Genomic DNA, 118,683 nt, shown 5'->3' with positions numbered 1-118,683 from the left:
TTGAGCATGTCAAATTGTACTACTACTCTTTATTTTTATTATTCTTGTGTATGTATATTTGTAAACCTGATGATGTAAAAATTGTATATAGGTAGAACAATTATACATAATTATAATTATATTAACATGAATATGACAATAACCATGTAAAAAGAATCATATCAGTGACAAAGGCTATACACTGGAAAAGGAGATGCTGAAGAGAGATGTATATTGCGTTTATTCTGCCATACATGTCCAAAGTGAGCCAGTACAGGACTAGAACACAAATGTTTAATCATTGAACAAAAGTAACAGAACAAGAATCACATAATGTAGCTTCACTCAAGCACGCAAAAATGCAGAAGCATCACAATCTATCACAAATTATAATTTCAAAATAATGCTTTTCAATAGTTGCATAAAGTCACATTTTGGTCTCACACAAATATAGGCAGCTTTAGGTATGACTTTTTTTTTGGGGGGGGGGGGTGAGTAGAAAGTTAAAAAAAAAAACAACAGGTCATTCTTAGAAATGAAGTAATGTCTTATGAGGCACCTCACACATGAAATTATCAACAGTGGTCTTTCTCACAAGATGTCCTGCACCCATTTCTTTTTGGCTGGGACCATGCCATCTACAGTATGAAGAATAGCATGATTTCAGCAGCATACATTGTATGTGTAGTACTGAACTCATTGTCAACATTGGATACAATCCAAGATATGGCCAGAAGAATAGGGAGCATTTGCAAATGAATTGTACATGTATATTGAATGAAAAAGGCAGCAAAGAGTGTTTGGAAACATAGCCTCAAGAGAATCTACTTTGTACACAGCACTTGATATTAAATACACGTGGATTGAAATAGAAGAATGATGTACAAGAGCCATACTACATATGCACGTTTCAAGCAGCAAAATCACCCTAGTGTACACTAATGCCCTAGCAGCACAGAATTCAAACTGTTCGTATTCTTAGAGTGGCCTTGAATTGATTTACAAGTAATAGTGCATTTCACAGAAGGGCAAAGCTACTCTTCCACACTACTGTAGTGGTATTCGACTAGCTGATATTACACGTACTGAAGTTTTGCACTCTGAATGTAGTGTGTGGTTTATCCTCCGTCCATCAGTCTACAACAGAGGCAGAATATGACATTCTGTCGACCATTCTACATCTTGAATGAACACAATACAGTGCACTCCCGTTATAACAAACACGGTTATAACGAAATTCCAGTTACAACGAAGTAAAAATTCGGGCCGCAACATTATCCACTTTGTGTATTTTTATTGTTTATTTGTTCGTTTATAATGAAATTTCAATATAACAAAGAAAACTGCCGGTCCTGAGTACTTCGTTTTACCGGGAGTCCACTGTATCACATATCTGAATATCTCAGTTATGGTGCACTCAACATCTCAGACTAAATGCTCTAGACACTGCAAAATTTCTCTCGAACATGAAGAGCAGCTAAAACAGTTTTCCATAAATACATGTGCATAGCAATGTTTCTTAGTCATAATAGAATGTCAAGCTGATTAAGTAATGGGTACAACATCATGACTTGTAGAATTGGTAAATATCTCTCCGTATCGTTACGGGAACAAAGAGATTGAGATTAGACTAGCTTGCACATCACATCAGCAATTGAGAACCAAAAGGTCCTCAACACTATTCAAAATCTGTGGAGCTAGTTGAAGACGTATTAAAAATAGCTTGCTGTAAAAGCAGAATAAAGAATTCGAGAAAAAACTGGGACACCGACAGATATACGAAGTCCAGGATTATATCTGATCATTTATGATATACTTTCTGATGAGGTTCAGTTATAAGCTTTTCTCAAGTTGTGCTCTTCGGTATGTATTACATGTATGTAAGATCATTCCCTCAGCCAGGATGTGTTTCAATGGTAAAAAGTTGTCAAGATTAAATTTTACACATTTCTAGTGTACATAAATATATATTTCATATGAAACCTCATGATGAAACTTGTCAATGAATAAAACTTGATGGTCCCTATTGTTCCCACTTCTCTGTTCTCAACACTGGCAATTTAATCCACTACTACTGTCAGCAAAACAGCATGTTTCAGTGATGCATGTGTTTGCATGCGCATGTTTGTGTGGGTGTATGGCTGTATTTAGCAGTTTACAGAGAGTAAGACTAGGCAATATTGCACATTCTACAAGGGCGTAGTATATTACGGAATTACATACTGCATACATTTCCCACTTACCACGCACAGCATACATGATCCTTGGGTATTTGCTCCTGGTTGCCAGTTTTTACACTCGTGAATCAATGGGTATGATCGTTCTTCCAACATGAAAAAATATTTCCAGCATCACATAACAATGTGTGTTTCCTACAATAAATGCTACATGTACATGCATATTGCACCATAAATACCACACACTGGTGGTGATGGATGTATTTGCAATGAGGCTGCTCAGTTATTGATACAGGCTAATTTCTTGGGCTATAAAAATTCTCAAATGAACAACGCACTGACAAGTAATCACTGGCTTTCAGATAACTACACTTGGAACATCGCACATTATCATCACTTAACAGTCATTTTGTTTACACATGATATATTATACAATGTTGGAGTGCAAAATTTGAGCACGAGGAAAGGTCCTTAAAAAGGGAATACATGTAATTACTCTTTCTGTAATATATTGTTGATGCTCCATTGTGATAATATTCTTGCGCTCTTTGAGGTACAATGTACAGCATACAATAAAATTGATCACACAGGAAATGATTTCATCAATCTCCCTACTATGCAGTTTTTAATCTTCCACACAATTTATGCAATGAATCAAGCCTGTTACAGGATGCATTTAAAGCCAAAACATAGTTCTGGTACGCCTGCAACAGTTGTCAGAGTTCGTTCCCAAATGTACATGTATGCATGAGAAATCTGTGGAATAATGCTGTAATAACAAGATATTCATTGGGTAACGACGAAAATGCGAAATATTAACCAAAAATGTTTGCATCTCAGAACTTACCCGATCGGGGTCAGGCTAACTCGGACTCTATGACAACTCGACCTCACTTTGATGGCGGGGCCGAGTTGTCTCTCTGAATTGTACAGTGTTGTACTTACTACTTGTATACAATGGGAGCTCTTTGCGTTCTGGCTTGTCGCAGTTATGGGCCGTGTTGATACAACGCGCGCATCAAAAACCTCTTTGGCGTGTCTACAAAATGAGCATGCGCCTATGTATAGAATATGGCGATCACGAACTGCATATAAATTGCCTGAAATAGGGCCGCATTGTCTCTGTGACCGGGTTAACCTGGATCCTTCTGGAATTAAAGTCGGTATACCAACTTTTATTTTTAATCTCAAAATACTCCGAAACAACTCATCATCCCGGCAAATCGCGTCAGCCAGGTAAGTTTCTTGGTAGCCTCCTTCGATATATTGCAAGCAAATATGAAATGGTGCAAGACGGGTTCTCATGCCCTTACCAGAACTATGTTTCACTTTAAATTAATGAATACAAAGAGCATTATTAAGCTGTGACTAGGTTGGGCAGGCCTAGGAAAGAAATGCAATGAGTCAGCCATGATGTTGCAATTGTCAAAGTAACCAGAGTGAGGGGGAGCATGTGTATGACTCACATGATCAATGGCCAAACAAAGATTAAAAGAAATAGAGCCATCAATTTATTCATATGTGACCCGCTACAACAAAAGGATCCTAAAGTCATGACGAGTGAGCCGAGAAAATCGAGTTTGAAGTCAGATCACCAAAATCTGTCAAAACGTTCGGATTTCTGTTTTTAACATAATTTTGTAGTCTAAAGTATCTTCTACCATCTGCCGAAATTTCGAAGCTAAATGATCAAAGGAAAGGCCTGAAAATAGCATTTTTCTGGGCCATGCTTGGCTCGCCCGTTAGCGACTTCAGGATCCTTTTGTTGTAGCGGATCACATATGTGCTCTATATTTCTTTTCTGAGAGTTGTGTAATTTTTAATTGCATGAGCATCAGAGCAAGGTTTATTACACCCTTGAGGATAGACATAGTAGGGTGTTCTATTAGACATGTGTAATAATCTCTACAAGTATGTAAGTGATGTGCAATGCAGACTTAATGATAACCGGTCAACTACATGAATACTTGATAGCTTTAATACAAGAAAAGGGCCCTTCTACGGCTTGTGATTTCAGATGCAAAGTCTGCATAGCTACTCTCAAACATCCTTCATTATTAAGCCGCATTTACACCAAATCCGGCACGGGTCACGGAACAGGGTTTTTGCTATAGTGCGCCAAAAGGAACCATGTCTGTATCTGTTACAATATAATTTCTCCACTAATGATTCTGTTACAAAATTGATCCTCTACTGTTGATTTTGTTGCTCTTGATTTTGACATAAGAATAACATTTTGGGTGATTTTGTACCGATGTACAGATTCTTTTTGAACAGAACCAGACATGGTTCCTTTTGGCGTACCACAGCAAAAACTCAGCCCGTTGCCCGTACCATGCTCTGTGTAAACACGCCACAACTCTTGCTTCCAAATGGATGACATGGAAATGGACACTCTGGATTAAACCTGGAATGATCAGGGGGGTGTTTCATCAACGCTTGTCAGCGCTGACAACTGTCAGTGCTGACCAATTTCAACAAAATCTTTGGTTTTGATTGGCTGAGATGCTCTGGTCACTGACTGTTACTATGGTGATTCAAGTTGTCAGCGCCGACAAACGTTGATGAAACACCCCCCAGAGCATTCCGTCGGCCTCATGCCAAAAGGGCCCTAACAGTGTACAAAGTCTATAGACTTATGGCATGAGGCCGACGATATTTTCTTGCAGATAACAAATATCAGTACTGCCTACAAAAGGGACAAGTCTCTTTCTGTACTCTATACCTTACCACTGTCTTGCCCCAAACCTGCAAAATAAATCGGAGAGCAGCAGAACGCCAATTCTTGATACCTCTGTTTCCTATGCACTCATTATCCCAAAACATTCAAAAACAAAACATGAAAAAACAAAACAAAACAAAACAGGGAACCTTGATACCGCTCTGCACAGACAAAGATGTGTTGTACAACCAGGAACTCCAGAATGATTGATGAATTACCTGGGACAAAGTTTTTATCCTAGCTAAAAACATGATTATACCCTACGAAGACAAACATGCAATTTGCAATGCCTGTTAACTACAGGTACAGTAAACCTTGCGTAAGTTGACCTTGCATAAATTGAATAATTGTTTAAAGTCAAATTTCTTTTCAAGTCCTCTTCTCTTAATATTCTATCAATTTTAATTCCTCATAAGTCAAATTTTCTCAAAGCCGAAGCTATTTCTTCAGTCCAAATAGATTCGACTTATGCAAGGTTGACTGTACCTCCTGAATCAGAGCCCACATTCTTTATGATTCGAATGATTGTCAAGGAAATACATGGTTGAATGGCCACAAGCCAAAATGATTCTAACGTGACTAGTCTCAGAAAGCTATCCCTCCCAAGTCCAAACCGTGCTCCTTGACAGACGATTGCAGCGCCACGCGCCCCACAAACTGAGAGTTGAGGGCTTGCTGGAGTTCCGATCTTCCCTTTGCAGGAGTCTGCCAGGCTTGGTCTGGAAGTGAGAATGGGAGGAAAGATGGATAAACCATGATTTCTGGGTAAAATCTGGGGTCTAGTCTCATTTTCATCAGTGTACTCCATAATAAATAATGCAGAGACCACTCAACCTTGATTACGATGAATGTAAAAAATTCAGCTCATGTAATTTTGTAATAGCAGGCAAACAAACACATCCACAAATCAAATCGTCCTTCTTTCATTACTTTTCATCATGGCCTTGGTTAGGAGAATGTCATCTACAGCACGGCGCTGCTTGTCACTGCGACATCACAGAGTAACTAATAATTGCAGCAAACTAATCTTATGTTGAAAACACAAATCAAATTCATATGCCATGTATTGGTATTGACTGTCAAGGGCTGATGAGTGATCACCCCATTCTATAGATGCATGTTACGAGCAACCAAAATGTGCACATGACCATCAGTGACATTCATTTTTCACAGAGATGAAGTCAAAACTATCAAATCCTTTTACATCTAAGTTCATTCACACAAACAAACACACACACACACACAGAAAAAGGAAAAACTGATTAACCCTTTCTGTGCTGGGGTATTGGGACAGTGTGTACAACGCTAAGGCGTTTTTCTGTTGTCAACCAGCACTCCAAGCACACAAAGGGTTAAAGGACAAGTTCACCTTCAAAGACATAAGGATTGAGAGAATGCAGCAATATTAGTAGAACACATCAGTGAGAGTTTGAGCAAAATCGGACAATCCGTTCAAAAGTTATGAATTTTTGAAGTTTCTGCTCAGTCACGGCTGGATGAAAAGACTACTATAGCTTGTGATGTCACATGAGTACAACGATATAAAGAAAGAATAAAGAAAATTCAACATATTTCCATTTTTCTCGCATAACAAAAGAACACTCGACTTCTCTCTTTCAGAAGGCAGGGGAAATAATAAAATCCTTAACATACGTCAGTAGCAAGTCGAAGAAATGTGCACTTTATTCAAAAAGTAAAGTTTTGTGAAATTCTCTTTTTATTTTCCTTATAGAGTTGTACGAATGTGACATCATACACTGTAGTAGTCTTCTCTTCCAGCAGTGACTGCGCAGATACCTAAAATATTCGTAACTTTTGAACAGACTGTCCAATTTTCCTCAAATTTTCACAGATGTGTTCTACTAATATTGCTGCATTCTCTCAATCCTTATGTATAAGAAGGTGAACTTGCCTTTAATAATCCATCTTTACATTCCAAAGGAGTGTTCTCTCTCACCTGCTCCCTCGATGACTTTCATGAAGTAGGTGAGGGGAGGAAAATCTGGGATGGCTTGAAAGAAGTCCTCATAAACCTCCTGACCTACGATGGCTGCGGAGATGAAAAGAAAATTAATGAAAATGAAGCCAGTCTGTATTGCACAGAGGGAATATCAAGGTTTAATTCCACACATCATGTTCAAACTGACTTTAATGAATAGAGTAAGATCAGACGAACGGAATGGCAGAAAATTCATCGAAATCAGATTTGACATATGACAGTTGTGAAATTCAAAGTTGTACTTATTTTTACAAAAATATATAATAATCATATCAAATGTAATCAGAAATGCATGTTAGCCCAGGCAATAATGTCATCCACTCGCAACACTCCCACTGATTAAAAAATCTCTTTACTTTTCATCAAGAATTCAGGAATTACAATCCTTCCTCCAAGAGTCATCACTGCTGAGTTCATACAGTATTACAACAAAATGACAATGTGTTAAGTTTTGACATTGGAGTCATGACATTTTTGCCTTCTCTTTTCAAATGACTCCACATTGTTATTGCTTACCTGCTTCGCTGCTCTTCTTTCGGGACCTGTGTGAACGAGTCTGTGTCACTGCACTGGCGCTCAGATTTTTCTGGCGAGACTCAGTACCTGCAAGACATAAAATGTTGAAGCTACTTGAAGTACTTTAACCCAGGGGCTGCAGAAACTCGGTCATGGTCAACAGTTCAAAGGTACCCCTTGCTTAGACGGGAAGAATTTAAGAGCGGAACCCTTGGAAATTCAAATGGGTGACTCCTTACCCCCCCCCCCCCTTTTTTTTTTGATTTGACGAGGCATAAGCAACAGAGAGCAAATATGAATAACATCCTTATAAAACAATAGCAACAAACTGTAAGAAGTAAGACCACAAAGATACAGCATCAAGCCTCAGGAATGTGGTTTGGGGTAATCTATGGGTTTAACTGCATCACTCTTTGATCGCCCCATCATTTCCTTTTGCAGATATTCTTAAATCCGGGATTTTGACAACTGGTTTGTGTGTGAGTAGTGAAATTGCAATAAGAAGACAAGGTTTTGGACAAATTCATCCAAAATCAACAGAATTCTATATGAACCAATAATAACATAAATTTACATCAATAATACTCCCAAATTGTCAAATATTTACAATTCCCCTAGTTTAGGCAGAGATTTCCACAACACAATCTTTTAATGTAACATGATTGTTATACCTTCTTGTAGGCATGACGAAGTGTAATGCTGGGCTTTAATCAAGTTACTCTTTGGATGATCCCACTGCAGGAGAACTCTTTCTGCAGATGCCTTCAAGGAAGAGAGAAACAAGAATACATTTGATTGGCCACATTGCTTAAATGCAAAACAGTGTTGGTTTGTTTTTTCTTACATTTCATTACAGTCTTTTCAAATGCACACACACACACACACACACACACACATTTTGTTGCTTTATTCACTATGTCTGCAATCTTTGCCATAAGTTAAACTCAGCATCAATCATACTTTGTTCATTATGGCACTAACCCAGAACAATACGCCTCAGCCTGCAATTTGTTTTTTCTTCCTTCCAAGAGACATTCATTGAGCAGCATAGTGAAGACCCAAACGGCATCAAATCCAATATCTAACTCTGGACTTTAATACAAACTTTGGAGTTACTCTGAACTACAAACACTAAACATGAAACAAAACTTCAATATAAAGGCAAATCCTGCTGTAATAGACACTATTAAATACAAGAAGATACCATACCATACAAGAACAAATCATTATTGCAAGAAGATCTTCCTGATACAATTGTTTTTAAAAATGCATGTCTATGGAGCAATATTCCTCAGAAAGTTCAGAAACACATAAAGAAATATTGTTCGTACGAGAGGATCTTTAGCAGTGTCCCTGTCATAATTTCCCTTACTTGCAACTCTGTTTCATATTAAAGTCAAGTATTGAACTGAATACTGGCCCAGATCTTCCTACTGACATTATCTCCTTGACACCCAAGAACATCTCTAATGTAAGATGGAGAAATTGGGACTTCATACTTTAGTGAATCATTTATTTAATCATAAAACAGAACAAACCTTATGTAGAATATAAGTGTTTCTTGATTGACCAGGTTAAGAATTTATCCCCATTTCCTGCCCAATCATTCTGTCTAAATATAAGATCAGCTCAATCCAAAACCCTGTGTACACTTCCCAGTTTTATAGTCTCCTATCCTTTTATTAACAAGACCATCAAACCTCCAATAAAACTTCCATTAGGAACCCAACCATCTCTGTTATTACTTTGGTTAATCTCTACTCAATAGTTAATCCTTCCCTTTGTCCCCAATCAAGTTTAAGTAAATTCAGACTGTGTTTACAATTCCCACAGCCAGTCCCTTACTCAGTACTGTTCAGTGAAACTATAATCCCCACATCAGAGACCCTCTCCTATCCATGCTCCTATATATCTTGTGCTCCTGGAGTTGAAGAGGCAATCTGACTCCGGCCCCGACTCTGTTCGGTCATGTGCCAAGAAGGAGTGAACAGCATTCTTTATTTAGTACCGACAATCTTCCCTCATCAATATTATTCATCATTCTTGAATTCTGAATCATTATAATGTTCATCTTATAATAGCTGTTCCTGATCATTATATTTAATAAACGATTGTATATCTGGAACTACCATCTTGTCTTCTGACTGGATTAATGTTCGACTGTGGCTTGGCATCGTATAGTTAAGAGTGCACACCACGCTACCGACACTTAAAACCAGCACTCTTACACTACCTTGGGTATTTTGTGCAGCAGCTTGAACTTGAGGTCTACATTTGCCCGTTCCTCATCACTCATCTCCTCTATCAGCTGGATGAGGAACGCCTCGTTGAGCTCTAGCACACCTTGGCTGACGTACTGTAGGAACATGGTCCGGTCCAGGCAGCGGAAGGCCAGGGACAGGAAGAAGTTCTTGAATCCTTGAGAAATACAAAACCAGCAGAAAACCATCGGGTGGGGGAGGAGAAAAACATGGAGAGAAATGATTAAAAAAATGCACAGAAAACCTCCAAATTTTCCTCGAAGAAAGACTATACATTATTACATTTAAACTGTATTTACTTTCACTCCAAACTCAGCAATGGTATGTAGAAAGCGTCTTGAAAGATATGTTCAAGGAAACAGTTCACCAACTGCTCATGGAAACTACTGGTAGATGACTCTTGTATAGAATCAATGGGGTTTGATATCTTGGAGAAGACAAATTAAATCATACAAAGACCTTTTCACAGCAAGAAAAGTACAACAATCAACTAATGAAAAAACAAAAAATCTACAAGGGCATTAGAATCAGCACCAACAAAATATGTGCAAACCTCAATTTCCAACAGCAAACCTTTGGCAACAGTTTGCGATTCATAACACGACAAAATTACAATATCTTCTGAGTATGATTAAAAGCCTCTTATAATACCCTAGCCCCATCCTCAATACAGTCCGACCTCTCTTATCCGGCCTCCCTTTATCCGGATTTCTCTATTATCTGGACGCAATCTCGGTGTGATTTTTTTTTTTTTTCAAGCTAATAATTACGGAGGAAAGAGGATTTCAAACTCAAACAAAGTTCCTACACAGACTCACATGAATTGCATATTATTCAACATGATTAACATACATTCACATCTAATTATCATCTTAATAACACGCATTTAGACATTCACTACACCCAAATCATGGCAAGAACATGGACAGAAAACTTTTTCGTTAAATCAGGAAACCACAGTACAGGCGATTGTTCATTGAGCAAATTATCAGACAATTCTGAATGCAGTTCAGCTGAGAATGAAGTGACAAGTTCACGTAAAATTGATATAATTATGTACATGCAGCTTTCATTGGCTGGCAGCTGCATAACATTATATTAAACATTGAGTCTCCCATATCCGGCCAAATCCCTCATCCGGATGAGCGCCGTTCCCGACATGTCTGGATAGGAAAGGTCAGACTGTACTTCAACAACAGAAAAGACTTACCTGGGGGCTGCGGGAAGCAGAGGTGCTGTGCTGCCGAGAAGAGCCTCTCGATCATGAAGAAGAGACTCTGCTCCTTCTCAGAGGCTGGTTGGTTTCTATGTCACATGACAGATGAGAGACAAAACGACTGCATCACTTGGGAGTCAAAGATGCAATTTACTAAAACAGGCTGCAAAGAGACTGGGTATATTTGCATGATAATGACGGCTTTCAACGCAGAGTGTCAAAGGGCAATATTCATGACTGACTACTCGGTTTTCCCCTCTTGTTTCTTCACTAGAAAAAGAAATACGTGCATCAACTTTTTGATTTGTGGAGTTGAAATTGCTGTATTCTACATTCATCTTCTTTTTCTTTTTCTTTTTTTTTTTTGGGGGGGGGAGGGGGTTGGGAGCAGGAAAATTTAACAAATGGACATGCTAAGACTAAATCCAGATCTAGCATGCTTTCAATCTGAAATAAAGAAGCAACAATTTTATCTTTAATGAAGAAGAAAAACATATTAATCATGGCAAAAAAAAAAATGTTGGCAGCTCTGATTTGGCAACACACACACAAGTTCTGGACTTACAGGGACACCTTTGCCAATTCATCCATGTCTTCGGTGAACCCGTTTGCCGCCATCAGGAGACTAATCATGTGTTTCATCTGCTGCAGCTGGCAGCCCACGTACTCAGAGGCATAGTTCACTAGCCTCTCTTGGGAGTGGAATGGCATGTTTGAGCGGAGGAAGGACACAAGGTCACCCAGGATCTGTGAATCATGCCCAAGAAAAAACAGAAACTTAAAATCTTTTTTTGGGGGGGAGGGGGATATTTTTTGTTTCTAGACATTCTCCTAAGGCTTTCAGCTTATGCCACATGACTGTTTAGTTCCTACAAAGTGAATTTCTCTTCTGCATCATCATCATCCTCCATTGCCATGACAACCAAATATCCTTCCAAAGACAATATGTCATACCTTCCACTGAAATTCCCACACTTCCTTTTACCTGGTATTGCCATATTCACTTCTCAGCTAATGTCATTGATTACAATCATACATGTATTCCTGCTCCTAAGTCTTAACCCATCAATCTGTGCATGAATCCTACCAGAACAAAATACCATTGTAACAAACAGAACAATTACATGGGGTTTGTTTTTGTTATTTCAATACCCTGTACTCTTGAATGAAACAACTCCCAAATTTTCGTGTCCGGTGCCATATTATTTTTTCTTGTCTAATTTTCTTAAAAGTGAAGATGAAGCAGCTCTCCATCCAGATTTAACGTTATCACGTACAAGTTATCTTTACATTGTATGTCATATATTCTATACATATGAATTACCATTTACGTTACATGTATTATCAATCTTAAAAGCGTGACGCCATGGTATATACACGTAGCTAAATATCTTGCTCTGCCATTGATACTGACAACACAGGGGGGAAAATACATGATAACTTCAATGCAAGACAAAAAAAAAGCATATAATTATTATTTTATTTGGCAGAAAACATACAATACACAATCAATTACAAAACTCAAAATAATCAATCAATACAATAACACAAAAATACCTAAACACTGGATGCACCTGACAGGGCTGCCAGGCATTGGGCAAGTTAACTAAATAACTGTAGTCCGCGGACCGCCCTAACCTACACATTGTATATCCATTCCAGGCACATCCAGTGTTACAGATTTATGTGCCACTGATTATCATAATAAAATATTCATAACTATACCTTTTAAAATCTCTTGCATAAAAATGCAAACTATGTTTAAATCCTTGTATAATTCACAACTTCAAATCACAATTTACAAACTCTTCAGTAATACACATTAGCCCACCATCTCTAGATGTTTGTTCTGGTTTGTGTCCATCCCAGAGGCCTGTCTCGCATCCTCCTCCATCATGACTGCGGCGAGGGGGTCCCTGGATTTCACCTGCCGAGGGTCCTTGCTGGGTGATAGCGCCCTCTTGGAGAAGGCCGCTACCTTCTTGAGGAGAGACGACCTCGCGGCCGGGGGATGCAGTGGCAGGGTTTCCTTCTCATCAATCTGACAGAGGAAAGACACAGTGTCCTCCAGTTATGGTGTAAATAACCACCGACTGTGTATTTCACTAACCTGTGGTGGCTCAGTGGTTACCATTGAGGGCTCTCAATCCTGAGATCCCAGGTTCAAAGTTATGGCCAGTAGCGGTAATGCCCAAAGACAATGCACTTACTCCTCAATGCCCAGGTCCTCAGAAAGAATTCCAATTATTCATTTTTTTGGGGGGGTCCAAACAGAGCATTATCATCATATACAATTACTTCCTTTGTATCCAAGTTTTACAAGTTAGAAGTCAAGTTTTATCATTCTAAACTCACAGTCAAACATTTCCACCTTCAGTCCAGAAGCCATCATATTGAGTAAAGCTAAAATGTCAACTCGATCCAGAAATCAGTGCCTCTAATTTACTTACTGCAAAACCTGTGACAGACATGTACCAGAGGCTACAAGAGAAGACACTCAAAGCAAACATCAATATAGAAATAATGATCAACGTGCAATAGCGATCATCATTGCACAAGGACCTAAAGTGATAAAATCTGGAGGTACACAATATATTGTAAGTACTTTAGGATACTGTTTTGGACATCAAGAATGAACTGCTGTGTTGTACAAGTTTGACAATGCTTGGAAAAAAGTTCCAAAACATGCATGAAATTAAGCTTTACTTTTTTTTCTGGCAAACATCTATAGAAGATCAATCATAGCAATGACCCTGGGTCTGACCTTGGTGACTTGGTTTACAGTCTCCTGCTCTCTCAGCTTCTGGAGTATGGATCTCGTATCAAATCTCTTGATGGGCGATCGGACCAGCTCCTGAATTTTCTTGACGTGAGCATCAAGGGCCTCCCAGAGGTAGCTGGTAGGGTCATTGCCAAAGCGTTTCTCTCGCCGCCCCCTCTGAAACAAGCAAGTTTGGCAGGATCAATCACTTCATATGATAGTGGGATGATGGTAGTGATGATAGATAAAGATAATGGAGATGAGCATAGTGACAATGATATTGATGGTGATGGTGGTGTTGGTGGTTGGGGTGGTGGAGATGGTGATGGTGATGATGGTGGTGATGGTGGTGGTGATGGTGATGGTGGAGGTGGTGGCGGTGGTGGTGGTGGTTGGGGTGGTGGTGGTGGTGGTGGTGGTGGTGATGATGGTGGCGGTGGTGATGGTGATGGTGGTGGTGGTGGTGGTTGGGGTGGTGATGGTGATGGTGGCGGTTGGGGTGGTGGTGGTGGAGATGATGGTGGTGGTTGCAGTGGTGGTGGTGGTGATGGCAATTGCAATGGCGATGGTAATATGATAGTGATATGATGAGGATGATGAAAATAATGATGAGGTTTAAAACAACAGTGATGGTGATCGCAATGATGAATACAATGATGATTTCACTGCAAGAACACCTCAATAGAGCAGAATGTAATCACAATTTATGTATAAAATAACATTACAGATCAAAGATATCTATATCCAAGTGTATCGTGTATACAACTGTATATCACAAGATTGACAACAAACTTGTTATGCCGCGTGGCACAAATAGACTCTCCTGTCACTATCAGGAGAATGTCTGAGAACCCAATAAGGACCTGATAATGGCTATACAGTTGCTACTGACAACAACCAAGAGCATGACTGGGCATCTTGCCGTATATGAACATAGAAGCCCACGCATGCTATCCAAATTGATAACAAGTCATGTGATCGGGGTGGGTTAAATGGGATATCAACCTTGCAATCAAGCAATCAACACACACCTTGGTGAGAAATATCTTTGGAATGTGTCTGTTCTGTACGGCCTTGAAGCAAGCTAGTCTGCGTCCATCCAGAGTCTAAAAAGAAGAAAAAATGAGCAGGGAGCATGACATGCGTGTATCTCAATCATGAAATCTTACATTGCAAGGACCAGTGTTGGTTATACCATGCAAAAACATGTTTTCCTCAGCAATGCATAAAATGCTTTCTTTTTCAAACCACTTAAGTTAGCTGTGTATAAGATTGTTCACTCCTACACCATGCACACTCCTCTCATATTCTATTATTGTCTCTCTCTTCCTAATTTCTTTTGCAATTACAGTCAAACACATCTAATCATTCCCTCCCTGTTTTGAGTGTCCAAGTAAAACCTGCTACGCTCAGAGTGTGTGAATGGTCTCGGTAGCATTTGCTTTGGTCAGAGTGTATGTGTTCCTTCTTATCTATCTCACTTTCTAATACATTCAGTCCATCTACCCCTCCCCTTTCAATGACCATCTACTCTTGAAGCTGCATCAACAACATCAAAGACATTTGTTTAGGTCCTCATTTGCAGGGCTGTTTTCGCCATATTCTCAAGTTTGTTTGGGTTGTTGTATTTTTAATATCATCTCATCCCTTGCCCTACATTTCTCATACTTAAGTGGCACCAGTAGCATCAGCATCCTTTGTTTGAGTACAAATATCATATTCTTCTCCTCTCATCGTTTAGATTCTCTTTCACTCAGTCCTCCCAAACCTCCTCTGCCTCCCCTTTGCACAACCCTTGTCAGCTTTGACTTGCTTCACTCGCAGACATCGGCAACATTATCCCTGTGCCTACCAAGGACAGGTGAGTTCTGCACAAACTCATTGAGAATTGGGTAACCGTGGCAAGGGAGCAAGTTCACAGCCTTTGTCAGGGCACACGCTTTAATCCATTTTTACTTGTCTTTTGTTCCAACTAACCCGCTGCATGTTACCCTCATCATCCCCTCGCAAACTTACTCCCTCTTTTTCCCCCTCTCCTCTTTTTTCTATCTATCTATCTATCTACCTGTCTATCTACATGTACCTATCTATTTATCTATCTATCTATCTATCGACATGTATCTACCTATCTACCTGTCTATCTATCTATCTCTCTATCTACCTATCTATTTATTTATCTATCTATCTACATCTATTTATCTGTCTATCTATTTATCTGTCTATCTATTTATCTATCTATATCTATCTATCTATCTATCTATCTATCTACCTACCTACCTACCAACCTATCTATCTATCTATCTATCTATCTATCTATCTATCGACATGTATCTACCTATCTACCTGTCTATCTATCTATCTCTCTATCTACCTATCTATTTATTTATCTATCTATCTACATCTATTTATCTGTCTATCTATTTATCTGTCTATCTATTTATCTATCTATATCTATCTATCTATCTATCTATCTATCTATCTATCTATCTATCTATCTATCTATCTATCTATCTATCTTTATCTTTCCCTTACCTCGATGACAAATGTTTTGCTGGTATCAGTCTTGGTGAAGGGGAAGTAGAGTAGGACATTCCTCTCCAGCTTGAGTCTGACAGAGCCGAAGGTGCTGGCCAGGAGGCACTCAGCTAGGATGTCCTCCATCTCCAGCTGAAAGGGGTCCTTGGTGATGCACTCAATGATCTGCATTGGGGTTGCCGAAAGTTTACTTTTCGTCATACATGAGCACCACATTTTGGCCATTACACTGACCTTTAAAACAGACTAATCTATTTTTGTCGGGGTACAGACAAGACATCATGGAAATCCATACAGTAGTAGCTTGTCAGGACACACTGAACTGCTAAATCAGACTGAAAGACTGTTTGTCATATTCATTATTTCAAATCCCATAAAAATTGAGGTAATTCTTACTATTTCATATACATTGTAATTATAATATTTAATAGCAGTGGCAGTATCTAATTTCCATAACAAAGTATCAAGAATGCTGTGCCAGTGCACAGTACCAGCTCTACTTGAAAGTACACGAAACACATTTTTCAGCACTTTCTCTATCTCCACACTACCATAGTTTTGTGGATTTTCTAAGCAACTTTTACATGTTGGAAAAAGAATATGTAATTATAAGCTTTGAAAATGCATTTCTATTGTGTAGTGACAATGTTTTAGTCATGATAGAAAGGAAAATTTTAGATTACCGCATATGCGCTCTGCCCATGGCCTGCTTGCACAGTAACTTACGTAACCAAAAGTACACAGGTCAACAAAAAAGTGTAACCCCGCTTCACCTCCCAATGTTACGCTTGGGTGCGTAAGATTACCTCATTCATTTGCACTTAGCATTTGGCCAGCATACCGACCCGACCTCTAGTGACAAAATGTTTACATTTCTATGGGATAGGGAGAATTTTAATACCACCTCATCTAACATGAGTGGGTGAAAGTGGTCAAACCACTGCACTGAAAAAATACAGTGAACCATTAAATTCTGCAGCTTTCATTACTTTTTCTGAATTAAACTTCTGTTATTCCTTTTGTTGACTTAAATACAAGTTAACTTGATATACATGTGTGGAGTTGAGTCCCCCTGTAGAATGCACCATGGCTGCTATAACACAGGTGTACATAGGGGAAGAGTCTAGTGGCACTGAACACAATGCAGATAGATGCAAGTGTTTATTAGAGCAAAGATGAGACTTGCCTTCTTGTTCAGAGCTGTATCTTTAAGGTTGATGATTGCCAGGTGCAGCAGTCCAAGTTTGAAGGGAATTAGACTATCCCTAACGAGCAGTGACGGAAGCTTGTCCTTGCTGATGAAGGGGTTGTAGCATCGTCCAGTCCGGCTGTCAAAAAGTACATCATCTGGGGGGAGAAAGGGTAATGAGATCTCTTAATTAGATGCTTTAACTCCAAATGTCAAATTATTCCAGCAAACCAACAAAATGTCACTGTTTCACTGGTCTTGGTATTAAAAAGGAGAGAAATATATTTAATGGATTATTCAAAACACTTAAAAAGAAAGCATTCTACTGCCATGCAGTAAAATAACAATTTGCATCAGGACACAATAGAGACAAAAAAAAAGACCTTCCCTCTAACTAAAAAATTGCTATTGAAATATGCATAAAAGTAACTATAAACTAGCAGGAGATACAGGGTATGTGAACACTGTCATCGAAAAGTATTTTCAAGGTTTTATGCTCTTCTCATGATAAGAAACAAACCCTGGTAAACGCGGATTGCTTATGTGTATTCACAGATGGAAACAATCATTTAAAGAGCTTCATTACTTGTCAGTGACCTCTTGGACAGGTGACAGTTGAGTTACAATGGCAGCCTTGTGAAAGATGAAGAAAGATGAAGCAAAGAAGAAGAGAAAGCAGAAGAAGAAGAAGAAGAAGAAGAAAAAGAAAAGAAGCAAGCAAAGAAGACAAGAGAAAAGAAGAAGTAGAGATGACAAAGGAGATAAAAAAAAAAGTAGAAGAGAAGCTAATGAAGGAGAAGAAAAAAAAGGAAGTAGAAAAAAGGAGAAGAAAAAGGGAAGAACAAAAGAAGAAGTAGAAGAAGAGGGAAAAACCAAAGCAAAAGGAAAAGGAAATAAAAGAGGAGACTGTCTCACCATATTTGCTGGCTGTTCTGTCCCTTAGACAGTGAGACAGTAGAGGGCGACATGTGCGTAGCTGTTCTTCCCTGGAGCCGAGGAACAGCTCCCCACCCTCCCCGCCCTCCCCGTTCTCCCCTTCCCAGTCTTCTGCCCCGGCCTGTGGGATCCAGGGCACGTCCTGCTGCTCAAAGGCAAGATGGAGGCAGGGCTCCACCTCGGGGCCCACGTTGAGGAGGTGCAGCATGGTGCCGGGATAGTAGGCCATGATGTAGCCATCTGTCAGTATACAAATAATGAATGTTTATGAGTGCAATGGACAGAATATTCCATGAGGTGAAAGATGAAATGATCCATTCAACTAGGTGCAGCTGGGTTGAATGGATCAAAAATTTCATCTTTCACTGAATGAAATATTTTGTCCATTGCACGAATGAAAAACATTTATTCTTTTGTTTTACATAACACCTAAAATAGATCCTTGTCATTTGATGTTATATGAATTTAGAAACAAGAGAGAATGTGCGGTGAGATCGAGAGAGTGCTCACTGAGCACTTTGCGCTAGCACGCTGTCGCATACACACTGCAAATGCAAGCGCTTTACATGCGTATTGTGCCGGGCTCTCGGCATGCGTGCAATGGAGCAAACCATATGGATCCAAGACTGCATGGTAAATGGAGCCACAATTGCATGAATGGTGACGTAATAGTAAAATGGGACAAATGATCAATACCAAACAACCAATCAAATGACAAGGATCTATCTACGTGTTATATAAATACAGCAATATTGGGCAGAATTCCCACAAAATCAGTTCATTGACAGTGTATATATAGAACTTCTTGTTGTACATTAATTGCAACAAAATGATCAGTGACATTAAAGTTTTGCCCATGTTGCTGCTGACTCAATAGACCAGTTCGGAGTTCCATTTTGAGCATGAGCAGAAAAAAGGTCATTCGGACCAACAAGCATGTTGGTTTTTAAATTCACTGGGATAAGTATCTGTGATGTAATGATTATTCATGTAACCCTTGTAAATACTGCTTGCCTGCACATCCACCTGACAGCAAAAGTGGTGTTTGGCAATATCAATGGAAAGAGATTGTTAATACATTCAATGCAAAATAATGAAATGGATGCTTTCCCAAGTACTACTCGACTGAGAAAAAAGAAAGGTCATTCGGACCAATGTGCACATGAGCTAACTCCGAACTGGCTTATTACCGTTTCAATTTCAATTACACACCCTGAAGCTCAAAATTCAGTACAAATTGCAATACCTACAAAAATGCATAGTGCAACAAATAGGTGAGAGAGTGATACCAGAAATTTTGATCATTCCTTTTAAACCTTTGGTTTAAACCCTTCTTAATAGCTGCAAAATCTGATTTTTACATACCACATAGAACATAACTTCTACCCTCTGTGTGAACAGGAATGTTCTTGCTTACTTGAACATCAAACACTGATTCCACAACGGACAACTTCACTCCAAAATCAATTTCTTTTTCCATTTTCCATGTTTTCTAGCCTTTAAGCTTTAAAACATAATGTACAGCATATTAAGTTCAATTTACATCTCTTCTGAAGTATCCTCAGACTTATACATTGGAAACTGGTGAGTTGAGATATACAGTATATATAAAAAAAAAAAAAAAAATGCAAAAATTTTTCTACAAGGGCCTTTGTCATTTTCAGAGTGTCTATGTCTAATAATAATATTTCTGCACCCTGTCTCAAACTCACTCAGTGGGGCAAAGTGAATCAGCATTCTCTTGGCTATGCTCCTGGGAACATGGGGTACACTGCACTGGAGAATGATCCGATGATGAAGCACCAGCACCATATAGTGGACATCGACATGCTGCTCACCGGTGCGCGACCTGCCGGGCACGTCGCCCACCAGGGACCTCAATACGGCCGCGTCCAGCTGGTCAGTGAGGCTTCTCCTCATCCCGCCAGGGAAGTCGGGCGTGGCCGGAGAGCTCAGGGCGGACCAGTAGGCGGGGCTGGTCAGCGGACCCGTGCTGGAGTCCTGGCTCAGGTTAAGGGACGAGTCAGTGGCAGGGCTTGTCGGCGTGAGGAGCTTCCCGGCGGTGGGGCCATCTGGGGATAGGGAGGTAGCCGAGGACTCCCGACTATTCAGGTTCAAATTCTGTGGCCGCCTCCCCCAGTCTTCATCTCCCCTACCACGGCTGACTCCGCCAGGGTCTGACTGGCCAGAGTGCTGGGGCACCAGCTTGCCCCGACTTTGGCGGCGCGAGCTGGGTTTGGAATTGGCAAGACGCTTCACGGGCAGTTGATAGCAGAGACACACTGAGCCACCAGGCTGGCAAACTACGTACATATTGATGGCTCTCACTGAAATAGGAAAAAAACAAATTAATGTGGGTACCCAATTTGCATCAACATCATTCGAAGACAGAACCTTCTTTTTTGTTCTCACAATTCAACTGACTTCATCCATCAATATAACTTTATAAATTGGCAAAAGTTTGAATTCATTGCAAGTATTGTAAATTTCTTCTTTATAGCAGAATATACATCCAATAATGTGGAACTGTGAAAATATATTAGGACATGAACAAAAACATATCATACATTGTTGGATGCTCCTCTGAAGTCACTGATAATCTTTTATTTACAACAAGTGATTTACAGGAAATATCTTCCATTCTTTTCACATTTGCCACGATGCAACATTTCATAAGTGTATTCTGAAACATATAAAGCATATTTACCTCATAAAAATTCTGTAAGTGATGAGGAAAACATTTTGCATTTTGCCATGATTACATAAAGAGTGGAGCCTCAAGACTGCACTGTCTACCATATAGCAACAGTTATGATCATGTTCTAATCATCTGCCCAGAAAAAAAAAATATATACATATATATACATGTATGTACACATATATATATATATATATATATATATATATATATATATATATAATGTATATATATATTCTTATTCATTCATTTACCACATTGAAAACACTGAAGTGACATCATCATTCTTGTGTGAAAAAAACAAAAACAAAACAAAACTGAATATTTCAAAACTGAAAGTTTTACAATACCTGAGACAGTATTTCTCAAAGATGGCAGTTCGTATGAAGTACTCCTGATCACAGATAACAACAAAAAGAAGAAAGTCAGGGTTTGCTTCTATTGGGATAGAGATATGATGTAGGCAAATTAAATATCGCATACATCTATGAACCTAACATATCTGGTCCACATTCCCTTGCATACTGAATTCAAATTTGAAGACTGTCATGGGCTATAGGAAAAGGATGTGACTACCAACTTTAATAAATGGAAATGCATGAGTGCAAACTGTACAAATGTAGAGAGACTTTCCACATTTTCTTCACAATGTGCATCATTTCATTCATATATACGCTCTTCTGAGAAAGATCTCAGAATTGATTTGACCACACTGTGGACCAAACAATCTGATTCCCTTGCCATGCAGTAAGCAGCCATTTTTCTGCAAACCTGTCCCATTTAAAACAGAATCTTCTTAAAATGATGACTTTTGGGACCTACCAGAATATGGCAATCATTGGTTCAAATGGCTACACATCAGCTGAGAGAATGAAAATGATTCATCAAATTTCATCCTTTGTTTCCCTTTACATTCTTGCAGAAATGCTATCACACTTGCCATCTTCACAATTCCCTAAAGGTTTATCTACAAATGGCACTTGGTGTACTTGGTATAAAGAGAGCACATGTCAAGCTTCAAGTTACTATACTAGTTAATTATGCAATAAAATGCTATAAAAAAAAGAAGAAAAGTATTTCTTGAATTTGCCTAAATTTTCTTCTATGGGTGGGGCATTTTCCTTAAATGCTTTAAGATAAAGGAGTAATATTCACCTATTAGATATTTAATAATGACTCAGAAATGACCATGTCAATAAACTGGTAATTACTGCATTCAATGACACACAAAAAATATTTCTTTGGTATAGTGACCATCAGCCTTTATTGGCAATATATTCCTTTAAATTACATTTCAAACTGTAACATCACTGATTCTAGTGCCTCTGAGATATGGTAAATCTTGATGGAGTTGACATACGGTGGACTTGGTTTCCATAAGCAACGTGTTACACGTCACCCCATCATGTTTTGAGGCAGATTAATGAATCAAGATTCCCTACAATGATATGCAAATCGGGTAAAGCCATGACCATGAAATATTAGTGACGCATTCCCCTAGGAGTGTTTCTCCATTTGGTGTTTTGCATCAGCCAGCTTATACAACTGCACCCTACCGTATGCAAGTGTGCATCAGGATTAACTTGTCCGTTAAAAAAAACCAAAAAGCAATCATGAAGATGCAGTTCTACAAGTGATTTTGGTAAATAATGCTAAGTTATGCAAACAATGCTACAGATAATGAGAAATAATACAGATGACGTGAAAATTGCTACAAATAATGAGAAAATACATGACAATATGAATATTGCTACACACCTGCTGGATGGCCATTTGATGTCTGGAGGAAGATCAATTTCCATCTGCACGGGGACATAAAACATTGTCAATTTCAATGAGATTAAAAGCGATTGTGATGGGCACGTAGTGGAACAATAACACTAAACACAGTTGAGAATTCAGTCTTATCTTCCGTTGCAATTCAAGTTCAGAGTAAATCTGCCTCATAATACATTTGAAGTTGAGTTGATACCATCAAGTCCATATTTGCACCCATGGTATAATATTCATATATACATGTAATAGATATATATTCAAGAAATAAAATTGAATGAGCAATACAATATTTAAGTGCCTCGGCTTCTGACAGATCAGAGGAAACAGCATGATAACACATGACATTGCCACAGACAAATATATGAAGGTCAACAACACTCTTCTTAGTAAATAGTCTACTTCTGCCCCCCCCCAAAAAAAAAACAACAACAAACAAACAAACAAACAAAGTCATAGTGAAAAAACATGAGTGATGCTAGTCAAGTCATTTGTGCCACTGCTGTCAATGTTCAATTGTAAGTTTGATCCTCCTTCATGCATCACTCCATATAACGAAAAAAATAAATAAATACACACAAAAAAAATCCTTCCAAATTGATAAGATGCAGAGAACATACGGATTCATTCTCCTTAAAACCAGGTCATGAGAATTATTCTGACAAGGAAGGTTTTATTTTCACAAGTATTGAACAAAAATTCTGTTTCCATATGCCTAAAGCACAACTGTTACAAGGTTCTCATGTTAGCTTATCAAAGCAAGAAGTCTGCAACTCCCTTGCTCACCATTTTTGTAAACGTGGTCTGTGACCCTTGACCTGAGAACTCAAAGCACCGAAAGACGGCGGGTAGTTCTGGCTCGTTGGCAGTGCGAGTCCGTGGAAGTACGACAAAGAGCCGCTGCGTGGGGGCGTCCCACTGGGCCCAGAGGAATCGGCTGACTACTGGCTGGGCATCAGGAGGGCCACTGATCTGAAAAACGCAGAGTCAAAGGTTAAACCTTCAGGTCCTAGGGGAATATTTCTACAGAAATAATTGATCATCTTCTCTACATCAAATTGGTCATATTTCAAATTTCACTGCATACTGATACTTGATATTTGGAAGAAGATAAGTATAAATGGCAATGATCCAAAAAGACTAATCCAGGTAAATTTTGGAGTATTAGTAATCAAGTCTAGGAAGGTACTCTAGAGTGCTTTGTAAGAATCTGTACATTCCTGTATAAACATTAACAATGACGTGGGGGTAAATATTTAGCTCTGACCACTTCCATATGCAACATTAAAAAACACATCACGCACACACACACACACACGCACACACACACACACACACACACACACACACACACATAGACAAATCCCTGTCTGCTTGCTGTAGAGTATAGAAGTGTGATGTCACAGCCATTGCCATGGAAACTGGTTCTAGATACCATCATGCCTACCTGCCAACCCTGAGACATAATAAATCTGGACAAACAAAGAAAAATTATTTAAAAATCTAAACTTTCATAAATTCCATATACTTTACTATTAACAGATATTTAAAAAAAAAAATCAGAACACACTGAAATTAATGTGTTTTCTTTCAGTGAAAAATCTGAATATTCAGATTAAAACTGAACAGTCGGCAGGTATGCATCATGTAGCCAAAAAATCTGTCATCACAATGATTGTTACTGCTCATACCTGGTCCGATCCAACCGACTGCCTGAAGCCTGGTGCAAGTATATATTGTTTGGAACCAGTACTATTAAAGGTATACAACAAACTGTGACATCATCACCTCAATAGTCTAAAATTGCTGCAGCATCCCCAAACAGTCATCTGCTATGCCACTGGGAACAGGTACACAGGTACACTAATGAGTTTTTATCTTCTGCATCTGTAATATTTCCCCTTGTTGCCAGTCAGCAGAATTTGATGATGCCAGCTGCTCTTTGCTACGAAGTACAACTTTCAGTTTCCCCGTCACAGAATTCTAAAAGACTGTTTCTTTGTCCTAGCTTGATAAAAACTAGATAAGCTGCATTTAAGGGCATTTCTTTGTATCGGGAAGACCTGCACAGTGCACATATAAATAGAGCAACTCACTGAAATGCAACAAATTAATTTCTCCTCCCCCTCCCACCTGCAATTTACTATGGCTGATATCTGTCATCATTTGTCTGCAGTAAAATATTTTCAGAAGTCACTTGCCATATAACACCTGTGAAACATTACAGGGCAATCTTTGACTTCTTAAAAACATTTAGTGATTTCCCATTTAAAAAAAAAGGAACAAACAAACAAACAAACAACCCAACAGCCTCCATGATCAAAACTTCTTACTCTGAATCACAAAACAATCTAAAATAAAACTGGAAAAATTCAAAATGCCAATTTCTTACTTTCGCCTCCCATCATTTACGATCCTGTATAAAGGCATTCATGATAGAATCTGCCATTTCTATTACATGGAGGGTATTGAAAAAAGACATTAAAAATTAGAGTAATCACATAAACAGAAAGACAAGATAACATCATGTGAAAGTGCTTTTATCAGGCATCAATAGCTTTGAGAGTAGGGATGTGGCAAGTACTTACCATTCTATTATTCCCGATTCTGGCAAGAGGAACTCTGTAGAGTCCAATAGCTGTAAAAACCAAGAGAGAATTTAAAAAAATGGAAAAAATGGAAAAAAAACAAAACTCTCAAGTCTCAAAACCCTAAAGATGATTTCAAGATGTTGGCAGAAGCAAATATGGCTAGATCAAGGTCCAGGAATGCAAATCCCTTTCCAAATCAATCTACATTGTATTTCCAAACTTTATATTAGACATCATCAAATTAAATGTAATGACAAGTTGCCTAAACTGGGCAAAGCAAGGCCTGATTCATAATGCAACTAAAGCATTCATAAGTTGCAGGATATCATAAATTTAGAATATATACTTTCATACACAGAATTCAGTCAGATTGTTGCAGCCTCTGTCACAACCTGCTGTACTTGCAAGTGCGTGGGCAAAATGTAGGGATCCATACGTAGTAAGTACTGCCTCAGTACAGATTTTGGAGCACACAGACATGTGGCACTTTTAGGACACAAGAAACTTTCACTGCGTTCAGGTTATGGATTCACCCTAAGTACGGATGCCCTCTATAATCAACGTGCACACAACGCACTAACTCTGTGAGTCTTTTAAAATTTTCACACTCAAGTCGATGGACGAGTGTCATCATTTTGTCTCCAAGATGCCCAAAATGCAAGGGAAGAAGGGGTCAGCTGCAGCTCAAAAGGCAGCGGATACGGCCTGAGAGGCCCGACAGAAACGAGTCGCTGAAGATGGGAGGGTCAGAGAGGAAGGGGAGCCTGAGAGGAGTGAAGAAGAGTCAGACTATGAAGAATTGGGTACTGTGACATAGGAGAAGGCCAACTATTTGTTTCCACCGAAAAAGGAGGAGCGTCTGGTCAAGTTTTTCAGGGACAACCCGGCCTTCTACGATAAATCACATCCAAAATATCAGAGGGAGCAAAAGAAAGATAAACTCCTGGACAAGCTGGCCAAGGAACTCCAGACAACCAGTAAGTACCCTAATTTTCCATGTGCTGCTTCGTATATTTTATTTCAGAAGAAACCTGCATGCTTTCATGCATTCTACCTCTTTCACTTGTCCAAGTAGGATTGCACTATTATGATGTATCATGAATTATTTGAGCTACTGGAATTGTCAATATCTTTGAACTTTCTTTTTCTGTTCCACAGGAAGACAGATCCAGGGCTGGTTTAAGAACATGCGAACATCAGTTGGCAAATTGTACAAGACAAAATCAGGCCAGGCGTCCCAACCCTTGACAGCCAGGAAGAAGTGGCAACTGAACAACTTTGTCTTCATGCGAGCATATATTGTTCCACACACGTACACTGTGGAAACTACACTGGAAAGATTTTCTATAGAGTTCTTGCATGGATAGACGTTTGTAGTTTTTAAACATGCCAACATACACAGTTGTACATTTTACTTGTAATACTTAATGGTACAAACATGTGATAATCCATTTTTAAATTTCAGGATATGTTAATTGAAAGTAAACTTATGCATTCCACTATTTTTACTTTCAGCTGGAATAGACAGGAGAGCAAACCGGAGATGAGGAGCCACAACACTTGATCCCACCAGGCCAGCATCTCCACCTCTCTCCACCTCCACAGCCGCCTGCAAGACCATTAAGCCTTCAGCCAGTAAGAAGTCAAACATCGACGACATTCTTATCAAGTCTTTGGACAGAACCCGGAGTCTTTGCAGTGGAATGGGCGGCATCTGGAGGTGGCAGCAGCAGCTTAGACTTCTGAAGAACCGTGGAAGGTCGTCCTATATATACCCCCGACATCGGACGGAAAAATCATCGCACTTGCATGCACTTACAACATGCCAGAGCGTAGGGACACCATATGTATGAGCAGCACATGTAATTACAGCCTCCGTAAGATAATGTGGCAATCGAACGGAGATTGTTGTAAGCACGTACAACTCACTTACCACATGCTAGTACGATGCACAGAACCCCTCATGGCCAGGTGTGGCATGTGGGCCAGGTACTTACACCTTGTGCAACCATGCGAGTGGCGTGCGAGTGACATGTGTTGATATACTCCCTCCCTGCTCTAGCCACTCCCTCCAAACGATTTTTCAGAAAAAAATTTGAATGCCATGGCCTCCGCCAATAACGTATTGACTACGAACATGTACGGTGGGTTAGGACCTAGGCTTGAATGTCAAGTCATAATGATTGTGATTTTCATTATGAAATTGCACTATGCTGTATATATGAATAATATATTTTTATTTTTATTATTATTATTGTTATTATTATTATTATTATTACTATTATTATTATTATTATTATTATTATTATTATTATTATTGTTATTATTATCATTATTATCATTATTATCATTATCATTATTACTATCATTATTATTATTATTATTATTATCATTATCATCATCATTATCATTATTATTATTATTACTATTATTATTACTATTTATTCGGCAATTCAAAAACACTACAAGCGGACATAGAATACAAACAGAAAATCGTATTACATGATATAAAGATTGTGGAGATTCCCGGTGCATGTCGCTGGTTGCCAGGGGAGTTATTAAGAGTTACATGAGACTTTTAAAACTTACCTCTTTTCACATATATTTACTTCAACATTGGTGTGTGTGTGTGTGTGTGTGTGTGTGTGTGTATGTGCGTGTTGGTTTCTTATCTAAAGGTTTTAATCACTGTTAACCCATACAAATACTCTTAACTATCCAGTGGTGTATAGTATTGCTTCTCAGAATTAGATACATTGAATGAAAATCAAAGTATTGATCTGGATTTCATAAATTAATAAATCCCATCATACTTGCTGAAAGGAACAGCTATTCCAATGTTTAGGACTCAAGCAGTAGTACAACTCTTTAACCCGTTGAGGACGAGTCCCGAGTATACTCGGGCAGGTGTCTATGGGAAATGCATGTTATGGCAAACTCAGTCCGTCCTCAACGGGTTAATGTGACATAAATCCAACATGCCCTAGAAGTTACATGACAGGGACATCTTCAAACTTGGCATTTTTGTAAAATTTCTCAGTGCTTTGATGTGTGGCATCTGCCTATCGGGCGGAGCTAATCACTGACATGCTTTAGATCCTCCCGACGGCTAAACCCACGCCAACTTACATTCACTGTGCAGAAAGACCAGGAGTCTGCTGTCCTTGCTGGTTGTGGCCGTCACGTCTGTTGGACCCTGGCCAGACCGCGGCCAGAGGAACTGGACATGGAGGAGGGACGTCCTTTCTAGGTTCAGGTCAAAGATGGCGTGCTGTGGCTGGATTTCGGCAAGAAAGGCTCTGTACACATCTACCAACACAAATAATAAATTTTGAAAACATGTTGTGACAAATCTACATCAGTACTGTCAACTCTGCATGATATCTAATACTGACATCCTACCATTATAGTCAAGAACTTCATTACACAAAGAGCATTCACTGACTGTTATGAAATTGGCTTCAACCCTTTATGTGCCCAGACACGAAGCTTAACTTGTCATTTTTTTTTTTAATCAGCATTCAGAAATCCATCAAAACTCGACCTAGTTATTGAATTAGCAAGCCCTCAAGAATAAAGCAATGTGCATTAGTCCCACAGGAAGACCAAGGTGACACAATGGGGACTAAAGGGATAAGGTAATTTCCATTTATTGACAATAATAGTTTCCAGCTCGCATCTGTCTTGGTCAGCAAAGAAAGCATTCCAGAGTGTGTGTCAATTGGTGAACAAAGCACAGTGAGTGTTTAACCCTAAAAAGACTGGGGGGTGGGGCTTTTTGGGCTCCCCCCCTCGACATTTTTCACGATAAATCTGTAATGTAAAAATCTCACGCCGCGATGTTTTATGACTTTTTTCTTTTATGTCTTGCGCAACTTTTGAGACCAAATTCGCGACGCCCGGGTACGCGGTTCTGAAGTTACACAATATTTTGTAAGTGCATGTCAGACCCGAAATTGCTCAAAAACGTGATTTCATGTACAAATGCAATGCAAGTTCTGTTTCTGGCCAAAATTCATAAATGTATCATTATTTTTACTTTTACTGATCAAAATCAATTAATTTCATGTTGTTTATGATCGGAATAATGTCGCCAATGATTTAAATTGAAAAAAAAACAATAAAAAACAAAAAGTAGAAAACAGAGAAATACATAAGAAATTTTAAAAACAATAAAATACATAAGAAAAAAATTTCATACCGCCGTTTTTTTTTATGTACATTCAGTAAGAATCCTACAAAGAGTACCTTGACCAAAAATTAGCAGTTCTGGACCTTTAATTACAGATTTACAGCCATTTTAAAAAAATTTTATGCATAAATTAGCATAATTAATTTATCAAAAATAAATTTGAATAATTGTGAAATCATTACCTATTCAGTTTTATAGATTACCTTGTGAGTGACGCGCGTGCCAATTTTCCTTGCGATCACGCGGTCAACGGCCGAGATCTTAGGGGGGGCCCAATGAGCCCCCCCCCAGTCCTACGAGGCATCAAAATAGCCCAGTCTTTTTAGGGTTAAGTGGGAATGGAAAGTATGCACAGTGAGATTTGTGTCTGACTTTACTGTAGCATTGTAATCAAAACTTTTGAAACAAAACAGGACTGGACTGAGGGCGCCAGTCTATCTACAGTACAGCTCACTTGACTTGGGCATGGCAAAAGAGATGGATAGGTTTTTTTTTTTTTCCTAGATGAGAATAATGATTGACAAAGACTTTGAAGGGAGACGGAAGCACACTGAGCAATCCGTACCTTGTTGCTCACTGACTGACGTGATAGACAGCGCATCATCACCAGTGCGGGCAGGGGTGGGCCTTGTTTCCTTGGAGACGTACGCCAGCACACTGTGCTCCCAGTTGATGGAGCAGCTCACCAGTGGAATCTTGCAGTCATGCACAAACAGGCACTGAGAGAAGATGATAGAAGAGAAACTTGACTTGTATCATATCAAAGCCAAGAAGAGCCCTACCAATCAGTTTTGCCCTACAAACTTGAAAAACAAACGAACAAAAAATGTTGGTACCAGGGACCAACAACAGCATGAGAGTGGCACATGTTGCTCATTATCTGTCGAAACCACAATCATAATGAATTTTGCAGTTCAATTATCCTGAAGAGAGAAGGTGACTTTCCCCTGGCAGAAATCCAGTCTCCACGGAATTGCCTGCTCTGTTCTTTACAATCTGATGACCTTCATTTATTCCGTTTTACAGCTGATCTGGTTTTTGTGATCAAAAAAACAAAAACAAAAAAAACAGGATATCAGAGCCATTCGACTTCCTGTTTAGATACATGCATACACACAAGTTTGGTGAAAGGACAGAATAATGCCTCCGGCACCACTTTGTGGCGGAGGCATAAAAAGTGCCCAGATTTGTGAACGCCATGAATGCTGAACGAAAACATGTTTTGAAAATGTTTAAAATCCATACATGTACTTGTATTTCCATGAGGACAAGTTTGGCATGTGTGAAGAGCTCACCCTGTTTTTCTGTTCCGCTGGTTCATAGATGCCGACATGCGTGACCTCTATGTGATTGTCGCCAACTGGAGCTAAGTCGTCCCACGTGTAAAGGATTGCCCCATTTCTCTCCTGTCCAACAACCCGCAGGGTTTCTGCCACGTCAATATCTTGACCAGCTGGACATTGCAATGATGCCAAAGAAAGAGAGTACGAAGCAAAAAATGACTGCACCTAGCGATTCCAAACTGTTGCTAATGCTCTTAGTAACAATATGAGTTGTTTTGATGTTGCACAGGTCCAATGTGTTGGCGTTCAATGCATTTTACAGCATATCTATTTAGATATTCTATTTCTATACTCTTATTATCACAATAAACTTTTTCCTTTCAGAATTGGAATTTGAGAGTTGGACTTGAACTTAAAAAAATAATAGTACTGTAAAAGTGGAAATTTTCGCGGTGTTCAAATTTTCGCGCATTTCGCGCAACCAGAAACTAGCGCGAAAATAAAAGCACGCGAATATTTTTGCTTGCCATAAAATGTGCCTGTGCGTGATGTCTTGATTCCGCGGAATTAAAAACACGCGAAACTCTTCCAGCCCGGCCAAGCGCGAAAAATTAGTCACGCGAAAATATCCACTTTTACAGTAATATCTTTAAAGAGTGGGAACCCCTTTCACAATAACAATGAAAAAATTAAAGGATGCCACAGGCCTTTGTCACTACTAATTGGAAACTGTATATCTTTCACCATTTATCATCAACAGGTTCATGGGAAAATGAACCACAGATCATGTTAAACATGTGAGGCGCCTCTGATGATCTCCATATATACCATGTAAGTTTTCATGACTGCATGAATGCCAGAGAGTTTCCTGTAACAACAGGCCACGGATCATGTGTTTCTACTTCATATGCTATTAAATTTCAGTTCTCTTTTCAATAACCGTATCATTTTCAATTCAATCACCTGACACTTGTGCTTTCATTTTCCTATTGCGATAATACTTTACGGGCTTCTGGCCAAATCATTATATACCATCCAAGCCACATGATAGGAAAAACATGTGAAAGTAGCATGACATGTAGAAGTTGATGTACTCAGGAATGACGTGTTGAAATTGAACCTGAGATAGATCACAGTGATTGGTCAAGTTTATGGCTAAAAAAAAAAAAAAAAAAAAACATACAGAAATTCTTGTGACTGACACACTTTATGTATTATAAGATAAGATATTAAACTGATAGCAAAGGAAATGTCATTGACAACAGGATGTCATGGAAAAGACGATGAAATAAAAATGACTTGTAGAAGATTACAAGTAGACAAAGGTTTACTTGTCTTTTATTTTTTTTCGTTATGAGTGAATATATCTTGGGGTCATTCTGTGGTGTTGGGGATCATTTTGCTTCAAATATGGGGGCCAAAAAATACAAGATCTAAACTGATAACATTTTCATATTGCCTCTTTGCTCACTGATAGTTATAGCTCTTGAAATTACATCTCTCTTTGTAAGAATATTTTATTCTGAGCACTTTGTGATGATGTGCATGTTAAACAAAACATGTTTCCCCTGCAGAGATTTTGCATTCGAGAGAAACTACAATGCAGGGAAATCTGAGGTGACATAATGGGGATAAGATTTTAGGTCTGATAAATTACAGAAAAGTGAAGAGTGATGTCTGAGATCTTTGTCACTACTTCAACTTTCATTACAAGAGTTATTTTCTCAATACACAAGACGCATGAGGCACAATATTCTGTGTCAGTGACAGTCCATACACTATTCAAAAAAATATATATATGGGCAAGTCCAAGATATCGCGCACCTTATGTATGGGACATTCAGAGATTTCAAACCTCTGAAAAGTAATGAAGGAGCACTTGGATTTTATTGTTTATCATCAGGAGGACTGGTATCCCTGAGAAGAATATTGTGTTTAAGTTTGATGTCATTTGACCTTGGGTTAATGGTTTTATTAAGAAAAATATGCCAACTTACGTATGGGACCAGAGAAAAACTGGATTTTTCAAAATAAAGTTTGAACTGAAAATTCTCTGAAAGTACCTTACTGATCAAGTTCTGTTTGGAAGTGAAGAAAGGTACAATACTGAAGTATCTTTCAGCAAAGTTTCACTGCAAAAGAATAAAGCATATTTTCATGAAGTTGGTTTAATTAACGAAAGTACACCTTACGTATGGGACATGGCTCAACTTACGTATGGGACATTTGTCTTTAGTGCACAAATGCATTCATGGGAATGACTTTAAATTTCCCCATAGTGTCATATTCAGTTCCACAAATCATGCTACAACATGTAACAAATGAAATAGACTTCTAAGTGGGTACTTTCCCGGTTCAGGTACCTAGCAAAAGCTAAAATAAAACAAATAAAAGTAATTACCAATTTACAATTAAATGTCTTAGTTTGGATTCCGTCATGCATTAACACTGTCCTCATGATGTCTACACATACAGATATAGTATACTGACACTCTATTTCTAGCCCATTTGTAATTACTCTAGTCAATATTTTTTCATCAAATGAAAAAAAAAAAATGAGCGAATTCTAGCTTGTGACCTTGATATAGCATACATGTACATGTACAATAACTAATTTGTAGTCTTGATAATTTCAACTTTAGAATCAAATGTCATGTACAATGTAATTTGCAAATACAGTTTGAAGTGGGTACTTTCAGTAGCTCTAGGCTTACCTTGCAAGTTGTCTAAGTTTTTATAAAGCTTTATAATTGTTTGAAATGCAGCACAAAACACAACAACAACAAGAGTACTTCATTTTGCTCTGTAATCATCATGTTTTGCCATGTGAATTTTAGCTCAACTGCAAAATCAATCAAATTTTAATGAAAGTTTTAGATTTTAAGGAGATAGAAGAATGTATGTACCAATGCTGTTTTTTTTTTTTTTTTCAAATTGCCTGGCTTCGTGTCTATGAAACCAAAGACGACAAAATTTGTGTTACTTTGTACATACATACATGCTTGTGTAGTGATACAGGAAAGATTATCATTTGCACATTCAAATCTAGATTTGAAACACTTAAGTAACTCACTGATCTGCAAATTACAATTTTGAATAAATTCTAATAACCTCATTTGATCATACACTACCAGATTGCAATGTATGTTGATAATTGTGTAGATGTGGGGTACAAAGTAAGTATGAGTTGATGAAGGTGTCTCAGAGCACATCTGTCTCTTCAAACACAAAATAGAAAAGAAAATTGAATTCCCTATTTGTTTGTGTAATTTGTGTTTTTCGCACTCCAACCACAGAACCAGTATTGATATTGTGGTTTATAGCAAATGTAAACTATAGTCTTCATTTTACAGGATTTTCAGAAATCATGTTCATGACCTTGATAAGTCATAACATATTCTGAGGGTGAGCAGTTGAAATATTAACAATCATATCAAAATAAAAAGTATTCTCATAGGGTTTTTCCTTTGCTATCAACTCTAGTAATGACAAAGTTACCTGCTCACACCTTACATTGTAAGTGATTTTTCTTTTTTCAGTAAGACCTATAATGTTGTCATTGATGCGCGCCATAAGCACAATTGTTTTGATTTCGCTTTTGAGGCTGTTCAACCTGTGGTACATGCTGAACAGTGTACTGCACCTAAAATGACACTCAGAGAATCCCATTCTTGGACAAAGTCATTTTGTAGAGAGGTAAAGTTGAAAATGATAACTGAATTAAGAAAATGTCCAATATCAAAATGTTAACGGGGAATGTTAATTTAAGACCAGCTGCACAGCCTGTAATGAAAATAAGAAAATACAAGTATAAATGAATATTCTTTATTTTCCTTTCTTTATCATAGAATGACTCAATAATGCTGTTCTTACACTCTCCCTGAGGTCAACTGAGTAGGAGAGGCAGATATATAGACATATCCTTCAGAGTAGGTGCAAAGATAACCATTAACCAAACAAATGTAAGGACATATAGCATCCATGTCAAAAGGCGGTTTTCCCATTCACTTTGCATGTAATGTCCCATACGTAAGGTATTTGTCCCATACGTAAGCAAACTTTAATTAGTTATAAGATGAAGGACTAATTAAATTTCCTCATTTAGTTTTGCTAATCTGGAGTTGAAATGAATAAATTAGAACTTCCTAAAGTATGATTGGTCAATGTCACAAATCTTCAGAAAAAACTTAAAAAAACATACTCAAATCCTTACGTATGGGACACTATGTTCTGGGAAAGTGCATAATTTGCATAATTAATGTGCTGACCTTGTTTTACCAATTGCAGATTATACTAACTCATACAGGGGTCATGTCCATAAAGGAACTAGGTCAAGGACAAATTCAACTGATTTTAGATGAATATTTATAATTTGTCCCATACGTAAGGTTTGTTTTTGATTTATGCAAATCAATGCCATATTTCTTGCATAAATTTGCATAATTCAATATTTTCTTTGCTGGAAATATATGATTTAACTCTTTGGCTACAACATGATATCAATAACTTTTTGATAAAATCAAGATGAATTTTGAGCATCTGAGGGGACATTATCTTGGACTTGCCCATAGATAAATAAAATTTCCTTCATACATGTATCTTCACACCTCCACTTGAACATACCTCAGTTACATGGACATTGTGTTACATGGACATTGTGTAACCAGTGGGAAAAAAAAAAAATCAACAATAAATTCACTAAAATAAGCTGACTACACACAAAGCGCACAAAATCAGAACTGGACAAGAGAAAGGGGGATCATGGGAAAGGAGAGATATGAAAAGGGAGGAAGGCACTTCAAACGCTCTTCAAATGATCGAGGCGATCATGCCAAGCTTACCTTCTTTTACAGCCTCCTCCCTCTGGCTGAGAACAAAGGGCAGGATGTCTTTTGTGATGTCAAAGGTGCATTCAAAATCCATTTCTGCTGTTTTCTTTTTTGTTGTTGTTGTTGTTTTTTTTTTTTTCAGCCTGATGCAGTCTGAATGGGGTCAATGGCAGTGCGATTGGGGAACAATGATCCTCACAGAATCCAAGCTGCCTCCTACCACATCAACTTTATAAGAGCTCTCCACATCATCTGCACAGGTTTAAAATAATAATATTGTTTGATTACTTAACTAACATGAATATACAATGTATGATATCACTGTAGGTTCCTATATACAGTCAAACCTGTCTATAGCGGCCACCCATGGGAAACGAAAAAAGTGGCCGTTATAGACAGGTGGCAGCTATAGACAGGTAATCCAACTTTGAGTGCATTGCCTATACATGTACATAATCATCGTTGGATACATCGATAAGTATTTAATGTACATAATGTACATGCGTAAGTATACACACGTGTATTTCATGCATTGAACAATGCCGGTGTTTATGAAATTGTTGCACAGGAGCATGTGTACAGTCGTGAAGAAAACTTAACACTAGTGCATTATTATGACTGAATAAGTGATGAATGCAGCGGTGGCAATCACTGAATGTTGCCCAAGAATGACTGGCACGATCACAAATCAGAAAAACACGCTTAATTACCGGCTCTGTGGCCGCTATAGACAGGTTACAATCTACCGCGACAAACAAAATTTGTGGCCGCTGGCCGCGTTAGACAGGTGGCCGCTATACACAGGGTCTTTAACATGGCTTTTCTTTCGGGGGGGGGGGGATTTTTCAGTGGCCGCTATAGACAGGTGGCCGCTAAGGCAGGTTTGACTGTATATGACATAGTTTGATTTTGATATCAGTACTCACTGGAGGATATCATTTTTGACTGAGCCAAAGTCATACTTTTTCCATAAAACAATAACACCACCAACAACATTTTTTTTTGCAACAACGAAAAGAAAAAATCTGTTCATGACAAAGTGTACCACACCAACATCATTATGTGTAGACCATTCCCCAGTCCTTTTTCCTTGATTCATTCCTTCCCTTCATTATGGAGTGTTTGTATGTACACCGTACTTCATTTGATTTATGTGTATGACAGCTTGCTTTAAAAAAACATCTTTATATTAAAAAATCAGAGTACTAACTGTAAATGATAAGATGGATAAAAGAATGATACATTCTTATGATAACAACAGGTAAAGAAGAGAAAAAAAAATTACAAACTTGTATGAGAAAGTTTGAGTAAATTCCATGGATTTTATCTAAAGTTCAAGTCTCATATAAGGCTAAAACCCTTCTCGAAGTTAAACAATAAAGACATTTATATCATCTCAGTACATTATGAAAGAAGAATTGTACAAACATGTTATTTGAATCTACAATATTTTGATAGTAATTCAACTGTCATCATCCCCATGTTACCTCGATAGATGTCACAGACTTTTTGACTGTTTTGTGTCACTTACTACAGAGTTATAAAAAAAGAAAACCAAACAAAATAAATTCAATACCAATTCCCAGGGCCACATCATGGCATTCTTAAATTAGACTGATTAGGTTGTTGCTAGAGCAATACCAAATTAGAAATGGGTATTCTTCTCAATATTTGGTACAGAGGACAACAGAAGCCATCAGTACTACATGTACAATGGGGGACGACAAAATATTTGTACAAAACATAACTGGTTGTGACACCGTAATGTGTGATCTACACAGTATGGCATTTACACTGCTTGATTGATTGCAAGGAAATCTTCACAAACACGCAAGGCTTAAATGCAAATATGTCTACCCATGTTTGCTCTGATCATTAACACAAACGAAATGGGGGGGGGGGGGGGGCATAGAAGATAAATATTTAAATGCTGGAGTACTTCTGATACTGTATAGAGACGTTGGTGCACCTTTCCCAGGGCAAGGATTAAAGTCTATCTGTTCAGAATCACGAAGGAATGACTGAATAGATAAATTTTTCACAAACTTAAGCTAGTCACTATAACACTAATGTCTCAAATCCAAACAACTTTGGCATCCTTTGCTTTGCCCCCCCCCCCCCCCCCCCCCCCGAAAGACATCTAAGATGTATTAATCTAGTGCTAAACTCTAAAGTTTATCACAAAGCTGGTCTTTGTAATAGTCATGTCTCAAATCCAAGCAATTTGGGCATCTTTTGCTTTTCTTCCCCCCCCCCTAAAAAAAAAAAAAAAAAAAAAAAAGATAATCAAGTGCTATAACTTCAAAGATACCAAAAGTTAATTAGTAATCTTAATTCATGACTTCCATTCATATAATGCCAGTCATAACAAAATCACTGACACAAAGAACTATTGCTGAAATCTGGTAAGATTCCACTGCACAGCATGGCATTCATGTTTGAGACTGCATTTAAGAATGTCATTTATGGGGTGATGGTGAAGCACATAGCACAAAATTGTCACAAGTTAGCAAAATGGCACTAGTGTCCAACGAAAGCTAAACTTTATTCCATGAAAAAAAAAATAGAAATAGAAATCTGCATTACAACATGCAATAAGCCTAATACAAAAATCATTTGTTACATGCACTTTAGATCTTGTTGGCTTTTGATTGGTACAGAAATGAGAAAGGAAAAATACAATAACAAGCACATTATGAAATCCATGCACACAGAACTAAGACAATTGGAAATATGCATTTCTGCATCAATGATGCATGCAGAGCACAGTATCCTTTACTCCAAAGCACTCCTATGCTGTTTCACAACACCTTTGCAAGAACTTATTCACTTCCCTCCCCTTCAAACACAGCACCAACTTCAAGGAAAATATTCCATTCAAGAACTTACAATTGTGCATCCTGCATAATACGAACACTGGTTCATCAACTTAAAAAATCAGCTCACACAAGAAGGAGACTAAAGTTCTCCAGCCAGACTCCTCCCTGGTTGTGTCCAATCTGATCCCTGCGACACTGTACTTAGCCAACAAATAGACCACTATGTCATTTTCAAACGGACTTGACCATTGTGCAGTGAGGCTAGCTAATGCCCTTTTGGTAAAAATGGTGTCACGAAAGTCCAAACAAGCTTATCTTTACGAAGTTACAAGCCTGCTCTGCCAACAGTCAGTACCGTAGGTCACCTAGACGGAGAGGCAATCAGTGTGTGCCAAGACCTGATCAGACAGCAATAACAAGTGGACTCTGACCCAGTTTTACAGTGCAGTTCACAAAGACTGGTTTTGCCATGACATTGCGATAACAAATCTGTTAAGTACTACGTACAATCCTGTTACAAGTCAATATTGTAGAAGGTCCTGATCTGGACTCCAATAAACATGACAACTGCAGTGTTAAAAAAAAAATTCATGAACATAGAACAAGAGAGAGAGAGAGAGAGAGAGATGTATTATATGTGGAATTAAGACATTTTGAATTACAGAACTTTAAATGTTTCTTCGTTTACATTATGTTATCCAAACTGGATTCATAAACAAAACAAATAAAACATCTACAATGTAAGAATTACAGGACAGGCAATAATTAATGCTCAAATGAATATGACACAGTGCTGCATTTTCATAAAATTTATAATGAGCATTTCATAAAAGTCAAAGAATTAAAAACTGGACAGCAAGAAGCATACATAACATCTTATCACTCGATACAGGGGTAATCGAGCATTTGAAGTGCACCGTGGGAAAGGGAGGAGTGGGGAGGGGTGCTCTTGGTTGGTTGGATCAAGGGTAACTGCTCCTTTCCCTAAGTCTCCCTGATTCTGCTGTTAAGAAATTTCCTGAAAACTTCAATATTTCATGTCTAAACAAACAAACAAAATTCCTGATTAAAGAATCAATACAAGTAGATGTTGTATCACAAATTAATTATTTCTCTCATACCGGCATTGCTCTGTTGATGTGTGAATGTTGTTTCCATTTCAGGTAACATCTTATCAAGTATTATATCATGAATCTTTGCTTTACAACCTATACTGTATTTTCACATATTTTAGAATACAGTTTGCAAGTTGTTTTTTTTTGGCAAATGTTTTGTACATCCATATTTTTTTGCTAAAAATGAAAACAAATACATGAAATGAAATGAAATAATATTAAATGAAATGTTGGTAGCCCTAGTAGCAGTGTGTTTCAGACACCCAAGCCCATAATTGAGGGAAAGCAGCAATGGTGTACAACACATGTCGGAAAGTTGAAGAGGAAAAATCAGAGAATTGATTCAGAAGTTATGAATTTTTAAAGTTTTAGTACCACCATCGCTAGGCAAAGAGACTACTACATGTCATGACATAATTTTGGATTAAATAATAAAGAAAATACTTGGGAGAATTTCACAATTTTTCTTTTCATGAAAACTGGACTTTCCATCAACTTGCTAAGTATTGTTTGATGGTAATATCATTCCCCCTGGTTTCCGAATCTAGGTAAATCAAATAAGTGAAATCATGTTGAATTATTCTCTATTTTCTTAATATTGAGGTCCAAAATGACATCATAAACTATAGTAAGTATCCCATCCAGTGAAGGATGGCACTGAAAGCTGCTTGAGGCAACATTTATAATTTCCCAGCAAAGAAATGTTATCAATTTCATCCCATTAGAATGATCCTCTTTTTTAATCCTCTCAAACTTTGCTCATAGTCTGGCTGGAGCTCGGAGGCTCATGATGCAAACGGATATTTGTGTTTAAAAGAGCTACATGTAACTGTCAATTTTTGTCAAGTATTCATATCGTTTCATGAGACCTCTGACTTTTGTAAATTCTTTATTACTTCCCCCTATCAGCTTCCTCTTCAATGCAGAGAATGAACATCTACAAAGATAAAAGTCCATTATGGTATATGATCTCATTACGCAAGACAGCTAAGTTTTACTGTCTTGTTATCAATGTTTTTATCTGACGGCCTGTGATTTCAATTTATCCTACCCTTGCATCATCAACACTAATCATTTTTTTTTTTTTCACACCTCGGTCAAAGGGGGCATTCATGGGTGAAAACATCTTGTTCAAGATGGAGCTTCATTGTCAGAGGATGGCTCCACTGTCATCAGATTCAGAAATCACACTCAAGAACCCACAGCATGCAATTCCCGGCTATTGAGTGGTTCAAGTCATACCTATCTGAAAGGTTTCAGGTTGTTTGTGTTGATAATGCAAAATCTGATCCTGCTCCATTAGATTGTGGTGTCCCACAAGGATCTGTCGGGGGCCCAACGCTTTTCTCGATTTATCTGACTGGTTTGAAAGAGATTTTACATTGTCACTCTTTTAACTATCATTGTTATGCTGATGATATCCAGATATATACATCATTTCTACCTACCAAACAAATGTCGTTGACATCATTCAGAAACTTGAGGCTTGCATCCATGATATCAAAAAGTGGATGAGCTCGCATTCATTGAAGTTAAATTAGGAAAAGTCAGAGTTGTTATTTATTGGTTCCAAGGTTCTACTTGACAAGGTTAGTCTTCCTTCTTTAACGGTTGACAATGACGTGATTATTGCTCCATCTAAATCATGTAGAAATCTTGGAGTATTATTTGATTCTACAATGTCCATGTCTGTTCAGATCTCTGCTGTCTGTAAATCCGTGAGATATCAGTTACGCAATTTGGGCATTATTCGCAAGTATTTAACTCGTTCAGCCACAGAAAAAATAGTTCATGCTCTTATATCATCACGACTTGACTTTGTTAATGCACTCCTATTTCAGCTACCACAATCTCAACTTTCACGGTTACAAAAATTGCAAAATTCAGCAGCCTGCGTTGTTACCCTTACCAGGAGAAATACTCACATTACCCCTGTTTTGTCCTCATTGCATTGGTTACCTGTTGAATATCGCATTGTATTTAAACTATTACTATTTGTTTTTCATTGCATACATGGATCTGCCCCAGAGTACAATGTTAATTTACTGACATTTTATAATCCTTCCAGATGTTTAAGGTCATCCGATTGTAGATTGCTTGTTGTTCCAAAAATGAAGAAATCATGGGAGGATCGGTCGTTTGCACATGCTGGACCTTACCTGTGGAATCAGTTGCCTCAAGCTATCCGTCACATTTCGAATGTTGACTCCTTTAAAGTTGCCCGCAAGACTCATTTGTTCATGACCATTTTCCAGTAGAATTGTATATTATGATGTATATTTTTTCATTATCATTATTGTGTCATTCATTTTCATGTGCATGTTTGTGTAAGGATTTTTGTATTTCATAACTTACTTCTTCTACTGCGCCTTGAGCACGTTAACTATGTGGAACTGGCGCATTATAAGTACCCTGTATTATTATTATTATTATTATTATTAAAGTATAATTGACATGTAAACCGCACCAGCGACCCCACCCCGCACTGGTTACAGCGCCCCGCCCCGGGGTTAAAGTGACATGGTAGATGCAAAAGCAAAGAGGTGTAGCATGCAGAAGAGAGAGAGGACAAAGACGGCACAGCTGTAGATGAGTAGAAAAGGGGTGGAGGAGGATTATGAAGAGAAGTATAGCCAGATGACTAAAACTAAAAGAGGAGAAAAAAGAATAAAGGGAATAATAACTTATCATTGATTTTTGTCTTTTCGCCCAATATTAGAATTTTGTAATTTGTTATTCTTGGTGGAATTGAACAAATGAATTGAAATTGAATTGAAACTTTTAAGGGAATACAGAGAAGCATCATAATGAATATGATGATGGTGATGAGTACTGATGACACTGACAGTGATGGTGATGATGATGATGGTGGTGGTGATGGTGATGGTGGTGATGGTGATGATGATGATGGTGATGGTGGTGATGATGATGATGGTGGAGATGGTGGTGATGATGGTGATGATGATGGAATTGAAAAAGCTATTAAACTGTAGAAGTGCTTGTGGAAAAGCAAACAAATAAAAAGATACAGACTTCCATGTTCCAATCTTATCCCTGCATTCCACATCCGCATAAAATATTCACTTTGAAGTTTGACCACAGCATGGATCGCTCACACCTGAAAACTGCTTACCAAATAATTACTTGTAAAACATACTTGATGAGCTAGAAAATTGTCAGTAGGGCCTATAGATTGTGTGGACATCTGGTTCTGCTCTAGAGTCGAACTCGATCCTCAGACAGCAACGAAGTATCACGTTTACCAGCTTCAGCACTTGCTCATCACTCGAGCGACAGGGGGTCATTAGCATTAGGGTATCACTATCATGGCATCAACACACAGACACAGCTCAGTCAGCAAACTTCCACTCCCAGTCCCAGCAGTACATACAGCCCCTCGCCTCGGCTCAAGACATAAACAAGAATACACATCAGATTCTTATAATACTTACAGAAACCTGTGTGTGAACACAATCACTGGAGATGATGAGAAACGCCAAACGCCTATTGCAGAGCTAGAGGAGTGATGATAGGCCCATCCCAGATCAGTCTGGGTAAATTTACCTGCAGTTAACCTCAGGCCCGAAGACCGCTTTGCTCGACACTCCCACCATGCCAGTGAATCTGCCAGCAGATGGAGCTATGTCGTTTGTTTACAAGTACAATAACGTACCACCACCAGACCACAGCCTCAGGCAGTACAGATAAAGCAACGTACATTGTACGGTACCTGTACTGTACCTCTAGGCTGGACGTGGGAGCACAGCTAGGCCCTCCTCTGTGTGCGTGGGAGTCGTCAGAATCGGAGTGACTGACTGTAAGCGCTGAACTAGTCTCTATTAAAGAAGTCACTAATTATTTGTTGTTAAAAACACAACAACTGTGATAAATTTCTGTTTCCAGTTGTCATCGCATTAAAAGTGTATAAATATTCATTTTATTACAAATAGATAAATGATATTGCATATTTTTTTACTCTCAAGTATCTTTCCAATAATTTTCCAAAAAATTAAAACGACTGTAAAGATTTCTAACAGCTCAAAAGGAAACGGGATTTCCCCTAACATTTTAGCCTTTTCTCAAATACGCGGTATGTTTTTCGTATATTTATTTCTTGAATACTTTTTAAATTACTGTACATTACTGATCAGATGTATATATTTCTTTTAAGTTGAGAACTCTGCACCTTAGCTCATACCTCTGGAGTCAGTGTGTACTTGTTCACCAAAACGAGGGAAAAACACATATATTGACTTCCTTTTTTTAACACAGTATAAACACTAACAGTTTAATTAACACTGCGTAGACGTCTACTGGCACTCTTGGCAGCACCACTGTCGCTGGGGTTATTTCATACCGGATCTCACACACATGACGCATAGCAAGTCGTGTCTCACTTTACAGGTTTACATCTGGGAGGAAGGTGGATTACATACACTCGGCTCGGTGGAGAAATAGTGCTATTGACATGGTCTGACTGACTGGTTGTATATACTTGCCCAATTCAACGACAACCTGGAGCATTGCCGGTCCAACAAGGGGTATCTTGCGAGACACTAACTATACACAGCCCAGTCGCCGCTGTACATACGTAGCGCAGCGTATTAACAGCGTCTGGTCGGGCTAGCGAGACACCAACACTACAGTAAGGCAAATGCGGGCATGGTCCCATTATTTCATTGCAGTACTGTAAATTTACCTATTTTGACAACCTAAACAGACTATTACTAGAAATTTCAGTTTATTGACATTAATATGTTGTAATTTGACTTAAAGCATCCTCGACCTTTAAACTCAGAGTGAGTCATACAACCTCACCAGCGGTCTCAACACAGACTGATGCTGCTGAAGCTCATGCACGCACATTTGGCAAGTTAGTGGGCTGGTGGAGACCACGTTCATCCGTGTATAAACTGACAAGGCAAGGGTAGGGTAGCGTAGAGTATGTATGGCCCTATGCCTATGGGAAAAAAAAAAAACATTGGGGAAGGACATGAGGAAGTCTTTCCAAAATCTCAAAACTTCTCATCCATTTGGAATAAAACTGAAAATAAACACCAAAGGGATGAAAGGAGTCAATGTTGAGCCATCTAATCTTCAATTTTTTGTTTGCACCAGTATTTCACCACAGGTCTCAACAACCTTTAATGCCGTAAAGGTGCACACGGACAATACTAAGAATGGCAGCAGTGACTGCAGACACATTGGTCAGAAATTTACCCCTCAGTGTGCGGAGAGAGCTGGCATTGTTTCTGGATAGCACTTCTCCAACCTATCTGGACTGGCGGGGGATGATGGCATTGTTACCACGGCGACCTGGATCAAATGAACTTAAATACTCAGCAAGACATGAAAGGTAGAATAGAACAAAAAAAAGAAGATATTGTGTAATAAACTTTGATAAGAGGAAGCTGATTTTTTTTTTATCATAGTAATTATATAATGAGTGCTTTCCTAAATTTTCCTGATCATAATGAATGCTTTCTTGGCCTGAGATGTGTAGTTTCAAAGATATGCAAGTAATGTCAATCAGTAGATATGAAGAAATCATTTTCTGAGTTGGCAATGTAATGGAGGACCACTGTAGCTTTATCACCATAGGTCAAGGTGTACAGTTTTTAAAGTAATCATGAATATTTTGTCAAAATAAAGGATATTTGTAGACATTCAGTGCACAGATTATATTCTACAAGAAAAGCCCTCTTTAGATAAAAGCTAGCTTGCATATATATTGAAATCTTGTCAGATAAGATTTCACGTATGATCCACATTCATTTTAGGTGTGAAACTTTGCATTCATAATGAATGTCTGTCTTTTAGCTTGTCATCTTGGTGGGTTATTTTCTGTTCTCCTTCCGTTGGCAGTCTTTTTGAGCGGGTCGCACATCGCCCAAATGGAAGCCCCACTCTGGCCATTTTGGATGACTGGGGGACCACCAACGTCCGGGTGTCTGACCTCCTTGCCGTGCTGGCAAAGATGAAACATGATGCATGCATGGAGGCACTTCTACCAGGTTTGTGAGACAGCCATCTTGGATAACTTACCTTTGACCCCCAACACGCTTTTCATGCCGGAGAGAAGTTTGGTTTGTAGGTTGTCCAACAGTGTATGCATCCTATCCTATCAGATATAGGCAGAAAACTTGAGAGCATTTTCCCGTATGTGTGTTTTAATATTAAACTCTTGTCCAACAGTTATGTTGTATATATGATGTCAACTTCATGAATATTTTTCCTGGTCCTGAAAGTTTATCGATATTCAGTGCATTACAGCAATTCCAGCTTAAAGGAGACCTCCGGATGATTTTCACATTTTTACATTTGAGCAACTATAAATTAATTATACTGAGGACAGAGTTTCAGAATTTGTGATAATTGGGATGAAGAATAAGAATATTTTGAAAATTTAGAACAAATTGTAATGAACAAGGATGATGACATGGCAGAGTCACCATAAGAATGCATGAGTTGGGGCTCAAGGAAGCAGAACAAAAGAAGAAGGCATGCATAGATTATACACAGGTGAACTCACAAGCAAGCGGTATTGTAAGGGAATTACACTGCTACATTTCTGAAATATGTGAACCTCCTATGTCATCATCCTTGTTCAGTGTAATTTGTTTAAGGTTTTTCAAAGTATTGTTTTTCTGCTCAAGAACCACAATAAATTCCACAAATCTATACACGGAGTTGTCGATTTATGTACTACATGATGTGAAATTATGAAAATCGTCTGGAATGTCCCTTTAATATGTCCATATAAAAAATTTTAAAAAATCAAAGTGAGTCAAAAGTTTCATCTGCCAGAAATGGCTTTAGTCAAAGCACAAAAAAAGTTCAGAATTTTTCCATGCATTAATGTTTGTAGAATTATTGAATGAGACAAAGTGAAAAAGTAACAAAAAAAAAATCAAAAAGAAAATCCAGTCCATTGTGACTGCTTGAAGTGCACAAGAATTTCACTGCGTGAGTCGAACTACAAATTCACGATGACAACCTCACAAATCTGAAGTTCTCTTCTTGCATTCTGTATAGTGTATCTGGTTCCTTACACAATCTGACCAGTCCATACCATTATGAAGCCAAAGCAATCTCTGTGTGGCTATGTTCCATGACATGAGTGCTGTTCATTGATATATCTGCCTCATAACAACTGTATTTGGTATTTTCTTTTGGTGTCTGCATGTGTAATTCTCTGATCTTAACCCATATCGGGCCAACGCACCTGTGTACACAAACACCCAAGTGGCCCAGCACCATTCGCGCACACACGCCGACAAACAGACAACTCTCCAAACAATTGCTCTTCATCAGCAAGCAATGAAAAAAAACATAGACAAGTTATATATCATTTGAAAGAGGAAAACAATCTCTTTAATATGGTATATAACATGCTGCCATTAAATGCATAGTATAACGTCATTCATATGTCATTTTATTCACTATGGGATATTCCGTATGTGGCCCCTGCGGCGTTCGGACGAACTACGGAATATCTCGTAGATGGCCCGATATGGGTTAATTATGAAAACAATAAAGTTGAGGTGACTATTGTGATTACTAGAATTTGTGAGCATGTTTTGCCTGCTGTCTAATTTGAACACTGGCTAGTAAAACACAATAATGCAGATGTGCACACACACACACACACAAAAAAAAAAACACATTTACATTTAAACTCGATCATTAACACTTGCTGTTTTGTAACAGTTTTGGTCAATACATTTCCATAACACAAAGGGGAGTTACGTATGCAAATTCATTGACAATATTCATAGATTGTTAAAATTTGCAACAAGAACATGCTTTAACAACAGTTTTGTGATGCACAAATTTAAACAAGAGTCAATGGCATGAATGAATTTGACTCTCGCAAGATTCAAATGTTGCATTAACCTGAAGGACTTTCTCTATCCTAGTCCTGCGGACTTTGCCTGCTAGAAAGTTACAGTTTATACACCGTGTATATATTATGTATGTATGTGCGTATTTATGCTGTGCACTAGTATGTCTGCATGTATGTGTAAATGTATTCTTGCTGTTGGTGATTTTTGTTGCCACTCTGCCACCATACCCCATGCAGGTTCGAGTGAAGAATACCTTGATGAGGGACCAGCCCAAGATATTCCAAACAATCCAGTGGTACCAGTATGCCCAGTGCCCCTTGCACCAGGTCCCCACAAGCCCTCTGCACCAGTTCCCGATGAACCATCGCTACCTCCAATCTTTGAACCCAACAAAGGTTAGCACAGCATTGCCTACTATTCATTTCACTGTCACATCTGTAAAGGTCAAAATGACTGTTGAAAAAAGAAACCCTTCCACAGAAGCACCACATCATTGTTTTTACAAAAATATCCACTGTATCTTTGTCCAGTGATACTAAGACCCATTAGTCAAATTTTTCATGATGCATCATGTTTTCATTCTCAAAAATGTGGTGAGGTACATGAAGTGATTGATTGATTGAATTTGCAAAGTTTTATTCATGTTTTTGCTCAAGATTATATATTTGTTCTGCTCCTTCTCATATTGGTGGTAGATGTTCTGGAGTGATTACATGTCAATCTCCATCATGCCTCATCCACCCCATCTTTGGGAGAGTAAAAGTTGATTCCTGAATCATGTGAGCTATTTAGAATAGATCTTGGTGGTTTGTTTTTGGTTTTTTTTACAATCATTTAATAATTCATCCATTTCACTCACTTCTTGGTGATGTTGTTGTTATATTTCTGTTCAGTTCAGCGGTTTTCCTATGAAGAGCTCTGTCGAATGACGAATCGCTTTGACCAGCGTGATGTGGCAGACGGGGGATGTAGGATAGCCGAAGGTGGCTTCGGGACGGTCTTCAGGGGTCGGTTTGCCGACAATGAACCGTGTGCGGTGAAGAAGCTCAAAGATGTAAGTAGGATGTGAACGGGTTAGTTTCTCAATTCGCTTCCAGAAGATAACCATTTCTACAAAAGTGTGTGGACAAAGAAGAAGCAATGTTCATCTTTGGACAGGGCACTTATGAACACCATCCTTTCATTTAATCTGTCACACCTTTGCCATGCATTTTACTCATTATCCTGCTTGAGGCAAGTGTTTGAGGTATATTAAAGATTTTTTTTTTTCTCTCAGAGTAGTTTTCTCCTGTAGATTGATATTACACAGTATGAAATGCTTGTGATAGATAGGCTAGCATGAAGCTGTAGAATATGCAGTAGATGTTTCCAAAAGCAATGAGGATGGAGGGTAAAAAGCATAACCACCAACAACAACAAAAAAAATGATAAAAATAGTATGTTATGAGATTAGATACTATGTAGTGGCATTATCTGCCCATTTTCTATATACGGTAATAATGCATTTTGTTGAAATGTCATGTTTTGTTTGACTTAGTGTTTACTTGCTTTGTACGTTGATGTGGGGAAAAAGTGTTGTATTCAAATCCTTGTATCATTGTTGTCTTTTTTGTTTTTGTCTTTTGTCATATCATTTAATTCATCTATGTACATATTTTGGCAGGTGACATCAGAAGATATCAATGTCAAGCAGCAGTTTGATGATGAATTAAGTGCCCTCTGCAAGTAAGTAATGGCATTTTCAAATACAAAGAAGCTTTCAATGAGTGTAGATAGATAGAAATTAGAATGAATAGATAGATGGATGGATGGATAAAGGAATAGATAAATTGATTGATTCTTGCATAGATGAATACATCTAGATAGACATGTAGATATGTAATGTAGATAGATAGATAGATAGATTGATTGATTGATTGATTGATTGATTGATTGATTGATTGATTGATTGATTGATTGAGAATGAAAAATTGAGAGCAAGAGAATAGTGTATCATTGTTAGTGTTATAACTGAGCTTCTCTTAATTTGTTCATTTACTAGTCTGCTGAAATAAAAATCAAAGAAAGTTCAAATACACTGATGCAAGTTTCAGATAGTTTCAAGTTTGATATGGAATAGAAACTATATTTCAAGTTTTCAGTGTAGTATCTTAAATAGACTTCTTTATCCATCACTGCACTTGACGTTTTGCAATGAAAAAGGGCTGAGATAACTTTCATATCCTGAACCAACATGCATCTTTCAATCAGTATCCCATTTTTATTTGATGGGTATTCCAATTTTGAGGACATATAAGACATTAAGTTTCATGAATAAGGTCATAGGTTTTTACTAATGGAGAGTGCTTTAGCTCGACAAGTTATTTTTGTTCCATTTTTACATTTTCTTCCCACCCCACCCCACCTCAACCCTCCCAAGACTGAGGCATAGAAATCTTGTTGTCTTGTTTGGTTACTGCTGCGAGCCCCCAAACCTCTGTCTGGTCTATGAGCTCATGTCGGGGGGTTCCTTGAAGGATCGCCTCTCACTCACAGGGCAGTGGAGGGAGCCACTCACTTGGCAAGAGAGAATGTCGATTGCAAGGGGTGCTGCATCGGGACTGAAGTTCCTCCATGACAGTGGCTTCATTCATCGTGACATCAAGAGGTATGAATGGCTCATCGCTGCAAGCACAACCTTTTTAATCGTACAAGAGTTGTAAAAACAATGATTGGACTTCCAGCAAAGGTAATCCACTTATAAGCTGATCTGTGATTGACACACTCAACAGAATAGCTGATATGAGTCATATGAATGACACACACTGCCTGATTTTTTATTGTATATTTTCTGCCAAATGAAATAATAATATTGATAATGCTGGCAAACCTGAAATCTGAAGGGGGAGCTTAATTTGCACTAATCTTACATGGCTTTTTTTTAAAATAGATTTTCCAGTGCACTGTATATTTGTCTGATTGATGAAGACTCAATGGTCTGTTGCCTTTCAACTTGCATTCAATCAAAATCTGTAGTTGCTCCATTTGTACAGTAGCATTGCATTTCATGCTATGTTCGGCTGTTTTCATTGATAAGAGGATGTGTCTTTTACATTTGCATATTCAGAAGTCCAAATTTCATTTGTGATGCATGTAGACACTGTCATATGACTGCGTATGTATTCATTGCAAGGATCATGTTGATTGTAGTAGTCATTCTAGATAAAAATGGCCTTGGAATTTAGAAAGAATTAAAACCAGGGAACTTTATCATGATTAGTAATGTATATGATGTCTGCCAATACGTCTGCTCTTACCTCATCAGCGCTAATATCTTGCTTGACGGCCAGCTGACTGCCAAGGTGTGTGATTTTGGGCTTGTACGAGACCGCTCAGAGTCTCTGGGAACAGACGCAACCCATTTCAACACACAGGTCACCATAGGTAGCACCCTCTACATGGCCCCTGAGGCTGCCAGTGGCGAGTACTCGTACCGAACCGATGTGTACAGCTTTGGCCTGGTAAGTAGACAATACTGTTGACAATACTGTTTACAATATCGTTCTCACACCTGTGGAGTTGCATAGACAAATTTCCAGAGTTGGGGATGGGGTGGGGAATGATTTGAGGTCCAGAGAGGCGATCACAATGTATTTTCAAATGCACACACTCCCATAAACACAAACATGGATACATAGTTATCCACACACACAAACAAAACAATTATATATATCTAGTCATGTCCTCATTTCTTCATGCAGAGAATGACAAATTTTGAGTAGTAAGAGTATATATGAATTTAACAGGAATGTTTGTCATGTTTCTCTTTGTAAAATTGATAAGAGCTAGCAGGTTTTCACACTATATTCCATGATTTTCACTACTAAGAATTACGATAAAACTGATAAAGTTTTGATTCCTTAAAGAATAAAGAACCAATCATAATAATGTTATACTACCAATGGAGGTTGCACTTACCTTGAACTTTCCAGATCTCTGGAAGAGAACACCAAGTTCATGCACCCACTGCATGGCATCTCAAACAGTGGGCAATTAGACAGTTTACGTGACATAAAAAGATATCCCCTCCCCCTCCCCAAAACCCAGAGGGATAATTTTACATGCCATCCTCACACTTTGTGAACTGGGGGGAGGGGGTGGATGCATACCCACTTCCATGTCCTCCATTGTAGAAGGACTAGATGGATCTTGGTTGAGAAAAACAAACAAACAAAATAATGAGTATTTGAGAACAAAATACTAACTTTAATCTTCTGAAAATTGTTTCTGATTTCAGGATCACTTATTAATGTAGACAGTTAGAAGCTTTTGATACTTCTGCAACTGAAATTAAAAGGTTATGTCTGACCAAAATAGGGCTCAAATGAAAGGAAAATGTATTCTACCATATGAAATATTAACAGTGCATACCAAAAAATATGCTAAAAAGACACAGTATGAAACAACAGACATGACGTTTCTAGGACCCACCGGGTTATGTCTGCTAATACCATTAACATGTTTACTGCATGAATTACCGATGGCATTTTAAAGTAGTGGTCCAAAGAGTGTCTTTTTTATGTCCTCTTCCATAGGCATGTGAATGATTTGCTCAGAGATAAACATTCTTTCATTTCGTATGCAGGTTCTGTTGGAGCTCTTAACAGGAATGCTGAATCGCCATGAGGCCTTCATCCTCTCTGTAGTAGACAGCCGGATGGAAGAGTGCGGGGAGGATAAGGTCAAGCTCATTGACCCCTCGGCCGGCGGCTGGAATAAGGAGTCCGCTGTGGTCATGTACGACCTGGCCATGGATTGCACGGATCAGAAACCACGGCGACGACCTACCCTCTCAGAGGTCAGCTGCCCATGCTGCTAGTTTGTTTTGCAAGTCAGTGTGTGTGTGTGTTTGTGCCTGTGTGTTCAGGTCAATTACTGTATATGGCATATATTTAGTGAGTCTATTTTTTTGCGAATCAGGACTTCCCGACAATTTCACAAGTGGTTAAATTCGCGATCATGGATTACAGTACTGTAATGAACGAAGAAATGTATGTGTGCACAGCACATTCATGCCAAGATCAGAGTTAAAGGGATTGTATAGTTTTGGTTGAGACTTAACTTCAGGTTTTCACCATTTTTTTTTTTTGTGAGATAGTGAGAATCTCTTATTGAATATGAAAGAGCATGTAATTCCATGAGGATTTCAATGTTTATTTGATGAAAATTGATTATAAAATGGCTGAGATATCCAAAACAGAGTGATCCTAATAAAGTGTGGGACCCACATTTTATTACGATCGTTTTGTTTTACTTTGTTTTTGGATGTTTCAGCTATTCCAAACCCGAATTTCATCAAATAAACTTTGAATTCCTCATAAATTTGGTGTGTTGTTTACTAAATTCAAGAATAGCAGCTGACTTGAGAAACTTGAGAAAATAGAAACCTTGCAAAATATATGAAATGTACAGTTCTTACCAATGTGAGTGAATCTATGTGACATACATGGTATGTCATCCCTTTTTGTTGGTTTATGTGGTGTGTGTGAGTGTGTTCAGAAGAAGATGTGGTCAGGTAGGTGTAGGTCTATGTAGCTGAACTTAAAGCTGTTAAGCTTTATGGGATTCCTCATAAGACTTCTTCGTAGATAGTCTTGTCAAGTTTGAGCAAGTCCTTTTCACCTTCATATATGTGTGGATACAATGAATGCAGCAACATTAGCAGAACATTGTTAAAAGTTTGAGGAAAATCAGACAATCTATTTAAAAGTCATGAATTTTGAAGTTTCAGTGTAGCTATCGCTGATGGATGCAGAGATTTCTATAGTTTGTGATGCCACATGTGTAGAAGAATATAAAGAACAATAAAGAAAATTGAATATATTTTCACTTTTCTGGCATTACAAAAGAGAACTTGACTTGCCTCTTTCAGAAGGCAGGGGGAATGATATCACCCTGCATACTTCTGTGAAAAGTCAAAGGAATCTGTACTTCAAAAAAAAATGAAACTTTGTGGAATTCTCTTAATATTTTCTTTATATCATTCCACGCATGTGACATCACAAACTGTAGTAATCTTTGCATCCAGCGATGGTCAGCACTGAGACTTTAAAAATCCGATAACTTTTGAAAAGATTGTTTGATTTTCCTCAAACTTTCGCTGCAAAAAATGTGTTCTACTAATATTGCTGCATTCACTCAATCCACATACAGAAAGGTAAACTTCTCTTTTAAGTAATCGTAGCATTGCTTCACATCTGGCAGAGATTCCTATGATCCTATGAAAAACTTTTATATCTTGAAGTGCAAATACTTGTGCAAGATTTCTCACACCAACAAACAATGTTCTGGCTTGCATTATATGAAAAAAAAAAATAAAAATAAAAATATGTATCCAAGAGTGGGCAAGTCCTCTCAAACAGCTAATTTCACTGGTATATGGCATCTAGACTCAAAAATGATAAAAGAGAATATAAAATCCACTTTTGCTGTTCATTTTCACAAGATCTAATTTTGTTCACTGAATTTTCAAACATTCTGTTCTAGTTTACAAAACAGCAGCTTCCAAGTGCATTAGAATAGGAAGATTTGATTCCTACTGTATGTCAATATTAATGTCAATTGAACTCGAGGACTACATAAAGTGACAACTTGACAGCAAAAGTTTTCCTTTCTATACAGCTTCATTTGCTCTGAATATTAGACTACTGTAAAAGTGGAAATTTTTGCACCTACTTTCGTGCAACCAGAACTAGCGCAAAAATAAAAGCATGCAAATTTTTCTGCATGCCATATGTTCCAGTAATTTGATGTCTTGATTCCACGGAATTGAAAAAACGTGAAATTTGTCTACCTGACCGAGTGTGAAAAGTTACTTGTGAAAATATCCACTTTTATGATATTGCATTCTTTATGAGAAAGGATTACAAATTCTTGAACTGTGATGGATCTACAATTTTTCTTTCATTCTTGGTTTTTGGTTTGTTTGTTTTGTTTTATTTGGCTTTATTTCCGAAATAAAGTTATGTAGAAAGCTGGAGGCCACCAAAGAGGGTGTCTGACCTTGGGAAAGACACAAGGCACCGAGAACTGGCAGCGTCAGGTTCTGCAGGAATGGTCTTCAGTTCTACATCAGCTCCAAGGTAGAATGCAAGTCTCTATTAGAAAATGGTTACTAAAACATGGCCTCAGCAAAGAGTGACAATGAGGAGTAAACTAGAGGAATATGAGAAACGGTTGTGTAATGTATCCAAATTTTTCCTGTGACTACTGGTGAATTTTATGTCACTGTGCATATGTATCAGGATATTTATTTTTTTATCAAGATTTTTTTTTTCTTTTTTTCTTGGATGACCATCGACTATTCTCCATGTACAGTGGACTCCTGTTATAACGAAGCCCTCGGGACCTGCACTTTTCTTTCGTTATATCGAAATTTCATTATAGCCAAACAAATAAAAAATAAAAATACATAGAGTGGACAATGTTGCTGCGTGAATTTTGACTTTGTTGTAACCAGAATTTCGTTATAACCCTGTTTGTTATAACGGGAGCGCACTGGAGTCTAAGTTGATCCAATGGGCTTTTACGATGCCTTCACTATCATTATGTAGTGGGAACTACCGGCAATTCCCCACTCCAACCGTACTGTCATTGAAGTAAGCTTGGCTTCATTTCTTCATTCCGTTGCAGCTTGAAGGAGTATATTGCTCACCTATGTATGCCTCAATATCACTTTACATTTCTACCAATGAGGATGGGGTAATTGGGGGGGAAAAAAGTGTTCTGTAAACGTTGATATTTTCGTGTGATTAATTTTTTGCACTGAGCGGCTCAAAAACATATTTGCGGGTTCTTGAATTCGCGCTGTGCAATTGTCAACCCAGTCAGAATGTGCAGAGAAAATTGTGAAAGATATTTTTGCGGGTTTTAGAAATTCGTGCTAGCCAGAAGTAGCGCGAAATATGTGAAAATTAATGTACCCCGAAAAATTCATGCATTTACATAAACACTTCATAGTCCTCTGGACTCCATGTTAGGAAGAGCATGGATAATTTCTATTGGAAGGAGGGAATCATACAAAAGGGACAACTTCTTGTGAAAACAAACAATAACCAAAAAAAGGACCAAAGGGTTTTTTTAGGATCAAAGTAGGCCTACATAATTGCTTACAAAAAAGACTAGTTTCGTTGATGTCATCACCCAGGAAGAAGACATCAAATGTAACAGTACAGTTTTTCATGATTTCATGTCAGCAAAAAAACATTTTGTTCAAAATGTTGACAATGTGAGTGATGATGTAAAGTTGCACGTGTGATACAGGGATGTATATATTATGTGAAAGTAATATAGCTGTAAGAACTTTGAATGAACAAAATTGAGAAATCAAGAGGTTTTTAACATCATTTTTACTATTTTGTAACATCCTGTTAATGTTTGTATATGCATTATAGTGTCATATTCTGTTGTGATGCAGAATAATGAGCTTTGCAAGGGTACTAATATCTTGTTCAGTGCTCCTCTATGTATATCATAAAATGATGACATAGCTCTACAGGGCGAGTAGAAATTACTCCCGCAGGGACCCACAAAAACATCATGTCTCAATGATTATGCAGGCATAATTGCCGAGGGCTTATTAGTCACCATGTAAATTCATTTGTACATGTATTGTGGTCTTTCTATCTTCATGGCTTCTGGTATATTTGTAATCATGAGAGAATTTTAAACATTTTAGAAAATATATTTGTGATAGTCATATGTACACATCATAATACAAATTGTATGTACAATGTGTTTGCGCCTGTAATAATATGACATCTATCAGGCTAAACCTGGGTTAGACCAATGTAAATGAAATATGAATGTACAGATTAAGAATTGTCTTGTCCAAATGTGTGACCCCCTTTTATGGAGGATAAAACCAAATGAATATACTGTGAAATTGATGAGAACATCAACATAACTTTATTTTTTTTTAATGCACTCTTCTGATACGGTGTATGGTTGTTGTTGTTTTTTTATGCACTCTTCAGATACGGTGTATGGTTGTTGTTTTAAAGATACATGTATATACAAAATTGTGGGACACATTGTAGGAATAATTCTGTGATTGGCGATAATCTGTACAGAGGTTTGTCAGAAACATGAATGTGATATTTTGTCTACAATTATGAATCAAAGTGTCTATGACACCAGTTCAGCATAAGCATGACTTTGAGGCACCTCATGAACAGTTTGCATGTGAATTTTGGGGCACTTTGAGCTACACACACTTCATGGTGGATTCTACTATTCATGAACTGTTGTTTCAAGGTAGCCACATGGCCAGCCGTAGGCGAGTTCTTCAGTAATGTAAATGTTGAAACTTTTGCACTACAATTATTCTCTGTTTTTACAACACATGGCCAGTGAGCATCAAGTCTTCATAATTTCACATTTGAGAGTATTTTTGTATCTTAAAAAAATATTCATGTGTCATCATTTTTGCAGCAGTTCAGTGTGGTGCAAAATCTGCAAAAGATTTCCACACCATTAAATACTTCAATGAGTCCATGTGTGCCAGCCCTGTAATGATGATAAGGACCGATTACACTTTCATAACAAGTACTGGTATATACTTTTGTTCAATATTCCTATGCACATGAGCATATATTTATATAGAAATTCATTATGCAATAAATAAAGCAGTTATTTTTTTTTTCACATTTTGAAGAGTTGTCATTCCCAATGTTTGTTTTAAACAGGTGTAGCATAGATAAGGATTGAACTGCCTTTGATTGCCTCGTTGTAAAGTAGCATGTGGAACTTGCCAGAAGGCTGCAGAAATTGTTTTAAGTGAGGTGATGAGATGAACTGGATTGTTCTCTTGCTCCCTCACACTCCCTGTATCCTACCCAACATCACTTTCTTCCAGGTTAGCAATAAATCATGCACAAAATCAATTGGATTGTTATTTGTACCTTTCTTTTCTATTATTATAACATTAGAGAGTATTAGAGCAGGCAGTAATAATAGACATAGAGTAGAAAATTTGTTCTGTTTTGTTGTTTATTATTGAATAGCAATGAGTTGAAAGGGATAAAAATATGTGTTACAACAAAACAGAAACAATGCAAGAGGTACTACATGTACACACCACACCTGAAAATCATGGACAGTATCCGAGTGATACATGTACTTTTAAGGATAACAAATTTTCCTACAAAATCAGTTGTGATGTATTATCACAGTAAATAAGAGATGTATTTCAAACAACATGATCATTTACATGAATGGGCAGTGTATACTTAGATCTAAATAGACTCTCGATTCATTATGGAAGGACAGAGCATACAATATCATAGACAATGATCAATTCATATACAATGTAGTACTGAATATGACAATCTCACAGATTAACATGTTGATTCCACAAAAAGGCACGGATCTGGGTGTACTGTACCACACATCTGAACTCTTTGATAATGGTAAATGCTCCTATCACATTTTTGATATGTGCATATTCAAAAAAACAGCTACACTGATTTTGTCTTTCCATGAATTTGGGTTAATTCCTGTGACAGAAATCAAAACCTTCGTACAACCATGTACAATGGAAGCTCAGAATATGGGATCCATCTATTCAACAAATCAAAATACATTGTAGATGGAATACACCTATACATGGGTATCACATTACCTGGAATGATATGGTATGATAAATTCTAATGTGTAACCAACAGACACGTCTTACACCTGAACTTTAGATATAAACACTTCTAGTCATGTCAATTGTGGAAAAACATGTGAGGAGATCTAGAGACCCGTTTCAAATACCAATATGTCGACACTGCAAGTTGCAATCTTTGCAATACATTGTCCAGCAATTTCCACAAAATTTAATAGAATGCTCATTGTGGAGATATTCCTAACTGCCTTGTTGCTGCTGTGGTAACTGCACATGCAGTATTTTTGTATATTGCGAATGGTAGGGTACTTATTATTACACTGTAAGCCAGACAATAAGGTCTGTTGCATACAGTTTAAAAAGTAAGAATGAAAACAGTTTGTTCCTTGATGAAGTGGATGTCATCTCCATTTTGAACCTAATCTGATTGAAAGACCACTGTGCCTCACATTGTATTGCTGCATTACTTTAGCCCTGCATCGCATAAGAGTACTATAGTTCATTTCACAAAGCAAAACCCACTGAGGACAGACTGATCTTGCTATAACACGCATTTCCCATAGACACCTGCCCAAGTATTCTCAGGACTCCTCCTCAACGGGTTAATACCTTATGTTCTTAAGACTGCAGAATTTTTCACTGGGTTTTCACCATGCATTCAACTGCATCAAAATTACCATCCAGTCATACAACTTCAACGATCTGGGAAGACGGTGGGGTGAAGAAAATTGATGCACACACACGACAGACTGTTCTCCAGCAAATTAATTTATGGAGACATTCAAACCATGTTTACACAATGTAAGGCATCTTTGTCAGTAAATATATACAAATTTCAAAAATTACACTAAAATTCACACACATGATCTATACTGAAGGCTTCATTTAGGCCAGTGCCTACAGAATATAATATACACATTAAAAAAATTATACTCAACCCATATTCGCCGATCTACGGGATATCCCGTAACACTCTTTGCCACTGCCATAGATTTTATGATTTTGTAGTTTCCCTTGTAATGAGCTAAAAAGGCTTCAGGCTAACTTTCTGTGGATGGAATACTCTGAAATACATAAGCAAGGCAATCACTATGGACAGTAGAACTTAGTCCTCCTATCCACACGCTTGTGCTTGATGTGTACCATGGCTCCAAATCTTTAAGATAAAATTAAAGCCCCCGTTCCACTATCACGATTTGGACCCCGATCTGTCCCGATCTAGCAGATCGGGAGAGAGCGGCAAAAGCGTACGGGGATCGGAAGCATCGTAGCAGCAGCATGTGGAGGTCGGGGTTGGAGCGGGCAGTTTTTCATTTCGGGAAGAAATTTTGAACCGGTTCAAAATTTCTTCCCGATCTCCCCGATCAAAATTGACATATTTTTAATCGTACGGCAAGCGGGGAGAGCGTACGTGACAGCGTAAACGCAGCGGGGAGAGCGTAATGACGGCGTAAACGTAGCGGGATGAGCGTAACAAGGTCTTTCTGAGCGTAGTAACATCGGCACAAGAACGGGAAGTGATTTTAGCTGTAATTTTCGAAGAAGAAGAAGAGATGAAGAAAGAGAAGAGAAGAAAGCAGCGAAGCAGCTACCAAAAAGGCGAAGAAAGAGAGACTGCACGTGATGCTGAAAGAGGAGGAAGAGGACATAGCAGAATTTTGAAGAATATGAAATCATCTACAACTGGAGGAAGACGGACTATAAAAGCAAGGACCTCAAGAAAAATCCTTTGAAAAATCAGCACGTCTTTGTTTATACAATGCATTGCTGCAAAAGAACCGTGAGTTGAGGAGGCTCTTCAAGTTCAAGTTCAAGTTGATTTATTTCACTTCCAACAAACAAATAATAAAAAATACAAAGAAACGCTCATATACACAGACGTCATGAAATCAGTACCACAACGCGATGAACAGAATAACATTGTAAAAGAGATACAGGCAAATTATCAACAGAGATACAAATAACAGTTACGTCACTGTGGTAAATGCATACAAAATATTGCTGGAAATGGAGGGGACTGCTAAAAAGCAGAGCTTGTAGTATTAGAATGCAGTCCCCTCATAGAGAAAAATATATAATTGCAAAAAACAACAACAACAAATTTCCCTAAGCGGTAGCAAAAAAAAAAAAAAAAAAAAGACAGACAGAGTAACACACACATACATGCACACATACGGACGCACATTAACAAACACATGGCGGCTCTGTTGTAAGGAAAAAATTGATGAGAGGATAGAAAGATATAGTAGTGAAGAAGGTAGTAAGTCCGAGGTGGACAAGGGGGGGGGGGGGGGGGGGGGGGGAGGAGGGGAGAGGAGAGGGAAATGGTGGGTCATAACCAGGGCACTGGAGGCACAGAAGCACGGGCTCGCTGATGAAGAAAGAATAGTGAGAATAACGAAGCAAAAACAACTTTGAAAATCAAAAGTAAAAAAAGAAGAATGAATCTTCGAGGTCCACAGTATATTTCTTCGTTTCTGCATGCTAAGAAGTTGACTGACTGCTGACCCACAGTCGAATCGGGGTACATCGGGGCACATCGGGCACTTTTCAGCTCTCTGAACGGGGTAACAGCGTGATAAGATCGTATAGATCGTTCAGAGCGTAGATACAGCGTGCATTGATCGGGTAACATCGGCAACATCGCACTAACAGCGTAGCTACATCGTTCTAAAGCGTACCGGCAGCGGCAGAGATCGCAATGTCTAATTCCCGATCATCGTAGTAAGAGCGTAGCAAGCACTTGGTAGTCGTAACTGCAGCGTACTTAGAACGTTCTAACATCGTACTGTGTCCAGATCGGCTCAGGTTTTACCCGATCCTTCCCGACCTGAGAAAATTGTCAAATCGTAGCGAGAACGGCATAGTGGAACGGGGGCTTAAGAGATGATTTACTCAAAAGAGTACAATGCAGTGGCAAATTGGTTGTAAAATTGAACTCAGATAAAGTGAAACAGATCTGCAGAAGTTTCATTTAAATCACACACAAAGCAAGAAAGTTACAGAAATTGAAAAAGCCACATGTTTTCGCAGGGCAGTGATACTGTTGACACCGAAGTATTTGTATGCAAAATAAAATGCAGTGATGATGTCACCAGCTTGCAACTTTCCCAACTGGTTGGTTTAGAAAAAAAAAATACAAAAAACCCAAGTTTTTGGTCGATAATTTAGCAAGAGCAAACCCTTATCCATAAGAGTGGTCATCGTTAGCTTATTTCAACACAATAATATTTCGGTGGGAATATATATTTAAACAAAAAAATATATCGGTGGGAATATAAATATTTTAGTAGATACCAACAAGAGGAAGTAAAGTGCATATCTTTGTAAATGCAAGCACTGAGAGACATGTAAGGGCATGACATCATCACCTCATCTAATTTAAGTGTCTGTGACCAATATTGCCCTCTCTCATTTCATATCCAACTTTGATGAAGCTTATATCACTTTGTGTGTAAACTGATTTTACTCTATTTGCTTTAAAGGCATAATTTACCATTTGCAGATGAAACAAAAACCCAGCATTAGTGCTGTAAAATGGTTTTAAAATATGAGTTAGGGATAGAAACAACCACAGTAAAAATTTTAATCAGTAAAATTGATTCTACATATTGTTGAATATACAAAATGTGAACAATAGTTATAACAAAAATGTTTCCCGACTAAACCGTCTACAGTTACGGTTTATTGAGAAAAATACTGATATCTCCTTATATTTTATGCTTCATTGCGAAAATTTTATGTGGGAGGATGTTTTGTGGTACAACAAACCTATGTATATGCATCAAATGTGATATCTTGAAAAAAAAATTAAATCACTGCTCCCAAAGGTAAACAATACCTTTAAAGTCAACTTGTACATTCAATGATCGAATTTGCACGTAAACAAATTTGAGGAATCAAAAAACTGCAGCAACATATGTCCTTGTCCTGATACCCCCCATTGCAGTAATCTTGGAATTTCATGTTCAGGACACTCCAATGCCAGAATTAATTCTTATCTAATAGTAGTAGTACTTTCATTTAATAGATTCTTACGTCATGATTGCCTCCTTGAATATATTGCTGTATTCATGTATATTTCTCTTTCTTCACATGTGAGAATCACATCGACATTATCTCTTCTTTCTCTTTTAATCTGATTGTCTTCCTACATCTGTTTGTTTATCTTTTGACATACATGCACACATTCATGTATGCATGTGACTATTTTGTACCACCCTGGACAGATCTGAAGAACTTGAAGTACTCTGCAACGTAGATTTCTGGCACTTCTAGGTGGGGATAGTGACTGATGTGTGAATCCAACAAGCTCACTCCAGAGTTTGGAACCAGTTTTCTGTACAATGAGAAATAGATTAAGACTAAAACATAAATCATGCTAGATTTACACTGAGTATACATGAATTCTATTTTGGTAACTTTCTTCATTATAGTGTCACACTAACATCAGAGTGTCATACTATGCTTGCTGAAACCCAGGTTTGTCATAACAAATCAGCTTGTAAAATGAAGACAAAAGAGTTTTGATGATAAAGTCTACTGATTCTCTGATTTCCTCATTACTGTTGTTTTGTTTACAAAGGTAAATTTCTCATGACAGAATGATATTTGCATGCACTAATCACACCGGGTTTTCAATGAACAGCAAGACTGAGAGAAATGGTCAAAATGGATAGAGGTATAGGACACATGGTAATGAATTGACAACACAAAAATTCATTACCATTGACTCTGAGCATTAGATACATGTATTTTCAATCATCAAATATTTTGTGTTGCAACCATTACCACTGTCATTGATACTGGTGCTTCTTCATATGTGATAGATGAAAATTAAATGGAAAGATAACATCCATGTGGTAAAGTTTAAACAGACATTTATGCACATATCTATTCCTTCATAAAGAAAACCAACTGGTATCAAAATTCACGAATGAATATGATCTAAACAAATATAATCAATTCCATGTAATATAGAAGTATATAAATATCTTCAGGAAATCTTGTTTTCTTTGGGTCATGTCTAATATATCCCCTATCCTATCTACCACTAAGAGACTGGAAGAGAAGTGCTAATGAGTGGAATCTGTCTGATACAAGTTGTACTTACGTGTATGTGAGATAAAATGGATCATATGGATTCACTGGATCTGCTGGTCCAAATATAATGTGTACTGTGAAAAGGCAAGTATAAAAACAAAAAGAATGAAATACCTGAGAGTGATTTTGACATTATTTAGAAGATTATGAAAAGCGTATTGTGGAGTCTGGATGAATAATACTACATATCTGTGATTGAAAAATGACATACCGTGCAGGGATGCCAACCTCTCTAAAAAATAGACATGTGTACTGATCAAATTTTGGAAAAACATTACTTTCTATTAAACCTGCAATCTCTGGCAAAGAAACAGTACAAAATACCTTTTTTTAAAGTAACAGTTGGCATCTCTATACTGTAGTAATCAGTTGCAGGCTGCTGACTCTGCTCTGTTCAGAATTTTGTTAAAGTCTATGCCCAAATATGTGAGAAAATAAAAATTAGTGACATTTTTATTTACAAAACAAATAAAGAACAACTCAACACCTAGATCACAGAGTCAATAATTTATCTAACTCTCTGAAAGCTTTCACATTGCATATCTATATCTGTAATTTGATTTTTCCTCCAAGATGTTTTAATTCTCCACAGCATGAATGCATTGCACATCCAGTAATGAAAGTGTTGTGTGAATATACTCACATGGAATAGCAGTCTCCGAGAGAGCATGCACCCATCGGTCTCTATTGGCATACCTCTGACGAAGGTAGTTTATCAACCTACAAAACACAGATAATATGATCAGAGTCCCTGTTGAATGCTGAATAGCAATAACATAAATATCATCCTATGAAATGTATAATTAACAGAACAAAAATTTAAATGAAATGCAAATAATTTTGACTGCATTTTCTTAAAGGTGGGGAATCCCATTTGCATGCCTTAAATGAAGAGTTGTATAAATACAGTGGTATGTTGAAGAGAGTATCATTTTAGAAACTCCCATAAAGTATTGAAAGTGGAAGGTAACATTTAGTACATTTTTATTGACCGTTAAATTCCAGTACATTACTAGGCTACCTTTGCAGACCCATGCACTGCATGTGTGTCCATCATGTATATTTTGTGAAGAAAGTTCATCAAAACTTACAAACATTTCTATATACATTCTTGCCACACACTCTATATGTTATTACATCAGCTCTTATACTTTTAGATTTGTGTTTATAGATAAAAAAAAATACAGAAGACTGCAACAAAAAGGCTTAAGTGTGGCTGACACACAGAACTACTGAGTAGTTGAGTTTTGTGCATTATTCAAATTGTAAATAACTGTCGACTTCCAAATTTCTCAGCAGTGGCCTAAACAAGTCCCCTTAGGTTCATATTTAATGTTTTGCTGCATTTTGGGAGGTCTGTAAAAGGTATCCCCTACCTTTAAGTCATCACCAATCCAGGCATAATGTAAATTACGACATCAAATTCATCATTAGCATTAGACACTATTAACGACATGCAAGCCATGTGGACTTCTGGTTTTTACAGTATATGACATGTAAACACATCTTATAAAGAGCAAAGCTTCTCAACTGCTTTTGCCACAGACCAACATTGGTCTTTACCTACAGTTAGCATGCAAAATAGACCAGAAGTGTTAATACAGTCTTGCAGCCATGACTTCACTAGAACTGAAATTCAATCAAGGCACTGCTTACAGATGTGTGACGCGATGACCGTCGTTGTACCTCATGAGTGCCCAGTGGTCCATGAACTCTTCCTCAGTCGGCTGGGTCTTCTTGCCAAAAACCTCTGATAGGCTGTCAAGGTGAAAAGAAACGTTGATATCATTTCTGAAGCTCTGTTTGAACAATAGTGTAGACACGGTGAGTAGCCTGAACTCCACACCACATTCATTCATCCATCCAGGATCCATCCACCCATTCAATAATTCATTCTTTCATTCATTCATCCATTCATCCATTCATTCATTCATTCATTCATTCATTCATTCATTCATTCATTCATTCATTCATGCATTCATTCATTCTTTCATCCATTCATTAATCAATTAATTCATTCATTCATTCCTTCATTCACTCATCCATCCATCCATCCATCCATCCATCCATCTACCCATCCATTCATTCATTCATCCATCCATCCATCCATCCATCCATCCATCCATCCATCCATTTATTTATTCATTCATTCATTTATCATTCAAATGGCACAGTGTGCAGGACTAATTTTGATACTCTTAGCCGATTATTGATAGTTCCCTGTGGTGAACCACAATGTGTGGCTCGATATCATTCACCTGTCTTCAGGTATATGTTTGTATGTAGGCATGTGTAGGACGGACGTCTTCACCAGGTTAGCACCCTACTCTCTTCAAGTGAGGACAGGTGAAGTGGGGTCTTTAACCCATTGAGGATTGGCTCATTTTGCTATAACACGCATTTCTCATAGACACCTGCCAGAGTATACTTGGGACTAGTAGTCTTCAACAGGTAAAAGACTCATTTATAACTCAAAGTAAAGACTTTCACAAATCTCACCTTCTTTTAAAGAGAAACCTGTTGGAAAACTTTGGTGCCAGAGCTCCGATGTATGGTAAAAGCAGAACCTGGAATGTGAATTGGGCATGTAAAAAATTAAATCTACTAAAAGAAACATCTGTAACTAGGAAATTAAAGCACTCGGAGAGTGCAGACCTCCACCAAGCAGCTAATTTCCACTTAACGTGCTCAAAATGGCCCGATTTCCCAGTGATAAAGAATCCTTTCTAGTGTCTCCACCTTAGCTTCCTGCTGTGCCTTGAGAGCATGCTCATCAGTGTACATGTAGGTATGCACACCTATAACACAAGCAGCTTGAATTCTCTAATTTCCCCATTTGCCAATAATAAAGACTCTTAAAAAAAAAAAAAAAAAAAAAAAAAAAAAGGTTTTAAGACAAAAAATAAATTTCCTGGATCCAGACAGCAATTGGGATCACTAACTAAATTCACTCATCTGTCCCTTTTGTCATTATCAAGATATCCTGTAAATTTCATTCAAATCTGTTCATACCTTTTTGTGTTATTTCACAGACAGACAGACAAACAAACCAACACCAGCAAAAACATAACCCCCATAATGGTGGTAACAAAAATTTGTATGGAGGTCCTAATAAATGGTGGGTCCCACCTTTTACTAGGACCACTTTGTTTTACTTTCTTTGGGGATGTCGCAGCTATTTCAAAACTGATTTTCATCTAATAAACTTTTAATTCCTCATAGAATTGTATGCTCTTTGATATTTTATATATGTGATTTCTATTTATCTTGCAAAAAGTTAAAACCTGAATCCCCATCTCAACCAAAACTTTACCATCCCTTAATGACCAAGCAGGATAGATGATGTCACTTATTCACATCAAGTTTGTTGGAACTTTGTGACAAGCTAGGACTTGTCATGAAGTTCCCATGTAAGACCATACCCAGTTGGAGGAAGGTTCAGGAGTTAAAGGGACTGTACAGTGCTGGTTGAGGTGGGGATTCATGTTTTGAACATTCCTAAGTAAGATAACGAGAAACCTCTTATGAAATATGAAAGAGCATGTAATTTTGAGAAGGATTCAACATTTATTTGATGAAAATTGGTTTTCAATTGGCTGAGATATCCAAAAAAGTGATAATAAAAGGTGACAGGCCACGCCTTTTATAAGGATCTCTTTGTTTCACTTTGTTTTTGGATATCTCAGCCATTTAAAAACCGATTTTCATCAAATAAACTTTTGATACCCCTTAAAATTGCATGCTCTTTGACATCTCATAGAGTATTTTCTGAATATCTCGCAAAACGTTAAAAGCTAAATCCTCACCTCGACCAGAACTGTACACACCCTTTAAAACAGAGGCTACCTGAGCACTACAGAAGTCTATGAAACAAAAATGATCAACTGATATTCCACCAACCTTCTGCATTGTCCTCTGTTGAATTGTTTCTGGGATTATTCCTGGGAATTCAACAAATACATATATGTACATTTTAGTGATAGTAAAACATCAAAAATGAAAGTCAACTTTTGCCCTTCACAACATGAGATGTAGAATACTGTATACGCTATAATTTTCGCGTGCATAAATTTTCGCGAATTGCCGATGTCACACATTTTCGCGAGTGGTTAAATTCGCGATTGGGGGACCGGAGAAAATATGAAGTGGCAAAGAAAGTGTGAATTTTCACCTTACTAGCAACGAATGCTACCACAGCGACTGGGCTGTGTGTACTAGAGATTCTAGTAAATTAGTTAGACGTGGACATGCTATATGTACGGAAACAAGCTTAGCCAGTATGGTCTGTTCGGTAAGCCGTAAAATGATCGTATCGTCAAGGCAAGGGATTTATTTTGGAAGGTAATATTTTCGCGTGTTGTTAATTTCGCAAATAGCTCCCGACTCGCGAAATTCGCGAAAATAAAACCCACGCGAAATATATAGCGTATACAGGTACACAGCAGCAATTTGTAGAAAAGATTTCCAGCTCATGTAGTATTTTCTTTCATTAAATACCACATGCTCATATTATGAAGTTCAGAAAACAAGCTATGTATTGAAGCAAATCAATGGATAATCAAAGACAATTTACATTTCCATTTTCTGCAACACCTGTTCATAATTTCACCCGAAATTCTACCCATGCTTTAATACCCAAGATCCAGATGTTTGTCTTTGAAATCTGAATGCCACCATTTTGCAGAAATTGGAAGAACTTGAAAAGAGGGTGGCAACCATTAGAATTTGAAGAATTCAACTTGGATACATTGCTCATGTGGCCATCCAGCATGAAGGCACTGCTTCAGATATTTGTTTCCAAGATGCCTACTGCTCTTTACAGTTGCACTGTAAAGAGCAGTGTCACTAATAAACTGCTTTGGAGTTTTGTGCAAAGTTTAGTCAAACAAGATATTCCTTAGAAGCTCCCCCCCCCCCCCCCAACAAACAGTTTTGCTCCATTAGTAATAACATCTGTTGTTTTGACCTTTGATGAGTAAAATAGTATATAGTTCATTGTGGTTTACTTTTGGATTTTACTGTATCAATTAGATGAAGTTGTGCTGGTCTAAAAATTTGAAATGTTGAAAGAATCCATAACAAAATAAGGTCACTGACCTCCATTAGAGAGGCAGACACTAATGATGTGAAGTTCGCTATCTGACTTGGCCCCTGACTTGGCTCGCTGATTCTGTCTGGATGTGAGATAAATGAAGCAAAACTGTGAGAAAATGGGAGACCCAGCTGAAATTGTTAGCTTGCAAAGAGCACAGTCAACAACCTGCAACAGCCTGCGAATATATATATAACACTTTCATAACCAAAGAATACATTACCCTGTGCAATACAAATACAGTTATGAGACAGAGGTCCTTAGAGAGTTAATGAAACTCATTCCTTTCAAAACTTATCAAAGACATGCTGACTAAAGATTGAATACAGACCAGACAACTCCCATTCTCACCAACATCACCCCATCCCCACTCCATGAAAAGGGATAACATGTAAATCAGACACTGAAACTACTACTTATCACAAAATCTGTCATACAATGAATACATGAGTTTCAGGCAATATGCTACCCTCGGATGAAGTCATTTAACAAAAGTAGATCAATTTAGCTAGTGTCAGAATCACAATTTCACAAGGAAACAAAAAAAGACAAAGAAAAACAAGATCATCAAAACCACTCAAAGACTGAAAATGCAGTTCTGTACCTAAGAAAATTACAGGAAACACTATACAAAAGAAAAAACAAATAACATAATAGTATATTTTGCACATGAAGAAAGTAAAGGGTTATAAAGCTATTGACAGTATTACTAGTATAATAGAATGTAGTGATTTTAGTGCAAAGTGTCGTAACATTAGTGTACAGTGTAGTCATACTAGTGTAAAGTGTGGTAATACTTATGTACAGTCGGGTCATTTTAGTGTATGGTGTAGCAATTGGCACAGCTGGACTACCCAAGGGTGTAAAAGGGATTTACATGTACAAATGTACCTGTGGATGAGTTCCTGTGCCACAGTGCTGCCCATGTCATGGGTCAAGACGTGAACCTGGGAGACTCCCAGCTCCTTTAGAAGAGCTTGTATCATGTCCGCCTTGTCAAAGAGGCTGTAGACATGGTCCGTCTGTTGGGAGACAACACATATTGCACAATTTTGCATTGAAGGGTATGAAAAGTGAGATTTCTGGAAGGAGTTTGGTTTTTGGTGCAAAGACAGCTTCTGCTAGCCAATATGGACATAATCATTATGAGGTAACATTAGACTACAAAAGTATAACAAGTTTGTTATCTGGCATAAGTTATAATTTGCAGCCATTAAAATATTGTATTTTTCTTTAGCTGATTCTTTTCCTTTTTAATTCCTATCTTGTCAGAGTCCAAAGTACTACGGAGATCCTGTTTGTATTGGTAACAGACACCACTGCATGAAGATGTACATGCGTAAATGTAAACTGCATCCATTCATCTACTGCCAAGAGATGTGTAATGTGAAGGACAATCTATCACCACTGCCAGTGACTACAAAGTCCACTTGCCCATCAGCACATAAATCTCATACTCACAGGCTTATCACTCAGTCCATAACCAAGGAAATCTGGCAAGATGACTCGTCCAAAGTTCTTGGTCAGCTCGGGCCAAATCTGATATAGGGAAAAGTGGGAGAAGTGTTATCTAATAGGTGACCAGTTCTATCATGTTTCATATCTACAGCAGCTTGATCTAAACAATTGGCTATTATTAAAGTCTTTCAATAAAAAAGAAAAAAGTGGTCAAGTCTTGTATGTACGCCCAACTCGACAGTTTTTTTTTTTAGTTTTTTTTTAAATCTTCATGCTTGACTGGAAGCACAGGACAGGGTTTAAGGATATGACTGATGATTCCAGCTAAAGTTTCACTTGACCTCAACAGGGCATGATAATAACATAAGTTCTGAGAATATTGCCTAATTTCACCTTTACAGAATAACACTTATTGTACGTGCATACCAGACACCTTACTTTCCTATGATTACTGTGTGAGTGACTTAAATTTGACAAATCATACTTTGAGGCTAGTTAATGTGATTATTAGCAATCTTCAGCAGGGGGAGGGAAAGAGAGAGGTTAAACACGGTACATGATTTTATATACCATGGCATGATTTTCTGTGTTTCCTTGACGATGTTATGATATCTACTCAGTAGATGTTACAGCAAAACATCGCCCTCACCTTGTGGAAATCATAACCGCAGGTTGGAAATCCGTGGAATATGACCAGCACATCATCATTGTCATTTGTGCCCTCATCTGCATTAATGGGTAATGATAGCAAAGTTTGAAATCTACCCATCACCTGGTCCTACTGAACTGATTTCTGATATGAGCAGAAAGTCTAATCTTGGTAAACTCTTACAGCAGCTAGAGTGATTCTTCTTTGGATATGTACACTAAAGTTCATAGCTTCTGTACACAATCTGAAAATTTGGAGCAATATGCAGTGAGCGAGCACCAAGACTGTCACTCAGCAATATTTAAGTCACCTAACAACTGCTAAAAACTGATGTGGATGTGCCTTAAAGCACACATTTAATGAGGACTTGTAATGTCAATTAATTTCATAAATCCTGTACACCAATAAGAGCTCATTTTATGAAACTTTTGAAATGAATGTAATTTGATCTACCAGTATATTATACCAGGGAGGTGGATTCTACCTCCCTGATTAAACTCATTCACAGATTTTTTTCTTTTTTTAAATAATATGATGCTACTATCAAAACATTCATGGACAGACATTAATGTCTGTAAATGGCTACAGCTTATGTATTACCTTAACAGTAAACCAAAATGTGATGTCTTGAAGTCAGTATAATACTTGAAATTGTCATCTTTATATGGGAAAATATAGAATCACAATATTATTCTCCATTTGAATTATATACACTTCTGCAAAATTATACCCCAAGTTATCTATACCGGTGGGTATGTAAGTATTTTTTAGATTTGTCACTTGAAAGTTGAATCCTGCCTTGCCTTACAACTTCCCACTCAGAGAGGTTCCAGTCATTTAAGCAAGTACACTCACAAGTTATACTTTTGATCGATTACCATGGTAACTACTTTTCATTTCATTGAGACATGATTTGAAGGGATAAATAAGTACAAAAACATACAATTTCTCAGCAAAGGAGCACAATCACATAATAACTATCAGCCTGAACATACATATTGTACACTTTGTACATTGTAACCATCAACATCTGTGCTCACTAAATACACCCAGTTATTCAATTCAGTGAATTTTAGGATGTACTCAGTCAGGTTTCCAGCACTACTCTTTTCCAGGAATAATTTTTTTTGGGAAAAAAAAAAACACAAAAACTTAATTCATATCTGCAGTGATGTCGAGCAGAATTAAAAAACATATTTTAGACTCCTTGGCCATAGATCTCTCACATCCCTTCTGTCAATCATCACCTTTGTAAAATATGTTGTGTCCTTTGAATTTGAAGACCTTTCCAGATTCCTTCCATGCTTTCACTCGATGGGAGAGTTCGGGAGCAGGGTAGTTGAGAAATACGGCAATGGAAACGACCAGTATGGAAAGGACGAGGTACGAGGTCTTAGACATTCTTGATTGCAGATTTGGCTACCAGATCAGATAGATGGTGGTTGTGGTGATCACTGCACAGTGAACAACTTTTAGAGTTAGTTAATTTGAATACAAACAATATGCATGCACTTCACTCCTGTCCTGATTTATACTTTTTCACGCCACGCAATACTGTATATTTTATGGCAAATATTTGGCAAGTCTAATTTTTCATGAATAAGCACTTCTTGACAATTTTGCGAGTGCTTAAATCCGTGACTGCAGAGTAAAGTGCTATGCCTGCTCACAAAAACAAAAACAAAACTTGTGAAATATTTGACATCCTGTAAACTGTAGAAATTCATCATAAAAGTAAAGTCTAACGTTAGTTTACAAGACACACCTAAATACGACTCATGAGAATAAATATACAGTATTTTTAATTTATTATGCCTTGTCTGCCTTGGACTACTTAACAAAACAATCTCAGAATTTTGGAGTTTGGATATTTATATTCCATGTTTATTGTGCAAATATGTCACTGCTGGCAACCAGGGACAGCCTGGTGGTAGTGTCACTGCCCAGAAAGCAGTCAATGACAGGTTCGAGTCCCACTGGTTCCTTTTTTCCGACATGTTTGTTACCCCGTTGAGGACGAGTCCCGAGTATACTCGGGCAGGTGTCTATGGGAAATGCAAAATCAAACCGTCCTCAACGGGTTAATTTACAGATCAGCAGTTGCAATCTTAACAAAATTCATTTGTAGAGGGAGACAAATTGAAGAAACTTACAACCGAAGGGCTGTGCATTGTTAATAAGAAAAGTAACATCTATAGTGCACCTATTTAGCTTACAGATTTTACTAGAATCGGTAGCTTCTCAACATCCCCACTCCCCCACCTCCTCCATTATGATAATATGAAGATATAAATTAGGACATTAATTTCCAATAGCAATATTTGAAGGCGAGATCGAGAGTTGCAGTTGCACTAACTGTGCAGGCTGTAGGCCTATCCCAATCCGTAGATCTCTCATGATCAAGATGTATGCAGGAGGTCAGTACCGGTAGATATTCAAATCAATCCTCATCATGCTCATCTAATATAATCACACAACATGCAGTCAGTGTAAACAAGACTTAAATATAAGAGACATAATTTTCAAAATCAGTAGAACAGATAGATATAGAATCTACTAGACTCTATACAAGTCTATGCAATGGATCACTTTGAACTTCTGGCATGTCTGGCAGAACTTCCCCTTCACTGTTCTTCAGATTTCACTGCTCTGTGCTAACGTCGTTTAAATAGTTAACAGTAACATGTTAGAAATGAAATGCAAGGTAAGTAGGACCTATGGCTAAATCAAAAGTGTCAATTATTGTAAATGAGGCTCGAACTCTTATCTTTCCTGTTCAGCCACGATACGTTGTACCTTTCCTCGTACCGTCATTCAAGTTCAATACGATGTGTGTGCAGGGCACAGCAGCATAGAGGAGCTATCCAGTTTTCACCGCCGTCGAGATCCGAATCGACTCCGCCTCCTTTGATAATGATAGGGCGATCGAATGTTTAGGGAAGCCTTTCAACTGTTTGAATGTTAATGCACAACACAATCACACACGTGCGCCGAGAGTTGACTGCCTGCCGCATCCGCATCCGCATGCCGTCACTCACCTCTGACCTGAGGTTACCGTTTGAATTCTTCGCGGAGCTGATCTGAGAGAATGAATGCGATGATAGTGTTGTCAAGCCAACATGTCCGCCCGATCGAGAACCACGCGAACAGGAGCCAAAGTTAATGTAAGTAGCGGATTACGATCGAGTCAAATGATATTTGACAATATGGTTGTGTTGGTGAGATAGCTGACGGAATATTCTCTCTTATCGTGTATTTTCTTCTGCAGATTCTCAACAAAAGGATTCCAGAGAATCCAAGATACAAAGATGTCAAGTCTGTTATCGACACAGGTAAGCACAAATCAAGCGCTTCGGGCACTTGCTGCCGCGAGTGCCGTCACTACCCCGACCTTTGTCGAAGCGGCTGGTCGATGGGGGCATGGCATACTCGAGTACTCATCCCTAAACACTCAATAAACATCGAGACTTGACTCTGCCGTCGAACTGTGGGGATTTTATTGTACAGAATAACAAACTACCAAACCTTCATGAGATTTCTAAAGGGAGTAGTAATTCATAAATCCGTAAAGTAGGGCCTAATTTGTAAGAATCGCTGATCGTGAATGGCCTGGCCTGCTGCCCTGCCTCTGGCCTGGTGAGTGGTGGACGTATGCCTAAGTAACCGTGTAGAACTCCAGTCCAGCAAAAAATTCCACACAAACAATACATAGAAATTAGAATTAGAACATTCTACCAGGTACTAGAGATCTACGTAGCTATCTTATCTAATCTATCTATAACCATAGTAATTATGAGAAGAGAAGAGTATTTAATAGTAATTAGTATGACCTGATGTGATGATCATGATGATGGGGGGTTGTGTTTCCGGACACTTAAGTTCGCGCGTGCGCGTGAAAACTTACCTAGTATTTTACATAGAATATGCACCCTTCTTTACCTCAAACTGAGTCAAAGACTTGATAGGTCTATAGACTCCTCATATACTACACAACATACTCTGAAAACAGCGTGAGAATTTAATAACCTGCTAAATCATTAGATTTTCCCCTTCAAGTGACTCCATCCATGTACGAATGTATCAAAGAGAGTTGTGCACGCGTTGTTTTTGTACGGGAAATACTCTATATATCTATTATGAGGAGCGAGCGTGCACGGTGTTTACATTCTCGCTGTACGATAGACGCTATCGAACATTCGATCGAACTGGCCTAATGACATGTGTACTAAATAACTCGTAACATAACACCGTGTGAGACTTTCACTTCTGATATACCGGCAGCGAGAACGACACGCATCGCAGCCAGAGGGAGGTATAAATTACATACATTAGCAAGAAAATACATTTTTTAGGTGAGAAAATGAAAGAATTATCATATTTTATGAAATTTAACATGAGACAGTTACTTACATTTTTGCGTCGCATCTTGTAGATCTATCCATGAGAATTCCATTCCCAGGGTTGGTTTTATTCCTGGGTGCGTCATTTTCATTACAGACGCACTTACTACTGTACATGCACTTACAATACGCGTCCGGTCCCACAACCTGTCCGGTCCCACAACACTTGGTCGTACCTTAAAAACATACTTGTTTAAGCTAGCCTGTATAATATAAGCTTGGGTACAAGGGATTCAGTTTTGTACTATTTGATAATTCAGTGCTACTAGTACTACTTAGGACTGACCTGATATGATTGTACTTTCCTAGAGTAGAAGATTACATTGTAACATAACTAGATATCTATTCACAGCCCCATCACTGTATACTTCATAAGCTGTTATTTTCACGAGGGTTTAATTTTCGCGAATCACAGTTGGATCGCGAATTCAACAACACGCGAAAATGTCTCCATGCACCCTGTTAGTAGTGCATTAACTTGAGCGTCGGCGTCAATTCGCGAAAACAACAACTCGCGAAAATGTGTATGGCCTTGTCATTCGCAAAAATATCTGTACGCGAAAATAACAGCGTACCAGGTATACAGTAGAAGAGTCATGACAGGCTAAAAGATTGTAAACACGAAGGACAGTACGGCCCAATCGGTCCCATATAACCCATCAGTCATTACAATCTACTTGGTAGTTAGATATAGTCTAACAATCTTGAAAGACTTCCCAGTAAAAAAAAAAAAAAAAAAAAAGGTGTATGAAATATATATATATATATATATATATATATATATATATATATGTATACACTCTCATCCCCACCTGCATCGATTTTCGCTGCTGTGTAAAAAAAAAAAGAAAAAAAAAAGTTTCAATTTTTTAACAATAAGTACTTGCACAGCTTAGAAGCATCACAAACTAGCAAATTCTACTGTCACAACACACAAATCACATTGTCATTCACCACAGAAAAATCCCTTAGTTACCTAAAAAAAAAAAAGAATCCATCAAAAATCCCAATTTTGCTGTCAAATATATACAAAATCTGTTCCGTGTTAAGGCTATAAAGCATGCAGGGCTTAAGTCCAGTGTTAAGAATCAGGGTCACTAAAAAAGCACTAAAAAAATCAAGAAATATGCTGTTCTGTGGCGAGTTTTTTTCACTTATCACAAGTTCAGATTGTGATGGTATTGGCAAAAATCCGAAAAAAAAAAACCTCTGTAAGTATCAATGCAATGACTAATGTACAGGGGTTGCATGGAGGTGCCACCTTGTCAATGGGTGCTGCAACATTCATATCTACCTTGCACCAACAAGGTCTATGCTGGTATGGTGCATTTTAGCAACCCTCGTGCATACACTGATCTCTATGTTTACATAGAGATCAGTGGCATTGGCAGTGGAACACGCATAGCACCCAGGGAAGATTGCATTCTGGTCTAGTATCATATTAGATGACCCGAACTAATTGATATTATTATTTTATTTATTTTTTTATGTTTTTTACTTGGCCTTGGAGTTGAGTCTTGAGATTTAGACCATACTGGGGCCCTTGCCCTTCCATCAGCATTTGAAATTAAAAGGGTGCAGTTTTTAGATGCACCCATCCTGCACCACTTTTTAGGAGGGAGTATGCTGAAATCTTAAATGGAGCTTGAGTCACAATACCAATTTTTGCTTTGCCTGATATCTTTTGAAGAGGTACTACAAAATTTCTTCTTTTTTTTAAATGAAAATTGCACTTTTCCTCAACTTTTTACTGACCTTTGTGTTGTGTATTTCCTTGCTTTCTGAAGGAGGTGAGTCAGGAGCTTTTTCATTATGCTAGAAAATTAAAACTATGTGGAATTCTGTTTTTTCTTCATTTTTCCCCCTACTGTAACATCTGTAGTTTTGTAGCCTTCTAATCCATCAATGACAGCACATCATTTTAACCAAAACTTTAACAACTATAATACAGAGTGTATCAAATAAATTAATTACTTCATGGATTGTCCACTTTTTCTCAAACTTCACTGATGAGTTTTACTAATGTTGTATTCATTTGATCCACATGTTTATACCATAATAATGTTTGAGTATAAATTCCTCTTTAACACTATTTGCAACACATCAGCAACATGGCAGAATATTTCTTCGCTTAACACATTGTCAAAAGCAGCGCTGCCAACATTGGAAACTAGTTGAGAGTGAGACTCCCATAGGCCAATGCTATAATTTAGGAGTCAAAATGAGTGAGATCAATAGAAATGCATGCAAATGAAATAAAGTTTTAGAGTGAGAAAGGACCAAAATGAGTGAGTCTCACTTTCAATGAGTGAGAGTTGGCAGCCCTGCAAAAGCAGTGTATATTGTTTTAAAGTATTGTGAACAAGAAAAAAATGTCGGTATTCATAAACAAAGTGATTTATATATTTCTGCAAAGCTTAAGTCTCTAGGAATATGAATAGTTAACTTTCAGATGGTGAAAATGTTTTTAGAACGATTGAGAGATGGTGTTTTGAGGCCCTTTTTAGACCACCTGAACCCGATCTGATGGCGAAAATTTGGTGACCAAAATTATGACGTCATGACATGGACGAATCAGCCCTGCGCTCGCTGATGTGATACGCTACCGCTAGCTAACTTTGCACCTAAGCTACGCTCTGTATCACGCCGCCGCAGGCGATGGCCTGAGTGCACCGAGGTATCTGTACGTGTCTTGTTTACTCTATCAAGCAAAAGTGAGTTATAATTTCACTTATTGAATCCATCTTCCTTCGAATTACCATGAAGTATACCTTTTTAAATTTCTACCTGCACTTTGGCGCCTCAGTCTCTACTCTTAAACGGCTTATAGTAACCGTTTAATAGGCATAGTTAGTACAGTAGTAGAGCCTAACGTTACGGTAGAACAAGAACTCTGACCTAGCTAACGTAAGGATCTACGTTGTGGAGTAGCCTATGTAGGGTTGGACCTACTACTCATCGACCGCCTAATGTTTATTTGCTTGATAAGAATATTCAACACTGAAATTCACGTAAAAAACTTGACCTACGTGATTGAGAAAATCCAGCTCTATCAAATGTCGTTGTTCCCTTTTCGATTCGAAGTTTCAGTGCAAAAATGTCGCCGACGAACTAGCGTGGCCTCGTTTCAGCTCCCCGCGGTAAATCGCGTTATCAGGATCGACCGCTGTTTTTTGCATTGACAATGCACGCAAACCGAGTTGTATTGAACACCGTGTTGTAGAAAACGTCAACGAAGCTTTTTAGGAACTTCCATAGACATTACATTGTGCTGTCATTACGATTCGGTGAAAATATTCATTCGAAATTTTGTCCTTGATTAAAACCATTAATGAGCAGTGAATTATCGCGTTTTCCCACACCATCCTCATCTACATTCAAAGCCAATCCATTTTTATGTGCTTTGCGCGCAGACGAAGTGCGTACTAAGTGTTCAGTGCACGAATTATACGCGATCGGTTTAAAAGAATGTGGTCGATATGTAGTGGGGCTACCATACACACCAAACTAGCTCTCCGGCGGGGACTCGGCGGTTCGCTACTGACGTTGCTTCAGACTATATTATTAGTATTATTATGGCTATTATTTATTTATTTATTTATTTATTTATTTATTTATTTATTTATTCATTCATCTCTTCTTCTTTTTTTAAATAATGGTACATTTTACCCTGCTGTTTCTGCCGATAAAGCAGATGCGACTAAAGACAGGCAAGGTACAGTATTGTATTGCATCCGCTCACAAAGAACTACGTGCTTTATGAATGGCGGACTCGATGTAGAGCTAGCTAGCGCTGCACACACGATCGTAAAGGGTACGTTCGTCCATGTCATGACGTCATATTTTAGGGCCCCGAAAAAGACGGCCGTTCTGGAGCGAAAATCGGTGAAGTAAATCAGTCAGTTTTAACTCGCGATTTTTCAGTGGTACGAATATATTTTAAAAAGTCACATAAAAAATCTGTTTTAACAGACATTTCCCTTTGCTTTGACACCTTCTTTTGTATGATTTTCTTGATTTTAATGTCTCGTTCACCATCCTTTAAAGGCTGGAAGTCTCTGCTTAACTTTGCTTCTTGCAGTGGTCCACACTTATTTCCCACTCTCTTGCTGTGGCTCTGAATCAGGAATTTAACCACTCTCTAATTTGTGTAAAAATGTGTCCCAATTACTTTGAATACTCTGGTTAATTCAGGAACCCACAAACTGTGTCTCTGAATATTTCACTTAATTGTGATAATGAAATGTAATATCTGATAAGATTACACACTGTTGTATAATCAAGGAACATACATTTTAACAATCAAAAACTCCCTCATTTGCCTAAAACTTATCAATATGGGATAATGTTGCTATACTTTATATAGTAGTTGCCAAATGCAATGTGCTTGAGCTTAAAGGGGTACAGTGTTGGTGGAGATGAGAATTGGGCTTTAAACTTTGTGCGAGATACCAAGAAAACACTTATGATTTAGTACAGAGCATACCATTTTAAGAGGAATTCAAACTTTATTTGATGAAAATCGGGTTTGGAATGACGGAAACATCCAAAAACAAAGTAAAACAAAGCGATCGTAATAAAGTGTGGGTCCCACACTTTATTAAAATCGCTCTTTCTTGGATATCTCAGCCATTTCAAAACCAATTTTCATCAAATAAACGTTGAATTCCTCATAGAATTACATGCTCTTTCATATTTCATAAGAGGTTTCTCATTATCTCACCAAAAAATGTTAGAAACCTGAAATTAGGTCTCAACCAAAACTGTACGATCCCTTTAAAAAACATACAAAAGTAAAATACCATTAGGCTGAAAGTATTCCTGAAACCACACATTAAATTTGATTTGAAGTCACAGTGTGTTCTTCAAACTGTATGTACACGTAGCTTCCATGGCAAATGTGTATATTTTCATGTATTCCATAAAATAATGCCTGTCAAATTGGTATCCTGAAAGTATAAGTACAGCAAACTGCTGAAAATGATAATTAAATCATACTAGTTGCTTTATTGTGGAAAGTAAAGTGCATTAATCATTCATGATCAGCAACAGTACATATTGCATCAACATGAAGGATGTGATAAGGTTAAACTCACATAACCTGTCATAAAACACCAAGTACTGGTAGATGATGAGTCCGGTTGGTCCCTGCACATGGTTGTTAGACAGTACCCCCGAAGTAGAAAAAGAAGGAGAAGAAGAAGAAGAAGGAGGAGGAGGAGGAGGAGACGTTATTCAAAGAGAGCGACTTGTAGAGCTCATTAAATAGTTATTTCCAAAAGAATGCAGAATGTAAAACAAGGAGTACAGAATAGTATTGGATTGCCCTACAGTAGTACAAGGTGACATATGGGATGCACATTCTTTGTTTCCCACACACATACACAGGTACACACACACACACACACACACACACACACACACACCTCTTCAGGAATGTAATGTACTGTGTATGGTATATAAATGATAAAAAAATTTCTAAAGCATCTAGGCATGCATGTTGCTGGTTAATGACTACACAAGGGATATCTTTACAGTACACAGATACATATCCTGTAGACTGTGAATACTGTGAATTTGGCTGAAATTTCTTTGAAATTGTTGAAACATTCCTGATCAAAGGAATCCATGCAAGTTTTCAGCCATGTCGATTTTCAGAATATGGCCTCATAACAGGCCTTTAACTCTGAAATTTATTGTATTCTATTTTTTATTCTCTCTGTCTCTTTTACTTTGTAGTTCATTATGAATCTTGAATCATATATTTTTTATCTTTCAAAACAGGGGCCAGCTTATCGAAGCAGATGGCTAAAATTGAAGAAATCAGGAAAAGTAAGTTTATGCTTCATTTAAGTGACTTGTATTTTACAATCAAGAACCTCTACCCCCTGAGTTTGACTATTCTGCATAATGTATCAGGTAAAACACAAGGTCTATTAAAGGTCAGTAGTCCCTTGATAAATGACATTCAAGTAATACACAAATATCTTGGCCTTTGTTCATGTTGACCTACCAGGTACTTGTTGTCTATTAAACATATGAGAAAAGGAGAAGGTTATCATAAAAATGCAGAATCACTGATGTACTGGACAATTATGTTTGATGGATATGAATAGCATAAAAGAGTCCAATAATGTCGAGGTCAAGATCTGTTTTCTTTGTTGTTGACTTTGTGTGTGTACATGATACTTTTGGAAATTCATGTGTGTGTGCTTTTGGAATTGTGTGTCTGTATACAATGTGCATATAAATAACCATTTTTGCAACAGTGAATAAACAGAAAATGGTACCGGTATGTACACTGTTTTTATGTTTGTGTTTTTGTACATCTGATACGCACTGTATGTTTTCATACAATGTGTTTCCATCCTTCATGCTTTCTGATATTATGTACTGTCTGGGTGCCAATGACAGATTTTGGGTTTAATCTTGTTTTACCGCCTGCTGAATGTCTTTTGGTGGTTTTACCCAATTTTAAGAGTGCTGAATCTGAATCTGGATGATACAACTCTTTCGTCTATTGAGTATTTTGAGATATTTGATATGGCCATCGATATGGCAGCCGCTAGCCAAAATCTGAACTTCCTATATTTCCTTATAAATGGTGGAAAATTTAAAAGAAAAGACAGTTTTAGCCTATTTCAAGGGTGCTGAATCTAAATCTTGATGATGACCAACTCTTACATTTACGTCCTTGAGGATTTCGAGATGTTCAAGATGGCCTCCAAAAATTGAAATTCCCAATTATTTCTATATTCAAAATGGCAAAAACTTGAAAAGATGTGATGGTGTTTACCCTAAGATTTTAAGGGTGCTAAATTCGAATCTGGGCGATACAAGTCTTGCACTCCTGAGAGTTTTGAGATATCCGAAATGGCCACCAAAAATTGAAACCTATTTGTAAGTTCTGTATTTCCTGATAAATGGTAAAGAAATTTATAGATTAATGGGGTTACTGTATTCCGAGGGTGCTGAAAATGTATTGATGGGTTTACCCTTTTGAGGGTGATGAATCCAAATCTGGTTGATGCAACTCTTGCATCATTCAGTTTTTTAGATAATTTGATTAATGTGATGATATAAGATTACATCCTTCATTAATGAAATCCTATTCATCGATTTGTCTACACTACAGCATGTGACCAAGCGTAACATTGCTATGTTGAGACAAAATGCTGATTGAGAAAAATGTGCCATACTGTGACACCATATTCATTCATTGTGTATTCGTTGAAAGCGAGGATAAAGTGTTTTAGTACTGTAGCGTAGTGCCATATAAATGACTTGCACTTTAAGAAAGTTTTCCAGCTATTCAAGTACAAAGAATCTAAACTTTTCTCTTACTTTATTTGTGAAATCACTATGTTACCATAGCACTCTGCTGTGGTATGATTGTGGCTCCGAATTAACTGAAACATGACTGCAAGTAGCAGAACATCACACAATGCACCCAGCTACACATTTTTAAGACACTTCTACAGATGTAGGTGATTTATTAATAAAAAAACATCGCACTTTTCATAACTTTTTTTTTTTTTTTGCTGGGCACTGCAGTATTATGTTGCCATAGTAACAGGACTTGTGCTCTGTCACTAACGCATTGATCAGCAATCATAGTTCAAGGGGGAAATAGACAAATTTTAGTTGTTGAAGAACAAAGATACTAGTACATCAGAAGTTGTATTCTGTGCAATTAATTGCATGAAGTTCTCAATATGGTGCCATTCCCAAGGATCAGAATTATTCCTGTATGTGATAATAGTTGAGGTATTAGATAACCACTTTTAGGCAACCATTTTGACGATGTCATTGAGCACATTTCCGTAGAAGTTTGGGGTAAATTTTATGTGGGATACTGTCAGGACCTATACTTTCATGAATTAAAAAAAGAAAAGACTTGAAATTTGCTTACATTATACACCTGTTGTATGACAGATGACACTTTGGTCATTTTCACGTATTATTTGGTGATCATCTGCTGTTCTAAAAGGCATGCCTTCCTGGCTATTTTGTGTTCTTTTTGAGCGTTCCCTTCTTTAGATATGTATGCTTACTCTTATTTGTGGACCAAGACTCCCTACAAAAAGCCTCGTGCCTTGAACCTGTTCACAATACCTAGATTGTTTTACATTCTGTTCTATGTCTTTTATGATGAGCACATTATTCCTATCGTTGCTTGGGCGACAAGACTACGCATCTACAAAATTTTGGGGATAAGACAGGAAGGATTTGGACAGGGCATCATTTAACCGATTATTTGACCATAAATTAAAAAAAAAACGAGATATGAAACTCATCAGACTGACGAGTTAGGTGATACGCTTGGGGTTATCAGATGTCGGTCATCTGTGATCGACAAAGAAAAGAATGTGATATAGGCACCTTGAAGTTATAATTGAGTTTGCATGCAAAACCGTTTCCCTAACCTCTCGGCCACGGGACATCCACGGAAATGGTAAGGCAAAAAAGAAACGTATAGATATTACAGGGAGAAAAGTCAATGCCCACTCAACCAACGTGGCCGCGTGAACATGTATTGCATTGCTAGACGGAAATGCGGCCTTGTAACTACTGATGTCGCTATGCCATTTCTGGCAACTTGGGAAAAATATGTGCCGTAAACATAAAACCTATAATCGGCTGGTTTTGATACCTTGCCTTTAATCACAATTTTCAGTGTGATGACGTCATCAAAGTACAAAACAATGATGTGGTCTTGAAAGACAATTGTTCAAAGTACAACACCTTCGTCGTCGTCATTACATATTATGATCAGTTTGACAAAGTCAGCCTGCAAAATTTTGCAGCAGTCGAAGCAATATAGGTCTCCAACACAAAAAAGAGGGATATGGTGTGTGTGTGTGTCTGTGTGTGTGTATAGGTGCGTTTATATACGAATGTGATTTCTACATGGACAATATATGTAATACAAAATTGAAGAAAAAAAAAGTAAAATAGCTAAGTATTTTGTTTCGTGATCTTGTGGGGTTCGAACCCGCACGTGTGCAACCTCACGTCTCTGAGACGTCGCCTTTAACCACTCGGCCATACGTCTCGACGAGAAAAAAAAGAGGAACGTAAACTTATGTATGTGAAAGATGAATCAGGAATCGTTTTGTCCACATTCCATTCTCATTTTCAGTTTTAAACTGCAAAATTGTCAAACTAATAAGGAGATTTCAAAGAATAACATGCATGATTACTGCAGCTTATTGTCTCAGTTACCACACACTTAAGTTACAGAGGAAATGGAGCAAAATCATCTGAGATAAAGGTGCTTAAACGTTGTCAAGTTAATGCACATAAAAAAAAAAATCACCTCCCATAGAGATAACACGTAAACTTGTCTGATTTTGAGTCTTTACCTTTAATAACAATTTGAAGTATGATGGTAAGTCTTCTTGAACCAAGAGTGTGGAACGCAAGCTTCTACGTGAAAGATGAATCATGACGATCACCCGTGACCGACACATCTTCAAAGGGATCAGTTATTAGAAGTGGAAGCCCTCGTGCCAAGCATATTGTCTCAGCAATTCCAAAGCAATGATACCCTTACATTTATGCATATCATACTTTCCCTCTGAAATCAATGGTAGGTATATTCATGTACAATTGCTTGCCTTGTCCATAAACTTTGCTTTACAAACTTTCAGTGAAACGTGTCATAACATAATTCTGTAAATCCATTAGCAGGGATTGACTTCATAAAGAAAGATATATCAAATTGAACGCTTAGCGCGTATAACTAAGGGGGATTTTAGCCTGATGCTCTGTTCTTCACTGCTCAGATACCAACAACACTCATTACCTACGGCTACGTATAGAGAAACAGCCATGACGAAAATAAGTTATTCCTTTTCTTTGGCAGATAGACACACAACCCCTTTAAACCACACTATAATTGACATGGAGGGACATGAAAAAGTTCATTACTACTACTGAACAGTGATGCCTTCTACTCATGTGGCACAAGATACCTCTATAGCAACATAAAACCTGTCTACAACTCCGTTATTGCGTCAAACAATAACATCCTGGAATTTCAAAGAGATTAGCGAGACGCCATACACCTGGCCTAGAGTTAATTCATTCAGTTGCCATTCCTGCTCCAGTTGAGTTATGCAAATTATTTTCCGACCTGTCTTGTGACAATATAACAGGAACAAACGTAGAGAAAAGGAAAGGGAAAAGGAAAGGTGGCAAGCGGGGCACTGTACCAAGGGCAATTTAAACAATACGTATGATAAATGAAGCAAATCCAACCTAGAGCCTCCGACAAAAAAAAAAAGAGGAACTTGAGCGACTGTGTGTCGTGGGGTAGTATAATTGATAAGATAATACGATAAATGACATCGATCGGAATAGAGCTGAACTGCCAAAAGAAACACAAAGAAAGAGAGAGAAAAAAATGATAGCGTCCTGCGGGTCTCGAACATCTCGTCCTAAGGTAGTGCATAATGACCATGCAGCGCGCTAAGTGACTATAAAGCCACACGGCTGTACCGAAGATTGGATGTGAAATTTATCTTTAATCTTTTTTTATTTATATATATATATATATTTATCTTAAATATTTATACCATATACAACATGAAAAAGTTCATTACTACTACTAAACAGTGATGCTTTCCATTCATGTGGCACAAGATACCTCTATAACAACATATAACCTGTCTACAACTTCGTTATTGGGTCAAACAATAACAACCTGGAATTTCAAAGAGATGAGCGAGACGCCATACACCTGGACTAGAGTTAATCAATTCAGCTCCCATTCCTGCAAGTTATTTAAACATACATGTTCCTACCTATCCTGTTATAGTATAACAATAACCAATGAAGAGAAAAGGAAAGAGCAAACGAAAGGTGGCAAGCGGGACACTGTAACAAGGGGCAATTTACAACATTAAGTGTGACAAAATTAATGAAGCAAACCCAATCTCCAAACTCCAATACAAAACAAGGGAAATAGAGCAGCCGTGTTCACGGGTTACGTACACTTGATAAAGTAATACGATAAATGACATCGGAGTAAAGCTGAACTGCCGAAAAAAAAAAGAGAAAAAAAGAAAGAACGGATAAAAGTCCTGCGGGAGTCGAACCTCTCGCCTTCCGGTATGGCGTTATGAACAACCAGCGCGCTAACCGATTATGCCACATGGCTGTCCTGAAGATCGAGTGCGAAACTTAAATCTAAATACTATCGTGACAGTGTTGACTTGTGATGGCGCTATTCAACTTCCCACAAGTGGCAGCGTGGATTCGATCAATATACAGTTGCAAAGAAAAATTGGGAATCGTTCCGTACAGATTGTATTCTCATTTTCAGTTTTAAATTGCAAAATTGTCAACCTGATGAGGAGATTTGAAAACATAAAATGCATGATTACTAAAGCTTGTTGTCTCAGCTACAACATATTTATGTTTCAGAGGAAATGGAGTAAAATCAGATGAGGTAAAGGTGCTTAAACGTTGTCAAGTCAATGCATGGTTTAAAAAAAAAATCACCTCCCATAGACAAAACACGTAAACTTGTCTGATTTTGAGTCTTTACCTTTAATCACAATTTCTAGTATGATGACGTCATCATATTTCAAAACCATCACATGGCCTTGAAAGGCAAATGTTCAAAGTGCAACATATCTGAATTTGGGGTAATATTGAGCTTAAACAACAGAGATACGAGCAAATGAATGTCAGAAACAGTACCTCAAAAAAATCAATTCCACTTTTTTGATTTAAAATGACGATATGATGACGTCATCGCGTATTCCTGGCAATACTGATACTTGGAATGTTACTTACAATTCATATACTTTTGTAATATGCAATAGAAATATAGGGTCAACGGACGATTTAAAGAGCTATGGCGAAATAAACAAAGACATGTTTTTTCACTATATTTGCAGAAAGACGCGCACGCGGAATTTCAACTTTGACGCCAGTGCATTCCTTTGTTATAGGTCCTAATCGATCGGAAATCAATGGATATTATTACTCAAAGTATCAGGAATCCAAATCAGTCAAAAAAATTGCATTTTCATGTTGCTTACGGGCTCTGCGCGCGAAATTGCGCGGACGGACGCGCACGCGAGAAAATGTTTGAAACGCTTAAAATTGTCTGAAACTTCGAGATTTCCCATTGGGAAGTCGTTTTGAGCCTTTTAAAATTTTGACGCGGGCTTACGTGCGCGTAATGATGACCTGTGTAACTAGCGTTAAAAAGTAAGGTAGAGCGTGACCTGAACTTCATGTCCACCGAAAATGATACAGAAATGACATCTAGTTATGAAGTTATGATCGATCATGTGACAAGGTCCGAAAATCACAAAATGGCGCCTAGATGACGTCATAGATATGTTACTGTCATGAAAACCTTATTGTGGCTAGATTTTGTCATGAGACATGTTGACTGAAAATGTCATGTTATTTCGTAATGTCATTCTTGAGATATTGACGACACAAAATTGTCCAGAAAGAAAGAAGAATAAAAAAAAATAAAGAGAGATTTTGACAATCACAATAGGTGATACGCTGATAGCGTATCACCTAAAAAAATCATTTTCACCAAAATTTGAGATACAAGGTCTTGTCACCCCAGCCGAACTATGCTGTCTGGATTGAGAATATAGACACAACACTGTGTAATCTTGATCTTAACGGGTTGAGGACAAGTCCAGAGCATACTAGGGCAGGTGTCTATGGGAAATGCATACTATAGCAAAATCAATCCGTCCTCAGCGGGGTAAGGATATTGCAGAGGAATCCCATTAGAACAAGGTCATTGGAATAATTTTCAGTTGTTCCTTCATCAATGCCTGGACCCCTGTTGTATACAGACACTATTATATATATAGTGCATGAGGCTGAATGCACTATAACAATATAAGCACCGACAAATTCTGAATTTGCCCCGAAGGCCAGTTACAGGTTGTATATTCAATGAGGCCGCAGGCTGAATTGAATATAATTGCCTGAGGGCAAATTCAGAATTTGGAGGTGCTTGGTACTTGTTATAGTGCAATAAGATGTCATGCACTATGTGATATATAAAATAGCATACATACCCAGGCAAGATAAGCCTAGATCATTTCTAACAGTTACACGTGTCTACACAAGCAATAATACCAGTTTCTTTCAACCCGTGTGGACAAAATCCTGAAGATCCAAATTCAACTATAGAGTCTAGGGTCTACGTGATTAAATCTAACGTTTTCTAGGCCCTACGATAGGTTAGGTCTAGGCCTGTAGGGGCCCTGGCCTAACGATTTTATACTAGATCTACCTACGTACACTGTACTGTACGTCACTTACGAGCGACAGAGCTAGTTAACACTTGACCCTACAATAGGTCTACCATGGATCTAACAGTAACACTAACAGTAACACGTTAGACGCCCTACTTACTGCACTGTGGGTCCAGGACCAGGACTAGATGATGTTTTGTAGGATTAGGGATCTACTGGATTTAAACACAAGGCTCGTGCCAGGCCCCATTGCTACACATGCGGATTCCGAGAGTGTGTTGTGAATGTCGTAGTAAAGTTCATAGCGCAGCGTGATCAAAGAGCGCTTAGCGTATACTGTACACACCACACGCTGCCCATTTCCACGGCGCACTTCCGCGTAGAATGTACGGAGAAAGCGGCACAAATCTTGGGTTGACTTGCTCAGTAATATCCGTCGGATTGATTCCTTTTTTCAGAACAGTAGGAGTCCAAAATTCGTAGGGCGTATTTGATGGCATCCTTTGTGTCCTTATTGTCTAAGATACTGTTTATATAGATCAGTCTCTCTAAAAGTAGCGAACCTGTTCATTTCAGCTTCCATGTTTAAATCTACCGCTGAAAGTCTAGTCCCACACAGATAAGTTGCTGGCATAGCCAGCCTGCGAGAATTGAGAATAACGATAATATCGAGCATATCGCGGTTCAAGTACTCGATGATTAAAATGAGGGAGCAAAAACCGATATCAAATCGATAGTGGGTTATCGTTTGCAATCGTTATATTTTGCGTGCACTATAACTTTTGTCATGCACTGCCGGCCTGTATCATAAGTATGTATGCTATTTTATATGAACATATTCCACTGTGGTAGAATTGTATGCCATTGAATTGTACATACATGTACAGTGTACATCATATAATATGATGCAGAAGGTTGCATTTTTTATTGCCAACTCCATGATCATTTCATTAGCAACTTTGATGAAATCATCACCATTAAAAAGCGATATTATGGCATGCATGGGCACCCAAAACGATCCAATTATAATGCAGATGGAGGACTAGTGGTGACATGTGAAGGTCATAGATACAGTAATACCCAAGCCAGGACGGTTTTACTGAGTGCGGTTGAAATGATATTGGAGTTAGTGTGATCTGTTAATAATGCAGACACAGACATCACCCTCACTATTGAAGATTCAATCCTAGCAGAGTATCGCACATCCTTATAAAGTAGACATACTGTATATTTTCAAACTACATTACCGGTATACAATTTTACCTTCAGGACCAATTTTCATAGTACTGTTCTCAAACAGGAGACTGCATTGCATGGCAAGGTCATAGAAAAATTCATGAAAATGTACAAGGTTCTACAGGTGTCTCAACTGTAGTTTGAATGAGTAGCAGTGCTAGGTGAATTACGTTATTAAACAGTATCAGACTATTATATAACCTATCAAGTTACTGAATTGTTAAATCTGCACAAAACTAAAAGAGAAAATATCAAAAACATTTTCTGAATTGAAGCAGAAATACTGAGTTTTTTATCATCTTGTCTTGTAGTTTTTTCTTTTGAGAATCAATTACAAATTCAGTAATCATGAAAAAGAAATGATAATTCTGAAATCATAATAAACAAGTAGTATAATATGAACAACATGAGGTTCAAACAAAAAAGATGATCATTCTTTTTAACTCTGCCCTATGAACCACTTACAGAGGGTAGAGATTATTTTGTATGATAATAAGATACAACGCCAAACCATAGATAATAAAATGATTTTTTGGAACTTAATGATCGATGAGCTATTCAGTTCCCCATCTGTCTTATGCATCAGAGTTTTGTTTTGTTTTGTTTTTTAAATCAGATTTATTCTGCACTGCAGAATAAAGATGAGAATGATGATTATGAATCCCAAACTCACACTGAGGGAAGTATGCAATGGAAAGTCCTGTTATACCATGTACACTTAAATCAGTAAGAATACACAGTTATACAGAAAAGAAGTTTTCCAAGATTGTAAATGACAAGTGCATACTGTATTGTAGCTACTGATGTAGATGCCTGTAAATCGGTGGTATTTTTAACCAAATGAGATTCTGTGAAGATCTCTTTCTCCCTGTCTCTTTAATCACATCAAATCCTTTTCGATTCTTGCCTTGATATTCCATTTACCAGTACACCATTCACCCATTCAATTCGGATACATTCTAACGATATGTTTTGGGCATCAGGAGTCCTTGGATAGGTTGTCAGGCGAAGCCCCCGTCAATTGATCTCGGCATTTGATTGATTGAAGTAAAGAATACCGGAGTAGCCACCTTTTGTATTCCCATTATGTTGTGGTCAGATGATGCTATTATGGTGAATAAGCAAATGGCAGAAGTGTTTGTGTGCAGCGAAAGTGTGCGTTATCATACAAACAAGGCTTGACTATTGAATGCAAGTTGAACTATATATGCACAGGCTTTGCCGCAGATGACCTGTAATGTTCCAAAGAGAGGGTAATTACATGTACTCACTCAAATGTAAGGCTCATGGTCTTATGAGCAGGTGTTGGTGTCAGTTGCTCCAGTGTTACATTGTATTTGATGGAGCTTCTAATTTCTTAATTTCTCCGATAGTATGTTTTAGAAAAAATAACACAAGCAACGTTTCCATATTCAGCACATACAATGTATCTTTATTGATTTGTGGCATTGTAAGACTCAACAAAGATATTATTTTGTACAACAAACTTGTGTAGCTGGATATAAAATTTACAGAAATGCGCATCTAACCATTCACTGAGAATAAATAATGTGGAATTGGAGTGTATAAAGATGCTCTATTTTCACTTAGAATAAGGAGTATCATTTTGAATTCTTTCATGTCCATACATGTAATGACCTTTAGTCAAATATTGTAGGAGAAAAATTGTTGCAAATCAAGGCAAGATTTTATTGCAAATATTGCTTTAATATCACTGTGTGTAGTGGCTCATCACACATAAAGAGCTCTATGCGTGACACTTAGAAAACACTCCCAGAATTTCTTGTCATTGTTCTTTAAAAGAATATTTTCACCATGTCATTGTGGTCATCACACTATTACTTTAAATCATCTACAATGAATGAAATCTATGGTCAAAGAATTTTTAATGTACATGTACATACATGTAAGTTGAAATTGTTAAGAACTCTACAACTTTACAATATTTCAGCATTTTATGTTGTTCTTTGTAAAAGCGACATATTTGTGCTGATGTGCTCCCACAAACTCATTATATAGGATCAATTCTCAACGTATTTGAAGTTGTTATGTAGCAATAATGGTATGCAAACCAGTCAAAAGAATGCATGTAACTGCATGGTTTCCCCTGTCCTTCACAGCCAGTGGAAAGCGAACAATTTAATCACAACAGGTAGATTATAATACAGACTAAATTGCTCTCATGAAACAACAGATTTTGTATTGAGGTATCCTGCAGAATTGATGCTAGGCTTTCTAGGGTAGGAGTAAATTCAAACAGTGCATGGTTTGATTATTATATTTTGTTACTGTTGCAGTTATGTCTAGTCATTCTATACAAGTCTTTGTAATCTCATAGGAGATTTAGCAGTGTTTCAGCACGTGTACACAAGTCTGTCATTCAGAAGAAATACGAGATAGCTCTTTAAGAGCATTTTCGATACCAAAACTATCTAGGGGCTTCACAGTTATATACTATTATGAATAGCATCTTCATAGAAGAATGGCCTTCACCCCCCCCCCCAAAAAAAACACACACACACACACACACACACACACACACATGCAAAGATAGAAGGCTCTGACAAAGCCAGTGATCCAAAACAATCCACTTACATTGCCCTTTGAAGAGAAAAGGTATTGATTTCAAGATTTTGTTAAGCAGATCTCACCATCTTTACGGACTTAATTGAATCAACTATGGATGAGCATATTATGTATGTGCCTCCCCCTCCCCATCCGAGCCCCTGGAGAGAGAGACACAAAGTGTCAAACACAGACAGAGAAAAGAAAGGGAGTGTGTGAGGGGGTTACCTGTGAGGGTGGAAGGGAGTTTGAAAAAGGAGGGGAGAGCAGGAGAGAGATAAAGTTGAAATTTACTTTCAAAGGTTTGTGAGAATCGCTGGTTTTGTAAGTAAGGAGTATAAGATTCTGAAGGGAGATTCTCTCTAACAGATGATTTACTTCACTTTGAGCTAAGACATTACGTGAGGTGAACTGCATTAGCCAAATTATATGGTATTTAGACACAGAGGGCAGTGTGCATGAAAGGGCTTTGCAGTCAGGAGGATACAAATGACTTCTAATTTCCAAACAAGTTTTAGAACTGTGTATATTAATTGTGTTTTTATCTGTTTGTTTGTGTGTTTGTTTGTTTGTCTTTTTGTATTTCTATGCTCATTTTCTTGTCTTTTTGTTTGCCCTGTTGTTTGATTATTGTATTTTTTAACATGCATCCTAGGTTACATTATGCTTTAACTGATTGCAATGAATTAGTGGAAATTTTTGACCCACCTCTTTTTAAAGAAAGTCAGGTTGTTTATAATGGTTTTGAATTAGTGGTTTCCTAGTATCCCTCAAAACATTCAGTTTTTGTTTTTTTTATGAGAAGAGACTGATTTGGTTCTTTCCATCATCAGATTTCATGATCAGTGAAGGGAGAGAAAGAAAAAAAAAAATATTTGTTGCACCCATCATTGTTCTTTGTGTCGCAATGAATTTCATGTAATCAGCTATGATTAGAATTGTAGACAAGAGCAAATTTCCTAGCCCCTGTCACTAACCTTGAGGTACCGGTACTAAGTTTCATCGGTTTATTGTCACTTGGTCTACTATCAGATGGTCTACTTCCCAGTTCGTCTAGCACAGCTACGGCTAAACTCATTTGGTCTACTGTCAATTTCGTCTAATGCCTGTTTGGTCTAATGCCCAGTTTGGGTAATTATTATTTCGTCTAATAACCAGATGGTCAATCGCAATTTTGTCTCATTGGGATTTTTTCCCATTTGATCTATATAAACTGGGTATTAGACGAAATGGGCATAGCCCATCTGGAAGTAGACCAACTGGTAATGAGGCTAAGTAGCTATTGGAGTAAATGGTCATTAGATGAACTGGTTGTAGATGAACGGGATAAGACCATGTGGGTTGAGACTAAAGGCCCGTGCACACACAACGAAAATCGAAATTACAATCGCGATCCAAATTTCGATTTTTTTTTCGACCGTTCATACACAAGGAAAAATCGCACTTCGCAGCAAGGAAAGAACGATCAGTGGCCAAATTGCGCATGCGCGAAACTTGCATGACCGAAGACTGACCCCGCAGTCCCAATAGAGTTTCGCACGCGCTACGAACGATGGGATTAAAAATACCGATTTCCGAATCTCGATCGCGCTCACACACACGACGCTTGGCAAAATAATCGCGATTATTCTGAAAAATCGCACTAATAGTGCGAGTTGGATCGCGATAAGGATCGCGGTAATTAGTGAGATTTTTCTGTCCACACTGGAAAAAATTTCGAAATTTTGATCGCGATAAGAAAATCGATTTTTAAATCGCACTTTTTCCCTTGTGTGTGAACGGGCCTAATATGGCTATTGGACTAAGTGGGAGTAGACCAAGTGATAGATCACCAGTTCCATCATATTCTCAAAATTCTGCTGCTAAATATATTACATCTTTTTGTTCCAGGCACACTATTTTCCAAATTACGCAGTGTATACTACTAGTTTAGTAATAGAAAATACACACTGTGTGCTGCTGCTTTTAGAGGAAAGAGTATTGCCCTCCCCCTCCCCCCCCCCCCTGAATAAAATAATAATTATGATATACATGCACAAGCCACATTCACTTACAGAAGTTACTGTTTTTCTGAGTGTAGTGCAAAAATGGATTTTATTTGCCACCATTCTAACATGCTTCAAGAGGGAAAAATTATTGTGTGACTTTTTACAAAAATTGAGCGGGACTGATTTTCATACAGAAGTGTGCACTACGAGAGTTAACAAAAAAGTATGTCCTCACGATAAAATGAATGGGTTTTTGCATTGCATTAACAAAATATGTTTTCAAAATTTGTTGATATCAGATGTGTGTGAATGCTATTAATGTCCAGCCCAGTAGATTTTTATCTATTTTATTCTATTTGTTTCCAAAAAGTCAAGATTTTGTCATCAGGAAAAAACTTTAATTTTTTTTGTTTTTGGCACAATTGTCATTAGTGTTTGCATGCCACAGTACTACTTTTTTAGAGTGTTTACTTAATTAACTACATACAAATCCTCTTCACATGATAAATCAAATGTTAACCCAGATCGCAAAAACGAGAGTCAGTGACATGTAGCATTTCGTTGAGAGTTCATTTTACACACTTCTGTTAAGAGTGCGTGGTGCTGTGCACACATGTAGTGTGTCTTGCTCATTTGCAATTATCCCCTCGCTGAGGGCAATAAACACTGGTAATCAAATTAATATGCACACTCAGCCAATATTTGCCTCAGCAGCACACTTTCCATTGTCTGTTTGTGTCAGGTCTGTGCTGCTCACTCTGGCTTCATGTATCCATGGTAACAGCCTCCATGGCACTCTATAGTGTAGGCAAGCAAGGTTGGCTGTTTGCAGTTGGATTCCCCTGGTCCCAAGGCAGTGTTTACTCTCCTGGAAAAAAGAAAATAGAAGAGAACCTAAGTTTATTGAAAGTCCTCTTAACCACAGACTGTCTTTTTTTTTTTCCTGCTTTCAATCCCATCTTCACTGGTTCTCACAAATACTCATCACTGCTTGGTGTGTGTACGGTGGTCACGCTCTAACGCCACTTGGATACGAGGCAGAGAGATCCGTAGGCGTCGTTCTACTTTAAAGCGCACTATTAGGCAGGGTTGGTTGGTTGGTCGCAGCAGTCGGAGTGAACAAAGCTCCGTCATTGATTTTTTTCTCCTGCTTGCCACATCCAGGTGCTGTCGTGCGGCCCATTCAGCAGGAAATCTTTGACACTCAACAGAAAGAGAAACCATTCATTTGATACTGTCCGTGGATTCTTCATGAGGAATATTTTTTTTTTTTTCACACCTGAGTCACCGTTATCACTGTCATTATCACTTTGTCATCTATGGGATCTCTCAGGAACAGACACTCCATTTACACGAGCTGCTGGACTATAGAGAGTTGCTCTTTTTCATCGATGGTTTTTGAATTGCAGTGCTTCAACATGATTTATTCTCTGTTTTGAGGAGTGAATATTACCTCAACGATATTGATTATGGTGGATTTAGATTGTTTTGATTACGAGTGGTGGATTATTGTATGGTTTCTGATGTAGCACTTCATCATGGTCTGAATGGCTTCAAGAGGGATGAAGCAAGAGCTGCAAACTGTTAGTTCTTAATCAATGCCATTTTTTCAAATTCATTTAAATTCAAATATCATTTTGACCGGCATTGGGACAAGTTATACCAAGGTTATCTGCAAGACATTTCATCTACTTACTACTACTTGTAGTATTTGTAGAATTGTGCCATTTTGAAGAATTTTCCATGCACTGAGTGCATAAATATCCATGAGTGGATTACGCGAATAAAAACAAACAAACATATTTTTCAGCTGTTGAAGAGAACAAGTATTAAAGATCACACCATGTCAATGATAAGTCCAAGGAGTCCAAGGGGATACCTGTACATTGGTGCTGGAGACCTGACGCATCCCTTGGTGCAGAAGGATGTCAAAACGAGAAAGGAAAAGACTAAACTAAGATTGAAAATCATTTTCAGTAACAAACCAGGTGAGTAGTTACCTCAGTGATGGGCAGGATTGATAGCTTACCTTTAATCTTCACACAACCACAGTCTCGAAATATTGTTGCTATTGTGCATGATTCTGTTATCTTTGGCTGTAGTGGAGTTGATTGTCTTGGAATGGATGTTCATTATGTGTTTTTTAATGGGGGCACAAGTTGCACTCTGGAGCCCTGTTGGATCAATATTTTGGGATGGTATGGAAAAACGTTGTTCAAATGCTGGCAAACTTGAATAAACAACAAGTATACAACAAGAGCATAATAAAACATCAAGGAAAAGTGACCAGAATCTTGTCCATTGTAGCTTAGGATGTCTTGAGTGATGCTTTTTGTTGTCCGTAATGTTTTTAAAGGGAGGATGAAAGGAAAGAAGGTAGTCAAAAGAATTTATGTTGGTGGAACAAGTGTTTTCTTGTTGGCAATATTTGTTAACTAGCCAAAGCAACTCAAACCTAACAGCAGTGGCCTGTCGCAAATGTTTAGTGTACGTGACACAGATTTTAATGAGAATGAGAATGATGAAACGGCTTTGTAGATTCATAATCATGTTGTAGGTTTTTTTTCACCAGGTTCATAGGTAAATATCAAGCACATGCTTGAAAGATGCCGACATTTGCAGTAGTGATGCCACTACAGCAATATTTCTAGTGAGATTGTGGCAAATGCACAATATTCACTGACAATTTTCTGATGCAAATGAAATCATGATGATCAGCAATGTGCAGATCATGCGTAATTCAGGTCTTTTTTGCCATGCATGAATACACTTGACAGAGGCTTGGTCTCAATGCTTCGCTGCAACACTGTAGCCCATATGGTGAAATGATCAGTATGCAGTGCCGGTCCATTGTATTACCATTCAATCAGTTTTATACTGCAATATGCATGCCTTTCACAATACAAAATCTAGAGATTGTGGATTCACGAAATTCGGACACCATGATGATGTAACCTTCCTAGGAAGGATACAGAAGCTTTAAATTGCCACAGAGAAAGTGAGATACGCTGCAGTTTCTGGGTCTGAGAAAGGCGAGATATTAGAGTTCATCTTCTTGACCTCTTAGGGTCAAAGAAGGTACATAGAAGATGAGATCTCATAGTCACATTTTGCCTTCTCAGATGCTAGAAGTTGAGAAGATGAGACCTTGGATGTCATTTTCTTGCCTATATACTTGGACATCTGCAAAGGTCGAGAAGGAGAAGATCTCTCTCATGTTTTCAATGGCACATACAAGCTTCCGTGGAGATGGGATAATGTGTGGACTGAGATATATGACAGGAAAATATCTGCCAGTGCTATGCAACAATCTACAGTACTGTCACTGATGTTCAGTCAAACAGTCAAACAACTTCATGTACATAATTTCACTCACAGCATAAAGTCAAACCTGTCTCAGCATTCACTTTGGTATGGCAGTCACCTGTGTATGGCAGTTGCTTGTGTACCTGTACAACAGTTGCCAGTTTTTATATGTGGCCTCTGCAATTGCTCCTTTGGGGAATTGTGTTCCAAAGACCTCGCAGAGAGTGGCCACCTGTCAAATGCAGCCAGTGGTCACCCAGTGTGCAAATGTACATTGTATCTCCTGTAGGCATTATCTCACTGTGTTAAAGCAGCCACAGACTCCAGACTGTGACCCATCTACCATCATACTAATTAGTTGCAAGCTATTCTTTCTTCTAGAGCTTCTTCATTGCACATAATGACCTTTTTTGTTGAAGTTGTTAAGAACTCTGAAGAGAAAACTGAGGAGGAAATACTGCAATGGAATTGTTGTCTTTTTTTACCCATGTTTCTTAGGTGAGGTAATTAGTAATCAGTGATTTTTTTTCAATGACCCGTTGCATACATTATCATGTGTGAAGGAGGCATTTGTTATGATGGTTGTGACGTCTATTCAGGGGCAGATCCGGGAATTCTGTAAAGGGGAGGTTCCTTTGCAAAATTAAAGGGGGGCACGCGCACCCCCCCCCCCAATTTTTTTTTTATTTTTTTTTAATTTATTTTGCTTTAACCAAAAATGAAGAGGGGGCGCACACCCAGTGCGCCCCCTCTGGATCTGCCACTACTATTGCAGATGTTATATGAAGAAATCACTTGACTGCCAACCTGTGTGTATAGTGGCAACCTATTTATAGAGGCCATCATATGTATCCCTATAAAGTGGTCGCTATAGTCGGGTTTGACTGAATCTGTATACAATATACAAAGCAAAGTGTTTGACAGTTTTTCCTGTTGGTAGGGATCCATGAAAGTTGCTATAATACCTGTGGTGACATGTAATGTGTTTAACTTCAACTTAAATAAGCTTTCTGCGATGGATACAGCCTCTCTGGCAAACATATAACAAGCAAGCAAGCCAAAAACAAAAAAAAAATCACATTTAGCTGTGGAATCTCTTCAGGACTAATACCATTTAGCACGACACTCAAACCCAGGCTTGTTCAATATGGCGTTTTATTCATCCGTACAGTAGGACATCATATTGCTCGAGTGGCATTTGTTTCACACAGAGTTTCCACGTTAGACATCATTTGCGGAAACAGGAGACATTTAATAGTGATGAATAGTAAAGCAGGTGACACATAACAGGTTCTTAATTGATGTAGACTAGAAGTGGTAGTATGGTCCTTTGATGTTCAAATTGTTCACATCTGACAGCATGTTAATGCAAAGGGGATGAATAGCAGGTGTACGCTGGCACGAAAGAGGAAAGTGCCACTCACACATTCTATTGTGCGGTGTTTAAATAAAGATTCCATAATCATTCCACCTTCCTGCTGTCATTTGTCTTGATTAATGACGTCAATACAAATGGCTCGATTGGTGAAGGTTAGGCAACCTACAACTCGCTGTTCAGACTTTGCAGAAGTTTATACAGAACAAGAAAAGAATACTGGTACTTAAAGGTGAATTGATAAAGGAAGTAGGGACTGAACATAAAACTGTGAATTGTATTTATCATGTGGAGTGACAGATTTGTGCATTGTTTCCTTCTTTTTTTTTTCCTTCACAGATGATATATAATGCATTGTGATGGATGACGGATGCTTGTGTATGGTGACTCTTGGTGCAGTGAAGAAATTGAATGTGGAAAGGGGTTTCTTTTCTTGCCAGGAAATACTAAATTGCATTTAATTGCAAGGAACTCTTTCAAATACCGAGTAACTTTTGCCTGAAATGAATCTGGATTTATCACAATCAGGAATATTCAACTCACAGTGTAGTGAAGATTCCTGAGTTGTTTTGTGATAATAAGTAACCCTATCATTGTAAACTTCTTGTTTCTTCAGATTACAGATACCGGCCAAATGAGATCTTCAAGCGCATGAAAGTCACAACATTTGTCCAACTGGTGAGTCTGATCCTAAGTCATTGTATGATAGGTAGCACTCACATTTATATACACAAATTTGTCATGAAGTTGTAAAGAGAGGAAAATACACAAAGCAAAGAAATATTAAATGTGTGATACAAAATGTGGCTGACGTGTGTAGAGGTGATGGAATGAAGTTCAAAGTACCACTGCTGTAATATAAAAGAGTGATGGTAATTTATAGAAGTAGTCTTTTCTTTTCTAGTGAGTTGTGATATCAGTTTGTGAAAATGGAATCGTATGTAGGAGGGTGTCGATATTTGCCACTGTTATTTTATAGATTTATTCATGTTAATCAAAATAAAATAATGACACAATATAGTGAAATACAGTATATGATACTTTCAGTGAGAGGTTTGGGTCCCATAGGAAGTACTGCGGATGGGGCCCCTTCAAAAAAGTGTGAGTAAATTAAACGTTAAACTAATTACTAATAGATAGATACTTAAACATGTATAGGATGGCAAGATGAAGCACACACACACACACACACACACACACACACACATATATATACACATACTTATGCAAAATGAGTTTAACTTATCAAAGAAACTAGTAGGTACAATTTTTGATATCTGAGGGACCACACAACTTCAGGACAATCCGTTAACCCGTTGAGGAAAAGTCCCAAGTATACTCGGGCAGGTGTCTATAATGGGGAAATATGCATGTTGTAGCAAAATCAAACCTTCCTCAACGGGTTACGTGTGTGCTCAGTCATTCTGGTTATGCTTTTTCATCATACTCTGATACATTTCTGCGTGGACTCCCTGAGCAACCACCATGGAACTTAGAGGGAAGACCATAATAATGTGGGATATTTCATTGAGAAACATTCAGAAGGTTACAGTAAATTGAACAGACAGTCGAAGTGATTCAGCACTCGCAACCATTGAGCCCCTTGCCATTCCTTCATCATCCACACTTGCGCCTTTGCTTGTGATCAGTTTATACACTGTTCAGAGCAGCTTTTTACGTCATCAATACCAAAGCCTGTTTTGCAAGGAGCAGTATGTTGTTTTCTCTGCGATGGCCCATTGTTTCTTCCCCACCGTTGATTGCTGGAAGACCTCCAGTGTGTGTTTGCATTTCCCTGGGCAGTTGGAGGTTGCAAAAGAATCAAGACAAGTCGCCCCTGAGTGCGATTCTTTTTGTGGCACTGTATCCGTGTTTGTGGACTGTGCTTCCTTTTCAAGAGAGGAAACTCAACTTTTTTTCTACGGATCACCCATATGAGTGTAGTATGGGACAACATAGAGGAGGGGAAAACTGGGACAAGGCTAAAAAAGCCTCACAAAGTTTTCAAGAATCAGTATATTGACAGTCAGTGATTTTCTGCCATTATGACACAAGAAAATCTCTTACTTACATATAAATGAAAGAAGTGCGCAGAATTTTGTCAGTACATGGAGACCATTAATGAATGCCTGTCCTGTTGAATAGATGTTAATTGCTATTGAAAAATCAGATGCTCTCATTCCCTTGAAAACAGCAAATTTGCCACCAAAAATGTTTTATAGCATGTGAATGTATAACGTTATGGTCAATCCATGCAAAAGGCACTTTGAAATGAACGTATGATACACCATACTACATGTCTTCCAGCACATCAACCTTTTATGACTTCTGTGAGTCAACATTATTATTTGTGTTGCGCAGAGGAAATTCAACACATTGGCAGCAAGCAGCTGATGCATTTCCCCGGCTGTCGAGAGCAGACCCTCAACAAACTTCCAATACTAAAATCAGAATAGACTTCTTCAAACATTCATAAACAAATAAAGTGTTGGTGTCTAGCTTTGCTGCTACAGACCAAGCAGTGTGGTATAGCAGACTGCTGGAAATGGTTTAAAAGTAAATAAAGAGAGAGTCTCTCTGAGTAGGGTTTGCATTGTTCTAGCAGTATTTACTGTGCAGACTTTCAGCTGGTGAATCCTCTACAAATATTTGGACTGCGTTATTGGAAAAAGCCTTAGCCAGTGAAATTCATTTGCAAACCAGACCGTGATAGATTTGTCAACATGTCTGACATAATCCTTCATTGAATAACATGAATGTATCATTAAAGACAGTTGAATTTCATCAATAGAAGAGAAGGTCTGTATAATACCTTGCTTTGATGACAGCAATAACCAGTAGCTCACTGTGTTATTACAAACTTGAATCACTCCGGATCACTATTTAGTCATAAATCAACATAATCACCTTCAAAGTGGAGAATGGTATGTCACATTTTGTATCCCAACTATGCAAAGAGGGATATGTTCCTTTGTTTCCATATAGCTGCTCATCAGTGAGCATGTTATTGTTGTCACAGTATTCTTTCAAACTCCCCTGTAGTACTTGGGGAGCAAATCCAGGCACATACTCGTGATATCGCCATGGCAACCAAATCCGGATGCAGAAGTTGCAGAGGATGTTAAAAGCATGCTTTGATACCCTTATTGTATAACTGTCTGCTGTAACAGGTTTCCTAGCAACATTGGACATGAATGCATCAAGCCAGGCCATGCCAATCTGATCGGAGTACAGGGCTTAGATGAGATTGAATATAACATACTTCAATTCTGAAGGTTTAAAGCAAATATCAACTAAGGTTTCAATTTCCTTTTGTACATGTCACTTTCCTTTTTACACAGTGATTAAATTCTCTGACATGTAGTCAGTAATTAAAAGAAAAGATGGTGGAGATAAGGATCCCTACCTAACTCCCTTGCCCCCACCACTTCCATCACTGTCCTTGTTTGTAGTAATCATGTTATGGCAAAACAAGATCATTAAAGAACACATTTGTGAGAGCACACTCCTGTCTTGAAGATGGCATTATTCTAAATATGTATCAAGTACTGTTGAGCTTCAGTGATTTTGTGTTGAGGAGCGTGGTGAGGTACTTGTGTTTCTTGTGCCAGGGGCATTTTGCCTAATTGACTCTGTTGGCATAGTTGCCATATCTACTAGATCGTACCGGTACTTCATTCGTCAGCTTCCAAACATCAGGCCTTTGGCAAGGACATAATAAATCAATCATGTTCAGTGACTTGTCAGTCCACTGCAATAAATAATTTGACTTGATGACAAATTATGGCAGCCTCTCTGCCATTGATGCAGCTACCTGTGAATAATTGTGCAGTTTTTTGTTTTTTATTGTTTTTGCTACAAGCTGTATATCCTGTACATTGTATGTGACCTGCAGATATCCATGAAAACAACAGCTGCCTTATTCACACGTTATCATCACCTCATCAAATATTCAAGAACTTATCCACCAATATTTGCTGTATTATCTTTTGTTTTAGGTGTGGCCTACAATATTCCTGTGAGAATGGATTGGTGTAATTTTGAGATCATTGCAAGTCATCCTCAACCATGTCAAGAGCCATATGATCACAATGGAACATATCCATTCTTCCTATCTTTTTTTTATCATAAGCTTTCTGGATATCACTGTTTAATTGAAATAATGATATTACACATTAATTACTTCAACTTACAACATTGGCTTTCATGTCAGAGTGTTTGAAATGAGAGATTGTTTGGTTGCCCTAGACATTTATGTAAACAATGCTGTAAAGTTCAGTATAACTACTTTTTTGCTCCCAGTGTACTATTATGAGGCATGTTGTGTATCATCCTCCTTGAAAGTGGCACATTCATCAAATGTTGAATACACATACTACTTTTTGGCCTTCATCTTTGCTTTCACACGATGTCCGTTCTGCTGTTCATTTATCATAATGCAGAGATGCACCGTTGAAGGGAATGCATCAATTTCCCTTGATATTGGGCCCGTTTCAAAGTCAATATTAATTATTTATCAGGCATTGAACTTTCTGATGCAGCCAGCCTGCCGCAGCATGCCCTTTGATCGGTACATGCTTTGCTCAGTTGCTAGGTGATGCTTGTGGTTGGTTTCAGGCATTTCCAAGCCTGCTTCATTTAATCACGCACACGCTTTATCCTGTCACTATTCCAGATAATTCAGGTGCACACGCTGAAGCAGGCAGAACGAAGAGAGCAGTTACGCAGTGTATCAGGTGGGCAGAATTTTTTTTCAAATTAATGGACAATGCCCTTTCAAACTTCCAGAATGATTAGGATGCATGCATTGAAAATGCGGGATGATAATGGTGATTTCATTTGAATCATTCATGTAAAATTATAATGATCATGATTATAGTATTGCTAATAATGATAATGCTAGCAGTGATAATAATAGCAATAATAATAATAATAATAATAATAATAATAATAATCTTTTATTATCTTTAGAATCAATTATACTGTAGTTTTAATAGTGTGATGGTGATAATTATGATAATTAGAGTGGAAATAGATAGTAAGCAATGGCCATGTCACTTATTCTCATGTTAGCAGTAAAACAAAACTTGCTTATCCAAAACATAACTGTCTCTCATGGGATTATACACTGACATCTACGTAGAAACATACATATCATTTGGCTATGATGTCACCTGTATTGTACCACTTATCTATCTCATACTTACACAAAAGGGAGCAACTGAAATTTGCTCATTTTTCTTTTAAATCCTTTCACCATGTTCATCATGGAAAATGATATTTGATGTGATTTTTAGCAATATGTGATGGGAACCATGAAGAAAAACAAAATGTTCCTCAAACCCACATGTTCTGTAAATGAAAATCCATGCACAGAACATTTGAGGAGTGAATTTCCACAATCACAGCCATGTGATAATGGGGGCTATAATGAGACAACCTTGTAGTGATATAGCAGCATTCAAATGGTTATTGAATTACCAGTGTTTGTCCAATTTGGTACAAATCTTTCACCAATCTGTTTTTGCCATTGACATTCCATGCAGCTCAGTTTTCTCTTTGCAGACAATTGTCCTCTAATGAACAGTTGATCATTGCTAATACTGAACAGATATCACAGACAGAACATTTCTCATCAGTGCGTGCATGTTAAAATAAGAGTATTTGTGTTTACTAATAACTTGATCCTCCAAAAAGTTTATTCAAGAGCTCTGCAAAATTACCATCTTTTCTTGTGTTTGTGTCCATCACTGAAGCAGGCAGGCCAGAGACCACGGATGTACCCATTAACGGCGGGTGTGGGGATGGCAGGAGTCCTGTGCCCTCGCTGGCCCTTACGGAGGGGGACTTTGGGGGCCATCTGTCTGAGCCCATTCTTTCCCCAAGGTCAACCCTGCAGAGGTAATGCTAAGCTTGCTCCACTCAGTACCCCCCCCCCTGCTGCACCATTCTCTTTAATTGTTGTGTAATTCACATTGGCAAACTTTGAGGGAGTATAAAATGTAGTACCACTACAGTTGCTACATTTCAATGATACAGGAAGTTCCTATTCAAGACATATGGACTTACATTTTAGCTATATGGAAACTGCATTTTGACCAGGAAACTAAAATTAGCCGCATACTGTATATTTTGATCTGTTCTATTTTGTTCTTTCCATCTTGTGGTGTATAATGTGTGGCAGTATTGTGCCCAGTGGTTATGCTTGCAACATGTAAGAATTGAAACCTGAAATTGTTATATACATGTATACTGTACAGTAGTTCTTACAAAAGCGTATGTGTGATTTATAGCAGGCTGTACTAAAAAGCAGTGACTACCATAGTGACCCAAACATGAGTGTAGTAGTTGTAATAGCTTCAAATTGAGATGAAATCTGACCCATATTGAAAGAAAAAGAGATACCAAGGGGAATCATAGAGTTGAATAGTCATTCTGATTCCAGATTTCCAGTTTATGTCCATTGGAAAACACACACATGTGCACTCATATTCAATATATTATGGAGATTGTGAGAATATAGTAATTACTGTAAAACATGAAATATTCGCAGCATGAAATTTTTCGCAAATTGGAGCTGGCGGCCTTTACTGCATCATGAAATTTTAGCGAATTGCCACTGGCATTCAATGCATACGGTGTAGACAAGATCTTTTGCGTGCATTTTAATTTCGCAAACCTTGGCGCTCGTGAAATTCATGAAATCAAAATGCACATGAACATTCCTCGTTTTACAGTACATTAGAATATTAAGATGAGATGAAGAAGCAAATGACCAACGAACAAATATGACAAATTACACACATTTGAAATTACCATTGTGATATCCATTACGTCAGTGTAACATATACTTCTGACAACCTCATTTTAATTTATTGCCGTCTCTGTCCCTGTCGCTCACCATCCTGTAGCGTGATTGCGGGCGTGGGAGAGTTTGACCTGTCGGGGGAGTACGTAGAGGACCCCACACCAAGTCTGGACGCCCCCGAGCCAGTTGAAGACTGCCCATACCTCCTTCTGGACCTGAGGGATCCAGACCTGTACAATGAGTGCCATATCATAACAGGTGGGTGTGAGTCAGTGTCTATTGGCACTGCACTTCAACGGAAAGTTTTGAAGAGTGTTGGCTGGGCTAGGAAGAGAGACTGTCCTGAGGTGCTTTTACTTGACTTCTTAACCAAAGAGGCCATTATTTTGAATACTGTAAAACATAGATATAGATAGTGGCATGAAATTTTCCCGAATTGGAGCCGATGGCCTTTTCCGCGGCATTAAATTTTTTGCGAATTGCCACTGGCATGCAGTGCATATAGTGCAGACAAGAACTTTTGCGCACTTTTATATGTCGCGAATCTTTGCTCTCGTTAATTCACAAAATTAAAATGCATGCGAACGTTCCTCATTTTAGAGTAGTGAAAATACATGTATTATGATATATGAGTGCTTATCATGAAATCTGGTTCATTGTATGTTCAAAGCATTTTTTACTTCAAATCAGGCACCTGTCATTGGTTGATCACAGATATAATTATGTTTTTAACCACAGAATATCTCTGCATGATAAATTGTTAAAATGTAATCACTTCAGATTTTTATCAAACAATGTGTCATTTTTACCAGTACCTACTTTCTTTCACTTCCCTGTACAGACATGCTGTTTGGGGCTTATCTGCTATTGACCACATGAGTTTTATGTACTATATATGTCCCAATATTGTTTCTTTGTTTTTTTTGTTGGGTTTTTTTTTTTATAATCTTCAATTTTCTTTCTCACTTTCCAGCCCAGTCGTACCCATCAGCAATGCTATCAAGGGCAGTCAACAACTTCACCAAGAACATTCTAGATTATGTATCCTTTGCAATTCTTTTCACTCTACTTTATGCTGAAGCAGCCACTAGACTGTACACTTTCGCTACTTAATGGATGGGGGGGGGGGGGGGGGGTCGTTGAAGAATGTTTGATTCTTTAAATACCTTCTCTTTTTTTTTTAGACTGGAAAATAACCTTTGGAGATATTTAGCATACAACCTGTGGATGTGAATAAAGTCTTTGGCAAGCTCAGTATGGAATTATTCATTGCAAAGCTCTTCATTTGAGGTAGTGGTTGGAAATGAAGATATTTTTTTTAAGCATTTTCTTCAAACCACATGCATTGTCCCTTGCAATGTTTGAATAGAGATTAGTTTAATACCATACACAAGGTGGACAGTTAAGATTAAGATCAACACTAAAAGACTACATCATGAAAACCAGTCTTAAAAAGTTGGACTGCTCAAAGGACAGCATAAAGATACAGAAAGATCAAATCTAGACTGTGATGTTAGGAATGCTATAACCCTTCCTAGGAAGTTTCCTTAACCCACATGCCCTCAGCACAACAAACCTGGCAAGATTATTGTCATCTATGACGAGGATGAGAGAATAGCCACGGCGGCAGCACGGACGTTTGTTGAACGAGGAGTGGAAAACATCTTTCTACTGTCTGGTGGTATGTATCTCTCCGCCCAGATTATGATGTGGTCATTGTTCATAGGATGTATAACATCTTTTTTTCTGTCTGTAATTCAAAGATGGATATAAGTAGGGGGAAAAGAGATTTATAGTGTGAACTCTGCTAAAGCAGATAACTTTTTTTTTTCAGACCTAGTTCTTATATATGTATTTTGCAAATACCAAGGATAACAACTTACAGTATATCATAAGACAGTGTTGATTGCAAAATTGTTCTTATTTAAATTTTTAAGGCTGCTATTTACTGTAAATCTATATAACTTGTATAAATCTATGTACCGGTACCGCGTATATATGCATATGTTACTCTACTTTTAGTTATTTCATATTTTATCATTGGAAGGCAAATTTCTGTATGACATACATGTGTATAGAACATGTTATCTCATCTTATGTTCCCCCATCTCTTCCCCTTCTCTTCCCTTCCTGCTTCTTTACTCCTTTTCTCTTCCCCCATTTGTCTGCTCAGGTCTGAAGGTGGCAGCTGAGAAGTTCCCAGGGGGTCTCATCACCGGCACACTGCCCAAGGCATGCCGGCCCCCGCCCCCACCATCACACAAGAAGGTCAAGATCAAGACCCCACCCAAAGTGCCTGCAGACAAGATGGATTTCACCGGCGATGATATCCTTTTAGACCTTCTTCTGTCCACTGCCCATGATGGCCTCCTGCAAGCACAGTTTGTCAAGGTCAAAAGAAAGGACTTCAGCTCACACACCATTTCAGATCAAACATTGATTTTGAGTACAGTCATGACTTGTTGAGCTTGTGAACCCTGATAAGCATCTTACTTGCAGGAGGTTGACTTCCATGAAGTTTGGATGCAGTGAGCCATTAAGCCCCAGAAGCCATATATCTATGGTTTTGTGTTGTATATTGTCATTATTAGTTTCACTATTCATTGTGTTTCATAAAGTAAACTCTCTTTCAGTTGACCCCATTATTTTTCATATGTAACTACTTCAGATTTTCTATAATACATAACTCCTTTAGATTTTCAAAGACTTTATTGCCAAATTTATAACTGATTAATAAGTTGGCAATTCATCTTAGTAGAATAAAGTTACTGTTTCTCTACCAGTTGGCTAATTTTGTTTATATTGTTTGAGTTTGTGCAAACTGAAGTAATTACATCAATGCTTTCTTAATTAAATCACTTCTTTCTAATCTTTCTCCAATATCAGATATGCTGTTAAGTTTAGAAGTGCCAATGGAAGGATGAAACATTATTATTTGTGCAATTGAATTCCCCCAGCATTCAGTAGGTTTAGCAAAAAATCGCCACCTACGGCAAATTCAGTAATAAGCATGTAACATTTCTATGTGAAGATGGAATAATTGTAGGAAGAAGCATAAAGAATATCTTTAATTTGAAAAAAAAGAAGAAGAAAGGATCAAGAATGGAGTGATTGGTATCACAAAATGCACATACTCTCCTTGACTTTATATCTCTTGGCTGTCGCTACATCTGGAGAAGCTGTCCCATCAGCTGGACGAGAGTTTGGTTCCAAAGGACACTGGAAGTAAGTATTTCAAGACACCTTTTTGCTCCTGACTCAGTTGCATCATTTTTTTGACTGTAGATATAATCATGAATGAGCATAAAAATGTGTCACCACCATACTGCAAAACACAGTGCTCTATTATGCTACCAAGAATTGTTGAATTTCAAGTGAATGCGCTCAAGGAGGTTATGTACATTGACAACAAAGAAACAAGGCATAGCGTACAGGGGAAAAAAGCATTACGAAAAACCAAATAGTTTTTCGCAACTTAAAAAAATGGAGATAATGGCCATGAAAGTCTTTAGCCATTCAAAATGTTTTGGTTACCCCAACCACCAAGTGCTCCTTGATTATGTATTGATTTTTTGTTTGTTTGTTTGTTTTGTTTTTTCTGCTAGAGTAAGTCAGTTACCTAGGGGACTCTCAAAATCAGGAGAGTACGCATGTTATATTATCTTGTATTCCTTTCATTGAATATCATCTTCATTTTAGGGAATGAGTTACGAATGTAAGCATCTTACTGTCATGCTTGTGTTACTCAAGACTGAATTGTCCTCGCTGTCTGCACCTTTTGTATCAAAGCCAAAAAACAACAACGACTGTTGCCACTTCAGTCATCAGATATGTCACATGATCAGTTCATGTATGATAACATACCATATTGTTTTATTCTGCATTTTTTCTTCTTCTTTTTTTCTTCTTTTTTTTTTTTGTGATGACGTCATTGAGATCCTAGTGTGATATTTAGCAGACCTCATTGATCAAGAATATAACAGAACTTGTCATTTTGGGCCCAGATTTTTTTACTATGGACGACCGTCACTGACTAAAGTAATAGATATATATCATGGTGATGGTGCTAAAGTTCTGCTGTGCGTTTTTCACAAAGGTCGACTGAGCCGTGCCACCCCGCGCAACCCAGACCCCAACGCGAAAATCATGTCATCCCGATCAGCAACTTCCATGACGAACGTCGTGCCCCACGAACAGCCCTGGAAGTAGGGTGCAGCCATGGCCTAACTGCGGGAAGATGCCACGTGCGTCCCCCCCTAAACTGGCGAAAAATGGAAGAAGAAAGAGCATCAAATATGTGTGCATGTGTGTGTGTGTGTGTGTGTGTGTGTGTGTGAATAGTCTGTGTCTCAAGTGTGTATGATGTAACAAAATGTTGACATGTGCATTTGTATGTGAGCATGTGATGTTTACAGCTTTGTGAAAAAGATACAGGAAAAAAAAAAATGGGTGTGAAGAAGTCTAAAAGATGTAACCACCAGACGGAAGTGCTTATTCCTCACCTGTATTGTGATGGAGAAACCAGTTGCTGCTTTGATAGGGTATACCAGTGCCATATATATATATATAAAGAGTCTGGCCAACTGTTTACTGTGGGTGCCATGTCGTTATTCATCATATCACACGTAAGAGAGTTAGCGTGTATGTTCAGATGTCATAATGAAAGCAAGCAAAGTAGAGCGTTGTAGTTAACAATGGGCACTGCTTATGCGCTCTGTTTGCTAACCACAAGACAGCATGTACAGCTGTAGATCACAAGACCAGTTATTGACCAATCGCAGGCTTCAAAGCTCATAAGCCAAAACTGAGTTTGCCAGACTCTCTTTATGTATGGCACTTGGGTATACCACACCCCCTCAATATCGTTATCAAAAAGAATTGAAAGTTTTTGCAGTTACCAGTACTTCTACTTGTGCATTACAGTACTTCAATGCAGGTTTAGCTGATTGAGTTGATGGAAATTACATGTGAACATGAATGAACATTTTTACCACCTTGTTGTAGAACCCCAGAAAGTAACTCTGCACTATAGTCATTGTGTAGGGAAAATATTCAGATGTATGTATACTACTAGATATGTTTGACAATTGATGTGGAAACATCATTGTTAGTTCTCAATGCCACTCTGTGAATAAGTTAACTTTAATTAGTAGTGGGATATCAAACGTACGGGTTGATAGGGTTTCATTAAAATTAGACGCAAACTATGAACGTTATGGGATATTGAAATATGACCTTTTTTCATGAAAAAGTTAAAGTGGTCGTAGCCACATATGTAAATTACTAGAAGTGATAATGTCATGGCCTTGCAAGTTTCCCATGGACCTACTCACAGATCTACCCTAAATTTCCTCAAATGAATGATTTTTGGATCAAGTTGTTTTTATTGCAACTGATTGACAAAATGTCCTTCACCGGGGGGCATAAATAAAGAGATCAGAACCATCACAGGCTGTTGTGCAGAAGCTTGATAGTCTAGAGAATATGACGCTTGTCTAGCAATCAGGAGGGTGTGGGTTCGAATCCAACCCAAGTATGTAAGCTCATGATTTTTGTCACGGCTGTTACTCAAGCACTGAATGATTAATATGTATTATTTCAATTCATTGAAAAGCAATTTGTCAATTGTATATTTCCTTTTTGTCAAAGTTAAATCAAGAAGAATATCCTCTGTTGTAAATATAGGCAGCATTTTCAGCTACTAGTAATTTTTAATGGGGCATCGGTTCATCCTGTTGAATTATTGACTTAAAAACATGATTGTCAATATATTCTTGTGTTCAAATCGGTGAGAGGGTTATGAGGTGATTACACCATTATATCTGCCAGTTATCACTTAGAATCACAACCAATATCATTTTTTGTGAAAACATGAGAATTTTAAATTCCAAAACTTTCATATTGTATGTTCGCCTCTAATGAATTTTGTGATATGTATTTGATTGATTTTACTCTGTTTATCAAAGTCAAATTAAAGATAGAATGGCATTGACGTTCAAATCCACTTCGTTACGCATACATTTTTATGGTAGTTCCGTAATTTGCACAAAAGCTCTAATAATACTCGTTTTGAAATGAGCTTATTTAATTTACTCGAGCAGCATGTACTAAGGTATTCTTCCTTTGACAAACATTCAAAAATTTCATAATATTAGTTTAGTATTTATTGATCGATGAAAGAGTCGAGGATAATTTCATACTATCATTCTTGGATGGAATCTGAATGCGTCTCTAGGTCTCATGCAAGCCATTGACAATGCATGATCTAGTTGAAATGATACCAGTATGGAATCCACAGAATTCAGTGCCGGATTCTGATATTCAAGGATGCACTGAAAAGTTGAGTGTCTTTGTATCTATGTGTCATGTGTGGACACTTCTGTTTGATGTCTTAATCCTGCACTGTAGCATGTTAGATAACAGCACCTTGAATGCATAGGTAGATTGAATATGAAGGTAATGTGATGTGTTTAAATGCCTTACTGACTTGTTGTATGCTACTGTACTGTTGTGTATCACAAATACAGTGTTATACAAACCACTTTGTGTCTCTTAAAGAGATATCTAAAGGAAAATGAGCCAATGTTTGATTAAATAACAATAACCTCCTCCATGCTTGTAAACATTCTCTTTATAAACGTGAAAATAGTCACACTGGTTCAGTCGGGGTATGTAATTGATTGACTTTTGAGTTAGAGAGAGAATTTAGTCTACATATCTGAAAGCCAGATCTGGTGAGATCCAAAGATTGTGAGGGCATGAGGAAGCTTGGTAAGATAGTGCCTCACATTGCCACCCAACTATAGTCTGTCTGTATTTGTAAATTTGTTTTCCAAAGAGTTGTGTGACACAAGGTTATACTGCAATGTGAGGATAAAGGAGAATGGAGCTACCAGTATTCCACATTGAGAGAGATTTTAATGTGCAATACATGTTGTTCACCTTTCGGTGGGAAAGCTATGATGCCTCAGACAGTGTGTAGTATAATCATTGTAAAGGTACAGCAATTGAACGTTAGCTTTCAGCTTGTGCATATGTTGACCCATCTGATATGGGACAGAGAATATACAGGGGAAACTTGTATAACAAGCACTGATATAATGAGATATTGAATATTACGAGGAAATTTTTGTGGTCTAGATTGGCTCATGAGGTTACAAGCAGTACCGTACATGTGGTAGCGTCTGCTTGTGTGTGTATGTGTGTGTAAATGTATGTGTGTGTGTGTGTCTGTATTTGCATGCCTGTTGTCACAAGAGTTATATTGGTTCTTTGTCTCTTCAAAATAATTGTTGACTCAAAGCAGCAGAACAAAGATATCAGGAGTTTTCTTGAATTGCACCGGCAATATTATTCATATGGAATGTCAAACTGTCTTTGCTTTGAAAAACATTTGAGCTCTTTATCAAAGTAATGTATGAAAGAAGAAAGCATTCTGACAAAGCACACTATAAACATAACAGTTCTGCTCTATTGTGACATGATTAAAATTTCATGCTTGCACATACTAATTCCTTTCGAGGGCATTATCCATCTTTTGCTTATGATTCACATAAATTGGTAGCTAGCGTGCTGTCTTTGTAAGACAAGTGTCCAGCGAACCTGTTTGACCCGTATTGTACAGACTCCAAGCTTCAGACAATGTGGTATTATACTTTGGTGAGATCCTCCAACCCATAATACCAATCTTCAAACCCATATATATTCGATTACCATCTAAGCACCTGCTAATACCAATACATATATGCACAAAATATGAATTATATTGATCCCAAGATACCTGATTCGTGACGCAGGTAGATGTAGGAACTGTTCTGCCATGCATGCGGAGGTAAAAAAATTTGAAAAAATATAAAAAGAAATATTGCACAAGAAACTCCCTGTCTGTGAACACAACTTGTGTCAAGGTATGCATGTATGTAGACCCTGGTTTGTGATAATCAAGTAGCAGTGTCCTGTCATGTATCTACATAATATGATCTCAGTGTTTCACAGCATGGGCTGTGGAAAAACCATGCACTCTTGTGTTGCTGACGTCGGCATGGCCGCACCAGTTACAGAGTATGTATAGTGGCAGGATTGCCTTTAATATTGTGTGCTGCAAATACTAGTAGGCCCCACTCACTCCATTGCTGTCGTGATATGAGATAATTATGCACGACCAAATATGTATGAATATCAGAGTTTGTATGGTAATTGTGTGGATTAATGCTGAATCATCAAAGGGATTCAAAGAAAAGAATGTGATTTACTTTGTTAAGGATTTTCAACGACCTAGTACCAGTTTCCTATTTAATAAAGCCAGATATTTTCACGACATGAAATTAATTTTTTTTTTTTTAGAATTGGAGTCAGTGGCTTTTTTCGCCTCATGAAATTTTTGCCAATTATCACTGGAATTCAACACATATAGAGTAGACAAGAACTATCGCATGCATTTTGATTTTGCTAATCTTGGCTCTTGGCAAATTCACAAAATTGAAATGCACGCAAACATTTCTCCTTTTACAGTATAGACCATATAGATATTACATGTGTGATATGGTTTCAAGCGAGTGATACAACACATTTTGTTTGTCGAGAATGAGAATTTGGTTTATATTCCAATGCCATTTGCTTATACTCTGTCAAATACATGTATTGATATGTTTGAGCAAAGCAACAGAAGATTTGACTCTACAGCAATGTTCTGGAGTGGCAAAACAATATACACCTCTTTGGCAATGGATGTGCAGTAAGGAGTCAGTACATGTATGTCTTGATTTTTAAAAGACTAAGATATGTCAGCCTGCTGGTTAAATTAATTTTAACACCGAGATGACTATTGCATTACCCTAATCATTCAAATGCAAGTTGTATATTGTGATGCCTCGTTGTGCTGTAATATAATGTACATTATTATTGAATAATTTGTTTTCCATAGTACGTACTGTCACAGATGTGTACATAGCGATTTATTCTAGTCACGAATAAACTTATTTGTGTTTATTAAAATTAGATGTCCTGTTATCGCTAAACAATGTCACATATTTTATATAAGCCATTTAGTATGTGTGTTAGTGTATATATATATATATATATATATTTATATATATATATATACATATATACACAAACATACATACATAAAGTTTTATATATTTGTATTTTGTGTATTGTCAAAGTGGATAGTTTTGCGCGAGTATTTTTTTGTGCTCAGCCAAGACGAGTTTTGTGTGTTTTTATTTCTATGGAATCAAAACATAAAATACTGGAACACATATTAATATAATAATAATTAATTTAATATCGCTCTAGTTTCTGGTTGCGCGAAATGTGCAAAAATTTCACCACCACGAAAATGTCCACTTTAACAGTATTTATTCATTTAACAGGAGTGCACTGTATAATTTAATTTGGGTATGGTGGGGGTCTTTCAGTTGCTGTTCTATTTTTTGCCCTAATGACTTTGTTTCTATTCTACCACTCTCTCATCTCCCTTCTTCCCCCCCCCCCCTTTCATGCACCTCCCTTACATTACATGTCCTCTCACGCTCACACAGTAACAACATCGTCATCTTCACCACCCAGAAGTTCAAGCACAGTACTTTCCACACAAACACAACATTCAATGAACAAGACATGGCGTGGATGAACTATAGTAGTAGTTAGGTCCTCTGGTTTTAATAAAATTTCAATTCTTCAATCTCTGCACGACAACAGGAATACAGCTCATCCTGAAACAAACACAGACTCTTTCCAAGATGATCAAATTCCATGGGAATGGAAATCCAGTAATGTCATCAGAATCATTGGATAAATAAACTAAACCAGATATTAATACCACAGGTTGTAAGTAAGCAAATGAAAAGAGTATCACCAACATCAAAAATGTTGGTTCTGCGCTTCTCGAAATTTTGAAAATATTTGAGGCATATGGCAGTCTTTTGAAGTGGACCAGACAAGAAAAAACACTTCTGTATGTAGTTATTGATCTTGTATTCTTGATGCGACAAAAGCAGACCCCATTTTTGGCCATTTTGAGACGGTACAAAGGCCCTCTTAAAAGGGCACAGCATTCTCTTATTCTCTTACCCTGCAAGGTACACATCAATTCCCTTTTGGATCAAATTAGCCGATCATTTCTTTTCAATCTTAGTGGAACAACATGTGGATGGACAAACCCATGTTTGTACAAATACTCCATCCATCCATCCACCCCAATATCAAGTTGGGCATCTCAGAACTGTGGACATTTTACCTTTATCTTTTCAAATCAAACATAGATCTAGATATGAAGATGACACATCTATACAAATATTCTGTGACTAAGAAGTAGACTGGAGGGCAAAGATTAAATGGCGGGCGGTCATCATTCGATGGCGGCGGCTCCCGAGATAATCTCTACCAGTTCCCTGGTGATGACAGCTTGCCTGGTACGGTTGTACTTGAGGGTCAGTTTGTCAATCATCTCACCTGTATTAAGTTCAGAGATAGGCAAAGGAGAAAAACAACAGAAACAGAATGTGACAGTTGTAAACAAATCTGTAATCACTAATTTAAAATCTTTTGATTTTTTAAATGTAATATCATAAAGGCAACAATGTATGTGTTGCTGCTGTGATTCATGTAGCTTTCAATGGTGAGTACATGTAGGCAAAGAGTTTCACAGTAACACTATGAGGCATTAATGCATTACACAGGGTACTCCAGTTACATCAAAGTCCTTGGAACAGGCAGTTTTCTTTCGTTATAATTCCATCATATCCGAAGGGAATTTCACACCAGACATAAACAATAATAATTTCGCGCCCTGAATTTTCACTTTGTTGCAAATTTTGTTGTAATCACGTCCCTTATAATGCGAACACCCTGTACTAAATAGTGTTACCAAAGAAAAAGCAACCCTTTTTTTTTTTGCTTTTGTTGTTGATGGTTACTAAGGCTATGCCTATCAGTGCCACTATATCAAGGCTCATGTCAGCCTGTACTGACCAGCGTTCTTGGTGGCATTGTCCATGGCGGTCATCCTGGAACTCTGCTCGCTGCAGGCACCCTCCATCATGCAGCTGTAGATGATGCTGGCCAGCTGGAACTCGCTGTAGTTGCGCAGGATGTCCGAGTCGATGTCGTCGTATACACTCAGATTCTCTGTTGCGAAAGGATGCATGTGAGAGGAGGGGGTGCATTCATGATCAAATCTAAGCTTTAATGGGAAATATGCATGGTGTATAATTAAGCCCAACATCTTGCCAGGTTTTTATTTTCGCGAATTTCACGAGTCTGGTACTATTTGCAAAAGCCACGCAAAAATATTCACTCTGATCCCAATATGAATGTGACATATGCGTATATACTTCTCCATTTAGTACAGGACTCCACAATCGCGAATTTAAACACTTGCGTAATTGTCGGGAATTCCTGATCCGCGAAAATTTAGACTCGCGAAATATATGGCATATACAGTTAGATTAGAGACCCAGTAGCATTGGGATTCATGGGGGGGGGGGGGGGGTCCATTTCATTTCCTGCCCAACAGGCTACAATGAAAACTATGGATAGCACCAGTCACCAATTACATGCATCAATGCGTACTCTCATTGGTAATGGTTCAGCGAGTGTAATTACTCTCAGAGATCAGTGATAAAGATGTACACAATTCTTTACAGGGATTCTCAAATATACCCGAACCAGGCCAGCCCTCCCACTCCATGAACCCCCACGATACAGGGTCTTTTAAAGGTAGGGGATACCTCTTACAGACCTCCCAAAATGCAGCAAAACATTAAATATGAACCTCAGGGGACTTGTTTAGGCCACTGCTGAGAAATTTGGAAGTCAACAGTTATCTACAATTTGAATAATGCACAAAACTCAACTACTCAGTAGTTCTGTGTGTCAGCCACACTTAAGCCTTTTTGATGCAGTTTTCTGTATTTTTTTATCTATAAACACAAATCTAAAAGTATAAGAGCTGATGTAATAACATATAGAGTGTGTGGCAAGAATGTATATAGAAATGTTTGTAAGTTTTGATGAACTTTCTTCACAAAATATATACGATGGACACACATGCAGTGCATGGGTCTGCAAAGGTAACCTAGTAATGTACTGGAATTTACGATGAGCCCCGAAAAAAATTCAATTCAAAATCTAACGGTCAAAAAAATGTACTAAATGTTACCTTCCACTTTCAATACTTTATGGGAGTTTCTAAAATGATACTCTCTTCAACATACCACTGTATTTATACAACTCTTCATTTAAGGCATGCAAATGGGATTCCCTACCTTTAAGATACATTCCTGACCCACAAAAATGCGTAGTGTATCATGGCGCACTATATTTGTGATGCCTTGGACTTCAAGTGAGAGCGGATGACTTGCTCTCAGGCAAGATCTATTTTTGCTCAATGAAACCAGCAAAACATTACTCGCTGACATTAACTAACATGCTGCCACACACAACCTCTTCAAAATAACAATTATCACACTGTTATTTCCTCAAGCACAAGCAAAACACTGATAATTTTTCCTTAATCAATGGAGGCAAGATGGAGAGTAATGACATCCTGAGTGGACAGTATGTGTCTTGGACATTGCTCTATGTTCAACTAATACTGTTTTGTACAGTGTTATGGCCAATTCTCCATATCACATATAGCAAAATATCGTCCCAGAATGCATTGCGCAATCAACATCCTGGCTTTTATGCAGTCAGCTTAACTTCTGGTTATCGCCAACGCGTTACGTACGCAATGCACTGCACCACAATGCACTGCACCGCAATGCACTGCACCGCAATGCACTGCACGCCAACGCACAGTTTCACTTGCATCGGTAGCGTCTGCTCAACATCGGTCACGCAAATTTTACCTTTTCAGCGAGTGTCTTTCTAAAAGCTATTAATCATGGATGATCGCGAAAGATTCAAGAACTATTGCTCCCTACACCTGCCCCGCTGCCCCCGGCGAACTAGAGGCCCATTGCACTGCTGCTAGTGCTGAGTACACAGTTACAACTGCTGCACTGAATGTGCCATGTTCATCTATTCTTCAGATCATTTATGAGGCCGACATTACTGAAACTATACCCCTTCACAGAATTCAGAGATGTTGAAACCCCTAATCTGAATGTTTTCACTTCATATTTTACTATTTTGACTTAGATCAAATAGTTGACTAGACTATTATCGCTACGGCGACTGATATGCCTCCGCCATAATGCATGGTTCTCCTAATAGGTCTATAGTACAATGTCTTGACAATGTGTGATGACAGTTTCACACAATTGGCAAAATATTAAAATGACAGGTTTGCCACAAATGTGCTGAATGTTCACTTTCCTAGAACTAGGTTCAATTGGATGAATGATTAAAAATGTCAGAGTGCA

The 118,683-nt window shown here is 37.9% G+C and overlaps 5 protein-coding genes across 5 annotated transcripts in view; 2 read left to right on the top strand and 3 right to left on the bottom strand.

The window, feature by feature from the left end:
* Window positions 1–5,133: 5,133 nt before the first annotated feature.
* LOC140242494 (gamma-secretase-activating protein-like) lies at window positions 5,134–35,751 on the bottom strand. The gene is made up of 22 exons (XM_072322230.1): window positions 35,670–35,751; window positions 30,841–30,998; window positions 30,111–30,264; window positions 28,483–28,662; window positions 25,351–25,400; window positions 23,549–23,734; window positions 22,748–22,791; window positions 21,340–21,380; window positions 20,004–20,618; window positions 18,271–18,531; window positions 17,353–17,513; window positions 16,164–16,331; window positions 14,663–14,737; window positions 13,635–13,808; window positions 12,702–12,911; window positions 11,436–11,617; window positions 10,865–10,959; window positions 9,627–9,811; window positions 8,065–8,155; window positions 7,394–7,480; window positions 6,836–6,928; window positions 5,134–5,597 (listed from the first exon to the last, which is right to left on the bottom strand). The coding sequence occupies exons 1-22, from the start codon at window positions 35,749–35,751 to the stop codon at window positions 5,464–5,466; spliced, it is 3,426 nt and encodes a 1,141-aa protein (XP_072178331.1). The 3' UTR covers window positions 5,134–5,463.
* An 8,914-nt stretch (window positions 35,752–44,665) lies between these two features.
* LOC140244849 (interleukin-1 receptor-associated kinase 4-like) lies at window positions 44,666–52,296 on the top strand. The gene is made up of 8 exons (XM_072324462.1): window positions 44,666–44,947; window positions 45,457–45,605; window positions 47,675–47,833; window positions 48,332–48,492; window positions 49,102–49,163; window positions 49,858–50,085; window positions 50,743–50,938; window positions 52,063–52,296. Exons 1-8 carry the CDS (start codon window positions 44,772–44,774, stop codon window positions 52,294–52,296), a joined length of 1,365 nt encoding a protein of 454 aa, XP_072180563.1. The 5' UTR covers window positions 44,666–44,771.
* A 9,615-nt stretch (window positions 52,297–61,911) lies between these two features.
* Window positions 61,912–73,248, bottom strand: LOC140242484 (mesoderm-specific transcript protein-like). Its single transcript, XM_072322219.1, has 12 exons — window positions 73,185–73,248; window positions 71,636–71,807; window positions 70,389–70,465; window positions 69,743–69,820; window positions 69,173–69,303; window positions 68,287–68,363; window positions 67,090–67,130; window positions 65,689–65,756; window positions 64,846–64,947; window positions 63,833–63,909; window positions 63,200–63,263; window positions 61,912–62,425 (listed from the first exon to the last, which is right to left on the bottom strand). The coding sequence occupies exons 1-12, from the start codon at window positions 73,200–73,202 to the stop codon at window positions 62,293–62,295; spliced, it is 1,038 nt and encodes a 345-aa protein (XP_072178320.1). The 5' UTR covers window positions 73,203–73,248; the 3' UTR covers window positions 61,912–62,292.
* Window positions 73,249–73,498: 250 nt separating this feature from the next.
* Window positions 73,499–109,548, top strand: LOC140242473 (centrosomal protein of 41 kDa B-like). The gene is made up of 12 exons (XM_072322209.1): window positions 73,499–73,552; window positions 73,657–73,720; window positions 80,573–80,620; window positions 99,122–99,183; window positions 103,181–103,233; window positions 104,248–104,406; window positions 105,417–105,571; window positions 106,287–106,354; window positions 106,880–106,994; window positions 107,487–107,639; window positions 108,482–108,538; window positions 109,410–109,548. Exons 1-12 carry the CDS (start codon window positions 73,508–73,510, stop codon window positions 109,520–109,522), a joined length of 1,092 nt encoding a protein of 363 aa, XP_072178310.1. The 5' UTR covers window positions 73,499–73,507; the 3' UTR covers window positions 109,523–109,548.
* Window positions 109,549–114,949: 5,401 nt separating this feature from the next.
* Window positions 114,950–118,683, bottom strand: part of LOC140242463 (ATP synthase subunit gamma, mitochondrial-like) — a 14,717-nt gene continuing 10,983 nt past the window's right edge. Inside the window, exons 7-8 of the mRNA XM_072322199.1 lie at window positions 116,288–116,443; window positions 114,950–115,768 (exon numbers count right to left, since the gene is read on the bottom strand). Of these exons, the coding sequence (XP_072178300.1) occupies window positions 115,665–115,768; window positions 116,288–116,443 (260 nt within the window). The 3' untranslated portion in view covers window positions 114,950–115,664. The remainder of the gene's footprint in view (window positions 115,769–116,287; window positions 116,444–118,683) is intronic.

The sequence above is a fragment of the Diadema setosum genome, chromosome 2, assembly GCF_964275005.1.
Source record: "Diadema setosum chromosome 2, eeDiaSeto1, whole genome shotgun sequence".
Classification (NCBI taxonomy): domain Eukaryota; kingdom Metazoa; phylum Echinodermata; class Echinoidea; order Diadematoida; family Diadematidae; genus Diadema; species Diadema setosum.
This window is presented reverse-complemented; position numbering and strand designations above follow the sequence as displayed.

Bases quoted from the DNA above. Each gene is read 5' to 3' on its own strand.
- LOC140244849 (XM_072324462.1), top strand. From the start codon at position 44,772: ATGGCAGCAGTGACTGCAGACACATTGGTCAGAAATTTACCCCTCAGT. The intron at 48,493-49,101 runs GTAAGTAGGATG...ATATTTTGGCAG, and splicing joins CGGTGAAGAAGCTCAAAGAT to GTGACATCAGAAGATATCAA. The intron at 50,086-50,742 runs GTATGAATGGCT...TTACCTCATCAG, and splicing joins ATTCATCGTGACATCAAGAG to CGCTAATATCTTGCTTGACG.
- LOC140242473 (XM_072322209.1), top strand. From the start codon at position 73,508: ATGTCCGCCCGATCGAGAACCACGCGAACAGGAGCCAAAGTTAAT. The intron at 104,407-105,416 runs GTAATGCTAAGC...ACCATCCTGTAG, and splicing joins CCAAGGTCAACCCTGCAGAG to CGTGATTGCGGGCGTGGGAG. The intron at 107,640-108,481 runs ATATCCTTTTAG...GGCTGTCGCTAC, and splicing joins GATGGATTTCACCGGCGATG to ATCTGGAGAAGCTGTCCCAT.
- LOC140242494 (XM_072322230.1), bottom strand. From the start codon at position 35,751: ATGGATTTTGAATGCACCTTTGACATCACAAAAGACATCCTGCCCTTT. The intron at 22,792-23,548 runs GTGAGCAAGGGA...GTCCCCGTGCAG, and splicing joins AGACCACGTTTACAAAAATG to ATGGAAATTGATCTTCCTCC. The intron at 5,598-6,835 runs GTGAGAGAGAAC...TCTCACTTCCAG, and splicing joins GAAAGTCATCGAGGGAGCAG to ACCAAGCCTGGCAGACTCCT.
- LOC140242484 (XM_072322219.1), bottom strand. The intron at 63,910-64,845 runs GTAAGCAGTGCC...TGTGTTTTGTAG, and splicing joins GGTCATCGCGTCACACATCT to GTTGATAAACTACCTTCGTC. The intron at 62,426-63,199 runs GTAAGTACAACT...CTCATTGTACAG, and splicing joins CCATTTTATCTCACATACAC to AAAACTGGTTCCAAACTCTG.